At 48.6% G+C, this 144179-nt stretch overlaps 1 protein-coding gene and 1 long non-coding RNA gene across 2 annotated transcripts; one reads left to right on the plus strand and one right to left on the minus strand.

Moving 5' to 3' along the window:
* Positions 1 to 29299: 29299 nt before the first annotated feature.
* LOC144163993 (neprilysin-2-like) lies at positions 29300 to 40214 on the minus strand. The gene is made up of 2 exons (XM_077694622.1): positions 39955 to 40214; positions 29300 to 30021 (listed from the first exon to the last, which is right to left on the minus strand). The coding sequence occupies exons 1-2, from the start codon at positions 40176 to 40178 to the stop codon at positions 29784 to 29786; spliced, it is 462 nt and encodes a 153-aa protein (XP_077550748.1). The 5' UTR covers positions 40179 to 40214; the 3' UTR covers positions 29300 to 29783.
* Positions 40215 to 64086: 23872 nt separating this feature from the next.
* Positions 64087 to 77580, plus strand: LOC144163992 (uncharacterized). Its single transcript, XR_013320984.1, has 3 exons — positions 64087 to 64379; positions 67238 to 67311; positions 77285 to 77580. It is a non-coding gene; the product is annotated as an uncharacterized LOC144163992 (long non-coding RNA).
* The last annotated feature ends 66599 nt before the right edge of the window (positions 77581 to 144179 follow it).

The raw sequence follows: 144179 nt of genomic DNA on the forward strand, positions 1-144179 counted from the left end.
GACGCATATGCATTTCCCAACCGCGTAAAGACACGGCGACTTCGAAAACTCTAAATAAAGTTATCTACGTTATCCCAACAGGCTGCGCAAATACCAACCGAGGAAGACAAGCTATCCCACAGGCCCGGATGCTAGGTGTTCGGGGTTATGGGTGAGCACGTCCGCACAACCTAGCTTTGAATTCAGCAGATATTAATACAATAGAAGCTTTCTGGTGTCAACTATATTCTTCTTAAAGTGTTCGGTTGGCTTCGGGTTTACTCCCAATAACAGTTTGGTCCCTGCACTGCCTAAAACTAGTCTAACTAATTTTGGAACAAATATTGCGATATTACCCTTTTCCACCAATAAGTAGTTCAGCAATACAACGCGTTAAAAATATGTCATGGTCGAGCGAAAAAAAATAAGAACATTATATTATCCTATCCCAAAATTGTCGGCTATGACATAATCATGTCATGAGGAGGGATATAGAGAAAATGTCTGTTTGCACCAAAGCACCATGACTATTTGCAGCAGGTTTTGTACAGAGCCAGTACAGAGCCGAGACATGGTAGTTGAAATACTTTTTACTTTGTTACCTATTATTCTTGTTGTTTTAACCGTGGTGGTGGAGCTTGTTGGCAATAGATTTTTAAAACCCCCTGTCTGATATTTTCATGTAAAAATTGCTCCTTAAAACCTAATGCTTGTTGTTTGTAGGGTGCAAATGAAGAACTATTAGCATTTTTGTATTTTTAAATTTTTTGTTGAATATTCGTCGGTGTAAACGGTGCTGTCGGAAGCTTTCTCCAGAAAAAGTAGCTGTGTACCGCAAGTACATTTGGTGGAACTAATAGACCTTAGGCAAGCTCACTAGCCTGATTAGCAATTTGTCGTAACCACCCAGCGTATCTTGTCCATAAGTGTCCGTAGGTTGTGTTTTGTCCTTACGCCTAAATGCAGAGATACAGTTTTTCCTAATATCATTGCTTCGTGCTTCACTTCAGTGACAAATATTCAAGTGCATCAAACGTTCCCCAACTTTTTCATTCTGGAACGCGACCTTCACTCTGCCTCAAGCAAGGGTGTTTTGAAGTATCGTGGCCTGTTAAAGATACCACTCACCATTGAGATATTTTCGGTATCCCTGTGTAAAACACAAGACATGCACAACATGTCGCAATGCCAGCTTCCAATCTTAAACAACAGCGCAAAAGACAAGGACTAGGAAAGAAGCACAGACAAGCGCTGACAAACAACTGAGCGTAATTTATTGCGGCTCGCTTATAAATACGCTTGTCACACATAAAAATACACAAAAAACAGAAGATTTACACAACCATGATAAAACATAATCACGTCCTGTCATATCTACAACCACACGTTTACCCATTAAGGTAATTTATCTCTTTTTGTGTTAAAGCCACCGACGGCTTGCTGACGCATTTTTCTTTCTTCACCGCAATCTCGAACGCTTCGTGTATCTCCCTCGTGTCTGTATCACTGTATCGCTCCAAAATGGCGCAGTCATCCAGAAAGAGCACACAGCCGCATGATGTGCAATAAAGAGCGAGGTTGCTTCCCGTGCGTGTCTTCATCGAGTTGGCGTGTTCACGCAGCCGGTCATTCACGCATCTTTCAGTTTGCTCGATGTACGATCGACCGCAACGAAGGGGAATGTTGTAAACAACTTCTCTGGTGCCTCCGTGAAGCGTGTGGCATGATTCGTGGTGCACGTTCTTCGATCTTCATTATGTGAGTCAGCATTCACTTTGCCACACAAGTTACCCAACTTGTTTTTTGCTGAGAAGACCACATTCACGCCCGCCCGGTTTCCTACTTTCTTGAGCCGGTGCGATACGCCATGAATATACGGTATAACCGCGGCCTTCTTGACTAGCTCCGGCTCTTTCTGCCTACGAGTCCTTCGTCCAGTAAACTCGGCTAGGAGCCTTTCCGGTACCGCCGTGAGCATTGGTTCGGAAAACCTGCCGCCCCCAACCGCCTCACTTGGGTATAAAAACTTGTTGGAGCCTGGTGGGGGCACGAACGAATCAGGGCGCTTCTTAGTGCAGTCATGGCGATACCCCTCTTCACCAATTTCGAATGGGGCGACGAAAATGGGAGCAGACTTTTTTTGGAAACGCGGTTCGTACCTCCAGCACACGTGGTCTTTTGCGAACAGGAGAGAGAGAGAGAATAAACTTTATTTAATGAGAGGAGGTTTCCTCAGTTCAGGACCCCGTTGGAGCGCCCAGCCGCCTCAGCCCGGTGGATCAGCCGAAGCTGCTCTTCGAGGCTAGAGCTGGCCAGCACTTCCTCCCAATGCTCAATCGAGGAATTAGATATCGGGGGAAGTGAGGGGTTAAGCTGGCACTCCCACACCATGTGATACAAGGTGCAGGGCGCGTTGCAGAATTGGCACTGTGAGTGGTATATTGTTGGCCAGAATAAGTGGAGCTTGGTCGGGTGGGGGAACGTGTTGGTTTGGAGGAGACGCCAGAAGCGCTCCTCTGCCTTGCTGAGGGAGGGGTGGCCACCGGGTAGCATAAGCCTGGTGAGTCTGTAGAATTGGGTTACCTCCTGGTATGAAGTTACAGGGATCGCTGTCTCAAGCCAACTTTCTCGCGGCTCTCGGCTGGTCAGACCTCGAGCAGTATCATGAGCAAAGACATTACCGCAGAGGGGAGCGTGAGCTGGTGTCCAGACAATCGACACCCTTTTCTTCGGGGGGTTCAGGCCGAGGATCTTTATGGCGATGCACGAGATGCGGCCTTGGAGGTAGCTTTTACACGCTGACTGTGAATCTGTGATTATCACTTCCGCTGGGGTCTGCGTTATTGCCAGCGCAATAGCTACCTCTTCGGCCTGTAGCGTCGAGACTTCGTTGAGAGTGAGGCTCGTGGCGTGGCTATCTTTCTTCGTCACAGTCGCTACCATGGCTCCTCGTCTTGCATAATCTGCGGCGTTCGTATAATAAACCATATCGTTTGAGCCGTAGTTTTTCTCCAGGGCTCTAACTCGCGCCTCTCTCCGACCCTCGTGGAAGTGCGGGTGCATGCTTCTGGGCAGTGGGGCTACTCTGATGTTTCGGCGTAGTTCGCGAGGGATGTCTACTGTGGTTTCAAGAGGGCGATCGGGGATGTTTATGCCCAGTCTTAGCAGAAGGGTCCTGCCTGCATCCGTCCCTGCTAGCCGCTAACGCTGACTGCGCAGGTTGCCCTCAATCAGCTCGTCCACAGTGTTGTGCACCCCAAGCTTGAGGAGACGATCCGTGGAGGTGTAGGGGGGCAGACCCAGGGCTTGTTTATACGCCTTTCGCAAGAGCGTATCTAACTTGTTCTTCTCTGCCTTGTTTAGTAGTGCATAGGGCGTCACATAGCAGATTCGTGATACGACGAACGCCTGAACGAGGCGAAGCGTATCCGCCTCCTTCATGCCTCTTCCCTTGGTCGTGATCCGACGGAGCATGTGGGCAATCTGACAAGTCGTGTGTTCCAATTTCCTTATCATCGTGGTGTTTGCGCAATCTGCTTGGATTGCCATACCTAGAATCTTCACTTGCGGAGACGGGGTGATGGTAGCACCGTCCAGCGTTATCTCCATCGAAGGGACATCTGTTTGCCTACCGCCCTTTCTGCGCACTAGAAGCAGCTCAGATTTTTCTGGGGCGCACGAGAGTCCACAGTTCTTAGCATACTCATTCCAATTTCCTTATCATCGTGGTGTTTGCGCAATCTGCTTGGATTGCCATACCTAGAATCTTCACTTGCGGAGACGGGGTGATGGTAGCACCGTCCAGCGTGATCTCCATCGAAGGGACATCTGTTTGCCTACCGCCCTTTCTGCGCACTAGAAGCAGCTCAGATTTTTCTTGGGCGCACGAGAGTCCACAGTTCTTAGCATACTCATTCACGGTATCAGCCGCCATTTGGAGACCGTCCTGCATCTCCCCGACCGAGCCCATACCGGTCCACACCGTGATATCATCGGCGTAAAGATCGTGGTGTAAGCCCGGAATCGACGCCAGTTGTTTAGACAGGCCGATGAGGGCAATGTTGAATAGGAGGGGGACAGGACCGCTCCTTGTGGCGTGCGGCGCCCGCCGGTGCGAGTCGGTTGTGTCTGAATGTCTCCAATCTTGAGGGTAGCTTGGCGCCCGGAGAGAAAGTCTCTGACGTAGGTGTATGTGCGACTACCACACCCGAGCTCGTTCAGATCAGTGAGTATGGCTTCATGGCAGACGTTGCCAAGGGTTCCTTTTAAGTCTAGAGCCAGGATGGGCTTAGGTGTGTGGGTGTTGGCCCGTTCTATGATGTCCTACTTCTGTTGCAGCAACACATCTTGCGTCGACAGGTGCTGTCGGAACCCGTACATGGTCGGTGGGAACTGCTTTGTGTCTTCGAGGAAGTTCTGCAGGCGGTTGTGCACGACGTGTTCGAGCAGCTTCCCGATACACGCCGTGAGGGATATTGGCCGTAGGTTTTCGATGCCGAGATGTTTGTTTGGTTTAGGTATTAGGCGCACCTCAGCAGATTTCCATTCAAGTGGGATGGCTCCTCTCCCAGCACTGAGTGTAGTAGCATGTGAGGAATGCTATAGAGGGTTCGTCGAGGTTGGCCAATGCTTTGTTTGTGATTTGGTCCTGACCTGGCGCGGTATTTCGGCGGATCTTCTGAAGCACAGCTTTCACCTCAGCCGTGGTAATGGGTGCATCAAATGGCGGGTTTGGATCTCCCTTGTAGTCAGGGGCCGCATAAGGTGGGTGCATGGGCAGGTATTTCTGCTGCAGTTTTTTGAGCAGATCCTCTTGGGATCCCTCAAACGTGTCAATAATGGTGTTAATTTTCTTGCAGGCTGCGCTTTTGTAATTTGTCGGATCAATGAGGTATCTGAGCACTTTCCATGTTTTGGATGCGCTGAGGGTACCGCGGAGCCCGTCGCAGAGCTGCAGCCAGTTCTGACTGCATAGCTCCGCTGCTTATTTTGCGGCCTGCTCAGAGAGTTTGGCTGTTCTCTTCTTGAGTTTTCTGTTGTGGCGCTGACGCTTCCACCTCCTGATGAGGCTGCGGCGAGCCTCCCACAGGTGTGACAGCTTGGGATCGAGACTCTGATCCAAAAGCCTGAGGCGTCCTTCTCCAGGGAGTTCCTTCGTGAGGGTAAACACATCCAAGACCGAAGCAAATATCCCGTATATCCGCTTCACCCGTGCCGCCTGGTCGTCACCCTGTCTGTACACCACCAAAAAATCATCCACGAAGCGGAACACCTTCACGACGTCTGATTCCTTGAGGGCCTCATCCAGTCTTCGATCAAAGCGGGCCAACAAGAGGCTGTTGAGTGCGGGTGCCAGGCATAAACCGACGCACACCCCATCCTTCTGGATGGGGTGTGCATCGGATAGGTGTGCAGATGCGTCCTAGAGGGGGTTGTTGGCCTTACTCAGTCCTTGCAGGGAGGGTCTACTATACGCACCCGACAGGTGGTGGAGTCATTGAGGAGGGTGGACTTGAGACTACTGATGTCAGACAAGGAAGGAGGCTTTGCGGTGATGCCAGCTCAAGAGTATAAATGCAGAACCCGTGAAGCGACGGAAGAAAATTTCCGAAAGGAGGAGAGAAGGAAGCCAGAGAAGCTAAAAAAAGAAGGCAATCAACCTTGGTGAAATTTTGGGACTGGACAGCCTAACAAAGTCAGTCAAGTCGGCAAGTTGGCTCAGCTTGTGCGCATTGTTTTCGGCGAAGACCCACAGAGACGGGTGTCCTCTTCGGGTGATTGTTTCTGAAAAGCGGTCGTGGGAAAACGTAATGGGAAGGTACCTGCAAAAAGCCTTGTCCCTCATCCCAATTGTGGACCCCTTTCTTGTAAAAAGAGCGCCTGCGGTATCCGAATTTTTCGACCAGGAAAACCAGGAAGGTCTAAGCGCCTTCTCGGGGGACGTGAATGTTCTTTATTATTCGATGCCACAAACGCTGCTTCTCGATGCGGTCAAGGATGGAATTGACGAGGGTGGAGCCATTAGGTTCCAGAATTCTGTTGGCATCAGTGCGGATGACTTCGTCAGCATGTTGTCATTTAACCTGCAGTCTACAATAGTGAAGTTCGATAATGAAGTATTCATCCAGAAGGATGGGGTGTGCATCGGTTCATGCCTGGCACCCGCACTCAGCAACCTCTTGTTGGCCCGCTTTGATCGAAGTCTTGATGAGGCCCTCAAGGAATCAGACGTCGTGAAGGTGTTCCGCTTCGTGGATGATGTTTGGTGGTGTACAAACATGGTGACGACCAGGCGGCACAGGTGGAGCGGATATACGGGATATTTGCTTCGGTCTTGGATGTGTTTACCCTCACGAAGGAACTCCCTGAAGAAGGACGCCTGAGGTTTTTGGATCAGAGTCTCCTGTTCGCAAAAGACCACGTGTGCTGGAGGTACGAACCGCGTTCCCAAAAAAGTCTGCTCCCATTTTCGTCGCCGCATTCGAAATTGGTGAAGAGGGGTATCGCCATGACTGCACTAAGAAGCGCCCTGATTCGTTCGTGCCCCCACCAGGCTCCAACAAGTTTTTATACCCAAGTGAGGCGGTTGGGGGCGGCAGGTTTTCCGAACCAATGCATCACGACGGTAGCGGAAAGGCTCCTAGCCGAGTTTACTGGACGAAGGACTCGTTGGCAGAAAGAGCCGGAGCTAGTCAAGAAGGTCGCGGTTATACCGTATATTCATGGCGTATCGCATCGCCTCAAGAAAGTAGGAAACCGGGCGGGCGTGAATGTGGTCTTCTCAGCAAAAAACATGTTGGGTAACTTGTGTGGCAAAGTGAATGCTAAGTCACATAATGAAGATCGAAGAACGTGCACCACGAATCATGCCACACGCTTCACGGAGTGCACCAAAGAAGTTGTTTACAACATTCCCCTTCGTTGCGGTCGATCGTACATCGGGCAAACTGGAAGATGCGTGAATGACCGGCTGCGTGAACACGCCAACTCGATGAAGACACGCACGGGAAGCAACCTCGCTCTTCATTGCACATCATGCGGCTGTGTGCTCTTTCTGGATGACTGCGCCATTTTGAAGCTTGAAACCATTCGTGCCGGCATAGTCAGCAAACTTGATAACACCAAGCTGGACTTGGCGCTCGCATATGGACAGATTATAGGATTTAAAAGACCTTCGAACATCGTCTACATATATATAGTCAGAGATTGGTGGCGTAGTGCCTTCCCAAGTGAGTTCATTTTTACTATAAATGGTGTACAACTTAGAACTCCCCCTTGATGCACCCCGTTTTTCTGGACTTCAACCCGCGAAAATGCAGAGCCCACTCTCACATGGAAGGTTCTTTCTGACATATAGCTTGCAAGTGTATCAACATGTTGCCTGACAAACCAAAACACTTAAGGTCACAGTTGAAATTACGTAAATGGATCGATGAGATCGATGTTGAAAATGGCTCGTTGATCGAAGGCACATAGCTGACGACGGTCTGCTCCACGATATTTACACTTTATTACAATATTTACAAAGAAGTTACAACTGAAATCACAGATCGGAGCTAGAGACGAGCTCGGGACGAGCCCGCATCACGCGGGGCTCTCTCTTCCCTTCTACAACCAACACCTTAGTTTTATTAAAAAAAAAACACGCCTCCAAGGAAGGCGGTACCCAAGAAAGAGCGGAGGGCACATAATTAACAATTCTGGCCGTTTATAGGCCGCACAGCCGCCCACCGCGGAGCTCATAATTAGGCAACTGGCCCACCCCTTGTTCAAAACTTCTTTCCCGTTCCCACGCAAACTATAGACGTCAATTCACAAAAAATTCCCCCGCATTTCCCAGAGGGGGGGAATGTGAAAGTGCGAATGCACGGTTGTCGGCCCGCTTGCGGCGCTTGCGCTCGGCCCCCGCAGCCCACCGCCTCGCCGCCTTCTCTTCCATCTCTTCCATCGGGTTTGTAGTATCACGTGTACACCACGCAGTTATCAAGCCGCTATAACGCCGCTGAGTCGCCAACGCACGCCGCTGACGACGTAGTTTGAATGCGTTAAAGATATAAGGCGCGTCACTAACACTGATATCAGCGTCGCGTACGTGGCTTGGTCGGTAGAGCGTCGCGCTGCGGCCGCAAAGTCCTCGGATCGAAACCTGGCGCCGGATGCTGTTTCTTTTTTAAATATAGAGGAGCACTGCGGACGCCGCCGCCGCCGACGCCGCCGCCGCCGCCGCCGGCGGTGGATGGTTTGGGGTCGCTTATAATTCGCACTTAAAAGGATTCGCACCGGAAGTCGCGACGCTCAAAGCCAACAAACTACCCAAGTCTGACGCGTTGTTACACTGATTTAGGAGTAGCCTGACAGGGACCGAAAGCAATAAATCCCGAACCGTAGTTCCAATGCACAACTGTGTCGTGCTGGCGCAGTTTGTTTACGCGGATCACCGCCATGGCTTCATCCGCGCTTCCCAGCGGCCACCTGCAGAGGCTTCCGGTCATTTCCCAAATTCCCCATTTCAAAACAGACCGGCAGAGTGTCGTGATTTGTTTAAAGAAAGTGCCCGCCGCCACTTTGACATTTCGCGCCTTTGCGTCGAGGCTGCCCAACGATTTACAACCGGCCGCTTCCGGTCCGCTCCCGAACTTGACACCCGACGCTCCCGTTGCTAGCAATGCACCACATGGCCTCGCCCCTCTCCTGCTTCTGAGAGTTAGCGGCAAACGGTTCCTTTCCGCTGCCGACACGTTGAGCGGGGTCCGCGGCCCCCGACCACGAGAGAACAACAAAAAAAAAAACGGCACTCGAAAGGCTGCTCCAACCTCCGGCGCCCACAGTCAAAACAAACAAAGAAAAGGAAACCTCTCCGGCCAGTCATCGTAACCACTCGATGCAACCCCTCGATCTTAACAGTCACTAAGAATACCGTAGCGCCATGCAGTTTTGTAAGCCTTCTGAATGTCAAAAAATACCGTCGTACAATATTGTTTATGGATGAATGCATCTTTGATGCAAGATTCTAAGCCAACCAGCTGATCATTTGTAGATCGTCCCGCCCTGAAGCCTGCCTGGGAGCCCTCGGAAGGACTGTTGTACTCTAAAACGTACACGAGCCTCCTGTTAATCTTCTCGGGGAGCTTGTACAAACAGATTGTCAGGGCGATGAGACCATAACTTCCTGAAAAAAAACGGGTCCTTCCCCTCTTTAAGAAAAGCCACTGCAATCGGTTCTCTGCAATACTTATGTAGTTGCCCCGAAAGCCATATTTTATTGTATAGGTGTAGCAGTTTTTTCTGAATGCCGGTGTGGAAGTGCTGTATCATACTGTATGCACTGTTGTCTGCGTCTGGAGCTGAAGGCTTACATGTCCTCAGAGCAGCCCTCAGCTCATAAAGTGTAAACTCTGAGTTGTGAGACGTAACTGACCTGTTGATACCACGCAGCGGCTTCTTTTCGGTAGATATTTTGTTGCATGAAAGTTTTCGTGGAATGTGCAGAGCTGGACACGCGTTGAAAGTGTTGTGCAAGCCTGGTCTTCATGTGTATGCTCTGCTGTGCAAAGAAGGGGTAGGGTTGTGCTTTAAATTTTCGTTTTCATGTCCGTGTATGAATTAATAGATGTTAGGAAAGAGCGCCAACAAGCTCGTTTCGCCTCACGGCGCACACGCTTACCAAGTGCTTTCGCCCTTTTAAGCGATACAAGGTTACTGGACGCGGGGTATCGACGAAGGATACCCTACGCCTTGTTCTGGGCCCCTCGTTGCCGCCTAAATTGCTTATTCACCTTGGGCCTCCTTGGGTCGCACAGGGCACCGAAGCCTGGGGAATAAACTTTTCGGCGGCGGCGAGGATTGGGTAGCTTCTGCAACGTGTAGGTGTGCCATGGATGTGTGGTGTAGTTTGGATGCTTCTGTAAATATACTCCAGTTTGCTCTTGCTTCATTGTAACTGTTGTGGGAAGGTTAACTGTCCCCGCCTTTAACTATGTATGTAAGTGTGTTTGGGAAGTGGTCACTACCATCTGGGGTAGTGCGAACATCCCACTCAAGAGAAGGAAAGAGTACTGCAGAGCTAATAGCCAAGTCGAGGCGTGAAAAAGTTTGTCCTATATTAGGCCAGAATTATGGCGACGCATTCAATTTCATTCGCGGCTACCATGGGAGACCAGGGAGACGTAGGAAAGACCGGGTACACGGAGTAAGAATATATTGGAGGGAAAACCACCAATGCGACGGGCGTCATCATGCGACCAGATTATGCCACATTGATAACTAAGGCGAACTACGAAATTTCGAACCTGCGGCGGCGAAGTAGGGTGCCATGGTTCATACACGTCTGTACGGCAGCGCTGGCATCGAAGCACCCTACGGCGAGGAATATGACAGCTGCACGTTATTAAATGTCCTGAAAGCAATATAGCTGTTTGTAGCGTTTACGGCAAGGCGTGATTCGCTATGCGCTCGAGCCACGGGGCGGCCTCTGTAGCACCTACCGTGGTCCCGCGTAATTCGCGCCACCAGCGCCAAATCCTCCCATATGACACGTGGCGTCTGAAAAGTGTTGCATTTTTCTTGGGCGCACGAGAGTCCACAGTTCTTAGCATACTCATTCACGGTATCAGCCGCCATTTGGAGACCGTCCTGCATCTCCCCGACCGAGCCCATACCGGTCCACACCGTGATATCATCGGCGTAAAGATCGTGGTGTAAGCCCGGAATCGACGCCAGTTGTTTAGACAGGCCGATGAGGGCAATGTTGAATAGGAGGGGGACAGGACCGCTCCTTGTGGCGTGCGGCGCCCGCCGGTGCGAGTCGGTTGTGTCTGAATGTCTCCAATCTTGAGGGTAGCTTGGCGCCCGGAGAGAAAGTCTCTGACGTAGGTGTATGTGCGACTACCACACCCGAGCTCGTTCAGATCAGTGAGTATGGCTTCATGGCAGACGTTGCCAAGGGTTCCTTTTAAGTCTAGAGCCAGGATGGGCTTAGGTGTGTGGGTGTTGGCCCGTTCTATGATGTCCTACTTCTGTTGCAGCAACACATCTTGCGTCGACAGGTGCTGTCGGAACCCGTACATGGTCGGTGGGAACTGCTTTGTGTCTTCGAGGAAGTTCTGCAGGCGGTTGTGCACGACGTGTTCGAGCAGCTTCCCGATACACGCCGTGAGGGATATTGGCCGTAGGTTTTCGATGCCGAGATGTTTGTTTGGTTTAGGTATTAGGCGCACCTCAGCAGATTTCCATTCAAGTGGGATGGCTCCTCTCCCAGCACTGAGTGTAGTAGCATGTGAGGAATGCTATAGAGGGTTCGTCGAGGTTGGCCAATGCTTTGTTTGTGATTTGGTCCTGACCTGGCGCGGTATTTCGGCGGATCTTCTGAAGCACAGCTTTCACCTCAGCCGTGGTAATGGGTGCATCAAATGGCGGGTTTGGATCTCCCTTGTAGTCAGGGGCCGCATAAGGTGGGTGCATGGGCAGGTATTTCTGCTGCAGTTTTTTGAGCAGATCCTCTTGGGATCCCTCAAACGTGTCAATAATGGTGTTAATTTTCTTGCAGGCTGCGCTTTTGTAATTTGTCGGATCAATGAGGTATCTGAGCACTTTCCATGTTTTGGATGCGCTGAGGGTACCGCGGAGCCCGTCGCAGAGCTGCAGCCAGTTCTGACTGCATAGCTCCGCTGCTTATTTTGCGGCCTGCTCAGAGAGTTTGGCTGTTCTCTTCTTGAGTTTTCTGTTGTGGCGCTGACGCTTCCACCTCCTGATGAGGCTGCGGCGAGCCTCCCACAGGTGTGACAGCTTGGGATCGAGACTCTGATCCAAAAGCCTGAGGCGTCCTTCTCCAGGGAGTTCCTTCGTGAGGGTAAACACATCCAAGACCGAAGCAAATATCCCGTATATCCGCTTCACCCGTGCCGCCTGGTCGTCACCCTGTCTGTACACCACCAAAAAATCATCCACGAAGCGGAACACCTTCACGACGTCTGATTCCTTGAGGGCCTCATCCAGTCTTCGATCAAAGCGGGCCAACAAGAGGCTGTTGAGTGCGGGTGCCAGGCATAAACCGACGCACACCCCATCCTTCTGGATGGGGTGTGCATCGGATAGGTGTGCAGATGCGTCCTAGAGGGGGTTGTTGGCCTTACTCAGTCCTTGCAGGGAGGGTCTACTATACGCACCCGACAGGTGGTGGAGTCATTGAGGAGGGTGGACTTGAGACTACTGATGTCAGACAAGGAAGGAGGCTTTGCGGTGATGCCAGCTCAAGAGTATAAATGCAGAACCCGTGAAGCGACGGAAGAAAATTTCCGAAAGGAGGAGAGAAGGAAGCCAGAGAAGCTAAAAAAAGAAGGCAATCAACCTTGGTGAAATTTTGGGACTGGACAGCCTAACAAAGTCAGTCAAGTCGGCAAGTTGGCTCAGCTTGTGCGCATTGTTTTCGGCGAAGACCCACAGAGACGGGTGTCCTCTTCGGGTGATTGTTTCTGAAAAGCGGTCGTGGGAAAACGTAATGGGAAGGTACCTGCAAAAAGCCTTGTCCCTCATCCCAATTGTGGACCCCTTTCTTGTAAAAAGAGCGCCTGCGGTATCCGAATTTTTCGACCAGGAAAACCAGGAAGGTCTAAGCGCCTTCTCGGGGGACGTGAATGTTCTTTATTATTCGATGCCACAAACGCTGCTTCTCGATGCGGTCAAGGATGGAATTGACGAGGGTGGAGCCATTAGGTTCCAGAATTCTGTTGGCATCAGTGCGGATGACTTCGTCAGCATGTTGTCATTTAACCTGCAGTCTACAATAGTGAAGTTCGATAATGAAGTATTCATCCAGAAGGATGGGGTGTGCATCGGTTCATGCCTGGCACCCGCACTCAGCAACCTCTTGTTGGCCCGCTTTGATCGAAGTCTTGATGAGGCCCTCAAGGAATCAGACGTCGTGAAGGTGTTCCGCTTCGTGGATGATGTTTGGTGGTGTACAAACATGGTGACGACCAGGCGGCACAGGTGGAGCGGATATACGGGATATTTGCTTCGGTCTTGGATGTGTTTACCCTCACGAAGGAACTCCCTGAAGAAGGACGCCTGAGGTTTTTGGATCAGAGTCTCCTGTTCGCAAAAGACCACGTGTGCTGGAGGTACGAACCGCGTTCCCAAAAAAGTCTGCTCCCATTTTCGTCGCCGCATTCGAAATTGGTGAAGAGGGGTATCGCCATGACTGCACTAAGAAGCGCCCTGATTCGTTCGTGCCCCCACCAGGCTCCAACAAGTTTTTATACCCAAGTGAGGCGGTTGGGGGCGGCAGGTTTTCCGAACCAATGCATCACGACGGTAGCGGAAAGGCTCCTAGCCGAGTTTACTGGACGAAGGACTCGTTGGCAGAAAGAGCCGGAGCTAGTCAAGAAGGTCGCGGTTATACCGTATATTCATGGCGTATCGCATCGCCTCAAGAAAGTAGGAAACCGGGCGGGCGTGAATGTGGTCTTCTCAGCAAAAAACATGTTGGGTAACTTGTGTGGCAAAGTGAATGCTAAGTCACATAATGAAGATCGAAGAACGTGCACCACGAATCATGCCACACGCTTCACGGAGTGCACCAAAGAAGTTGTTTACAACATTCCCCTTCGTTGCGGTCGATCGTACATCGGGCAAACTGGAAGATGCGTGAATGACCGGCTGCGTGAACACGCCAACTCGATGAAGACACGCACGGGAAGCAACCTCGCTCTTCATTGCACATCATGCGGCTGTGTGCTCTTTCTGGATGACTGCGCCATTTTGAAGCTTGAAACCATTCGTGCCGGCATAGTCAGCAAACTTGATAACACCAAGCTGGACTTGGCGCTCGCATATGGACAGATTATAGGATTTAAAAGACCTTCGAACATCGTCTACATATATATAGTCAGAGATTGGTGGCGTAGTGCCTTCCCAAGTGAGTTCATTTTTACTATAAATGGTGTACAACTTAGAACTCCCCCTTGATGCACCCCGTTTTTCTGGACTTCAACCCGCGAAAATGCAGAGCCCACTCTCACATGGAAGGTTCTTTCTGACATATAGCTTGCAAGTGTATCAACATGTTGCCTGACAAACCAAAACACTTAAGGTCACAGTTGAAATTACGTAAATGGATCGATGAGATCGATGTTGAAAATGGCTCGTTGATCGAAGGCACATAGCTGACGACGGTCTGCTCCACGATATTTACACTTTATTACAATATTTACAAAGAAGTTACAACTGAAATCACAGATCGGAGCTAGAGACGAGCTCGGGACGAGCCCGCATCACGCGGGGCTCTCTCTTCCCTTCTACAACCAACACCTTAGTTTTATTAAAAAAAAAACACGCCTCCAAGGAAGGCGGTACCCAAGAAAGAGCGGAGGGCACATAATTAACAATTCTGGCCGTTTATAGGCCGCACAGCCGCCCACCGCGGAGCTCATAATTAGGCAACTGGCCCACCCCTTGTTCAAAACTTCTTTCCCGTTCCCACGCAAACTATAGACGTCAATTCACAAAAAATTCCCCCGCATTTCCCAGAGGGGGGGAATGTGAAAGTGCGAATGCACGGTTGTCGGCCCGCTTGCGGCGCTTGCGCTCGGCCCCCGCAGCCCACCGCCTCGCCGCCTTCTCTTCCATCTCTTCCATCGGGTTTGTAGTATCACGTGTACACCACGCAGTTATCAAGCCGCTATAACGCCGCTGAGTCGCCAACGCACGCCGCTGACGACGTAGTTTGAATGCGTTAAAGATATAAGGCGCGTCACTAACACTGATATCAGCGTCGCGTACGTGGCTTGGTCGGTAGAGCGTCGCGCTGCGGCCGCAAAGTCCTCGGATCGAAACCTGGCGCCGGATGCTGTTTCTTTTTTAAATATAGAGGAGCACTGCGGACGCCGCCGCCGCCGACGCCGCCGCCGCCGCCGCCGGCGGTGGATGGTTTGGGGTCGCTTATAATTCGCACTTAAAAGGATTCGCACCGGAAGTCGCGACGCTCAAAGCCAACAAACTACCCAAGTCTGACGCGTTGTTACACTGATTTAGGAGTAGCCTGACAGGGACCGAAAGCAATAAATCCCGAACCGTAGTTCCAATGCACAACTGTGTCGTGCTGGCGCAGTTTGTTTACGCGGATCACCGCCATGGCTTCATCCGCGCTTCCCAGCGGCCACCTGCAGAGGCTTCCGGTCATTTCCCAAATTCCCCATTTCAAAACAGACCGGCAGAGTGTCGTGATTTGTTTAAAGAAAGTGCCCGCCGCCACTTTGACATTTCGCGCCTTTGCGTCGAGGCTGCCCAACGATTTACAACCGGCCGCTTCCGGTCCGCTCCCGAACTTGACACCCGACGCTCCCGTTGCTAGCAATGCACCACATGGCCTCGCCCCTCTCCTGCTTCTGAGAGTTAGCGGCAAACGGTTCCTTTCCGCTGCCGACACGTTGAGCGGGGTCCGCGGCCCCCGACCACGAGAGAACAACAAAAAAAAAAACGGCACTCGAAAGGCTGCTCCAACCTCCGGCGCCCACAGTCAAAACAAACAAAGAAAAGGAAACCTCTCCGGCCAGTCATCGTAACCACTCGATGCAACCCCTCGATCTTAACAGTCACTAAGAATACCGTAGCGCCATGCAGTTTTGTAAGCCTTCTGAATGTCAAAAAATACCGTCGTACAATATTGTTTATGGATGAATGCATCTTTGATGCAAGATTCTAAGCCAACCAGCTGATCATTTGTAGATCGTCCCGCCCTGAAGCCTGCCTGGGAGCCCTCGGAAGGACTGTTGTACTCTAAAACGTACACGAGCCTCCTGTTAATCTTCTCGGGGAGCTTGTACAAACAGATTGTCAGGGCGATGAGACCATAACTTCCTGAAAAAAAACGGGTCCTTCCCCTCTTTAAGAAAAGCCACTGCAATCGGTTCTCTGCAATACTTATGTAGTTGCCCCGAAAGCCATATTTTATTGTATAGGTGTAGCAGTTTTTTCTGAATGCCGGTGTGGAAGTGCTGTATCATACTGTATGCACTGTTGTCTGCGTCTGGAGCTGAAGGCTTACATGTCCTCAGAGCAGCCCTCAGCTCATAAAGTGTAAACTCTGAGTTGTGAGACGTAACTGACCTGTTGATACCACGCAGCGGCTTCTTTTCGGTAGATATTTTGTTGCATGAAAGTTTTCGTGGAATGTGCAGAGCTGGACACGCGTTGAAAGTGTTGTGCAAGCCTGGTCTTCATGTGTATGCTCTGCTGTGCAAAGAAGGGGTAGGGTTGTGCTTTAAATTTTCGTTTTCATGTCCGTGTATGAATTAATAGATGTTAGGAAAGAGCGCCAACAAGCTCGTTTCGCCTCACGGCGCACACGCTTACCAAGTGCTTTCGCCCTTTTAAGCGATACAAGGTTACTGGACGCGGGGTATCGACGAAGGATACCCTACGCCTTGTTCTGGGCCCCTCGTTGCCGCCTAAATTGCTTATTCACCTTGGGCCTCCTTGGGTCGCACAGGGCACCGAAGCCTGGGGAATAAACTTTTCGGCGGCGGCGAGGATTGGGTAGCTTCTGCAACGTGTAGGTGTGCCATGGATGTGTGGTGTAGTTTGGATGCTTCTGTAAATATACTCCAGTTTGCTCTTGCTTCATTGTAACTGTTGTGGGAAGGTTAACTGTCCCCGCCTTTAACTATGTATGTAAGTGTGTTTGGGAAGTGGTCACTACCATCTGGGGTAGTGCGAACATCCCACTCAAGAGAAGGAAAGAGTACTGCAGAGCTAATAGCCAAGTCGAGGCGTGAAAAAGTTTGTCCTATATTAGGCCAGAATTATGGCGACGCATTCAATTTCATTCGCGGCTACCATGGGAGACCAGGGAGACGTAGGAAAGACCGGGTACACGGAGTAAGAATATATTGGAGGGAAAACCACCAATGCGACGGGCGTCATCATGCGACCAGATTATGCCACATTGATAACTAAGGCGAACTACGAAATTTCGAACCTGCGGCGGCGAAGTAGGGTGCCATGGTTCATACACGTCTGTACGGCAGCGCTGGCATCGAAGCACCCTACGGCGAGGAATATGACAGCTGCACGTTATTAAATGTCCTGAAAGCAATATAGCTGTTTGTAGCGTTTACGGCAAGGCGTGATTCGCTATGCGCTCGAGCCACGGGGCGGCCTCTGTAGCACCTACCGTGGTCCCGCGTAATTCGCGCCACCAGCGCCAAATCCTCCCATATGACACGTGGCGTCTGAAAAGTGTTGCATTAATCGTTATTGCAACTTGTGGAGAGGTGAGAAAAGAGCTTGTTGACGTCGAGGGCACTGCTGACGTCATTTTTCCGTGGCAGCCGGGCGGGCAGCCGCAACCGACGCTCGCCCAACTTTCGCGCCTGCCGCCGGTCGCTGCCTCATGGGCCACTCGGGAATGCACTAGGCGCGAAAGCTGGGTGAGGGGCGGCCGATCCCTCGGAATAGCCGCGGCCCGTCGTTTGGTATTTGTATGCACTAACGTGTTTAATATTTGAACGAAGATAACATGCAGGTAATAGTGTGTTTTCTGGTGTCGAATTGTTGTCTTTCTCGCAGTGATAACTGTAGCGTTACAAAAACATTATTGTTGATTTTCTTTTATTAGAAATTCATGCAAGGACATTTTTTATTCGAAGGCAGGAAAACGCATGTACTACACTCGTATATTTATATACATTTTATGTACAAACTATTGCACTTTAAGCAAAAATATGACATCTGCAAATTTAGGCATACATCATTGCACAATAGGAAAAACCCGGTACATACGCATTTAGGTACACAATAATTTATTACGAAAGAACTTCGGAAGTTCTTGTCCTTGCACAGATTTTTTCTCCCTCACACCTCGGCGGGAGAAGAGAACTTGACAGTTCTGCTCAATGTATACTTATTTCTTGGGCGCCCCTGGAGACAGTAATGTTCCTTAGACGTTCAAAAAGAAAAGTGTTCCTGTATTGTAAGTCGCATCTACCGAGCTTCCAGATATCGGCTAGGTGCTCACAAACTACCCTCTCTAGCTCGTGTCTGGACAGCGCTTAGTTCTTATCTCATCCTGTCCGATACGGCACAATGGTTCGAACTTTAAAACAATGTAACCGCAAACCAACTCACGATATGATGCCAATGCGCGAGCGCGGCAGTAATGATGATTATCATGTTTGGGGTTTCATGGAGCATGACCGACTATGGGCGAAGAGCGCCAAGAAAAAGTTGTTTTATAAAGACAAAGTGATAGTACGTGTAAAACATTTACTCAAAATATACGTGAAATGACATAAAAGTCAATGAAGATGACCGGTGCAAAGGGCCAGGGTTTCAACATGCATGGTAAGTAATGAGGTGTAAATACTTGACACCGCTAAGGAACCTAAAAGTACGCTTGTGGGTTATTGTAAGGTCGTCCCCTAAAAATCACGATGGGTGTAGTGGAATGTGTCGTCTGCAAAGTTGTGCATAGTGTTTGTGTCGTGTTGTTTCTAGAGCCTTGTATTGTATCAGTATATGGTTTACGGATAGGTCCTCTCCACACCCGCTGCACATGGGTCTTGGAGATACAATGAGCAGGTGCGTGTTTGTTGCATGGGTGTGGCCTATCAGTAGCCCAGCCAAGGCGACTGCCGTGTGTCTGTTGTGTGAGCCAGTTGTGTATCATCCGAAGTGTGGCTTTATTACTTGTAGTTTGTTGTCTGTTTGTTCACTCTACTCTGCCTGCGATTTGTTACTTAGGTGCTCCCGAATTTGTGGCTGAACGTTACTGTGTGGTAGTGTTGTTATGTCTACTGCGTTCCTGAGTGCGGTGGCAGCGGCCGTCTCATGAGTAACCTTATTGCCAGTGACCCCAGCGTGGCCTGGAACCGAGCACAAGACCAGAAAGAGTTTTCGGGCATATATTGACATCATAGTGTTGAGGACCATATTAACAATTCTGTGCTTGCACGGCTTGTGTGATTCCAATGCACGGACAACGCTTAAGGAAGCCGTATATGTGATGGACTTTGGAATTTTGTGTTCAAGAATGTGTTGTGCAATGAGTAAGATGTTAAATACTTCAGCTGAATAAATTGTGGTACATGTGCAAAGTTTGGCCCATGTGCAGCGCAGGACACCATGGTTGCAATTTTTGATGCGTGACCATAAAACTCTGCAAATTGATACGTATACTGCAGGGACAAGAAGTGCTGCAAAATAGCAGTTTGTGGTACCATGGTTTTCTCAATTTTCATGAAAGACAATTGACAAGATACAGGTTGAAGCTGCCTAGGTTGTAAAACATCAGTAAAAGAATATGTATAAAGGTCTATATAGGAGATGTTGAAACCCCAAGCTTCCTGTCTCACCCTAAGTGAGAACGGCAAAGAAACGAACGGGTGATTTACAAACAGTGGTGATGTGGATGAATCTATAAAAACCGGTTAAAAAAGATGGTTATTCAGCGATAAAGTTTTATGTACGTTCGTTGCTCCTCAATTACACTCAACATGCAAAGTTCGGACAGGGCTAGTGCGGAATGCACCCGACACAAGGCGAAACCCCAAGTGCAGCACTGAGTCGAGCATTACTATGCTGTTTTTGTCACCGACCCTTACACCACACTGCCATAGTCCAAATGAGACCCAACCCAAGCAGTATGCAGGCGTAGCAGGAGTTCTTTGTCGGCACCATACGATTGCTGTGACAGGAATCTAAGGATATTCATTGGTTTGGGATATTTATGCTTCTATTGCTTGATTCGAGTAATGAATGTCAATGTGACACCTAAAAACTTATGCTTCTTGTTGACAGGAAGTGATGCGCCATTAAGGGTAATGTGTGGGTCCGGATACACCCCACGCTTCCTGGAGTACACAACGCAAAAGCTTTTTGCAGGATTCAGTTTAATACCATTCTTGTCCGAACATGCGGCAAGTTTCTTGGCCCAAATCTGGACTTGACGTTCGCAGATTGACATGTTACATGATTTAAAAGATATCTGCACGTTGTCTGCGTACATGAAATAAGAACTTGTAGGTGGCAATGCCTTCCCAAGCGAGTTCCTCTTGACTATGAAGACAGTGTAGCTCAACACTCCATCATTAGGGACGCCGTATTCTTGCACGTGAACCATTGAGAGTGCACTACCGACACTACCGACTGCACACGGAAACAGTTTTCTTGTATAGTGAGCAGGGATGTTCACCTCCGTAGAGTCCGACGTGGTAGGGAACTTTTGGTACTGTAAATGTTAGGACAATGGTTGTAGACACATTTCCCAGTCGTCGGCCAGACTAGACTTCAAATAGATCTTGGTCAAAGTTTTTCAGATTTTCTGCTTTGGCGAGTCATGTGGCGACTGCGCAAATGACACCTTTAACTTCGTCGTCGGGAGCCAGCCTATGATGTTGCCGACATGTATTTGGGTCAGTCGGCAGAGGGCTTTAGCTTTTTCTTGAAACGGGGTGCTAATAGTGGCTGTATTTCGCGCTGTGTTTATGTAGAGGCGTAGCTTAGCATCCTGCCACGTGGAGTTGGTGGATTGGAGTAGGGTAATGTAAAGCATGGATGAAGGGATTTCACGTAGCTTTAGTCCATCTTGCGGCCGAAGCACGAGTCTGTAGTCATCTCTGGGCAGTGGGCTGGGCCGCGGGAGAAGTTTTCGTAAGGCTTTCCTGGCCGTCAACTAGCGTTCTGTAGTGTGCCGGTTCACCCAACCAGCGCCTCTCTCTATACAGCCTTGGATAAATAAAGTTTTTACACCACCACCCCCACCACCACCATCCGGCCAGATCGAATCGCCCCTCTGCTTGCAGTCATCAAGTCGTCGGGATGCGTTCCCAAAGTTTCGGCAGCCGAACAGTCACGACTGGAACTACTTCGCCAGGTTCTTGTGAAAGGGTTGAGTCCTGGTCGTCGAAGGACATGGCCTCGGTGGTCACCAGTCCTAGGGTGCTATGTCAAGGGGAAACAAGGAAGCCTCGGAAAGGAAGAGCGGTCTTTGGCGAGACAAAAAAGATTTTATTTTATCCGCGCTTACCGAGCACTTTTGTGCACTTATCTGGACTTAGCGGCACATCCATCCTTATCATTTGGGCTGCCGCGCGAGGGTCAGTGCATGATCCAGCGTTCCCGATGGAGCTGCTCCTACAAGCAATAGCTGTATCTGTATACCTGTATACCACATACCTGGTTACCACATACCACATACCACATACCACATACCTGGATATCTGTATACCACAGATATCCCGCAGCAGAGCTCAAAGATATCACGGACAGCGCCCGATTCCCCGGAGCAGTTGGCCGCGATAAGCTCAACTTTAGTGCTGTGGCCTATGCAGATCATAAAAATTCTTAGTTTTTTTAGTTTTGCCGCCTCTTTTTATTTTTGTGCTGTATAGTGTTTTTCTTGTGCATATATATAATTACGTTGTTTTAGGTGCTTTCGGCTTGTTTGCTTCGGAAAAAAATGCTGACCAATCCATACTGTCAATGTGGTTGCAAAGCCAAGCTGTTAACGACACCCACAACCATTACCCTTGCGACGTCATTTGAATTCACACACGTGGCTCTATAAAGAGTGAAACCAAAGACAAGAAAAATTAACTTAATCACACCCTCTATTCGTTCAAGTAGATACTATTTGCTAAGGTGTAATCAATCATTGCATGATCCAGGAATGGTGGTTGGTTAAGTTGTACGGCTGAAGCACATCAGTGGAAACTTTTTTTATGAAATAAAAAAAGTTCAAACCCAGGGTTAGACGATCTCACTTCTCCTCCATCTCTGCCCCCGCCGAACGTGGGCAACTAGATGAGCGGGACAGCCGGAGGCGGAGAAGCCATTTTAGATGCGAAGCATGTCATGCTCGGGGCTGTGTCCCTCCTTCCCGCGTCGTTGTCCGCCGTCCGCTCCCCCAGTGCGCATGCCTGGCCAGGCACCGCTGATGATGATTGTGGCAGGATGCCCCTGGGGATTGGCCAACCAAAGAATCCATCACAAGATAGCTTCGCGTTCAACCAATGTCGTCATCTTCCCGTAAGAAAACCCCGAGTGCCACACCCCCACTGCGCATGCATGGCCAGGCACCGCTGATCATTATTGTGGCAGGGTGCCCCTAGGGATTGGCCAAGCAAACAATCCATCAAAATATAGCTTCGCGTTCAACAGCCGTCATCACCTTCGCCTAGGAGAACACTGAGTAGTATGCGAGGCATTCCTCCTCTCTTCTCCGGGATTTCACAACGAATTGCAACACCTGCGGCTCCGCACGCGATAATGCGAAGCAGCTTAGGGTTAGAGACGCGACGGTAGCCGCCTCGTACTCCGCGGGGGTCTGCACTGTAGCTCCGGGTATAAATGACGCGCGCGCGCATTCCGCTCCCCTCATTCCCCTCCTGCAGCGCCGCGATCGAACTGAAAACTAATGCGAACTTGAGTCCACCCCATGGATCCTTCGCATTCTACTCAAGGTTACCCTTCCGGAAGATGAATTTTCCTAATATCCCGTTTATTGGTGTGGTCTTGCTTCTATCAGCAGCAGCAGCAGCAGCAGCAGCAGCAGCAGCAGCAGCAGCAGCAGCAGCAGCAGCAGCAGCAGCAGCAGCAGCTTGTGAACGCCATTGCAGGACACAGGCCTCTCCAATAGGTATTCAATTATTCCGGACCTGTGCTAACTCCAACTAATGTATTCCCGCCAACTTCTTGATCCCATCTGCCCATATATCTTTGTACCTCCCCCTGCCACGCCTGCCTTTTTTAGAGATTAAGTCCTTAATGACCAACGGTTATATAGCCTTCGCATTACATGCGCTCCCCCACCCAATTCTTCTTGTTAATTTATATTAATATCTGTTTAACACTCGTTTGTTCCCTGACCCACTCGGCTGTCTTCTTGTCCCTTAACATACACCTATCTTTTTCTATTTCATTTCTCGCTGAGTCATCCTCACTTTCAGTTGAACCCTTTTAGTGAGCCTTAAAGTTTCTGCACCATCAGTCAGTACCGATAAGAGGCAGCTGTTACACACTTCCCTTTTTAAGGATAATGACATCCTGCCATTTATTATCTGCGAATGCCCGCCGAATGAACTCCACCCCATCGTTATCTTTCTTATTATATTTTTCTTATAGTTGGGATAGCGGGTCACTATTCGGCCTAAGTAATTACACTCGCTTACCACCTCCACTACCTACCACCTATCTTAAACCGCTGTGCTGTGCAATACTGAGACTATCGAGCATTACTTTAGTTGTCGGCATATTAATTTCCAGGCCCACGATTCTACTCCGATTCTCCAGTGAGGTAATCATGCCTTTCAATTTCGTCTCACCAGTTAATTAGCACGACGTCGTCATCAAATCTGAGGTGTCGGAGGTCTTCTCCATTTACCATTATGCACCCCTGCTCCCAACCCCTGTTTGGAATATCTTTTGTAAATATGCTGTGAATAACATTGGAGACATTGTGTCTCCTTTTCTGACGCCCTTTCTTGTAGGTATCTGCGGACTCATTGTAGATACCATCTAGTATTCTTACCTAATCGCGTCTAAACCCTGACTCCGCAATGCCTGCATGACTGCTGAAGTGTCGACCGAGCCAAATGCTTTGTCATAATCTTTGAAGGCTTTATATAGGGGTTGAATATAGTCCACACATTTCTCAAACACCTGATTTATCGTGTTAATATGTTCTACTGTTGACGAGCCTTCACTAAACCCTGCTAGTTAGTTTGGTTGACTGAAATCTAAGGTAGCAGAAATTCTGTTACCCATGACTTAGGAGATTCAGTGCTGTACGTGTTCCTCTAAAACCAAAACGAAAGCTCGTTACTTGTTCCTTCCCAATTTTGAAACGAGTTCCGGTTACAAGTTCCTTTATTTCGAAAGGCACGCTCTCCAGCTCCATTTCGAACATTGGAACGTGTCGTTACATTAACGTTAAATTTCCTTTTTAAAAATGATAAAACGGTGTCGAATAATCCTGAGGCGAAATAAACTGAAAAAATTAAAACTCACATAGAACTACGTATATTATACGAATAATACCACTGCCGGCAGCAGATTATCTGCAGATGAGAAGAATCCAAAGAAACGCTCCTTGACGAATTTTTTCAGGTAGCACCAGACAAACTCCAGACCTTTGTAACTGCGCCCCTGATATACAACGTTCATGTGAAAAAAAATGTCTGAATGACCTCAGCTAAACAAATCTAACTCACGGGGGGTCCTCATTCAAGCCTGTTCGGTGAACATACCGGACTCAAGCTTCCCTAAATCGACTTTCTAGCTTTCGCTCTGACTGTTCCAGAACACCAAAGACTTCGGTTTTAATACACAAAAACCAAGCCTCGAGTACATAGTAACTAACACACACAGGGGCCGCTTATTACCCAGGTAAACAAAACCGAAAGATTTGTAAACAAATAATCACGTGATGCACACTCTTACTTTCACTCTCCGGTATTCATCAAAGCACAAGTATAACACAGGTTGAAAGCGCCCGACTAAAGCAACTCTGAACGCTGGCTGTCGACCTTCGGGCGGTCTCATGTATTGTCCACACATCGCGCGACGAAATTAAGCCCAACAATGACGAAATTCCTGTCCTTTGTCGACATGACGCGTGCGATACAGAAGGACCTGGCCCACCCGTCAACCTATTCCCGCCTGATCAGCGATAGACCGAGCTGTGATGAACTGCGCGTGTACTCTGCACCTTCGAGCAGTACAACATCCAGAGACCCATAATTGGTGATCCTTCGAATGACCTGACAGGAAGCGCAACTTCCCCGACAACAACGCACCCGTGCCTCGGGCGCACTAATGCGGTAATTACCCCTGATACGATAGTTTCACAAAGGACTTGCGGCGCCGCTGGGACATAAAAAACTTTTCCCGGGCAGGGAACAATTCTAGCAGCCAGACGCGCATCCTGGCCTTCCGAGACAAACTATGAAAGGTGAAAAGCATTCTCGTGGTTGCGCTATCCACCCGTCGAACACCGTGTGAGCTCAACCGGCATGAAAGCAAGCACACGCGACGGCCCGCTGCTGGGTTACTTTCTGCCTTCGACCTTTGAGGAAGCATGTTCCGGTGGAGGGTTGGCACATTAGCCAGCTTATAGGAAGAGAAACACAGTAGCTACTTGCGGATTTTTGTACTCGAGCCTTGGCGTCAAAACAGCCAAATTCAAGCGGTGTAACGTTTGCGTAAGGAACGCCGTTCCTGCCGTTCCTTCAAAAACCTAGAGAGTTACCGTTACAGTTCCACCAACCCTTAATGAAACGGTGGCGTTCCTCTGTTCCTCCAGAAAGGAACTAGTTCCAGGAACGCCGTTCCGTACAACAATGCTTGTAGGCGACGGACAGTAAGCTGATGCGTTAATTTTTTTTCTTCCTTTAGGTTTCGTTTTTACCATTAGTTTTTCCTTTGATTCAGCCGTCGTTGTATTTTTACTCCTTTAATTTTGCCTTCCATTACTTTACCAACTCCTAGGGCATGCGCAAGCTGCGCACACGGCCCCTACAAGGGCCGTGGGCAGAGCGCACTGTGGCGCGAGAGGTCGCGTTACACTATCACGTCGCATTCAGTGAGGACGCAGGGCGTACAGTTGCAGATGTGCTCAGTGATGAGTGCGCCGTCTTTGTACGTTTCCTACGGCTGGTGCACTCTTTGTACCTTCCCTACACCAATCGATCAGACAACGGGCTCCCACTCCGTATCTCGATTCGTTCCAGGTTCTATTCCTGGCGGTGCCAGTCACATATTTTATTTGTCTGCAGGAGTTTTCTGTTGACACAAACGGTTGCGAAAGATCCCTTGGGAGGTAGAGGTAAAAAGGTTGGCTTTAAAAGCGCTCTTTCTTGTTTCTGCTTTTTGGGGGCTAATTAACCTAAAGGGTCTCGGAAACACCTCCGATGAAGACTTTCACCCTTTCCTTCGAGCCTGGAAGCACTGTAAAAGCTGTGGTTATCGCGAGGTGATAGCGGCAACAAGCGATTATTCGGGCTCAACAGACACGCTTTGTGGATGTTGCGTTGCCTATTCAGCTTAGTGGCACGCACCCGGGATGGCGCCCCAGAACCTATTTCTTGGCTAGGGGGGTACCCCAGGGTTCCATCCTCGGGCCCGTGCTTTTTAATTTGGCAATGACACGAATCGCTCGTCAGCTAAAGACCGATACCACATCACGTTTTGCAATCTACGCCGATGACCTCACGGTGTGGACTGAGGCAGCTGCTATCCGGACGTCGAAAGTATGATTGTTGAACTACAAGCAGCGGCTTCTAGTCTAGCCCCTTCACTTGGGTTAGAGTTGGCTCCTGATAAGACAGAGTTTCTACTCGTTCATGGGCTACATAACCCACCATCTCACTTCCATCATGTTATTTACTGGCCGGAACGCCAATCCAAACCAAGTGCGACCAGGTTCGCATCTTGGGAATCCCATTAAGCAGCCACAACAGTGCCAGACGTTGGATCACTCAACTTAGACGCAACTGGAAACCAATGCTGCATTTGATCTCAAGGATGTCTAATAAGTATGGTGGAGCTAGTCAGGCTGCTTGCCTCGCGCTCACTCGAGCAGTTGCCCTTGGTCGAATTCTGTACGGCGCCCCTGCATATGACCTCCGTCCAGCTCACATGAAGCAACTACAAATTCTTCATCGTGCGTCCCTGCGGACGATCACAGGCCTCCCACGGCACACAAGGATCTGCGCCTTAGAGAAAGCTGCTCCTCTGCCTCCCCTGCCAGAAATTCTTGAAGAGACCCGGAAACACCATCAACTCCGGCGCACGCTCACTATCCAGGGTGCTGCTATTACTGCATGGGACTCTCAAACGCACCCAATCGGACCCATGCCTTCTCCTCCCCCACCCCCTTGGGCTCGAAATACCGTGGTTTCTTCGCAACGGTCGGCTATCCCTCGAGCTAGCGCCGTTCTGCGTCTGCGCGCTCTCCGCCAATGCATGGCACAGAGGCTACCAAACGAGGTTGACATATTTACAGACGCCAGCCTACAAGACAACTCTATCGGTTTGGCTTGGCACTGCGAAGAACGCCCTGATCTTAGCGGCGCCACGACTATGGCTACCATCGCCCCGTCACCTCTCCAAGCCGAGCTCCATGGTCTCCTAGGAGCCCTGGATCACATGACCTACATGGCTCGTGTACCACCACCACCCAGGGTCCGCCTCCTCACTGATTCCTACGCCGCCATCAGAGAATTCAATAGGGCTTACTCTGATCACCCTACCGTTCATCACATCCAGGCCATGGTTAACCTACTGGCCCGAAACGGAACGCAAGTCCGCGTAGCCTGGATTCCGGGGCATGTGACCCAGGGGGTCGGCAATCACGCTGCTCATAATGCAGCGCGGGAGAGCCTTCAGCCTACACCTCCCTTGATTGCTCCCGATCTTGCACCTGATCCAGGTCTACATCCGCGCCCCCAACTGGATCATGCTAAATATTCTCGCCGAAAGCGGCTCGCTGAGAAGACTCCGCAGGGCTACCTGCATGGTGTCCCCACCCTACCCCGTTCCGCAGAAATCTTTGTTAATAAGACAATCGCTAATGCGGCCCTCACAACCTCCACACTGCGGAAATGGTTGCATTTGGACTCTTCAGCCTCCCCGTACTGTCCGCATTGCCAGCAGAATGTTTTTTCAGACCTCAAGCACCTCACCTGGCACTGTGCAGCTTTCGCATCTTCTCGTGATTCTTTGCTCAGAGCTCTGCCCCCCAACTCGTCCCCTGATGATCCCCCGTACGAAGACCCAAATTTTCTGCATGCTCTATGTGTGTTTTTCATTAAGAGTGGCCTGGCAAGGGTAGTGTGAGATGGGGTCTACAATCCCCCTCCCAAAGAAATCACACTCACCAACAAGTCATCTCTAACGATTGAGTGATCCCCTCCCCCTCCTCCCTTCTTCCCCTTCCCCAACTACGGCCATGTGGCCTCCCCCATCTTAATAAATGTCATTCATTCATTCATTCATTCATTCGTTGCGGTTTTCTTCAGTCATGGAATGCATTTATTCCTGCATCTGATTAGAAGCCGGGCAATAGTGCCGATATCGCTGTAATTACGTTATTCGAGAGCTCGAACAACGCCCAGACCAGTGAGGAAGCAAAACTGTTTGGGCGAGTTTCTACGTTATGCGATTGACGAAAACCAGTAATTTCGCCTAAGGTATTTTGTGACGTCCTATTCTAACTATGGGAACACATGCCATTTGCATTCCGAAGGCGTTTCAGATTTATACTGAAGTTGAAAAACGTTCTGCAGGGTTCTTTTAGGTTCTCAAAAGGTTTCTTCAGACGGTCTGCTGATCAGTTGAAACAACCAAAAACAAAGAATAGCACTAGTTTTCTTCATGGTTGCAAAAACTGGCGTAATAAAGGTGAATGAAGCATTTCAGCCCCGATTTTTTTTTATTTCAAGCACAACAGCATTTCCTCTATTCGCAAATTTTAGCGTCCCATAAGACCATGTCAAAATTACTCCTGGAAGTGAGAGGATTAACAGACTTAATAATGAGGCAGTTGTTAGGACATCTCGCAATCAAACACTTTATGTTGAGCAGAGATATCTCTTCTTCATAGTGTCGTAAACTGTATGACCACATGAACCCAAAAACAAAGAAAATTATCTTGGTAGTGCACGTATTTACAGATTGGCAAGCTTGGGAATAAAACTGAGACCCTTGTTTTTTTTTCTAACCTTAATGTCAGAATTTCGTCTTCACTTGTGGCTTGTTTGTAACGTGGAGCTCCAGTAAACTAAAACAACCGTGACATTCATCGGATTAGGCATTTTTGGACAACAATTCTCCAGAGCACTAGCACTTCTGGTTTCGTTCTCTAGGCGCTACAGGAAATTTCATGTGATGGCGTCAATTGAGAGCACTAGGGCAGAAATGGGTAAAAGTAAAATAAAGCACCACAAAATAGTTGCACATGAAAAAGAAACCGGGATAGGCTTTATTGCAAGCCACTTGGCGACATTTTTGTTTCCAACCATAAGCTCGAACACCTTTTCCGAATGGCTTTCTCCCGTCGACAAATGTAGAGATCCCCGTAAAGCGAAGTGGGAAGTGTGAGCAGTGTGTAACTTGTGCAGTGTGTGGATATTTTTCAGGCAACGCCGCATTATCCAGCTCTTCGAATTTCCAGGAGCACGCTTTGCCATGTACCGAGTGCTTTTATTTTCAACGGAAGTTTGAATTCTACAACATCCACGCACTCACGGCTATTGGACTGAAACAAGTTCTCGGCAATTGTATGAATTGCAGAGTGCGAAGCACAGATACCAAATGGTGGAAAACATTTCTTGTGATAAGTGTGTGGTTAAGAACATACAAAGAATTTTTAACGAAGGAAGGGATTTGGATAGATCTTGTGTGTACCAATTATACTCCTGGTTATTTGGTAAAACGCTAGAATATTCTGCCATATGACGAAGCTTACGGTGTTGTTTCTGTGGTGCTGGCCGTTTAAAACAACCATCGCGCTGTCGGCGTTTCAAAAATACCTAATGATTTTAACATGTTTCTGTGGCTACCACAACATATCAGAGAGGTCTATGAAAACAGCTGTCGCTACCGGGAGCTCGTCGCAGAAACTTCAGACGTAGAATTACCAAACAATCATATGAAAATGTATTTAAGCATCATCATATCCAATGAAAATTGTCCTTGAAGTTCGAGGAAGTCACGTCTTTTTTATCTCCCTCTGCAGCACGGAAATAGAGGGCGATTAATTTCGTGCGCATACGCTTCGTCCAAGGCCGAGAGAATCCTAACGCCCGGTACTAGAACTTGCAGACCCGCCCTGGCCGCATAGCCGAGCCGTGGGGACAGCTGAACGCTTTCGCGAAAGGGCGGAAGTTTTTCAGTGGTCCGTTAACGAGCAACGGAGCTGGAGAACGGATTCCGTGGTAGGTGCGCTGGCGCAGGTATTCCTCTTCGTACGCTTCGCATCGGTTCAGGGCAAACTGGTAAAAGAAGAGCTGGTCCGTCTTGAATTCTCCACCACGATTAAAGCGAATCCTGCGAGAAAAAGAGAAAGGAAAAACTGGACTAAGGGCATTATGAAGGTGCACTTACTTTCCCTATGTTCCTTACTTCGGCTTCGTTTTTTTTTTATTGTTACCCACCGCTTCCCATGTTTGAAATCTGTTCCGGTTGTAGTTTTTCTACCAGGCGCCTTGTCTACTTGAACAACACAGAAAAGGCCTCTCTGTCTGCTCTTATGTGGCTTGCATGGTAGTCGTCCGTCGTTTGGAACAGTACAACAGAAAGATGCAGCAAATGAGTCCTCGCCTGTGTTCGATTTACAGCGGTTGCGGATATGTTTACGCGCTTAGCCTACCGGCCACATCGGTGGAGATGATGTATTTTGGTTGTACACACCGTGCCGGCGGTCCAAAAGAAGGTGCTTCACCCAACACTCAAAGTTGGTGCGCAATGCGTGAGCAGACCCCGAGAACGCTGAACGTGGCTTGTACATCCAAAATGGCGAGCGGACTTGGTGGAGCGCAGGCATAATGTTCTTCGCGTCGGCTGATGGCGAAGCGGTTGCGATTGTTTGTCAAGATGGCACTAACCACATTGCGAAGCCGAAAAGCGCGGGTTGTGTTCCTGGTAGCGGCGGGTGCTGGCTTTTCTGATGGAGGCGAAAAGAAAAAAATGCTTGTGTGTTCGAAATTTCGACTCCAGTATGACCCGCCTCGTCGCCTGAGTACGTCGGCGCGTAATACCTTATAATCAATCAATCAGCGACCACGTTGCTCGTATGCCCGTGAAACGATCCGTTTGAACTCCTTCCCTATATTTAATGTGATTTCACGCTGTCGAAAGGAAAGCTTTGGTCTGGCCATACAGTGTCTTACTATAAACACTAGAAAGGAATTTGGCGCTAGCGTCTATACCACTGACATCAAGGCCGCCCGTGTCGTCTTGGCCCTCCATTATACCATGCGCTCGCATAGCTTCGATTGAAACATTTTATTGGCCATATAGTCGAGCACAGTGCCACAAAAACGCAAAGGATGGTGTGTTATTATATAGGTGGAAAATAAAACACACTGTTCTATACTTAAGGAAAAAGGATGCAGAGCGTATTTTTGCCGGAATGGTTGTGCCTACTATTCTGCAGACTAAGCTGCTAGTTAGCAACAATCTTAATATTTTGGGGTAACCTTATTACAGACTCTTATTTTATGAGGATTACTATTATATATATATGTTGCTTCAAGAGCTTGGAAATGTTTTGAGCCTGCCTGTGGAAGCTTCACCTTCGTGGCAAAGCGGTGCACCGACCACCAGGAAAACCTGTTTCTGAGCCAGTTGGTTCGTAATTGAAAAGTAAAAGGAAAACCTGACGTTAAACAATCGTGAACCAAGACAAGATAGGACTGATGCAGGCGCCCGTATCTGTTGCATCTGCTCTTCGTCCAAATACGTTTCTTTTTCTTCGCCAGCTACAACATTCGCGGCGGCTTATTACCCTCTCAGTCATACATTCATTCGACTATGGCCTGAACGACGTTAGGTGAGATAAAACGCTGCCTGCTCTTTCACCAAACACCCAGTTGCACGGCTCGCGCCTACAACACAACAGGCTACCTCGTGGACGTGTTAATGCATAGTAAAGAAAGCAAACCCAAGAACCACATAAGAATCCAACTGTCTTGACGAGCCTAAGCCAGAAGTGGGGGTCTTGCCATAACTCCCCCACGACGACATGGATTCCCATGGGCAGTTTCCTCTGAAGAACTTACTAGGAAACTCTATTTGTCTGGCAATTTTTAACAGCGGAGTTGTTGGAGGTCCAACGTTTCAGGTTCCGAGCCAGCGGTTCCTAGAATCACCGATTGTCACCCGTTTCCTTAAATTAGGGTACACTGTCAGAAGATATGGAGAGTCGACTTAAGAGAGCCAACAAACCCCACCGAATCCACAGGGCACAGGTGACAAAGGGGGTGGCCGTCTGATGTGCGGCTTTCGCCGACCAGAGCGGCAAGAATGAGCAAGAGCCTTGAACGGAAAACAGCACAAAGACTTATATTCAGACAGGCAAGTTACACACACAAGCACGAGGTAACGGATCGATAATGACAGACAACTTAGATGGAATTCAAATACAAGAAACAGTCCAAAATTAGACAAAAAGATACAACCAGGAGCGCTAACAAATGACTATTACGAATCGGAGCAGTTAACTAAATGAAAACGAACGGTTCGATGCTTATGAGAGACAGAGTCCCAGCATATTCACCGACCGGGCCGGACGATGCACCGCTGTCGGAGGCGATTCAGCTACCTGGGAAGCGTGGCTTCGCTGTAGGCCAGGCCGTCCGAGACGATCACGGTGATTCGAGGCCCGGGAGTACGTTGGAGTCCTCCAGGGCGCGGGTCGCCGATGGTGTGATGCACAAACTGACAGGTGCCGTTGTCACATCACGACTGCCAAACGTAGCTGGTTTGCTGAGGCGCGGCTTCTCTTTTTATAACCGTGCCGGCGCGGAGAGGGAGAGCACAACACACAACGCGCCCGCCGCCGTCAGTGAATAACATCCCTCTTTCCCCTTCCAGAATCATCGACGCTCTTTAGCACTGGCAAGGCCACGGGCACCTCCTAGAAAGTACTGGAAGCTTCGACGACACCGGAGTGGCGGAGGATTTATTTTTGTTGTTTTCTTGCCGGCGAGCCGGCGAATGATCGTGTTACCGCCTCTTCGTTCGCGAAAGTTCCAGCCTTGTCTCGGGGCGAATAGAACCGAACTAAATGAATCGGAGGACTGAAGAAGAGTTAGGCGCTGTACAATAAAATGAAAATTTTAAACGATACTTTTAGACGTCGTACACTCGAGTTTGTGACACCGATAGATGGAGCAGTGTTCTCTCAGGGTAGCGTTCCTGGAGTGGGGAGGGAGCTTTCCTCCGCTGATGTTTAGCGTCCGACTGCTTTGTGCGAACCGCAGAATGTGCGCGGCGACAGCTCTGCGGTTCGCCCGTCGCCGATTGAGCCGACAGAAGAGGAACACAGCTCCGCTGTTTCAGAAGATTTCACTCTGCTTGGAACTCCTCATTACAGATATGTGGGTTACATATTTGTTTGCGCCTGTATATAGTCGGGTACAAGTTAAGAACGGTAAAGAAGATGATGATGATTATGATTGCTATTGCTTAACAAAATGAACTGATATACCTGATTTATACTCTTGGTTTAATAGTAGCACTGCTTAGGGCAGGAACAAAAAACTTCATAGGCACAAAATACTTTTTTTCCTGTTACAGGTGGTAACTGTCCTAGGCAAAATTACCCTCTCTGCTTTTCGTCCACCAGTATTCTTATCTTCTTTTTGTCTCCTCGACAGCCTTGCAGTTAACTTCCTCATTGCTACTCTTAAATCCTTGGGCTTCTGGAAGCCGAATATTTCCCTCATGTAGATTTGAATGGATACTCTCGCATTCTAACACTATGTGCCGTATAGTCTGTTTCTTTTCCGCAGACCACGGATACCCCGTCATCACGATTACCCCAACTGAAGTTGCCGCTGTGCCTCATGACCGCAGCTGGATGTCACTCTGCGCGGCGGACGTAGTGCGTTACTGGGACGATTTTGAACGTGGCACGAGCTGTTTCCTTGATTTTTCGGACCTAATAGGCGTATAAACAACTGCAGCGACGACAAATAATTCACCACCGCCAATAACTGCCACTCCCCGATGTTTTGTCGGGTGTCCCCCTGGGTGCATATCTATCCACTCTCCTCTTCTGTATCTACATAAATGACCTTCCAAGTAACATAATAACAAAATTAAGGCTTTTTGCGCATGACTGCGTTGTTAATTCGGCCATCCACAGCCCGGAAGAGGCCGAAAACCTCCAGCAAGATCTTAATACCAATTCATCTTGGTGCGAATCCTCACTCATGCCTCTAAATCTATCTAAATGCAGGCTATTGTCATTCACAAGCCAAAAGTGCCTTTCTTCTTACCCTTACATAATTAGTTCTGTTCCTGTCGACGGGAACTCAACTTACAAATATCTCGGTGTTCACATGAACTCCTCCCTCTCCTGAACTAAACATGTGGAAACAATCTGCGCAGACGCCTCACCGCCTCTGGGCTACTTACGTAGGAACTTAAAATCGGCATCTCCGGATAGAAAAAAAACTAGCTTATCTTACATTCATCAGAACCAAACTTGAATACGTTTCTTCCATTTCGAACCCTCCACAAGCCAACCTTACAAACAAATTAGAAGCTGTCCAGAACTGAGCTGCCCGCTTCCATGTAATCAATATTCTAACAACACTAGCGTGAGTGCCCTTAAACACTTATCTCTCCCTTCGCTTGCTTCGCGTCGAACCATGTCCTGTCTTTGCTTACTCCATTGTTTCTTTATCACCCACGACTGATGCACCCTTTGCTAAAACCTCCACCAAGAACGGCATCCAGCCTAAACCACAGCCCCCCAATAGCGCGCTGGTCGCACTTCAGCTATGAATAACTCCTTTTTTCCACATTCTATCATACTTTGGAACACGTTGCCTAACGAAATTGCTGCCTGTTCAAACCGCTCAACCTTTCGCGAAAAACTAAATCACTACATACAGTAATTCCTTTCCCTATTTTATCGCACGCCAATCACCTCCACTCCGCCCTCCAAAATTATGTACTCCGTAAATTATCCTTCTGTTGCTCCATCTACTAAACGAATGCATATGTGTTTGTCCTGCTGCCCTAGCTCTTCTTTTATGGTATATGCTCGTCCTTGTGTATGCTTACTTTGTCTTTGAGCTCGCCTCTGTGTACCCTGTGCGCAGATTTATTTTTGTTTGTTTGTTTTCTTTTGAAAATTTGTTGCCATTTTTGCTGTTCCTTGCATGTTCACTATGTGCTTTATTCAAGCTGTTATTATTGCCCCCCCCCTTATGTAATGTTTTCGGGCTTTTAAGGTGACATTACATGAAATGAAATGAGAAAAGGCAGACAATATCACGCGTTAATACCAATCTCCTCTCAAAACGCGTTCGCCCAATGACATCTGGGTTATTCCCTTAGGCGAACTGATACCGTACATGAGCTACTGCCGTTCTTAAAGGAGCCATGAAGACAAAATACAAGTTTGTTTTATTTAAAAGATTTCGTGTTTTATAGCACCCCCACCGCTTGTCCGGATAGAAATGATGCTTTGTTTACTGAGAAAGTAATCAATTTAAGGTCTAATTTTGATTTTCTTGCTAAATGATGTGTTTCCGTGGTCGGCGATGATATCACAGGAACTGACCGCTGTGCAGCCGATTCTGAAGCCTTGTTTACCGGTAATGAACGTAGACGGCACCATCATACCGTTCAAAGCCATTTTCTACCTTGGGATTATTTTTGACCGTATATAAACCTGGTTTGTTTTTGTTCAGGGAGGAAATAATCGTGTCGTGAAACATAGTGCTCGCTCGACAAACATGGTCACGTAAGCCACCCTTCTTGCATCCATCGGCCAGTGTCGTCTGAGTCAATCCCAAAGCCCCGCAGTCCTGTGCAGCTAAACCAAGCATAGTGCGTGCAGTACCCACAGCAGTACGCATCAGTAATACAATGTTTACGTGTGGTTTCGTAACTTCCACTGTTTGGTCTACCATTCTTACTGATATAAAAAGAATGTGCGCTACATTTAAGCGCAAATAGCTCGTTCGGTAAGCTGATAAGCTCGGCCTAATTTGCGTTTGCTTTTGCCTGTCTCCGCCAATCGCAGAGCTGGCTGGTATGACATCACAGGTTATGTTGCGGGAAGTGAGCTAGTCGTTCGCAGGACCATTCCGTTTTCCTAATTATATCGGTTATTCGATAGAAGTTTACGTTAACAATGGTGTCATGTTGATGTTAACGAAGCCATCTTTTTAATGAACCAATCTTGTGTTTTGTCTTCACGGCTTCTTTAACTTGTTCCCGAGTATAATATCATAGATACCTAGCTATCTCAGGGAAGTGCAAGCCAAGTGACTGGTGTCGAAGGCGGTTGCAAACAGGGCCTCTCAAAACCTCAAATAACATCATAAATTTACCTCACCCCGCGCGACCTCTCTTTCCGCACGTGATGCAACGGGTTTGCCGGCTCAAGACGAAATATTGCCGGCGCCCATGAGCGAAATCAATTTGTGCTTTCTCGCCGCCCAAAAGAAGAAGTTAGAGGGGCCGGTTACAATTCCAGAGTGAGGCATTTTCCAGTACCCGAAATTTTTCATTTCTAAGAATGTGCTCAATTACCCAGGATTTTTCTCTGCCAACCTGGTGCTGCGGCCCAACATTAGGCGTATTCGAAACATGTACTGCGAAGCAGGAGTAGGTCAACCTCTGTAACACCTATGTAGAAACGGCGATAACATACAAGTCGAATGCCCAGTGGTTACGCATATTCAACAACCTACATTGTTGGACACGCACAAACCAAGGCCCCGCTGTAGCGTATCCGGACTTGCAGGAGGTTGTTAAATTTCAATATTAGTTAGCAATTCAGGAGCATGACAATGGTATTATTGTACTGCCAATTGTTATATGAAGTTTGTGGTTTTGTGGGGAGAATTGTTTTTTTAGGTCCCTTAAAGGGGCCCTGAAAGGCATTTTGAGCACACTAAATGAACTAGCGCAACCGTTAGATTGGGTCGTCAACGTCCTCTGTGCCAAGTATTACTCTTGTACGCGCAGCGGAAAGCTCACACTTTTGTTGCAAAGTTTGTCGTTTTTTTCTCACCCTTCCCTTCGTGTTTTTGGGCGCCGCCATCTTCACATGTCTACATCATCGATTCCCAGATGTTCGTCATGAGCTAGACATCCTGCTATTGGGCGGCTTTTTCACGCACTTCCGGCAAAGAGATGAGTCGTCTGCTCAGCGTCGGCTAGCCGGCTGATCTGCCAGCGGAGTGCTTGGGCATTTTACGACAAACGAAACAAGTGTAAAACAAACGCTTAACCGTTTGTATTGAATGCAACACGGCCATAACACGACATGGATATTCTGTTACCTGAGTACGTTCCATAAAGAAAGCGTTGAAGCCCCGTGGCACTTCTTTCGTGCAATCGCAGAGAACGCCCTGAGCCGAATGCCCGGGTTTGACGCATACATTTTATTCAACTTCAAACAATCCAGAGATGCGTTTCTAACGAACACAACGTCACAACATGCGTTGAAAGTCTTAACCACAATTGACAGAGGATGGGTTGCATCCTGCCCGTCGTAAATTCGGTACTCACCTCGCGTGCGGTTTGCGGGGACGAACAGCAAGTCACTTAACTCTGGCGCACAAGCCGATGGCTTTTAGCCACGCACACTGCACATACCCCATGCGAGGTTGAGTCGTACGTCGCACGAGAAAGATAATCCAGACCATAGGAAGCACTATCCACCCGCAGAAGCACAACGTCGCATTTCATCGCGAAACAAAGGCGCCCACAACACATACACCATCGCCTCCTGTAATGCCAAACGCATCTCGCACTTCCCAATGGGAGTGAGTGGTACGCCTGCAGTGCCCACATGTCGCGAAGTGGGGCCCCAAGCTGAACCGGGATCACGCAACCGTAACTGACTTCTGGAGCGGTTTGTGCCTTGTTGCCAAGGCAACCGATGTTTGAGATTGTCAAAGAAATGGCGCTCGCTCCAGCGCTAGAAAGCTCAGAGCCGCGACGGAGCATGTTTTGCCAACGTTGCCGCTCACCACCACGCGTCGCCCCAAGCTGAACTGGTCACATGATTGAAGCGTTTTGTGCACGGGTTCTGTATCGATTTAATATGACTTCTTCACATGCCACCAGCAGGAATTACCACCGCCGCAAAATAAGACCCGGCACCCGCGGGGCCACATCTGATACGGCGCTTTTTGGATAAACAGTGCGCGGTGCATCAAGGGAACGAGCGCACGACCCTCCCAGGCCTCTCAAGCTTGGACGTTCCTTGGTTTCCCTATAGGCGGCGTAAAAATCGACACCAACCTACAGCGGCAGTTTTCCTAATCAAGTCCACCAGACGGCGCAACCGAGAGGTTACTTTTGGTAGAGAATACAAAACATTCATTCCGTGACTCAGAGAGCCAACAAAGTTCGCTTACAATGCGTTGTTTAAAAAGATTATTAACAAGTTCCGCATCAAACTTCTGTTGAGCAAAATGTACGCAACTTTTTACTAACAGCCGACTGGTGCACCACCTCGCTTGTGAATTCGCAACCACAAAGCCAAGCTAAGCCAAGCTGGATTGCGGTTAACTTATTCTCTGTGGTCTTGTCAAATCTAGTTTTCTTGAGTATTTCTGCGCTGTGAATATGCAGTAAGTGTAATACGTGCCACCGGGAAGGCTCAGCGACCCGCGTGAGCCTGTTGGAGCCCGTGTTAGCGGGGCCGCTGTACCGCCGCATCGACTTGTTGTGATGGCGCATCTAGGCCTATAGCCAGGCTGCGACTCCTCTTGCTATTGGCATCACTCTTCGTTTTACGGACTCGCCTCGGTCCAGACCTCGCCAAACGTACGTGTTGCTCCTCACGACGGATGCGCCCGTCTGAGCGTGCTCGCCACTCCAAGTCTGTCTCGCGCGCTGTGCACGGAGTTGGTTCCCACCACCTCGCTGAAGCATCGCCCCAAGGTATGCCGCCACATGTGCGCACCCCTTCCTGGCCGCCCGACAGTCACGTTGTGCCTCTTGCTCGCTGGAGACATTGCGATCAATCCCGGCCCCAAGCGCACGTCGTCACGTCCTACTTGCAGCCGCTGCGAAAAGGTTGTGCATGACAACGTCGCCGCTCTCCAATGTGATGGATGCGGAAGGTGGGCACATCGCACGTGCGAACTGATGACGCTCGCTGTATACCGCCGCCTTTCATCGTCGACTGAGTGCTGGTTGTGTGCCCTTCGTTCGAAATCTTAGCGCAAGTGAACGAGTTGTTATGGCAAAAAATAAAAAAGTCACGAAAGCGACTGCCCCTGTAAACTTGCAGATGTCAATAAACGATTTGTTCTCACTTGCTGCTCACTGTGGTCTGTGCCAGTCGAGGCCATCTGGTCACCTGGCGAAACATCACTTCACTAGCGCGGAGCAAGTAAACACGCGGCCAGCCAGCAACCAGCAGGAGCAGCGAGCCGGCGGCTGCCGTGCGAGAGCAGCCATGTTATTAAGGAGCTCAAGCGGCCTGTGCAAAAAGCATCCGCCATGTTTACAAAGCCTTGTTTCAGCGGCACCAAGCGGGCTCCCACCGTAGTTCACGACGCCGCCGCTACGATTTTTCTGGCACTACAGGCAAAGCTAGACCTTTGCTTCTCTAAAATCCTCCCTGTTCTGTGACCCTCCTTGTGCGGCTGCGAGTTCGCCGCCGATAAAAAGTCATGTGCCGCCAGCAACGTACACCGCGAAACGGCAAGGCCAGGCCGCCGCATACATGCGGCCAGATTTTTCGTTCGCTTTTCTAGCCTTGAGCGGAGTGCATGATTCATGGTGTCAACAAAGCTTGTCCGTAGCAGACGACAATAGCGGAAGTACGTCACCTCTGCGGAGCGCAGCATCATGGGAGGCAAGGCTCGCGCGCCGTCAAGAGCGGAGAGTAAGTCGAAAGGAGGAGGAAACGCGGAGCGACGATAATGCGCGGTTTTTGATTTACGATTTCTCAGCTAATACTCATCGCTTTAACAAAATTCTTGCGGGAGGAGATTGCAAATACATTGCTTTATTTGGGCACATGTACATCCATGCATCGGCGGAAGGTATTTCAGGACCCCTTTAAAGGAACTTTTCGAGGGCTTTTCTCCTTTCACTGCAGTCATGAACCGCTGCGTCACATCTTGACCTAAAAGCGAGAACGTTTCTTTCATTGTTCTGATTGCCCGAAATTTCCTTCTCGACTATGTACTCCTAAGCGAGAAATGCTTTAAAAAAGCGAACGAGAACAAGAACTCAACTGCGAGCCAGAAAGGGTGGATGGCCACGTACCGCTGGCTGTTGTTCGCGGCGAGGCGTCGGAAGACGTGAAGCACGCCTCGGAGGGAGAGCAGGTCGAGCACGTCCTCCCGGGAGGCTGAGTCGCTGGACGGCCGCGCGCCGTGCAGAACTCTCCGAATGCAGTCGTGCAGCTCATCAAGGCGAAGCCGCCACGCCTTGTCGTGGTGCGAGGCGAGCTGGGAAAACAGCGCTGCTACTAGGCGAGCCAGGTCCATTCCCAACGTCGGTGTGTGGTGCACGAAGAAGGCGGCGCCGTCGAATCTGCACCAATGCCATTCTTACTTCAACTGACTTATTGCCAGAGACCAAAAGAAAATCATTTGTTGGTACGTGCATTACAAATCCCGACCAGTACAACTTCCTTGGGGACGTAAGGTCGGAAAGCAGGGGAGGTACTCGAGTTGTTAGCTTTGCTTACCCGCTTTTTGGAGTGGTTAAGAAGGCAAAATACGACCGTTCTCCCTTGAAACGAACTCGCCGTTGGTTGATCTGCCACCAAAACCGGAGGTCTACTACGGTTTGCAAAAAAAAAAAAATCATTTTTATAAATGCGCTTCCACTCGAAAATATACCAAAGATTGGTCACGTTTCACGACAGCTTAAAAATTATCTCCTGACAAACCCGCCTTGGCTTGATGTAAAATCACGGCCAAGCGGTTTTATCTGAAAAAAATAGCGACTAGCGTATTAAGGCAGAATAAAAACGGGAACCAAGAGTTAAGTGTTATCTCTGGCTTATTCCATGACGCGTCACAGAACCGCCACTTAGTACAAATGCAACCATACGTCGTCGTACTCGCTCGTGAGGACCACCCTTTGTTGTCATTTGTGCTCAAACTCACGAGTGAGTACGATGATGAGCGCGTACACAACCAGAATAAAAATGGCAGCATCTCCACTCCATGGATGATGTCTAGGGCGCGGAGTACGGGGACTCGAAATGACATTCACGTGCGCTCCCAGTGACATCCGATTTGCGCCCCGACCGTCATTCGATTTGAGCCGTGAGTTGCACCTTGATTATTCTCTAAATGAAACTGCAACTCACGACTCAAATCGAATTTCACTTGATATTCGCATGATGGTGGTGTGCCCACGGATGGACGCGGACGGATATTGGGAGGTCCTAATGACACAGCACCCTTACAGGCGAAGGAGTAAGCCGTTTGACTGTCGGGTACTAACCCACGGCAGTCGCACTATCGGTAAGACGAGTGACACTTACTCCGTCTGGTCTACCAGACACAGGCTCGAATCCTGTCGGCGCCTCTGTGATTTTTGTGCGGTTGTAAATGCTATGCGCACGTACGCGGACGGACATAGTGAGGCCCTAAGGTACTCTGCACCTAAAAACGTGAGTGTGATGACGAGTGAGTACAGACCTAAGTGCAGCATTTATGAGTACAGTACTCCTGAGTACACAGATTTCATGAGTAAAATGTTCATGATTGAGTACTCGTGAGGACACATTACTCATGAGTACATAGTCCTCATTCATATAGTACTCATGAGTACGTAGTGCTCATCAGTACAGTACTCATGAGTGCTGCATTTGCGAGTGCTTGCACTAGTGAGTATATACACTCTTGAGTGAGTGAGTGCAAACAAATTTTATTACGAACTCGTGTCCGGAAGGGCGTGTACGAGTCGCAAACATTTAGCGGTGCTGCTGTGCCACTGAACTCTCAAGGACGGTAAAATCGTACAAAAAAATACGCCTTTCTCCTTTCCCAGTGCCTGTTTGGTGCTGTTACCGTTTTTCGGCGGTCACGCGCTGAGTGGTCACGGTGAAAAGTTAAAAAGAGGGGGTTAACGGCCGTGCGAGCTACGCTGCTACAATTGCTTTTCTCCTACGGCACGTGTTGATTCCTGCCGCTATTTTTGTTTATGCAGCATGGGGACGCATGGTGGCTTCATTACGCTTGCTCCGTTCAAGTTGCTTTAGCGGAGAGGCGGTGGAGGCTGCTAACAATGCATGCACTACGCGTACTCAAGTCGCTCTTACTCGGTGTTTAGCTGTTTTCCTTGGCGAGCGTCGCGCTGTGTAGTCGTTCCGTGAATCGAACCGCTCATTTGAACAGTTGCAATTAATTGACGTGATTCGCGTCGTATAAAATGCATGGTTTGTGACACCCAAAATTGTGCGCACCATTCCTCTGTGCGCATTCAAGCGATAATTTTGCTGATGTGTGTTCGCCTATCTGGCTTTATTAGGCTTTCGCGTTGCGACATTTCGCTTTGGTTCGCTAGGACAATGGCCTCGTGCAGTCCCCTTCACAAGTGAACATATACATCTCCGTGCAGGCACAGCGGTGGAATTTTCCCTTGCAACGGAAATAAAAGATCCCAGTACACCTAAAGCCATTTCTGGGTTGTGAGTCGGACAACATAGTGCCAGCTGAATGCGTGCGACACCTTGCATCGCCACGCATTGTCGAAGAGCTCTGGCATCTTGCCGCTGGAAGAGCGTTTTCCCTTCGAATGGCTGTATCTGTCTCCTACACGCTGCGCCACTTCTCATTTATGCCACCGTGTAATGAGGAAGAAGACGACAACGGTGAATTTTTGAGGCTTTTCTTCCCCGACTTTCATTTGCTGTGTACTGGCAGGGCGACCATCCCTTGCAAGCAACTATGCCTACTTTAAGCTCGCACTGTGGAAGGCCTTGTGAAGGGGCCGTTTTTATGTGATGAACGCCAAAGCAAGACGCGGGGTTTTTCGCTAAAGCTCGAGTCTTGTAACGTCTTGTAAAATATGTGGCTTGTATATAAACGACGACGCCGCCCTATTTTATCAATCGCTGTCGCCTTCATCAGCGCTGCTCGAGATAAGAGCTGCATATTTCCACCGTGCACTCAACGCACCAACATGCCAACTACAGTGACGTCCGTGCAAGCTACCATGCCTGCGAAAAACCCTTCTGCGAACTTTGTTTTGGAGTACACAAAGCATGCCAGAGCAGTTGGACAGTGCTGTAACGGCTGCAGAGCACTGGCAGCAACTGGTACACGGCGGCCCTGGACTGCGAGCGATACCCGCTCCACGCCTTCCTCCTTCCTCCCCCTTCTCACATACTGCTGGGACTGGGCCACCTCAGCTCAGTCACCACTGTTGCGACGTTGCCCTGCTCAGCGCGCTATCGACGCTGCGCAGAGCAGAGCCACGAAGTTGTGAAGCCGACGGTGATTCAAAGCTGCATTTATATACAATATATACAAAGGTCCACTTCTGACTCTCCCGCTTACAGAAGAAGGTATTCATTATGCGTAGGTTATTCCGTTCTGCCAACTCAACTAGTAGGTCCCCCCTGCTATTTCTACAGCACAGACAATAGTTCTCAACTGCCTTGTCTCCAGCCTGATTCTTGCCTACTTTAGCATTGAAGTCCCCAATAACTACGGTATACTGTGCTTTTACTTCAGCCATTGCCGGTTCCACATCTTCATAGAAGCGTTCCACTGCTTGGTCGTCGTGGCTGGATGTGGGTGCGTAGCCCTGCACCACCTTGAGCTTGTACCTCTCATTGAGCCTAATTACAAGACCTGCGGCCCTTCGTAAATGCTATAGTATTCTTCTATGTTGCCAGCTATGCTTTTATTGACTAGAAATCCCACTCCCAGTTCTCTTCTGTCCTCTAGACCCCGGTTACATAAGACGTGTTCAATTTTCAGCACCGTAAAGGCTTCGCCTGCTCTCCTAACCTCGCTAAGCCCTATTACATCCCATTTAATGCCCTCTAATTCCTCGAACAACACCTCGAGACTTGCTTCGCTAGATAAGGTTCGCGAGTTAAAGTTGCCAGGTTCAGATTCCATTCAGAACGTTGGATTGGGAACAGGTGGGAGTAAGGGTTAATGGAGAATTCCTCAGCAACCTCAGATTCGCTGATGACGTTGCCTTGCTAAGTAACTCGGGGGACGAATTGCAAAGCATGCTTTCCGCATTGGACGAACAGAGTAGAACCGTGGGCCTTAAAATTAATATGCAGAGAACTAAAGTAATGATCAATAACATCGGGACAGCACAGCGGTTTGACATAGGTGGCGAGGCAGTGTAAGTGGTAAGCGAATATATCTACCTAGGCCAAGTTGTGCCCCAGATCCCAACCATGAGGCAGAGATAATTAGAAGGATCAGAATGGGGTGGGGCGCATATGGCAGGCATTCTCAGAAAATGAATAGTAGCCTACCATTGTCGCTGAAGAAGAAAGTGTATGACAGCTGCATCTTACCGGTACTCACCTACGGGGCAGAAACTTGGAGGCTCACTAAAAGGGTTCAACTTAAATTGAGAACGACTCAGCGGGCAATTGAGCGTAAAATGATAGGTGTAACATTAAGGGACAAGAAGAGAGCGGAATGGGTCAGGGAACAAACACGTGTTAAGGACATATTAGTAGAGATTAAGAAGAAGAAATGGACGCGGGCAGGGCATGTAATGCGAAGGCAAAATAACCGCTGGTCATTAAGGGAACAGAGTGGATCCGTAGAGAAGGCAAGCGTTGCAGGGGGCGGCAGGAAGTTAGATGGGCAGATGAGGTTAAGAAGTTTGCGGGGATAAATGGGTCACAGTTGTGCGGGGATAAATTGGTCACAGTTGGCACAGGACCAAGGTAATTAGAGAGTAATGGGAGAGGCCTTTGCCCTGCAGTGGGCGTAGATAGGCTGATGATGAAGATGATGATGATGATACAAAGGTAGCAAAGTGTTACATGGCTCGCACAAAGGCGATACCACTTCTCAACTCAGTGCATCCGATGCGATGCCTCAGTGCTTCTGACCAGTGCCACCCCGCCGCTGCATCCGGGCTGGTTTTATACCCCCGGGGTTCTGTTGCAGCCGCAAGCAGTTCGAATCACTCCAATCAGGAGTATTACATATCCAGGCGGGACTCGCTGACTTTCTGCCGCGGGAGGTGCGTCGCAGGCAGTATTCGGAAGAGCCGTCGCGAAGAAAAAAGGACAGCAGACTCGACGGCGCCGTGTTCTGGCAAGTTGCGGCTCGTCCTCCGCAGGCGCTTTGACCGAGGCGCGAATCGGGCCCTCCGTCGGCGCGTCGGAAAGTGCAGCGAGTTTGTGTCGGGCGCTCTGGCACAACAATGAGTGGTTAAAGTCAGAACCGTGTGGGTTTTGCCCGGGCTCCTAACGGAAATAAACATAACGACGGGTTGCGCCGCTGTCCTGTCCCGCTTTTGCAGCGGGATCTTCATCTGTGGCTTCTCACACGCTGAATGGCTTTCGTCTTTGTATTTTGCTCTTATTTTGGGTGCCGGCAGCGGTGGCGAGGGGAACGGTTTCGCAATGTTCCGAGCATGTGTAAGAGTGGTGGCGCGTCTTTTTGCAGCTGGTTTTAAACACGATAGCCTTTCTTCGGCTACTCAAGCACGCAAATGTTGGCCTGTCTGTCTTTCTCTGTCTGTCATAAAGATAATTTATTATTGCAACTCCTTATCAGGTCCCGCTGTGAACATGGGAACTACAAGGCTCGCGCCAATTAGCTTTATGTATACAATGTTCCCACTCTACAACTAGACAACTCTGATCCGTGATTCAGCCCCTCGGCGGAAAGTTGAGAGTTCTTTAACGAGAGCTTCATATCGGCAGAATATTCCCTAGCTACTAAATCTGGTACCATAGTCCATTTTTACGAGCGTTGTCCAGCAAAAATAAATATTTAGGGATATTCTAACACAAACGTAAATGCGACGGTATAATTCGCACTGTTACTTCAAAATAGTATCTACGTGGGTGTAACTTTTGCATCGCAAACAGATAACACGCGTTAAAACCAATATTTAAACCACAAACACAAAACATTGGCCCAGCTTGCACTAGTTATGCCAGGTTGGAGAAACTGCGTAGCTGGCGCCCCCTCTCCATTTGTCGGAGGCCCGGATGAAGCACCTCACATGGATTTTGGAACATACTGCAGAAAGTTCTCCATGACTGGCAGGCCCTCACTGTTTTGTCCTGAGCCTTTCACATCTCTCCAGCCTATGGAGCACTTTAGAACGCACGAGCACCCATTGAAACCGCCTTCACGAACACGGCACCTGCAGCGCGAATTTACTCGGCGTCTGTGCTCCCCACTTCAGGCGCGAACGCACGTGAACTGGCAACAGGTACAGCACGGGAGAGTGACGTCACGAACGCTGGAAAAAGTAGACCCGAAGGTTGATCTGTCCGATCTGGGGCGCTCCTCACGGGGCGAAAGCTGTAATGCGCGCATTATTTTTTCATATTTTTACTAGCTCCTAGCCGGGCGCAAGAAAACGCGCATGCCTAAATATTGCCAGACGCTCTTCACGAGTCGCACGATCACGTGCACCTTGTCAGGAGCGTTCCGTGGCGGGGGCTACAGAAGACTATCGCCTTTCGCGCAGATTTCGATGAGCGGATTCGCAGACAGTTTTCTGCCACAAAGGAGATGCACAGCGCACGAACCGCACCAGAGGTGACGAACGATATCCAACCCGCACCGGTGGAGCTGACCACGCCGAACGAAATGCACAGTGCACGGAACGTGACCAATCCAGCACCCACGGAGGAAAAGCTTTCGCGACAACGTCCGCTCCCGGTACTGCTGTCTGGACTTGGCCAGCGAATGTCATAACCACAGAAATCAACCATGCCGAAGGCAACAAAACACCCAGCGCAGGCGGTTCAGCCCTACCGGAACGTACGAGCTCTCCGGCACCCGCTGCTCCAACCCCAGTACAGCCAAAGAACGCGGCCAGCGCATGCGGCACGTCCGAGCAGGAACGCACAAGAACCCCGGCACCCGCTACTCCGACGGACATTCACCCTACAAATACCATTTCGTACGGGAGCACGCAACCGCGAGCAAACGGGCTCGGAACGAACGGAACGCTTTCGAGCCTGCTTGTACCGGAGAGATACCGACCTCGTCATTCTCGAAACAACGGGAAAAAGACGAGATCTTGAGCGACGACACGGACATGGCAAGAAGACAACAAATTAACCCGGTCCAGACGAATGCATCGAATGGCCTACCGATGAAGTCACGCTTACGACATATAGGAATGTGGGACCAAACGGACGAGACGAACTGGGCCCACTTATACACCCCAACGACTTCACTTCAGAGACAACCACGGCAAAGGGAGCCCGGGGCGCGATTTTGGCCGATCAGCCACGCCACCCTACAACACCGCCACGCTGCATTACTCTCAACGAAAAAACAAACGGCTGCCACACCATACGAAAGGCTCAGCTAAATCGAAGCAACGTCCTCAAGGCGCCGTACTATGCCATCCCTGCACACCGCAGCTCGCCACCGGGCAAAACGGTCACCTACGCAGGCTATGCTCCCACATGCACCAAGCACGAAACGAGCTACATCAACACAATCGCCAATACAAGCGACGTGAGTAACGCGACGCCGTAAACGCTGTCAAGTTCAGGTCTGACGAAGTGAATTCCAGCGTACGGAAAAAAGTCAAGCTGATTTGTAAGTCACCGAACCGTATCAAAGCGAACGCAGTGTTAATGAAGTTCCCAGTATCCGGAACAGAGCACCAAGCTACTGAATAAGCAGACAGTGATCAGGATGCGAACGGACTGAAATCTACATGGTCTCTTGATTGTGCCTGGGGGCAGGCTCAATTCGGATTCGGAGCACGATTTCGGAATATCAGCGCGCCGAAAAACGAAAACGGACTACAAAAGCTGGCTCACGAAGACACGTAGAAAACCCAAATTTACGGTCACGGCCGCGCCGAGAAGTCTCCAGCCCCGGAGAACCCGACGCGGCCCAGACTTCGTTTTTAAAGACAATAGACTTCCTTGCGCTCAATAAACCGAGAAATGTCGGTCTGTTTGTATGTCTGCTTCTCTGTCTGTGACTCGTTTCAGCCCCTCGGCCAAATTAAAATGGATAGTTCGCAATAGTCTTATATACTAACCGCCAAATGTAAACGTCTCTGCCTGGTTTATATGTTCATACTTGTTCACTTTGTTGAACAAGGACAATACATCACCCAAATATAAAACAGGAAATTAGTACACAAGGGATATTTACAGTGCTCCTTTATTTAAAAATTCATGGATGCTTGGTTTTTCCATAGCAAATGATATTCTACATCTATTGCGGAAAACCGCCGCCTGCGCCACTTCCTGGCGGCATACGAGAAATCACGCGGCAACGGCAACAAAATGTTCCACTAGCTAGGTTACACTGTCTGCTTGGAACGCACGTGGCGCACGGCAGCGCGGTTGTATAAACCTTGAAGTCGGCCGCCTCGATTCACGCGCGTCTCCGCCGTACTGCAGCGCTGGCATCGAGGAACCGGGCCTGTAGCAGTGGACCGCGGTAAATTCAAATCGCCTTGACAACACCTAGAGTGTGTTTACCTTGGGATGAGCGCGACGGAACAGGAACAGCATAATAAGTGAGCGGGAATGCAAAGGGGGGTATTTCCTGGGGAAATGTCTACAAAGACTATCGTCTTTTGATGACATTTGCAACGAAAGGAGCAGATACGTGGCCACTTTTGTATTCCTGAGAACCAGAGGATATGCCCGACGCACTGGTGTGCTTACGTTCCGTTTTGCTCTCTCACGTGTGCATGCCTTCGTGCAGTGAGTCGCCCTACGGCAGTACACCGCGTTAGACGTTTTCTTCCCGTGATCATCTGTGCTGATCTATATGTAACCGCAGATTTTCTACTCAATTAAACATTTCAAACTTTTTCTATTTAGTATTTTATTCGAGCCCCGACTTGGCCTATATCTAACACTACAGATAACTTAAGTACTTGTAAGTACAAATTGACTACTCATGAGTACAGACTGAGTTCGAGTACTCATGAGTACAGATTGAGCACTCATGAGGACTGATTAAGTACGATTACTAGTGAGTACAGATGAGTTTAGCACAAGTAAGTAGAGATGAGCACGAGTGCTCGTGAGTACAAATTCAGTATGAGTAGAAGTGAGTAGTGAGAAGAACTCAGTACTCGTGAGTACACATTGCGTACAAGCACTTGTGAGGAAAAATGAGTTTGAGTACAAGTGACTACGATTACAAATAAGTATGTTTTGAGTCAGAACGGGTGATTTTAAATTCGAATGCATTTCTTCGTCGAGCCATGTCAGGCGGCGTGCGGCGTCCACGCGCCCGCAGGTGTTATCTCTCCGCTCTCACCCCCTCTCCCATAGCAACAGCTGCGAGCGCGCGCGCTCCTCCTCTCTCCTAACAACTGGAGCAGGTGGTGCGGGCGGATCAGCGGCGAGTGAGTGGAGAGGAGGAGCGCGCTCGGTCGTGTGAGGGCACTCGCATTGCGGGAGCTCGCCGGAGCTCCCGCGTGGTGTTAAATAAATGGTTGCGCTACAAATCACCGTCTCCTCATTAATTAAAAATTCCGCGCACTCTCGCGCAAAAGAAATGCATTCGCATTTCCTCACGATTCCTTTCGGGGAGGTGGGGTGAATTTTTTAGAACCGACGAGCTTTTTGAATCTGCGTTTGAGTGAGTACAGCATAAATTAGAAAAATTGTGATTAAATTTGAGTGAGTTCTGTCTGTTATACCGACCTACGATTGCAATACAGCACTCACTCATTGCTGCTACACCGCTTACCTCCACTTTGTCGGCTCCACTGTAAACCTATCGACTTTAGACCTGATGCCCTCAACCCTCCCATATCAAGCCTTGTGCGATTTAATACGTCTACAGTCACTTGACCCTTCATCCGTCTTAGTATGTGGTGGAATTATTCTTAACTAATATTCGCGCTACACGCATTGTGTGCAGCACACAACCCGTCCTCACCACTTTCGCTGCAGACCCATCCCTTGTATAGCGTATTTAAAACGCTTTGCTTTTCAATGTCGCCCGAGCACCCGTTGTCTCGCTCGATCGGACCCCGTGACCACCAGTGTCTTATGCCCCAACACAGCGCTCTGGTTACGCCCAGCTACATTTTAGGCTTCTTTATCCAGAGACTCTACCACTCACGTATGTTCCCAGCCGTAATACATCCACTGGCAGGCAAGCGGTCACTGCTGTCTGGAACCGGTGTACTTGTTGATTCTGGACAAGCAAGTTTCTAAAGCTGCGTTTCCCCGAGGATAGATGGGCACGATATCCCGCGGTCTCGTAATTCTCTTGTTTACCAAGCCTTAATCTAACTTGCTACGTGACCGCCGCACTCCAAGGCTGCCAAAAATGCCAATGTCAAGGTAAGAAAAATCGTGCCCATTTTATATGGAGCTGTGTAACCGGTTGATAGACTTAGATGTCAAAGTGTGATGTTAAGTTTAACGTCGGTCTGTTCAATGTGTCTCACCGCCTCCCTCCTACAACGCAACAGCCTCTTGCAATAGGTGCCGGTGGGCGACGCTAGACCTCATGGGGGCCGTAACGTTATATGTTGAGGTCCAGCGTTACTTTGAGCTCATGATGACCGGTAGTGGCCGTTCAGAGACCTAGTTGGGAGTTTTAGTATGGCGTTTTTTGCCGTTGCTGACGCGCAATGTTAGATTTTTTGAGACACGCTAAGTTGACAGAGTTGTAGGCGCTTCAGGATAGCGTGTTGTTAATTTTGCGTAGCGAAAGAAGTGAAAGTATAAATTTGCTTGTGTGCCTCCCGCGTAGCTTCGGAGAGCATAAGGATTTACTTCGCTACTTCTTGTTGCTGGTTTGTTTTTTCTTTCAACCAAATGAATTATGCGGTTCCTTGTGGACTTCTAGCACAGCCAAGACTTTGTCAAGAAGCTGCTCTGCTGGAGCTCAACGCTCAGTACTACGCAAACAAACGTCACACGCCGCATATCCTGTAATTGGTAAGATAACACCAGCGCCAGGACACGAACGTGAACAGCCCACAGTACAGGCATAGACCAAAACACATCAGTAAGGCACGAAGTGGTGAACGCAGCAGTTGCCAGGCAAGCTAGTACGGGGCCCATACAGCGAAAAAGACGTCGCCACAGAAACGCACGCGTGCATTTCCTTTGGCTCCTGTGCGTTCCACAGCGCGTAACCCATAAACAAAGCGCCAGAAAAACGGTCTGCTGCGCCCCTCAGCAAGCGGCGCTGTAGTCAAATTTGAGCCAGGGCGCTCTACGCGGCACACCATGCCCTGTTGTTATTGATTGAACATCTTTGATTTCGCATCGCCCCACGCAAGAAGTGCTAACGTGCAACCCTAGTTGTCATTGTGCAGCTGAAGTAGTTCTTATCTGGAATGAACAACTTCAAAAGTAGTAGCTCTTCTTCAGGAAGTTTATTCACAGTGACATTCTTCCGAAATTTTAACACTGATATAAAAGCGCGATTTCAAATAGGGAAGTATACCAAACGAAATTACTGCAGAACTTCAAAGCTTGCCGCCAATGTTGAGCCCGGCTTTCAAATTACTTGCGCTTCTAACGCACTGCCGATTATTTCTTCCACTCTTGCCAGGTCCTGTCCTCCATTGTACGCGGCCTATTCCGGCCTATTACAGCCCGCAGGCGACTCCTGAAATGAAAATCAATGAGGCCAAAAAAACCCGTAACATGCACTCGTACCTTGCTTCGATGGCCGCTGGGGGGACAGCCACGTACCCTTCGTCCTTGTCCAGCCACGGTGTGTCCCTCAGCGCTGCGCCCTGTGCCCAACGTAACTTCAGCAGGATCTTTTCCCCAAACCAAACAGCGCTTTTAGGTGCCCATTACACAGCATATAGTGCATAGGCGTTACCCCATACGGACATGCGGAAGAAACCTTCGTCGGGCATCGAGGCTTCCTCCTGCCACTCCCATCGAAGATACCACGGCGCGTGATATTCTACAGCACCATATTTGGGGCTGAATGTTACTTGTAGCAAGCTAGAATCCTCCAAATTGCACTTCTCGGCTGTTTATTCGATGTCCTGCAGGTCACTTGCCCATTACACAGCATATAGTGCATAGGCGTTACCCCATACGGACATGCGGAAGAAACCTTCGTCGGGCATCGAGGCTTCCTCCTGCCACTCCCATCGAAGATACCACGGCGCGTGATATTCTACAGCACCATATTTGGGGCTGAATGTTACTTGTAGCAAGCTAGAATCCTCCAAACTGCACTTCTCGGCTGTTTATTCGATGTCCTGCAGGTCGCTCGTCCTGACCGCGGTGCTGCGCGGGCCACATATGCTAACGATGAACGTAACGATTCCGTAATGATCCCGGTTGGCTGTGCGCGGAAATTGAACGCGTCCGAAAGTAGAAGCAGAGCTGGGAAAAATCAAGCAGGTTCATAGACGCCAGTGTGTTGTGTCTGTTCTTGGTATCTGATTTGTAACGTCGCTTCTATAGCGCGAGTTGCTAGCCCTTGAAGCCATAAAAAAAGCGCCGATGAATAAACGGTACATAAAAGACACCAGATTGACCTTTAACTACTCTGTCCAAATATTCGTAATGAAACGCGGTTTTAACGCAGCGCATATAGCTGACGCAAGACTTACATGATGAGCAAATGCTTTCGAAATTTTAAGGCGGCATATAGAGTAAGCAATCCTTCCAACTACCTTGCCCTTTACCCTTTTATTTTCCCGCGTTTACCTCCAAAACATAGAAAGAAGAGAAACGGATGCTTGCATCACTCACGCCATGCCAGGTTTAAAATAAATATCAAATAAATAAAAAGGGCCCAAATTCCCTAACCACTTTTCTGAACCTCCGGATCCTATTGACTTTTTACGGTAATTTTAAGTGTGTCAGTAAAGGTAATCTGACCACTCATTGGAATGATTACCCGTCATCGCCGAGCTACGCAGTCTCACCAAAGTTCGAGAGATTCCAGAGGCCAGTTTTATTTTACAGGTAGTAAACCTTAGCCGTGAATCATGTCTTGGTGATTTATTCTTAGCCTCCTAGTTTCTCTTTGCATTGCTTTCGCTGAATGATCACTCATGTATATTACAATACATTGGTTCAAGAGCGCGTGCCTCATCATTCCCCTGACACAGAACTATTTTCCGTAACTGCAGGCTGATGAAAATGGTCTCCTATTAGTCATATTTTATCAAAGAAGACGAGCGATCACTAAAGGCGAGTACTGTTACCCCACTTTGTAAATTTACTCTGCGCACCACCTGAGCCCTCTCGATGGTACGATTATGATTTTTCTTCCGCCAATACGAGCAACATATCTAACGCTGAAGCTTATTCATTTTGCATTACTTGAGGAAAGCGGTTGAGGAGTAGACCGCGATGAGGAGTAGACGAAAGGAAAGAAATAACTTCCTGCATTTCAATGACACAACGGGGTGCTTCTTGATTTCGTTTCCTACAGCTGCACCGTTTCGTCCTTTTTTGTGAGATCTTAACGGTAATTTTTCTTGTGCCTACCTGCCAGAATGTCTCGAAACCTCGGTCTGCGAGTTTGAGCAGTGCGTTTCTCTGCAGCGCCCCCAGTAACGCCTTCCACGAAGCCAGTGGTGACTCCTCGGCGTCGATGAAGGCCAGCTCGGCGAACTGCATGCGCAGCCGAGCCTTGTGCAGCCAATCGGGCAGGAATGGCTGGCGTCGCAACATTCCCGTCGCTATGCGGAAACGGGAAGCCAGCTCGGGTGGAGCTCTCTTGTCCTTCGCCATCTGTGAGTTTCCGTATGATCGCTTTCAATTACAAAAAATGTACTTATATGAAGCGGCGAAAATATTTGTTCGTAGTCATCAGCAGCAGCATCCTATTTATGTCCACAGCACGACAAGGGCTTCTAGCATTGACTTCCTTCCGGTTCAGACCTGCGGTGCCACAGTGTGCTCATTCATTGCTTCGAATTTGCTTATTTCGTTCTTTAATCGAATGAAGACCCAGCCTTCTTCTAGAACCGTCTCTCGGGAGCACCTTTATTTGCGTGGTGTTCCATCGGTTGCCCTTTCCGATTGAGAAATGGCCAGCCGCAGTCCACTTTTTCTTGAGGTTACGTACGACATCTTCTACTCCAGTTTTTACCTGACCCAGGAAGCTTGTTTCATGTCACTTAGCAACACCTCATCATCCTTCCTTTCATTGCCGTTCAGTTAACCTAAGTTTGCTTTCCTGTTGTTTAGTAAGGCGCCAAGTCTCCGCACCATATTGCATCACTGGCAGAACGCATTGATGGAGGTAGCTTTCTTTTCAACATTTTGTGGGCTGCCGAGTGCGCCTGAACCATAAGCTGTTAGGCTATGGTGTCTATAAGTATGAAAAGTAGCTATGTAGCAGACGCCGTAGCCGCTGTCGGAGACTCGCCAAAACTAATTCGGACTCCTTGTGACTGATTGGAAAAACCCGACCTCTGTAGAACGCGCTAGAGCTGCAACTTGCCTGGTGGACTTCGTGAAGCATGAAAGTGTTCGCCAGAAGTTTCTAACGGTAATAGTCTTTTGTCAGCTACCTAAGTAAGCTTGGTTTAGCTGTCTGCCTGTGTGTCTCCCATAGATTCAACCACCTAGTCCCCCAAAAAACATTTGTAAGAATACTTAGACATGAACTAAATATACCAAGGACTGTTCGAGATTCCTAAATCTGCTGTCACTGCTCGTATACGTCCCGAGTATTGAGCGCAAAGAAAATATTTGGCTTCAGCCCCCACCGTGTAGCTGGTTGAACGACAAAGCTTTAAACGACACCCACAACACTTGCCCATGCGACGTCACTTGAATCCATACACGTGGCTCTACAAAGAGACTCTGGCAGCCGCTACCTGGGTTTCGTGGTAGCGGCGTCCTCGTAACCGAGTTAGCGAACGCAGCAGCGACGGGAAAAACAAAACGGAGAGGAGCGTCGCGCGAAGGGCGGCACGCACGGCTATGGCTTCCACCTGCACCCCTTTTGTATCATGCGTCGGCCCCCTTTCCAAACGCTGTTCCGTTCACCGCTAACCCAAACCGCATGAATGCCGTTAACATTAGACGGTTTGCACTTCACACGAGGGTTTCGAATGAGGGCAGGTGGTAGGCACCCCGCTGTGCTCGTTGGGGTCCTCTGTGTCTCTGTCTTGTCATGTTGCCGTAGCTTAGTCGGTAAGACGAAGGGCTGTAGCTCCGTTTCTCTATTCGGGTGCAGGTTCGATTCATTGTGCCGCCAATAATTTCTTTCATTTAGCCTTGCTTTTCTCCGGACGCGGACATGAAAATTTCTTTCACTGGTAAAGTGTACTGGTTCTGAGTAAAACTCGGGTATACACGCTTTACAGAGCGGTGGCCAGCATTTCTCGCCCTGATCTTCCACGGGGCCTGAGCGCATCGGCAAGCAACAGAAAGGCTTTTGCTGCCAAGTGTGCAATTATTTTCGAGAATCGCTGTACAGGGCAACTTATCAGACGACTATATATTGTGTGCCAACGTTCGCGAAAGGTAGCCCATAAAGCGGTGTTATGACTGACCTCCATCGCCTAAGCTCTTTCACGCGTTTTTAAGTGGTTTGGCGGTCTTGTTTCTACTTCTACTTATACAGCAACCCTTTGTACCAGGTGTCGGCTACCTGAGGCCCGCGGGAAATGTTTATGCGGCCCCCGGCATGCTGTCAAAACCCCCTCCTCTTGTCACATCCTATCTGGAGGCTGACATCGCAATTTTAACCACAAATGAGATTATTAACAGAACCCCATCAAACGGAATATTAACACAATTGTAAATAAGTTCGAAGCTGCAGCATCCGGCGCAAGGCAATCGCCGCTACGGTTTAGCTCTGGTTCCGCCATCGTGGATAATACGGCTCGCATGGCGACTCGTCCCACACATTGAGGTAGCGATTGTAGCTGGTACATGCGACTGCGACGCAAGTTTTCTCGCGTGGCTTAAACATTTTCCGATTGCGCGCTTCACTGCGCACCATGGAAGCTTACGGGGGATAAAAAAACCACCCAGTTTGGAAATCGAATCCCAAAAAACAGTCTAAGCCAAAATACGAGATCGAAATCGAAACCTACCCTATCCGAAAAGGCAGTGAATTTCAGCGCCATTTTTGTGCTGAAATCCGCTGAAAGCGATGGTTTGCGCTGCTGGCCCCGCTGAAAGCCGCTTGTGCTGCTTAGCAGCGTTTCAGCCACGCTGTCAAGCAGCGTCACGCGCGCCGGAGTGGCGTAAATGTGCTGAAATGTGCTGCAGGCAATCGAACCTCACTTGTGAACAGCGCTTTCATGCTGCAATTGACGTGTCGCTGGCGGGCGGTACGCTGGACCCAAGCGGTGCTGCCACTGCAGTTTGCGCGCGCGTGCTGTGCGGTGAAGCAAAGAAAAGCTTTGCGTGCAGAGGAGGAGGAAAAAACTTTATTTATGCGAGACATGTCTGGGCACCCGCCTGGTGGGGGGTTTCCTCTAGGCCGGGATACCTTGGCCTAGCTGCACTAAGTTTGGAAAAATGCGTTATTACAAAATCAAGGCGCCTAACTGACCAACATTTTCAACTTTGCCCTTTTTGCTGTCGCAGAAACAGCAACCGCTTACCATATTAGCGCGTGCGTAGGTACGTGATTACGATCGAGACAGTGGGGTTTGAGGCACTTCGTACGCACTTCGTACCCCTATCCATATATTTGGTATTGCTAGAACTAAAATTATTTGCTGCAATCAAATGAGAGCGCGTCCGCCGCCATACAACGCGCGATGATCAATAAGCAATACACGGGCACTGTTTAACCACGGTTAAGCAAACCGCGGTTATACAAAGCCACAGTTTGCTACGTTACACGACAGACGAAACTGCGGTTACCCCGCTAACCATGGTTAGCGCAAACTGAGCTTGTCCACCTCAGTTCGGTCGCGCTAACCGCAGTTTCCGCAGCCGCAGTGTTCAAAATCGCACAAGTCAGTTCGGACGTGGCGGCACGCATCAGCGGAGGCGAAAAAAAAAAATCACCTGGCGTTCGGAGCCTAGGAGGCGAAGGAACTCAAATAACCGGCGTCCCAAAGCTGCCCCCAAGAGGTGCTTGCGTTCTTTGCGTCGCTCTCGCAATCAGCGCGACTGCCCGTCAGCAGCGGCTCGTTTCGCGATCCATCATTCACCCGATCAACTACGACAAAAGCCGTGCTAAATTTGTAAATTCCGCGCGTCGTCCGCCAAAACAATGGATAAAGCAGGCAATCGTAAAGCGTTTTCAGCACTCGGAAACGGTCGGCGCGCACGTCTGCCGTGCCTGCAAATACGCCGGCACGACCAACGTTGGCCCGACTGCCTGCACGGCACTGCAAGCGGTTCGAACCGGCCCAGACGACGGCAGCAACAGCTGTTGCCGCTCTTTGATATCAATCTGATCGCGGAAAAAACTTCCACATGCGAGAAAGTGGATGTTAGTGTGGTGAAAAATTGTGCCATGGATTGTAATTCACAGTTGCAGAGATAGCGGCTATCAAATATCCGCAGCGATTCTAAGCCTAAGTTCCCAACACCGATCAGACGCGGGCAAACCAAGCCGGTAGCGAGCTGTTGGGGAGGCCCCTCTCCTCGCCGCGCGCGAGTGTGTTTGGGTCTGAAGCAACTGTCTTAACGATATTTCCTTTTGTCTACACTGCTTCTCTGTTGTTTTTCATCGTGAGATTAAAAGTTGGTCAATTTATTTTTGTTACGCTCACAACCAAGTGACCGCTGTCGACACTTGTAATTTCGCGTGCAACAGCCAAAACCGTTGTTTACGATAGCCGCGATTAAACGTAATTACTAGGAAGAGGGGAACCGGGCAAGCGTAGGCGAGCGACCAGATATTGCCACAATGAAAAGCGGACTTAAAAACTGAAGTCCGTAGCTGCGACGGCGAAACTTAAGGTGGGGGTAGCGGCACCCTGATGGACGAAATGACAGCTGCCACAATTCATTACTGGGCTGCGCAGTGAAGTGCCGAACGCGGCGGCCGCACAATTAATCGCCAAGCGCTTATCACGTTGCCTGGCTGCGCTAGGAAGCGGCATTTCCCCTCCTGTCTTGTTCGTGCTCCGTGTTTTAAACAAAGTTGTTGCATATCACAATCACTCACGCACAACAGCTTCAGCATTTACTCCATCATATCCACATCACACGAAGTCTGGTTGCCAGTCAAGCGCCTGTGGGAACTACTGGCCTGTGAGTGCACGGCGAACACGAGAAGTCAGAGAATAAAAATGGATCAGAATGATGAAAACTTACAATTTTCTTGCTTAACGGAATGTTCTGAAGGTTTGAACAAGAATTATTTCCTTGTTTGGAGAACCCACCTGCTGAATATATGTAACGACAAATGTAACAATGTCCTACATAGTTGAAAAGTTATGCAATGTGTACTGTAATACCATCACACAACATACAGATGAAGCCGCTGTACCATGTAGCACGCACCATGCAATGCGTACCGCAAGAAGTATATAGATATTGTAGAATACATGATGTCAAGAAGAAGAAAACGCAACATAGAGCACACCAAGCATACAGCAGATTTTTTGAACGATCGAAACAGCAGTCTGATTGATTTAGGCATGCAACAAGTGAGCCTTGAACATTTTACTTGCTATTAATACCTGCCTACTCCACGTGATTGATCATACTGGATTTATGATATCGTACAAACTTTCCGGGTAATGAACTTTATTATGGCATTCTTGAAATCTTCCATGTCAACACATTCAAGATTGTGCATGATAGAGTAAAAATGTGAAGCATTTCTTTTGTTTTTGGGACAAAACATTAAAGGTACCGGGCTACCATACGCTTTGCTCTTAACTGCAGTCTGCAACACAGGTATGTGGATGTAGTGCAGGCACTCCATTTGCTTCACAGAACTGGAAACATGCCTTGCAAACACCTGTCTGCTGCTTCTTCAAAGGTGGGGACAAGCTTTTTATGCATCTAGGTTGTGGACACCTGTAGCCCAGAAGTTACTAGAAAAGTTCTTAGATGTTAGAAGGAAGTTGTTACTACAGGAGACCAAGCCTTGACTGGCAACTTTTTCAAGATGCCATACAGTAAAAACTTATAACTTGTAGTCTTATTTCTTTTAAAAAATTCAAAACTTTCATTTTTAGCCTGCTTCTACTCATTCAATGTATTGAAAGGCTACATAATTTGAACTCAGTCATTCAGATGATTCATACTTTTCACTTGTCCACATTGGAAAATATCTGCTGCTTTCGCACCACCAGATAAAAATTTGGGTCCATTTATCATTACGAGAGTAGAAAAACTTAGTAATCAAAAAAGAAATGATTTGCGGATGGTAAACACACATTACAAATCAAGAAAATGCTTAGTTCTGATCAACTGTCTGAACCATAATTAGTATTCAGAGGAGACCGTATTCAGAGTTTGGCCATTTTTAAAACATTCATTTTTGACGTCACTTCATAGGTTGAAAATGACCAGTCATGTCATACCGGCACCTGCTTGCTGGTTTTGGATCAGCAGTAGTCAACCAATAAACTAGTAGTGGACTTTTCACCTCTGCTCTGTCTATTTTGTGTAGTTCAAGTGTAAAAGTGTTTAAAAATGTGATTCACATCCATGCCCAACCATAACGTGCATTGTCTCCTTGCCTGGAGTCGTATAAATCAGAACTTCTGGTCATTTAAACATACTCTCCAGGTCCCCTCAAGTTGTAAATAATGTGAGTAGACTGTACGTGTAAGGCAGAATCGACAAGTAGAGCATTTTTTTTTCCATGAGCAAAAGTTAAGGAAACTGAGCAGCTGCATTTGTTAGTTACCTTCAACAGTAGCCTCATCAGCTATTCGCAGCACGGGCTTGGTATTAAACTGCAATGTGCAAGTCCCCTACATCTTTTTTAATGTGGTTATAGGGTACGTCTTCTTTTGGGGTGTTGCTGTAATTGTCAGCTGACAGCTGCAAGCGGATTGCTTGTAAATAGCTACATGTGTGCGTGTGTTCCCCTGAATTTCTTCCAGTCGCATCTCTAGGATGTATCTTCTGTGTACTTCTGTGTACATCATCATCCATTAGTGTTACTGTGCTTAATGCACTCTGCATGCAACTATTGCTTGGAAATTTCTGAGTTTTAGACATCTTTTCGTTTTTTATAGCATCCCCGATAAACCACACCGGTGCTCACCTGGACGCACTGGTGCATCTTTTTATCCTCGACAAACCGCACCAATGTGCACCATCTGTCCACTATAAACCGGGGTACATCGCTGTGGGGCACTTTTTGGTTGTCCTGTCGCGCACCGAGAGAGGCGACGGAGTGCCAGGGTGCAATCCCAACAGGCATCGCAAACAACGTTGGCAAAGTGGCCTCGTCCACCGTCTGCTGCACTGACAGTGCATCAGCGCACTTGTGTGAAGGCGGAATCAGCTGTATATTGCTCACACGGATGAGTTGCTTATGAATTCATCAGACAATCATGCAATGTACTCAGTACGGGATGCTAATAACAGCCAGAGATTGCAAATGAGCACGCCAACATACTGTACCATGTAGGAACTTTTTTGTACTGCAAGGAAGGCTGCAGTAAAAGTAATTTTGCAGCTTTACATCTGTTTTGTTCGATTGAATTATCACGGACAGTAACTGTAGTGCCTTGACCATGAATGGCCCACATGCTTTGCCGTAGCGGAAGAGGGGAACGTGTAATAACTGGCACTCACGTTCTGGCTCGCAGAAAGAAGACGAGAAGCAGCTTGTAGGCTTGTTCAGTAGAAGAGTGGAATTACCTTGTTGCATATGAGTGAGGGATATAAGTTGTATGTATATATCATTGTTAGCTGTTGTCATCTGGCGTCATTTTACATTTTTTTACAAATGCTTTTATGAGTTGCTCTAACAACCCTACAGCTGGCGCTAGGGTAGAACCAGTCAGTTTGTTTTCGATCACTGCTCCGTGCCGGTGCACACCATCATGGGGTACTGTTCACCGCGCCGGTTCTAGGGGCAACCCCGGTGCATGTTTATCAAGGATGCTATTAGTCAACATTTGTGTTTTGAGTCCTCTACTTTCTCAGTCAGTTACCCCTCTCCTCACCTTACCACACTTGGAAGCACACCGGTACCCATGCTAGGGCATGACACATTACGCGTGCTGGCACTTGGACAATTTCGTCGACCATTCAGTGAACCGTTCTGAAACCTTAAACACACTCGGAGACATACACATATAGCCCTCGCGCGCCCCGACGAGGGCCTACGTCATCTTCAGGGTTACCGTTGCTCGGCACGGGCCCCTGCTTTTCGAGCACCCGTTGACCTGCTGGACGGCTCAAAGTTGTTCGTCTTGGTCGTGGCTCTTCGCAGCTGCCTGAAGCCGCGGCAGATCGTTCTTGATCTTGCTTCCTCTGGGTATGTGATGCAGTCACACAAGATGTGCCTGTGGTCTGCTGGCTCCCTCTGACAGACCTTGCACTGGTCGGTCAGGTATGCCTCGGGGTACATGCGATGCATCAGTCCTGGGCTCGGTAGCGATCTGGTCTGGAGCTGTCTCGGTAGTATCGCCTCCGCTCGACTGAGCCTTGGGTGTGGGGATGGAGAGTCCTGCGAGCCATGCGGTAGGCCTTCGTGATGTCATTGCAGTTCGTTATGTGGTCCTTGGCTTCGAACCACGTTGGACGGTCGGTCGCCGGGGCGCGGTTTGTTAGCACTCACACCGTTGCGTGTGCCATCTCCTTGTGCGTTGCAATTTGACACATTCGCCACGTGCGCCGGGAACCAATTTATCCGCACTTTTCTGTCTTGCAGTTTGGCCGCTTGCAATACGCGCTCGGCCTCCCTGCAGATTTGGCCTTTGGTGATGTTTCGCACTGCCCGTCTCCAGTCACTCAGCACCGTGTGGCAGTCTGTGTTGGTGATGGCCACCTCCCCACTTGTTCTGCTCCGGTGCTTATCACGCTCGTTGCCACCCTCAAAGCACCGGTTGACACCTCGATGACGACTGTCGCGAAGGCGTTCGTGTCGCAGCCATCTGTGGTAGGCTGCAATGTACGTGATGTGGCTGATGATGAAGGATTTTACGACCCTGATTAGGCTCTCCTCTTTCATGCCTGCCTTGGGGACGAGACTCGTTTGAGAAGTCGCATCGCGTTGGCCGCTTTTGCTGTGAGACGGGCAATGGTTACGCCGTTTCTTCCGTGCTTTTTTATGACCATGCCTAGGATCCTGATTTTGTTGACCTCTGGGATCCCGTTGCCGGATTTGGTCACGATTCAGATCTTTCATATTTGCATTGCCTGGCCTTGCCTCTGCTGTTGGCGGGTGGGAGTATTAGGAGCTCCGATTTGCTCGGCTAACATCTCAGTACCAGCTGGTGTTCTATCGCATCGACAACGGCTTGCAGCGCGCCCTGCGCAGTGTTCCCTGTGAAATATTTGACTGCATACCCCAGCATACGGTGGCATATCCAACAACGTATAATAAGAGGCTGGACGTAGACGTTTGGGTTCTGAGTATTCACACCGCCATTTCAAGATATGTTTTGGCTCATACCACAGCAAGCATGGTTGTTCATTGCTTCAGCCTTTAATGCTTTTCGTTGATGACAAACTGAATTGACGATACAGATGTCTTAGAGGACAAGCTTTAAGCAGACAGGACTTTTTTCAATGAGGCCATTTGTTTTTGCTTTTTTTTATATTGCAAGCATGCCTAGGTTTTTCGTACAGGGCTCTTGCTGTGATGGTGGTCAATATATTGGGGCTCTTCGATTTACCGTCTCGGACTCACCGCGGATAGCCCGCGGGTAGTCCGAGGATTCCCCGAAGCCATAGCGATACATGGGAAAATCGAATGCCAGACTGCTTCTCGGGGAGTCCGCGGTGAGTCCGAGACTGTAAATTGAAGAGCCCCATTGTTACAGGGAGCATATCATGGTCACATAGTCAATAATGTCACGGAGCATAGTGGTATTGCCCGCCACTATGCTCCGTGACAATATACTTGTCTATTTATTATTTTCCATGTGGTCAAATGGTTCCTGGTAACATCAGTAGATTACCTCGTGTATCTTCCATTTCAATTTCGTTATTATAACTAAGCAGTAATTGCTTCAGTCACGGCAGTAGAAGGCACTGCACGTTGTTTGGAACACACTTCTTCACATAGCTGCCAAATGCAACAACGGTATTGTTAAAAGTAGCTGCTTGTTTGGGGGCTGCGGCTAAGTAATTATTTGTTAGACGGCGTGTGAATCAAGTTCAGCAATTAAGACAAGTCCCACGGCAACAAATTGGCAGAAAACCAGAAACAAAAGCAAGAATTGCGGCACTTGCGGCTGCCCTTGTTGGAATTGAACCAACGAGAATTTCACCTCCGTAATCGCGGAGGGCGGCTTTGGTGGCCTTTGCAACATCCCCACACATCTCGCAGGATATCACAGGTCTGCACTGCTGTCAGCGGTCGTCTTGCACAACGAGTTTGCCGCGCTTGACGTGCCAGGAGTGACATCGCTTGTAATAATAATTAGCATGATGCAGCTTGTCTGTAAGATGGGTGCGCGACAAACAAGCGTTATCAAAGCCAGCGACGCATATTCCATTTAAAACGTGGCTTTCGTGGCTTGCAGAGAAGTAGTCGGAGATGATCTGCGAAAGCTTTTCTTGAGTACATGCGGTAGTTTTCGCGAAATCACTTGTAGCACAGTATATTTGGCCTCGGGTGCAAGATCGGTGCGTGACAAACAAGCGTGATAATTGCCATAATTTCTCAAATGCGGGCGAAACTAAACACAAGCGACAACAATCACTGACGACGAAAGTAACTGTATAAACTTCTCGCTTTAAATCGTGTTTTGCGCGGTAGCTCGGTGGTAAAACGCTCGACTATCCCTCGTATCGCCTGGAGCCTGAAGCGTCGGTGGTTCGAATCCTCGCAAAACAATTCTTTTTTTTTTTTTTTGCACTGAGTGTTTTATTATTTCTCCCCCCCCCCTTTTACAACAGCAAGCGCTTGCCACCCCCTACCTGATCCCAGAGTGGAAAAGTTCTCTCCCTCAAAAAACTACCATGAACTAATTAAACAAAGGAAGTCAACTTTTTTATTTCCATCAGCGCAAATTTCTCAGGGTAATTTCATGCGTATTTACTTTTGCATCTAAAAATCTCAAATGTGATGTTTAAACTTATTATATCTGTTAAAAACAGAACGGTTATTATCAATATTAGCGTACAAACATGACTTTCGTTAAAAAGAGAGCTGTTATTACTGCAGTCTGGCAACTACCTCTCACTTTGTCTATGTTTGTTTGTATGTATGTGAGCTGCCTGGTGCTGGGGCTCGTTTTGTTCAGTTTTATAGTTAGATTTCTCTCGTTTATGTTAAGTCATGTTTATAGAATTTTCACAACGTTATGTCTGCTCTTCCGACACACGCGCGTGTTGGACACGCGGGGCCGGGTAGAACGCAGGTGTTACGATCATCGCCGTCTGCTTCACGCGTCAGTGATGGATAACGTTGCATCCGAACCAAGTGTGCTGTTCGCAAGCTGAAGACTGCAGTAAAGAAGGATTTTGCGTTGGAAACGTCGTTTGTAGTACGGTAAGTACTACGCGTTTTTTGCAATGAGTACTTGTTTGGAAGTTATGTTTGTTATTTGTTAATCAGAGTTCACTAGACCCTGACCCGCCGCGGTGGCTCACTGGCTAAGGCGTTGCGCTGCTGAGCACGAGGTAGCGGGTTCGATTCTGGCCGCGGCAGCCGCTTTTCTGATGGAGGCGAAAAGCAAAAAACGCCCGTGTGTACGAGATTTCGGCGCACGTTAAAGATCCCTAGGTGGGCAAAATTAATCCGGAGCTCTCCACACGGCGCGCCTCATCGCCTGCGTTGCGTCGGCGCGTTAAACCCTACCATCACAGTTCATTTGCTCTGAAGGCTTAGGTGAGCCTGCTGGATTTACCGGTTCAGTTACCGCGACAGTCAGCATCAAATCATGGTGAAGCTGTTCCTTAACTACGATAATGGCGCTGTAGTAAGGTCTACTCTTTATTTGACATCACGCGATGCTTTTTAACACCGGGGCATGTGTGTGTAGCCTGTCTATCCAGGATTGACCGCGGCTGCGGATCGAAGTCTAAATTTAGCGTGGGCTGCGCAACGCCGTGGCCACTACACCCGGGTGGACAGCCACGTTAGATTAAAAAAGTAACTTGGACAGGAGGTGCCCCAGAAATATTTGCGTAAAAGCTACACTTGATTCCGTCGGAAGTAGCTTGCGGGGAGTGTGGGGTTTGTTTTTAGAGGCACCTGTATCGTTGTAAACTAGTGCAGAAAGTTAAGCGAGTTTGCAAGGTACCATTATCCGAAAACCGCGGGCCACACAGAAACTAACCAGGAATACTGTAGGCGCTCACTCAACTCAAGATTTATTGTTCATTATTAATCGAACTTAAGAAGACAAGGAATGCAATGGAGGAGCCTCTACCAGCACACCCTGGCCCCTAACGAAGGCTAGTGATACCGATGGATGGACTGCGTGTGTCAGGTGGGCTCGTGCACTATTGGGTGAATAAGGCCCACCTAGTCAAGGCTGTCAGCTATGAAGTGCTCAAATTTTGGCTGTGTAAAGAAAAAATAATACTATGCCCAAGCACTTCCTGCTGTGACACGCTGGCTTCACTCAACAGTGCACGAGTTCAGCGCAGCTGTTTCTCTCCAATTGCAGTGTGCTTCTTGGTGGGTCGTTCATAACGCGCTACCCAGCACGGATCCTTTAATGCGGCAGTGTGTGTAGCTGAAGCCAACGGTTTGACAGATATGTGAGCACGAAGGAACCGCTTATGTGTCAAGCAATCATCAAGTGCTGCATCGAAGTTGCTCACCACAGGATTTCGTGGAATGCAAAATTTTGTCAGCAGTTCCACATATTCGAAAAGACACTTAACCCTTTCACTGCCATGGTTTTCTTATACCTGGTCAATGATGAGAAATTTTACAGTAATGCAGTATGATTCTTTGCAAAACGTGAACAATTTATTCAAGGTTGCGCTCAACTAGTTACCGAATAATTACCTGTTAATTAGGATGTCAAAATATTTGGAAAACTTTTTAGTGTAATGTTTGAAATAATGCACCACACTAAGTGGCAGCTGACACACAGATAGCAAGGCTCCCTTTGGTGTTTTGGTCGTACCTGACTCGCCATGGCCAGTGCGGCCATGCCACTGAGATAAGACAAAGTAATATCCGTGCTACACGAGCGTTTCGAAGGCCTTTGAGTCGAATGTCATTTGACTCAAATGACACCTTTGAGCTGCTACACAACGTTTTTCAGTCATTTGGTTAAAATGGCATTTGAGTCAAAGGAGCACAACTACATTTGAGGGTCTCAAAGGCCTTTGAAACACGAACGGCCGTACCCTCGGGCTCAGTTTCTGCAAGCCATAATAACAAAACCAATTATTTACGAGTAAAACTTGGTGTTTGAAGTGCAAGATCTTCACAATTTTTCACTTGTTTTCGTTCATTGTCACTCGCTCTACGATTACGAGGTAACTTAGTACTCTCAATACCAGAAGTGCGAAAAAAGACAAAAACTGGCTGCATTGTGCATGCTTGCAGATTGCTATAAATTTAAATCACGAATAATTGCTTTTTTGCCCATTTTAACTCTAAAATTAAATTTTTGCCAACGAGACATGGCAACAGTGGCGACACCAAAACATGGCGGGCAAACGCGGAAACTTTGAACTGCCTTTGAGAATGGTCGTGTAGATCGACAGAACTCCTTCCAGTTCGAATGACATTTGAAATTTTGAAGGTCATTCGACTGAAATGTCTTTCAAAACGCTCGTGTAGTACAGGTATAACCCGGGTGAAGAAACATCCGATGCAGTTGTTGTCTGAACTTTACCTGACACGGTTTAAGCATTTCTGTGGCATATCAATGGATGGCAAGGCACACCCACAATATTTTTTAAACGAGTTGTCTAGAAGTGGCAGGGAGTTAGGTAAAGAGGCAATGCAGGTACACGGGTGTACGTGTGTGTTTGCCCTAATTATCTTGGGAGTGGCAGTGAAAGGGTTAGTAGGGTGTCCGTTGCTAGTTATTGCCAGCGTGTGAATAGAGTTTTTCTATTACTTACCACTTGTGCTAGCTCAATCATTAGTATACAAAACCGCATCTTTTAGCTCAAGTTAAAAACACCTCATGGTATCAATAAATCCATAGCACACTGCCGTACATCTTACTGCCCATGTTTATAGCTTCTGTGCACTAGCCCCAAATTTGACTTCAAAACCACAGCACTTTGACTTGACTGCAGAATATTACGTCACATGAATGCTGAGAAGACTGTCATGCTGCATCGTCGGAGATGGCGCATGCCTTTTGTAAAGCTTATGCAGTGCATATTTGCGTACTTTCACATCTCCATGCCTGTCTTTTTCCTCGGTTTCAGTGATCACCCTGCGAAATAACCTCGACTGCTGCAATGTGCCACATCAAAACACACCATGTTGGGCTTGTAACCAGGTGCGTACAATTGAGGACCGTTGAATGCGTGTTAAAATGCATCAAAACAGATAACTGGGTGTGTTGGTTTATATTCATGTTCACTGGCACAAAAAGACGGAGGTAAACACTAACAGGCCGCCACTCACGACTGGGATTTACTTTAAAAAGAACAAACATATGTACACATTCTCGGCGCATGTCAGGGGCGGATCCAGGGGACTTTGGGGGGGGGGGGGGGGTAGGCCCAACCAAATGCCGCGATTCGTTGTCACTTGCTCAGGAGGTGCTTGTTGATCAACATATTTCAGACAACCGTGTGACATGTTTAAAAAAGGTTCCCTCCTCGCTGCTGCACTCAACTATTTGAAGGGAAAAATTGTTTGTGGGGAGAAAGTGATTAGCATGGAGTGGTTGCATTAGTTGCAACAAATGAGGGGTGCTTTGCTCGCCGTGGATGGTAATGGTCCACACCGCGGCCTAAAAAATTACACGTGCCGAAAGATCACTTCCGAGGGGAGTGAAAGGTGGTGGGGTAGAGTAGCTAGTGGCTTTGGGGTGGGCGACTGCCCCTCCTCCCCGCCCTTGGATCTGCCACTGGCACATGTCACACATTGATGCTACGAATTGCACCACATATTCTTATCTAAATGCACTACTTCTTGTTGTGATAGTCTTACAGATGGCTGGATGATGCATTTGTCACCTCGTTTTCTGATTATGTGGCCTTCAAGTATTTCCTTGGCTCTTTGATCTCTATGTTTATGCAAGCAAGTGGTAGCGTCAAACTTTGCCGTGTATTTATAGTCATCACAATGGGCGGCCAGGTGTGAAAGGCTGTCTTTGTTATTGATGGCACGCTCGTGTTCCTTTTGTCTTACATTCACACATCTTCCCATTTGTCCTACATAGCTCACTCGACCAACAATACAATATCAAAAACCACCCTTGGCTGGGACTGATGGCGCGTTTGAGGGGTGATGGTTATCCAAAATGCGCACTCACACTAGCCTGCGAAAAAAATGGCCAGATAGGTGAAAGCAGGTGCATGAACATCCAGCTTGCATCAGGAAAAAGAAAAGAATTGGGAATACGTGTTGATTCCGAATGCACACAAGCTTTCACACGAGCTGAAGAATGTGGCGTCAAGATATGGGTAAGGGTGGTGTTTAAGGCACCAAAGAAGTTGAGAGGCATATTGCAGCCATCAAAAAGAAAGCTCAAACAATGGGCGCAACACGAAGCGAAGGCGGTGGCATAAAACCTCAGTCCCAGCATATTAGACAGGCCATGGGGTGGTTTATGATATTGGATTTTCGGTTCAGTGAGCTATCTAAAACAAATGGGAAGATGCATCAATGTAAGACCAAAGGAATACGAACAGACTGTAGTGGCGTGCACCTCATTTTCTAGCAGCGCTACTTTCATCATCTGCATCATCCCACGATCATCATCAGTGGCGCTTGCCCGGGCTGCGTAGGCAGTCCTACGCGCCACAGAACACATCGAACGTCGACTGAGCAGCTGGGCGGCCCCATGTGCTGGCCGGGCCTACGCGACCTAAATAAATGTGGGAAGCCGCATCCACTTCACGCCTGCTTCCTACAAGACAATCACAAACAAAGGCAACGTCTTACAGTTGGCAAACTATTTTGATGAGTGTAAATGCACCGCAAAGTTTGGCGCTACCACTTGCTTGCAAACATAAAGATCAAAGAACAGGGGAAATACTCGAAATGCACAATCAGAAAACAAGGCAACAAATGCGCCGTCCATAGCACTCTCACAGCAAGACTTAATGTATTTAGGTGAGGACATGTGATGCAATTCATAGTATCAATGTGTGACATGCACCAAGACTGTGTATATATGTTTCTTCTTTTCAAAATAAATTGTAGTTATGAGTGGCACCCTGTTTATGCTTACCTCCGTCTTTTTTTCTGTGTCTTTTTGTGCTTAGTGAACATGGTTGTTTAAAAGGAGGGCTGCATTTTGTGAGGTCACGAATGCAGATTGGACGAGACTTCTTTAAGGACTCGTGGTGTTCCAACATTGGAGTGCTAATGGGATGCTTACTTCAAAAATGTCACTGTAGGTGTTAATGTACCATATGCAGCTGTATGCCATGTGCTCGTGGTGAGAAACCAGCTTCCTCACTTACAATGACATGCACATTTAGTGAAAAATGTGAACAGACCTCTCACATAAATCGTTTTCTATGTATCTGTAGCCTCACTTGAATGAGAAGCCCTTTTCCAAATCACATACCTTCAGTGTGCTATACATCTCTCCACAAATATACAAGCTCTTGTTGCCTGCACTGCTGAACGGTGTATACACTGGGCTTTTACCATGAAATGGCACTACCTGCATGGCGGCTCCAACGCCATGAGTGCGGTTGCACTCTGCCGCGCGGGCAGCACATTGCACAATGCGAAACGTGGTTTCTGGCGGGGTGTTGCCAAGAACGTTCGTTCGTGTGGACGGTGTTTTCTGCATGATCCGTGGGTTCACGAATTCTTTGTCGTAAGGAGTAGCCAGCATTGTTTTCGCTTAGAAATTTCGGACTGCACTGTTCACGCCTCCTACAACTGCAGATGCTAAGCAGGCCGCACCACAAAAACAAGCGTGCCATTTTTTTTCTTCCTGTTTTCTACCTGAATGTTAGGGCGGTGGTTGAGAACTTTGCGCAGCGAATGCAACCGTCAAATGGTTGGACAGACACAGCGGCGCGGATAGCGCACCTGTTTCGTGCTATCTCGGTATCATTACCGTGTGCTGCTTTCCTTATTTCTTGCCTTGCTTCAAACCGTAGCTCGAGTAAGGAAAATTTCTCTGTCCATGGCTGCAACGATATTTTATGTGATGACGGCATGTAAGATGAGCCACCCAGGCATACTGCACGCATATTGAATAGGGAAGATGGTGAGGTGCTGTGGCGACAGTGCTCTGGTGCGTCACACGCATGAACGTCCTCTCCTGAGCTCCCAATAAAGCTGGGCATTTTCATGCACAGGGTCTGGGTGTGCACAATTGCGAGGTAACCACGTGATAAAATTAGTTGCAGCAGTGACGACAGGTTTGATGAATGAATTTTAAGTGTTTTCTTTTCGGTGTAGATGAAGCGGAAGTTATAAGCTGAACAAGATCATGGGACACGCTTTGACTTCAAAAACAGCACAGAGACAAGTAAAAAATAAAGAGCGCTCTAGTTTATCACTTCATAGATCTTCGTCTCTGCTCTGTTTTTGAAGTATTCAAGCTGTGCACCCAGCGTCAAGCTGTAGTGCGTTACCTCTAAACACCCTTGGTCATTAGAAAAGAGGCAAATGCGACGAAAGGGTTAGATTGCCCACAATTACCTGAGAAGCGGCATTGCACGCATGTAGGCGCGTTCACCTCAAAACACTTGAAGTAGCCTATTTTAAGGCTGCGTGCCCATTCGGGTTCGCCTCACCCATGAAGTACACCGGCTACCTTAATTTATAAATATTTTAGCACTATGTAATCAAACATGTGACGAGGCGTGAAAGCTTAGACGCCCATCATCCTGGGGATCAGTTGAAACGAAACGGGTGGAACAGATTTGGGGCTGAATAACTTCTTTGAGAATTTGTCAAATTAAATCAGACCATCTTCAAGCACCCCCCTAGCATTAACTTCAAAACAGAAAAAAAAGAGAAAAGAAACGGCTTGTTTGTTTTTGTTGTGCGGCCTGCTTAGAGTCTGCTGTTGTTGAAGGCGTGAACAGCGCAGGCCGGAATTTTTAAGTGTGAACAATGCTGGCTACACTTACGACAAGGCATTTGCAAGCCCACGGATTAGCTGAAAAAAACACTGTCCAGACGAATGTTATTGCCAACACCATGCTCCAAACCACGTTTCGTGTCTGGAAAAGCGCTGCCCATGCAGCAGAGTGCAACCGCATGGGCAGCGCTTTTCCCGACACGAAACGTGGTTTGGAGCATGGTGTTGGCAATAACGTTCGTGTGGACAGTGTTTTTTTCTGCTAATCCGTGGGCTTGCAAATGCCTTGTCGTAAGTGTAGCCAGCATTGTTCACACTTAAAAATTCCGGCCTGCGCTGTTCACGCCTTCAACAACAGCAGACTCTAAGCAGGCCGCACAACAAAAACAAACAAGCCGTTTCTTTTCTCTTTTTTTTTTCTGTTTTGAAGTTAATGCTAGGGGGGTGCTTGAAGATGGTCTGATTTAATTTGACAAATTCTCAAAGAAGTTATTCAGCCCCAAATCTGTTCCACCCGTTTCGTTTCAACTGATCCCCAGGATGATGGGCGTCTAAGCTTTCACGCCTCGTCACATGTTTGATTACATAGTGCTAAAATATTTATAAATTAAGGTAGCCGGTGTACTTCATGGGTGAGGCGAACCCGAATGGGCACGCAGCCTTAACATAGGCTACTTCAAGTGTTTTGAGGTGAACGCGCCTACATGCGTGCAATGCCGCTTCTCAGGTAATTGTGGGCAATCTAACCCTTTCGTCGCATTTGCCTCTTTTCTAATGACCAAGGGTGTTTAGAGGTAACGCACTACAGCTTGACGCTGGGTGCACAGCTTGAATACTTCAAAAACAGCGCAGAGACGAAAATCTATGAAGTGATAAACTAGAGCGCTCTTTATTTTTTACTTGTCTCTGTGCTGTTTTTGAAGTCAAAGCGTGTCCCATGATCTTGTTCAGCTTATAACTTCCGCTTCATCTACACCGAAAAGAAAACACTTAAAATTCATTCATCAAACCTGTCGTCACTGCTGCAACTAATTTTATCACGTGGTTACCTCGCAATTGTGCACACCCAGACCCTGTGCATGAAAATGCCCAGCTTTATTGGGAGCTTAGGAGAGGACGTGCATGCGTGTGACGCACCAGAGCACTGTCGCCACAGCACCTCACCATCTTCCCTATTCAATATGCGTGCAGTATGCCTGGGTGGCTCATCTTACATGCCGTCATCACATAAAATATCGTTGCAGCCATGGACAGAGAAATTTTCCTTACTCGAGCTACGGTTTGAAGCAAGGCAAGAAATAAGGAAAGCAGCACACGGTAATGATACCGAGATAGCACGAAACAGGTGCGCTATCCGCGCCGCTGTGTCTGTCCAACCATTTGACGGTTGCATTCGCTGCGCAAAGTTCTCAACCACCGCCCTAACATTCAGGTAGAAAACAGGAAGAAAAAAAATGGCACGCTTGTTTTTGTGGTGCGGCCTGCTTAGCATCTGCAGTTGTAGGAGGCGTGAACAGTGCAGTCCGAAATTTCTAAGCGAAAACAATGCTGGCTACTCCTTACGACAAAGAATTCGTGAACCCACGGATCATGCAGAAAACACCGTCCACACGAACGAACGTTCTTGGCAACACCCCGCCAGAAACCACGTTTCGCATTGTGCAATGTGCTGCCCGCGCGGCAGAGTGCAACCGCACTCATGGCGTTGGAGCCGCCATGCAGGTAGTGCCATTTCATGGTAAAAGCCCAGTGTATACACCGTTCAGCAGTGCAGGCAACAAGAGCTTGTATATTTGTGGAGAGATGTATAGCACACTGAAGGTATGTGATTTGGAAAAGGGCTTCTCATTCAAGTGAGGCTACAGATACATAGAAAACGATTTATGTGAGAGGTCTGTTCACATTTTTCACTAAATGTGCATGTCATTGTAAGTGAGGAAGCTGGTTTCTCACCACGAGCACATGGCATATAGCTGTATGTGGTACATTAACACTTGTTGTGAATTAAGCAGCTAATTAGCTCTCATTTAAGCATAGCATTCATTTATCTTTTAAACGAAGAATTATGCCTGTGATATGCTTCAAACTCTATGCAGCTGATGTGCTGCATTTTGCCTCTTCTGTGGCGTTGGAATCATGGACCGGCGGTCTTTTTTTTTCCACTTGCTGGTGCATCAGGAGTGCTTGTAAAAGTTTTTCTAGGTAAGTAAGCCTTCCCACTCAATCGGAATTTTGAAATAACTTTTTCGGTCAGATTGGAGAAAAAGCTAGATGGCGACGGTCTTTGGAATGTGTGCTGGGTCATGGCCAGAATCGCCACTCTGCCCATCAATGTGCTAAAGTGTTGTCAAAAGGGAAGACAGTTTCGCCATCGGGGATGAGCTCTCAGTCTTGCTGCGACACTTCTAAGAGTTTGTTGAACACGGCCCAGGTGTACTTTGTTGGCGATGCCCTAGTGCATGGTTTCCCAAAGTGGGTTCCGCGGAACATAGGGGTTCCGCAGGCCCCTCCTCAGGGTTCCGCGAGCCACTGATAAATTTTTCCTGGTTCCGCAGTCGCAAAGTCTAATATGGTGAACTTGAGGTGCGATCGATCTAAGGAACCTCCATTACTCACGCCCGAGTGTCAGTAAGCACATCTCGGCGCATAACAGAAACGCGCGAGCTGCGCAGTAAATCTCGCCAGCAGCTTGTAGCCAGCCAGACTCCGAAAACGGGCCACGTGGTTAAACTGTTGCACTTGAATCTCGGTCTTATATTACCCCCATGCGCATTTCTCCTGTTTGGAGATAAGTGCCGCTAGCGTACGCATTCGCGTAAAGTCGACGGGGGAAAAAATGATACCCTTGCTTGCTTTTGAATCTATTGCACGTTAATGTAGCATGAACGGAATGAAAAATGGCGGGAGGGGGGGGGGGGTTCCTTGGCACTTAACGGAACTTAGCAGGGTTCCCTGGGACCAACATGCTTGAGAACTGCAGCCCTAGTGGATAGGGTCATTGGCCAACATTGAGAGCAGGATGTTTTGTGTCCTCTTTGGTGGCCGTCAGAAGTTCTGCAGCTGGAGCACCCCTCTTTACTCTGGAAAAACAAATCTTCATGTGCACCACACATTAAAATTGGTCTTATCAATGTAGTTGCACTACATTGCCCTCATTCAACAGTGATTCTGCGTACTCATGGCACAACAATGCGGTCCTAGTTCGCTTGTTCCAAAGGGGCTGGGGAAAGTGCTCCAACTAGCTCATTATTCCGGTAGCAAGGATAATTTAAGCAGTTTGTCTCAACTCGTCTCGGCGTGGCCAACTTCAGCGAATAGCTGTGGCAGTCTAGCAAGTGCTCACTGCTAGAGGAACTAATTTCAAGGCATGGCATGGCTTTGCTGAGACCAGATTGAATCTGAGAAAGAGTGAAAGATGGGTGATTGTCAAAAGACAGTCTCGTGGAAAGTTTTTGCTTAACCACCACGCGTTTTGTCAGTTTTGCGGCCTGTTGCTGCAATAAATAGCCATTTTGACGTTAATGCTACGCACATCGCTGAGATGTTTTAAGTCGCCATCGCACCAATATACCTCAACGATTCGGGCTGGATCGACATTTGAAATGGAATTGTGCTTCTTCTCTTCACCAGGAGCTTTCTTGGTGTTCCATGAAAACGTGGCATTTTTTATCCATTCTGTGGAAAATATCTTATGTGTAGAGCTTAACAGACAGTCACTACCCGCGAAGACCAGGAGAGCGTCTGTCAGTGTCTCTCATCTAAATCGCCTGCTAACATAACAATACACAGGGAAGTTCGTTTGGTAAAACACAATTCTTAAATGCTTTTGATATTGAATTTTGAATCAATGTTTTTTCACAGTGTTGGTCAAGAAAAACTGTCGGAACGTCAAGGCAAAGCTCCTTGAGTAGGAAGAATCGCTGCACAATAAGAGCACGATGGTGTCTGCAGCGATTCTTCCTACTCAAGGTGCTTTGCCTTGAAGTTCAGGCTTTTTTCTCACCCACTATTACAAAACAACAGCTAACACTGGGAAAAAATATTGATTCAGAACTCAATAACTAAGGCATTTAAGAATTGTGTTTTACCAAAGGAAATTCTCTGTGTAATGTTACGCGAGCAGATTATTTAGATGGCAGGCACTGACTGAAAGCTCTTCTGGTTGTCGCATGTTAGTGAATGTCTGTAATCTCTACGCATAAGATATTTTATGGAGAATGGATTAAAAAAATGTTTTCGTGGGACACTGAAAAAGCTCCTGGTGGAGAGAAGTACAACTCTGTTTCAAATTTCGACCCAGCCCGAATCCTTCACGTGCATTGGCGCGGTGGCGGCTTGAAGCTTCTCCCCGAGATGCTTGGCATAAATGTCAACACGGCTACATTTCTTGCAGCAACGAACCGCAGCACCGCCAAAAAGCATTGTTGTTGAACAGATTTTTGATGAGGCTGTCACGCAAGTGCTGACTGAAATTGTTGACAACCACCCATATTTCATGCTTTCTCGGATGCAGTCTGCTCTCAACAAAGCCATGCCAGGCCTTGAGATTAGTTCCTCCTGCATTCACCACTGGTTTGACAGCCATGGCAGTTCGCTGAAGTTTGTCACAGTGAAGCGCCGCGAGTATGCAGAATCGTTGCTGAAGGTGGGCATGATGGTTTAATGCGACTACAGTAATGAGACCAATAGTAATGTGTGGTGCATATTAAGTTTTGTTTTGCCCGAGCAAAGAGGGGTGCTCCAGCTGTAAAACTTGTGACGGACACCGAAGAGGAAACGAACATCCTGCTCTTAATATTGGCCAGCAGCGTCATTCACTGGAGTATCGCCAACAAGGCACACTGGGCCATCTTTGATCAATTTCTTGAAGAATCATTGCAGCGAGCCCGAGAACATGACCCCAATGGCCAAGCCGTCTTCACCTTTGACAATGCTCCAGCTTATTGACGGGCTGAAGTGGCGACTTTCGCCATGACCCAAGACAGAATTCAAAGACTGCCGCTGTATAGCCTTTTCTTCCATCCGACCGAAGTTTTTTCAAAATTAAAATTGAATGTGAAGGCTTACCTAGATGAACCTTGACAAGCCCTCGTAAATGGTTCAGCAGGTGGGAGAAAATGCTGGTCCATGCTTTTGAATGCCACGGAAGGGGCAAAATGCAGCATATCAGCCACATTGAGTGTGCTGCGTATGGGAGGCATGATTTTTCGGTTGCTTGCACTGCATTGAACATGTAGAATATGCAAGCACCTTCACTGTGTCACTTAAAATGACACTGGTTGCAGTCATGAAATGGCACAGGACTGTTTGCTTATTCCTTGTTTGCCTAAATTAGGCTTGTTCAACGCAACATTTAAAAATCCTGCTGTAATTTTGAACTCCCAGTTAGTGAGAAATTTCACCTAAGCAAGTCACAGTCATAAACACGTGATTCTACAAGACAATTATCAGTTGGTAAACTAAACTTTTTAATGTCGTTTTTGGAATGCTACCTGTGCTGTAGCAGGTGCTTTCTTTAGTAATATAAATGTTACATTGTACGTAACAGCTATTGGGTGTCATTCAAAGAGCTAAATATAATGGCAATATGTGAGTGTGGTGATGCGTCTATCTCGTAGCTGCAGTGAAACTCTTTATACTTGGGTACAAGCTAAGAACAACGATAGCTCATGTGATGTATCACTCTGCCGAAGTGACAGATCCAGATGTCAACCTGCGCTCTTGAAAGGCAATTGGCTCATGCACGGCATCGTCTGCTTTGGCTGGGTGAGCTCCTGCGGCCAATTTTATGGCGATGAGCTCGTGCTAGCACAGTTTCGAGTTGGGTGAGAGCTTGCTAATACAGAATGTTGGCTGATGGGCATCACAGGATTGTTGGTCAAGCGACATCATTGGCCAACAAACATGTTGGCAAACAAACAATGGACACATTGGCCAAAGGACATCATTGGAAATCATTGGCCAATCAGTGGACATCAGGGTTAATGGGCCTTGCAATTTTTTTAGGTCTTCAGCTGCATGCAATGCTGAACAAATACCCTTGCAACATTCCATGTTAACAGTGAACCAGGGCACACAGCTTTCCATAATTGCATGCTTTGCACACCAGTTTCAGACATTGCGCCATTTTTCTAAAACATTTTTTGTGGTGCTACCTACAGGCATAAATAGCAAGTAACCACTTGAATTTTTTTACCTGCAGTATTTCTGGAAAGCTATTTTTGCCTTGTTTTGTTTTTCTTTTTAGGTGCCAATGGGAACTTGAGGACAAAGGAAGACAAGGGACGTGCCTGGAGCAAGGTACATCGCAAACCGCAACAGCTCTACGCGGTTTATGGGCTCCTGTTTTGGGATCTTGCATAGTCGTGAAGACAGCCTTCAAGCAAGGGATCTTCGAATACGTCTGCTGCGTTGCATATAATAAAAATGAAGCCTGTGTGTATGGATAATACAGTTCCATGTCAACGCGCGAGAGTTGGCAACATAGAGATGTCCCCTGTAAAGAAATGAAGAGGCAATAAAAGGGAATGTAAATTTCTGAAATATCCTGGTGTAGCTAATCCAGCGCCAGCGCGCTGGAATTTCAGCGCCAGCGCGCTCGATTTTCGGCGCCAGCGCGCGCGATTTTCGGCGCCAGCGCGCGCGATTTTCAGCGCCAGCGCGCGCGATTTTCAGCGCCAGCACGCGCGATTTTCAGCGCCAGCACGCGCGATTTTCAGCGCCAGCACAAGCGTTTTCGAGCGGGCAGCGCACGCGCTTTCGAGCGGCCAGCGCCGCTGGAAAACGCGCGCGCTGGTCCGGAAATCAGGCGCGCGCTGAACGCTGCCCGCCAGCGCGCTGGCTTTTCGGATAGGGTAGTCATGACGAGTGCGGTGCCAGCGTAAACCGTTGAATGTTAGCCCAACAGCTCACTATAAACAGTGTGTATTTGAAGCAGAAGATATGTACCTAACCTAGAGTAATAGCCCTTTTTCAACGAAGAGTACACGTTGAATATATTTTACGGATAGCAAATAGAAGAAAAAACAACGCGCCAAAGATCGTGACTAAGCGCACAATGAAAGCAAACACAAAAACAAAGTATGTGGGCTTGAGCTGCAAGTTCTTTCGTGGTTCTTGGTGCAAACACAATAAGAACAAATGGTTCCAAGAGATGACGCACAAGCAGTGTTAAAGCGGGAAGTTTAGATTAAACTGAGGAGATTTCAATTCAATTCGTAATGAGCGAAGTGGGAGAGAAGGATATCAACAGAAATTAGTGTGCGCTGCGTACTAGTGACGAAGACAGGGGATCATGATTACCATACTGATCGTTTTCACAGAGGCGTGCTATGTACGGGGGCGGAGAACAATCTTAGTGAATGAGAATAAACCAAATATTATGTTTCTCATGCGCTCATGAAGGATCAGATTTCTTCGTAACTTTGTTATTTTCCTATGGGTGAGTGATATTGTACGCATGGTGACGGAAGCCCCGTGTGCCTTGGAAGGCATGTTTAAAGATTGAAGCACTTTCCACTCCGCCTTCTTCTTGTAGCGTGGCTACAGAACTGCATGCTCCAACCATGGTGCTGGGGCCCGCTAGATGGCCCGGCGATTGCACTTGTTTGACGCCATTGTTATAGTCAAGAGGTCCATCGTTCAAGCACTGGCAGGTCTGTGCCATGTAAGATGCACCACAGGGAAAAAAAAAGAATTTTCCGAACAACGCCAACTGTGTATTCCACGTTTTGTTGACGTCCTTTACGACGCAAGACCGTTTCCTGTTTCGGGCAGTTTGCTTCGGTGCAGTTACTTTTTTGCACACTGCCTTAAAGGAGCCATGAAGAGAAAACACAAGTTTGGTTCATTCGAAAGATTGCCTCGTTAGAACCATAACGACACCACTTATAACGCAGACTTCGCTCAAATAGGCTACATAATTAGGAAAAAAGGAAATGACCATGCGACCCACCAGCTCATTTTCCGCAACAGAACCTGTGATGTCACTTGGGAATGCCCTGCGATTGGCGGAGGCCGGCAAAAGCAAACGCATGTTAGGCAGGGCTTACAGTTTGCATAGCGAGCTAAATGCCCCTGAAACATACTGCACATTCTTTTTATGACAAAGAACAGTGGAGTAAACGGTTGAAGGTCCGAACGAACACGCAAGCGTGTGCGCCAATGCGTACGAAACTAGGCGCCGGCCAAGCTCGACATCTCGCCGTCGCGCAGACGAATTTTCGGGTTCGAGGCTCTTCGGGGCCAACGAACCGTTCCAGCACGCACAGCCGCGACCTTGGTTCGTATCGTAATCCCTTCACAGGAGGTTGGCCGTCATATCGCCAACCAGCAAAGGTAAAAATAGAAACGAGGGGAGTAAGGAACAGCAAGAAGCGACGAGATAGTGCCAGTCGTCGCGTAAGTTTCGAATGGTATTGGCTTGCTGCTGTCGTTACGAGCTCGTTTCCAGTTTACAACCACTGAAAACTTCAGTTTGTTCGAGTACTTTACAATGAAATTTCCTTGCTGCGTTTTGAAATGCCCATGTAGTACGGGCAAATCGTCGAGGGAGTGCGACATCCCCGCCGGTGAGGAGATCTCCTTTCATGTGCTGCCCAACGACGAACCAACGACGAACGACGAAGCAAGTGGTTACGTTTTGTGAACTTTGCAAACGGAGGAGAAAGAGAGCTAAAGGAAGTACGAGTGTGCTCGCTTCATTTCCGAGGAAGTGATTACGGCAGGGACCCTTACGTTAGCTCACTCCTGGGACATGCTGGCGCTCGTCGCCGACTTCGTCAAATCGCTCTGACCTTGGGGAAAAAATGCCGTAAACACCGTGCATTGACGCTCGTATCTTTCTGGTCGAAGCAGAGAGCTCGCGCGAACGGCTTTCCATACAGGACACCGGCCAACTGGCATAAGTGATACTGCTACTGAAATTGAACTATTAATAACCGTAATCAAAATACGGCACATACGTACCAGTCTATATTCGTCCGTCGCGACGGGGCTGACGAGGCAGCGGTGCCGACGGCTGGGCGTTCGTCTGTTGTTGCTATCGCGGAATGGTCGCTTTCCCGTCCATCGCGTATCCCACAACTCTTGCCGCTCGTGCACTTAGAAGCATTGAGCGTTTTTGTGGTGTGAGGTTATTAATGCAAGATCGAGCTCCTCGGCGAGAGTTTTGTTCTCCGGATCAGGCGATTCCATGACTAGGGCTGCGGGTGCACTAGGTTTTACTAGTATTTTTAAAATGACCGCCGTCTCGATCGACTCCCGCGTGTGGGTGCTATATGGAGTCGACATACTAAGTATCTGTTTCATGGACCGGCTCTATGACGCAATTGTACACGTCACGGAATGTTCAATTTTAGCGGGAGATTTAAAATTTTGGCTTAAATTGCCTTATTTCTCAGTGAATAAAGCATCATTTGCTTCCGGGAAAGCGCTTGGGGTACTATGAAACACCTAATCTTTCGAATAAAACAAACTTTTGTTTTCTCTTCATGGCTCCTTTAAGTATTGAAGGAGCTGAACATCCTATGTCGATATTGTGCGAGCCTGCTCCTTTTTTAATCTGTGCCAAAGGGGGTCGCCGTGAGCGGTTTTCGTCTAGTTTTGCTGTTCTGAATGAGCGCGAGTGGTGGGAGGCGGTGCCTTGTGTTCGGCAATCTAGACATGGGCATGGGGAATGCGTAATAAACTTCGATTTAGAAAGGTGTGTTTGAGACACCTAGTGACACCTATAGGAGTAACTTGAGTTTCTTCAATATAGTAGGCGCGTTTCGCGCTTACTCTACTAACCAGTATGTAGCGATTAGAAGGGCGGGGAAAAAGAAATCAAAAGTGAAGAACACAATCTCCCTTAGTGGTTACCCTCCAGTGCGTTGAAGAAGAGAGAAGAAGACGACAAAAGAAAAATTAAAGCCGTGCCACTCAACGTAAAACTTGACGAAAGCGCAGAGAATGTGATGCGCCAATAATGGGCTGCAGCCCCGTCATCTGCTCACTGCTCAAAGCAATTCAAATTTCCCGCTTCCGTTGTGCTCTCGTGCGCCCTGCCGGAAACAGCGCCAGCGGGAGTTCTGTACTTTTTGAGCTTGCTTTACGTCCCGCACGTGCCGGCGTTGCACCGCCACTTTTTCTCGCTTACTATCGCAAACAAACAAAAAAAAAACCAACGAGCTTTCCGAACTAAATGAACGCGTGTGCTCCCGGTTAATTACATGTATTTTGCATCAAATGCACCTGCAGTTTTTTTGGCGCTAAACAAGAAGAAGTTGTATGACAAGAGCGAGCGTTTCACGAGTTTTGAACGGTTATGACTATTTAAACCGCGTGGTTTTTGAAGCCTCTGCGTGACCCCTACGACGGAACGCCGAGCTCTACTTGGGTCCGTTATCTCGTGGCACTGCCTGATTCCGGCAGTCGTGTGACATCGACCGTTACAGCCAGCTAGGACGACAGGGAGCGCCCCTAAAGTGGCGGCACTTAAAAGCAAGCAGAAATGGTAAGCGACTCAAACGGAAAGCAAAGTAACCTTGATGATGGTAGTGAGAGTAGGCTACCGCACCACTGCTTGCCTACATGGATATTGCGAGGCAGTTAAAAAGAACATAAAATATTTAAATGCCTCAGCCTGTGCCACTAGGTATAACAGGCTTAACCCAATATTAATATAAAAGAATTGGCCGAAAGGCAAAAGATGTTTTTGACCACCGAAGTGGAAAGAAATAAAAAGGGAAAAGCTACCAAGCGACACCACAGCCAGGAGAGCGGGCCCGGGGAAACTCCCCTGATCTCCCCTGGGAAGGTAGCGGAAGGGGTTGGGATGAAGGAAAAGGGAAGTTGTAATATAGGAATGGGTTATGGGAGGTTGGGTGGGAATGGGGACAGCGAGATTTTAGATCTGATCATTCGAGGTCTGACTCCTATAAAAGGCCTGATTGCTCAGGATGGGCATCAGACTGCCAATTGGAATATGGCGGACCCCACAATAGGTTCCGTACTAGCTGGGCTCCGATCAGCGAAGCAGCAGGGAGAACCCTCGCAGGAGTGGCGACCCTATCCTCCAGCCCGTTTCGGTACTAAGCCGCTCGACGAACGCCCACTAGATCCCCCGAGTACTAAAGAAGACGTTCGTCAGACCTCGGGTACTAGTCCTCGCCTGTTCTCGGTTTCGGGAACCGGTAGTCTTGTCCGAAAGAATGGTATGAGCAACATTTTACATTGTCGATTACTATGTACACCTGGATACTATACTAGAGGAAGAACCTTCGGTATTTTACGAGGTATCTCAGGTTTTGACGAACGTCTTATGTTTTCTCGGTGCCAACTGGTACCCACCAGGTAAGACCTCCAGAACCCCGTACGGGCAGCAGTTATCAGGCGAACCCGAGTAGAAAGGAACCGGCGCCCTACTTCCAATACTAAGGGCAAGAATTTTCGCCAAGGAGAGCGTACTAATCCCCTCTTTCGTCGGTTCCAGCTAGTGCGCGCCTACTAGACCGTTCGTTACTAAAGGCCAGAGAAATTGGCCACCATAAGCACCTACTAAAGACCCTGGATCCTGTTGTCCAGGAACCTTCGTGTCGGCAGCGAGCAGTCGTGCCCGCGTGGGGTGACTGCGGCGTTCCCGTAATATAGGAACTTTTTAACCGCTTTTAAGCCAAGTTCCCAGAGCCAACCTCGGTAGCCACCCAGGCTGTCCGGGCCTGCCTCCGCGTCCAGCATCGGCTCTGGGGCAAGGAATTGGCCCATACAGTTCCAGGGAGTCTCTGCCACCCCCTTGTGGTTTTGCATCCCCGGGTGGGACCTGGCACCTACCCTCCGCTGCCGTTGGCAACTGACCAAAGCTAGGCAGCCGAAACCGCCTTTGCCCAGCCAGCTGGCAGGGGGAACCACGAGCAGGTGGCAGTCGGATTTGCTCCCCCACTGCTCATTCCGAGCATGCTAATTAGAAAAGTAGCAAACCGGGTGGTATTTCTTTGTGCTATTTCTCTTCTTCTCTGTGCGGTTGGCCGATGCTTTCATTCATAATAGCACAGAGAACAAGAGAAAAGGCGCATAGAGAAAAGGACCATAAAGATGATATTAGGAGGGCCTTCGGAGGATTGGATGAGTAATTTGAGCGCATAGATCTGCAAAACTGGATGCCACTCACTCACACTCACTCAAAAAAGTATACTTATCCTACCGCACTCACAAGCAATCACGGTGGTCACTCCGCCTCAGCACTCGCACTCACTCGTACTCACGCTCGCCACTACACCCTCACTATTCACGCTCACTCTCGCTCACGCTCGCCACTCGTCCCCACCACTCACACTCACTCGTGTTCACGCTCAGCACTCCGCTCTCACCACTCGCACTCACGCTCGCCACTCGGTCCTAACCACCACCCGAACTCACTCGCGCTCACGCTCACGACTTGTCGTCACCACTCGCACTCACTCTGGCTCACGCTAAGCACTCGCATTCGCCGCTTACACTCCCTCACGCTCGCACTCACCACTTAAAATGGCCACCTATACTGACTCGCAATAACCCCTCGCTTCCTGAACTCACCCGCACTCGCCAATCCCACCCCCCCTCACACTCACTCACAACCACTACTAATTCACAATCCAAATCACTTTGATTCTTTACAGCATGGGAGCATTAACTTCGCTTTGTTTCTGCACCACTTGAATCGTTCCATTTTGTAGAGGCATTCAATGCGGCCCTATTGACACTGACACCACAGCGATACCGTTACCTGAAGAGAGAAAAAAATTGGGTGTTTTAAGAGATAAGCTTCACATTGGCTACGAGGCATGCCCCAAAACATCAATACTCCAAGCAATTTTATCCAACTGATCAAAATCTCTATTCAAGAATTAAAACGCGAAGCTTTCTCCCCTGCGACCTGAGTCAAAGTCACAGTTTAAAATCCCACCTGATTCAACAGTGCTGGAATGGCGAAATCAGATAGACGTCGGCTTCGTATCGCGGAAAACCCAGGTTTAATTACGACCACTGGAAAGGTTTTTCCTTATGGCGCTTGATGTGCCTTCCCTTGTTATGATCATCGTTTTGGGGAAACCCTTTGTTGGCTTTCCTGCAGTGCTTTCCACACAGACGCCAGCGCCATCAGTGAGGAATAGAAAGCTTCACATAAAAAATGGCGAAGCTTGCACTAACCGGCGCGAGGCTTCAACCACAACAAACGTTTTGATTGATTGATTGATTGATTGATTGATTGATTGATTGATTGATTGATTGATTGATTGATTGATTGATTGATTGATTGATTGATTGATTGATTGTAGGGTTTAACGTGCCGACGCAACGCAGGCGATGAGGCGTCCGTATTCAAGGGCTCCGGATTAATTTTGGCCACCTGGGGATCTTTAACGTGCGCCGAAATCTCGTACACACGGACGTTTTTGCTTTTCGCCTCCATCAGAAAAGCGGCCGCCGCCGTCGGGAATCGAACCCTCGTCCTGGTTCCCAGCAGACCAGGCCTTAGTCACTGAGCCACAGCGGCGGGTCACAACAAGGCTGGGCAATTTTTTTCTGTGTAAGCACTTTCCTTCTATTTAAGCACCACCACGCATTGCATTAGGTTTGAAATTGTTCACTTACACGTTACGTCTTCGCTTTTCACTGCGTTAGTAGTAGTCGTTGTCATATACATCTATTTCGTTGTCATCTTCATGCATGACTGGCGGGCCGGGTCGTTTTGTTCACAGGTGGCAACGCACTGCGCGAACTCGGAGTCTATAGTGCGAGTTGCCTAGTGCTACCCCTTGAGGCGTTGGCGCACGTGAACTGTTTTGTGTTATTTTTTTAAGTGCAATGCACTTCTTAAGCGACCCTGAACCTGCGTCCACCGGCGATGTCCGCGCACGTGGAGATGGGCGCGCGCAGCCTGGCCGCTGACATGGCACATACCCACGTGGGGGATTGGCCAAGAATCGGGCGTGAGAAGGGCTAATGCACCTGCTTAAAGGAGTACTGACACGAAATTTCAAAGCTGAGATCTGCTCTAGCAATCAAGTACAACGACAACACAAATAGGTGTCTGTGAATAAATGCATCTTTCTTTCTTTGTAGTTGTATGTGTGTGTGTGTGATCTCTCTTTCGCGAACATTACCGAACCGCGCAAATTCAACTCGTGCATTCGCACTTTCACATTCTGCCCCTCGGGGAAATGCGGGGAATTTTTTTCCGAGCACCCCGCGCAAGCCTGGACAACGCTGAGCGCTCGTCGTAAAATGCGTGCTCACGTACGCGGTAAACGGCAAGAGTAACTATCACAGTTTTTTGATGACGCCTCACACCGCACACATTACGGCCAGCAATAACAGCTTCACTGTAAAAAGCACGAACTACCAAAGCGGCAAAGCGGCTGCTAAGTGCAACCACTCAAAAAATATTGCTCTGTGGCGACAGCCTTTAAGCCCTAACGGTAGACTCCAGGCAGTGGCGTCTGCTGCTTTTCGAGCCGATTATTGCGCCCGCTAAACGTAGTAATGAATTTAACCTCCGTTTTGTAGAGTGCGCTGTAGGTTACATGGTACAAAAAATTAGGCCACACGCAGTGGACAGTGCGAGTGCAACTATAAATTGACTTATTACTAGTACAATATTTCCTTGGAGACCAAATACGTCGCAAGTGTTACAAGACACAAATAGAGACGGGGGAAGGGGGGGGGGGGCCAGAACGGCAAAGTGTGGAAAACCTCTAACTATAACTCACAGGTGATAGGCGGCAATGCCTCGGAAGGTGGTAAACGGCACTTTTCCTTTGTTTACTTTATGAATAGAAGAGTATTCTCTGCATGACGCTTTTAATTTATTATGTGCTTTAACAGGCCGCAACTACGCGGGTTACGATGCAAGCCATCGTGGAGGGCGCCGGACTAATTTTGATCCCCTGGGGATCTTAAACATGCGCTCAAATATCGAAAAAAAAAACTAGCGTTTTTGCTTTTCGCCTCCACCAGAAAAGCGGCCGTCGCGGCAGGGAATCAGACCCACGTACTTGGCGCTTTTTCTTTCCTCTTGTTGACTCTCTCTAAGCGGTTTTATTAAGTTTTATAAGTCTCGCTTGATGTCTGAAAGACTTCCCAAATTTCACGTGTGGCTGATCAGTTTTTTTGCCAGAACTGAAGTATTTTCAAACACTGGGCGGCACTTTAAATAATGCAGTGCAGCGACAGATTTCCTGAGGGGGCTGTTTGCTGGCATGTGTAGCGGTGTTCTTCAACCTTCTTATTTAGACATCTTGCTGTCCCTCAAGATGCGCATGCAAATACTGTACTTGTAATAAATAAGCTGATAGGTGCGTTTGTGCCGTCCCCTCGGTTCATGAGTACTCTCTAATTTTGTGTACCTTGTAACTTAAAACGCAGCCTACAATAACGTGAAACCAACTATACTTTCCTCGCCACTGCAGACACCGCTTTCACAACTGTTATTCCCCTCGCCACCACCGATTCCTCTTTCCCAAGCTGCGTAATCGGCTGATAACGGTGGTAGCGCCCTTACCAGCGTTACCAGAGCAGCTTGCTGGCTTTAAACGCCGACGTGAGCCGATAATTTTTCAGCATGAAATGCACGGAGTGTCCAAGGACCCGATTTTCTAAAAAGACGGGCCATCTCTTCAAAAAGACGGCCCGTCGTTCTAGAAAATCGGGCCCCAGCAAAACACCGCCACGAAAGGACAGAAAACGGCACGCAAGGTTAAGGAACGCTCCAAGGCCTCGAGCGCTTGGCAGAGACAAGGCGATGGAGAGAGGCGGGACGGTACGGTCGCGCCAGTCGGCGCTGCCTGACTTTAGCGCCGGCGTCCTCATCGAGACGAGATGGCTGGCACCCGCCTCCCTCCACCTTTTACCCCCGTCCCCCTCCGTAAGCGGCGCCAACCTGCCGCAGAGCAAAGCCGCAGCTTGATCCTAAACTGCACCGTCATGCGGCCGCACGGGGAACCGAGACGCGTTCTCGTCGAAAGTTGACACGAAATAACCTGGAGAATGGTAGTAATCGGACACACACACACACGCACACGCACGATCACACACGCACGCACACAAACACACACGCACACACAAGCAGAAGCACGCACGCACACAAGCACGAACACGCACGCAGCGCACATGATCTCACACCGCACGCACGCCCAGACACACATGCACGACACACACGAACGCACACGAACACGCTCGCACATGCACACATAACAAGTCCACGAAACGCGCACGCGGACGCGCACACGTGAACACGCATGCACGTACTGTACTCGTTCACTCGCTCACCCACTGACGCACAAATTACGCTACCTGATAGCGAGAAAACGTACTATTCGCCACACCACACAGTGGTCAGAATACCTCTCCGCTAGTCTGTACGCCATCGGCGTGCGCACGACGACCTACACAAGGGGCCAAAATATGAGAAACGCTAGACTACGAAGACCTTTTCAGCGAATTAGCGCAGCAAGCATGACGAGGACTACAGTGTTCGGGTTAACAACAACGCAAAATACGAAAATAAAGCAGCTGAAGCAATTTCGCCTTTTCATAACTAGTTTGTTAACGACCGGGAACAGACAGAATGAAACAAGCAAACTGTGGGCGCCCTGGTCCCAATTTCAAGTTGGGTGGGCGAGTTCACAACCGTAATGGTAAATGATCGTCGATAAGAACATATCAGCACGAACAGCATGTATTTTACCTTCACGATATAAAGGTACGAAATATCCTATATTTCACAAACTGCACGCAACCGTAACGATTACAACTCTACGATTCGGTAAGGTGAATGGGGAGTTAGACTTAACGTACAATACTTGCGAATCTGCATCAACGGATGCGCAAACATTATAATGTGGGGTAAGCGTGGTTTCATTCATTAATTCAAACTTCAGCGGAGGCAGGGAACTAAATGAAGGGGTGCAATCAGCGAATCATAAGGCAAATACTATATCAGGTCTTTGTGAAGGCGAGCTACTTTGTTTACTGCACGTTGTTAAAGTAGGCACATCGGTGCATATGCAATCAATGTAACATTCACGCAACCTTACGAAACATAAAAAGTTTGGTGAATTTCGCAATAAAATAGCAGCGGTGCAGTTTCCCGATGTGTCAAACCGGGACAGGAGCGATTCGCATGCCTGAAGGCAAGCACCGTAGCTGCCGCAGATGGATGTCTGATGCCAGGTCAGCGGGAAAGCGAAGTATCATAATATTCATAACAGTACGTTTAGTACGCCAACGCCACGAAAATGGGCTGCTTCTTTGACAACACGCATCCCGCCCATCCCAACCGCTTCACCATCCTGATCCAAGAATCCGTGAAAATGTGCGACACCTTTTCAAACGAGTCCGGGCACTCACAATCTGCCGTTCAGAACAGTCTATAGTGACAGCTGACAGCTGTAGCAAGCCGGACAATTATTTACACCAAGTACTGCGGCACTATACCACGGTACTTCCTAATAAATTCATCGTAGCGCTCAGTGGTAGTAAAGTGTTGCCACGCTTTATTTGCGACTTTGCGACTTACGTTGCGACTTTGTTGTGACGACGTTACCGACACCAATTACGATACAAAACGCTGCTAGCCAGAAACATGATTTGGACAGAGTTAGCGTAACAGCCCCCCAATGAGTCATGACAGTGAAGAGTATCAGTGCATTATGGCGTCAGAAGGCCATCCAAATAATGAACTGTCTTACAAAACTAGAAAAGAAGAGAAATGGAATGTTCCAAAATCTCGCACAAACTATGGAATGCAAAAGCTTGCAAATAACCTGCCACGTTTGCTGAATCAGTTTGATAGCCAGGGAATAGAGCTGACATTGCTAAGCACAGTTTATTTAACTGATTTATGTACTGCCTAACACGAAGGTGCTTTTATTACTTTCTGTCATTGCATTTCCATAAAACTGTCTTGTCTTTTATTATTTTTGCGGAACTCCCATTAGTTTTTGCATCGTTTCCTTAATGCTTGCATTTCTTTCTCTATTCCACCCTTCTATAACCTGAACAGGATGCGCCTGTATTTTTTGCAAACTCCTGGAAAGTATTTTATGATTTGTTTGATTTATGTCAAGCTTTGAGAAAAAGCATGTAAACTTGTTTAGGGCTTGTATTTGTAAACTTTTTTCCGTATTTATTGTACTTGCAGTTGGAGTTGTAGCTGTGTAAGTGTTGTTTTGATAATTGTTCTCGCGTAATCTTGAATATTTCGTGAAATTGTTCATGCCGGCTGTGTGTGTTTGCTTGTGATCGGCGCCAGTCGTTGCCGCGGGTGGCCAAGGAACCCTCAAGCCGTCGCAGAACGGCTTTTACCCTGGTCACCTTCCACTTTTGTGAAGATCAATTAATAAAGCAAGAAAGAAGAAAAGAAAGAAGGAAAGAAAGGAAGAAAGAAAGAAAGAAATCGTATTCTTAAATCAACACGTCACCGGAGAGGAGATTCCACGGTGCACAATAGCGAGGGGAGTAGCGGCATATTCCCGAAGCTAAAGGCATTCGCTCCATTAACCATTGGCTATGCGTACGAGTGGATATCGCCAGGAGCAATTACCACATCAAGCGGTACCTGCGACGAATGCCAGCAGCGAGAGATACCTGGTGATGCTCGCCGCGGTAACCCCCGCATATCGGGCAAGAGGCACGAGTGCACTCACCACTCATGAGTGCTCAGCGTGGCTAGCCGCGAGTGGACCTCGCACTCGCGAGTGCTGAGTGATGCTCACAGCGAGTGGGACTCGCACTCGCGAGTGGTGAGTGGGGCTCATCGCGAGTGGCGCTCGCACTCACTCGCACTCGCACTCACCAGGCGATGGTGAGGTTCACTCACCACTCACTCGTGAGTGGTGAGTCGGGTGTGTGTGAGTACACTCATGAATAAGCCTGCCGACTTATGCTTGAGGGTTTTACTTACAAAAGCAACAAAGCACGTGTACCCTAACAGCGTTGTGGTTTTACTAAAAAGGCCGATTTGCAATGCCTCTCAGTCGAAGTCACAAAACAAATCGGTGGAATTGGGACAGCACAATGACGACCACATTGTTTAACGCACGCCTGCATGTCTACGCTGTCTCGGCCGCGGTAAACTCTGGAGCGCTTATCGCAGCGTCAGCTATCAAATGTAATCGAGAACGGAAGTACGCCTCCTAATAAGATCCATGGAACTCAAATGTGTCGCATGGCGAGACCGAGCACCTGCTCGCTCCTGCTCAACCCACCACGAACGCAAAACCAAAGCTGTTACCACGTGCATATTACATGCTAGATGTATTCCCCTACTCTGACGAAGGCATTGTAGGAGAAGATGATGACTTCATTACGACAACTACCCTTTACACAGCGAGGATCGCATAGCTTGAAACGAAATTGAGGACTTTTGCAGCCTCACACACGAGCAGTCTAAAGTAAGTTTCTTTAAACGCCGATGCTTTAAAGGGACAGACAACCCATTTTTGTTGCGTATATGTTCTCTAGCTCATATGAAAGTCAGCGTTTTATATAGCCCGGTAACCACAAGCAATTTCTAAACAAATCGGGAGAAATAATTTTAATTTGGCAGCAAACTTCCTGAAATCGGAAGGGTGGCGGTTCGTAGTGTCGAAACTTGACACTACAATATGTGTCCCTGTCACGTGATCTGCAAACCTAGCAGCTACTGTAACTGCTGAAACGTTTATTTAAGTATTGAAAACCTTTTAATACAAGTATTTGTACAAGGTTAAATTGTAGATGCATTTCTAAACATTATTTTGAAAATTTTAAAAACACGCCGCCCACCGTCGCTGGGGTGCTCTCAGTGTGGGTAACTGAGCCTCCATCCAGAATCAACGGCATCATACAGGAAACAGACCCAGTGAATGAGCTTTGACGATTCTGCCTGAGTCAGGGGGGTTTTTTCTGCCAAAATATTTAATTTCAGTTTCCAAATACGCCAACGGTAGCTTAAAAAAATGTCGCGCCAGGGGAGAATCGAACGTCCCACCTCCACAACGTGAAGCCAGATTCTACCTATCGTCTATCCCAACAGATGGCGCATTCGTGCACAATAGACCGTTGCATTAAAAAACACATAATGGAACAGAAAAGCCCGCGATTTAAACCTTTTTGGCTGGGAACAGGTTTTTAAATATTGTTTTTCATTTCGCATACAAACAGAAGTATGCTGCCGAGCTACTCTATGTCATGGTTGCCAGCATCATTTTTGGGAGGGACACATACGGCTTCGATTTAAAAAGTTCTAGGGCGTTATCAGCAAAACCGTTTCTCGTCAAGGTACTTTAAGGGATGCCGTTTCATTTGGGATAGAGAATATATTCTCGACAAAAATCGGTTGTCTGTCCCTTTAACAGAACAGCAAAACAATAATGTCTGAGATCGGCTGATACACTTGGTAGTGCCTTTAAGTTCACAATGAAGCTGATGCATGCCGTTAGTTCGTTGTAGGGTGTTATATTTATACCCATTACCTGTGGCGCAGTGATGCAGCTATAAAAATTCGACATAAAAAGTAATTGTTTCTATTCATCGTCGCTAGTTGGCTGCAGTAATTGCGAGTTCATTAATTGCAAAGATAAGCAGCGCTTGCTGTCCATTAACGTTCAAACTATCAACCATAAATAATATATTCTCAAAATAGATCACAATTTTCTTTGGTGATGGCCCTGACCTGGTTCTCCAACGCGCCCATAATAGAGTTGACGAGATGACGTGTCATCCGCCGGATGTGACGTCTATGCCAGGCGGCCTGATTTTTCCGAGTCGGGTTCCTGGGCCTCGCCCCGTTCCAGTAGATAAAGGCCATGAGTTCTGGAACGGCGTGTGCGAGAAGCCTCAGGCAGCGCAGGTCCATGATGTTATCAGCTGTGTCACCGTCCTGCCATCCAGGCTGCCTAGCCCCCGAAAGCTGAGATAACTCGTCGAACTGGTTGCTCCGCTCCAAGAAGGGCGCATAGCGGACGTACAACCGGAAGGCGAGGTAGTTACGGAGCTGAACGGGGCCGAACTGAGAAATGAGTGATGCCAGTTTCCGCTCGAAGGAACCGCCCTTTACAAGGACGGGTGTCACCAATCCAACAGTAGATACGCCTGCAAAAAAATGCAGCCTGTGTAAACGCCACACTCCAGTGAATGATGGAAAGTGGACAAAGATCCTTCTACAGCATTGCCCATTTCTGCGGGCAGATAATTCACGTTATGGAAAGGGCCGTACCAAAACGAAGCCATCCACATCCACAACGATATCACCGCGACAATGAAGACTAGCTGAATTGGAGCATGAAAATCGAACATATCTGATGTTAGCATGAGATTGTTGATGAACAGGAAAAAAGTGCACAAAATGGTTCAGCTACGCTAAAATGTGGTGCCTCCACGCAGGGCTCCTTACGCACTCTTGGTTATCTTGAGCACGAACGCCGACGCGACTAGATGTGACGACCTGGCTTCACGGCGAAAACTCATCAGTGCTTGAGAGGACAAAATTCCCGGTGAAAACGAATTTACACATTCGTTTAGGGTTCAAATATATTGTACCGTGGCGGCAGATGACACGAACCATATGGTAATGAAGAGACATATATACAGGAAACGATGAGCTACTTTCATGCTGCCATAACAGCCCGGGCTGGCTGCGCCCCGCGCCGAGCTTCTTCCTTGTCATTTTGGGGTGGGCCTTGGCGGTGCGGGGATTGTCGCGTTGGTAAGTTTCAGCGGACCCTGCGGCACGCTTTGAGCATTGCAAGTACGGCTGCGTGACGTTCATATTACACTTCCAGGAATACCTGAGCCATATATTACACGTGCTCCCGTGAAGTGGGAAGCTCGCAAATCTCTTTGAATGATGCGGGAAGACAAACCGCGTTCTCCTCTATTTCCCTTCTTCTACGCTACTTTAGTTACGTCATTGCAGTGATGAATGTCCTATTGGCAGCTGCTGGACAATCTCACGGTTTGTTGCTACGATTTGCTGTGACGATCCGGATTTGTCGGCGCTGTGCCGAAGCTTCTATGCTGAACCTGTACAAATGTTTTCTTTTTTCTTTTTATTCGTGGTTTCATTGCGTCTGCAGATGGAGCGACGAACTTAATACTTCGCTTTAAACCAGACAACTCGGAAACACGTGTTTATTGCTTTAAAAACGTACCAGCAGCGTGAGCGCGCGTTGGGAACTGGCACAAATGTCTGCATTATCCTGCGACACGTGGTAAATAGACTACTACACATTGCAGAGACAAAAAGGTAGCACCCCGGCCTGTGATATAACGAAGGCCGCCGAAGAGAACTTCACGAGCTGCTCCCTTCTCCGGGGGAGAGCGTGCAGCCGCCGTCGCGTAGACTGAAGCCGCTAAGCTCCGGTGAATGTTAACGGATTTTTATATTTCGTGCAGGAGGACATTCCTGAGACAATACACTTTACCCCAAAATTCATCCCGACTACTCGGTGGCAAGTGCTGCAGGATTCCTTTAGGCTTATCATGTATGGAGAGACGGACTGATAGCTCCACTTTGAAACGGCGCTTGCAGGATGTTGAAGCAATAGCGCTACGTTTCGTATCGTTTTCCTGAACGAACTATTGCTTTAGTTTCGGAAAATTAGAGGAAAGCCCCTATGCATGGTCTACTTTGTTAAGAGAAACAAAATTGAGGGCAATTACGGGTTTAGTTAAAAGCCCGTTACACCTCAATGGGACCACACATCACCCTTCATGTTATAGCGCATGCTAAATAGGAACCGGTAGCCGAACGTGTATTCTATTGTGGTTACTATCGTTTCTTTCTGCGTCCTTTACATTTATCGGTTTGCCAAGAAAAGCCGTTCTCTGTGACCCTGCCATCCAGGGTTTAGCCTATGTATAGTGTTTAGTATGGTGGGGCTCATTTATTTACTGATTCTTTCCTGCGGTGTCGCTGGGCTGTCGTGGGCGTGCTATGTCGGCAGTTGTGCTTTTTTGTGTCGGTGGTCGTCGCTATTTTTACTTGTTTGGCACGATAAGTACAATACCCAGATCTTTGGAGCACTTTTTAGCTTGCAAATGTATTTTGTTTCGTAAACAGGGACTTCGCGGCCCGATCTGCTTGAAAACTGTTTCACATGTGCGCTCAGGAGTATAATGGGGGCATCGCAGGTGTTTCTCTGGTGTTTCTTTGGGTGCACTCTCGTGGAGGTCTGAGGTTTTTACAATGCGTTAAGGGTTTGTTCGGTTTCTTCGCACATTCAGTTACGTCTGTTTTACTACAATCGTCACCGAATGTTTCCGTGCGGCCGTCGAGGCGTTCTTTGAAAGTTGTGGAAGTCACGTGCGGTTTAATGTGCACGGCTTTTTCTGGTTGATTTTGTGACCTGGAGCTGCCCAAATGTGGCATCATAATTTGCCTCCTCGCACTCGTGTTCAGACACGTGTGGAGGCTTAGCGTACTTTTCTACCCATATAATTGCTATGTCTCTAATCTGTCCCAATATTATCATTAGCCAATTTTACGCGTACTGAAGGATGGATGGCTCTCACTAGACACACAACGTCTCCACCCATCGCAGCATTATTCCGTTCATTGCGAAAATGTTTTGTTGTCATATTCACCGCCCAGTTATGGTTTTCCCTAAACACTAGCAGCGTCGTTCTGGAGCCCTTCTGTTACACTCGTAATTATAATTTCATGTGCCATTTGCTATTGCATTCGTAATTGTAATGGTCATGTCACACCTGTAGGCCTAATTACAGGCCTCTGTGCCTGCTGCGTGGTATGTGAACGGGATGGCATATCGATAGAAGCGGTGAGTTTCAGCAATCTGCGCTGCTGTGGCTTCCCTTGAATATAGAATTTTTCTGTTTCTAGTGTTTAAATTCAGCAACTGAGCACTGTTTGGCTGACATTTTCCCACCCTTGCTTGGTCCCAGTAATGGAAGGCAGTATCACCTAAGATAAAATTAAATTGAAAATTAGCCACAGGGAAGAAACGTAAACTTCCAGTTGCAGTAAAGGAGCCTTTTGAAGCCAGTCACTCCAAAGAAGAAGAAACGATTGCGAAGAAAGAGACAGATATACATTGAACGGTTTAGAAGTCATTAGTAAACACCCCCGTATTTCCTTCATCTTCGATGCACGTAATTCTTCGTACCTAAGGTTCAGCGAGGAATTTTATCATCTTGCCAGTCTCGCCACAGGCATCTTTGGTGTCACAAAAAAACCACAGATAAGTTTAAAACTGTAAAACTTTTCGGGCAATAAACAAAAAACAAACGTTGTAGAATTTACTCCGAGGGATAGCCAGGGGATGCGAAGACCCCTCCGTCTAACGACGACGATGGTTGAACTGGAAGCTTTTTTCAGAGGGATTCTTTGGTTGTGTTCGGCGTTCGGACTGTGAATCACCGCTGTTTCGACTTTGACTCTTTGAGCTTTGAATTGCACTCGCACGCAGTTAATACTTATGATCGCAGTGCCTTTGAATTGGACCCTTCGCAATTTGATTACCCCACGAGAAAGCTCCGAGCTCAACTATTGTCTTTGTTACACGCAGGGGTGCATAATTTTTCTGTTTGTGTCTGTACGTCGGCGCACCCCTCTTCAGATCCAATGTGGTTCGATCGTGTCGGATGGGTGCAATCGAATAGACGTCGGCTTTATAACGCCAGAAACCCGGGTTCGGTGCGACCACGGGGTGTGTTTGTTTTTTTCACATTATCCACGATAACCATCATCGCTAGAGAAAGTTGGTTTTCCTGAAGTGCATTTTCGACGCGAAATACGCCATCTTTGTTTTAGACTACAATCGCGTAAAGTCATCTGTCTCAGAGAATTGCTAGATTTTGTTCATAAAGGAAGTCCATACAGTGAGTCTGCTGTGTTTATTCCATAACTATCAACTTACGAGGAGGCTAACATGTTGCTGTCGAATTGTATATCTAGGAATGTGTGAGCACCTGTTTCCTCCAAACTGCCAACACTGGGATTGGCCCGAAGGGAACGCTTTTGTGCGGCTTGTAAAGCCCGCGGCACTGCATTTCTTTCGTGACCTTCGCGCAAGGATCAAATTTTGCATTGCCTTCAAACGCCTCCGATACCTTGTTTGCTTGCTTACAGAGAGAGGGCATTTCATTTATTTTCATTTATTGAAGCCTTAAGGGCCCGGAGGCATTACCCAAGGCGGGGGCAAACAATATGTGAGGGACTCTTTATCACACAAATGGCCGAAAAAAGTAAGAAAGGACGAACAAAGGGAACAAAAAACATCGCTCAGAAAGAAAACAAGCAACAAGCTTATGTGGCGGTTGCTGTTTTGTTGTCCATCAGTATTGTCACCTCGTCGGCGTTATTCCAAGTGCATCTTGTGTGACCAGGCCCTGCACTCTCTTCAATCTAGATTTCGCAGCGCCTACAAGCGGTTTTATTATGCGTCGAGAAGGTGAACTATGGGCGCCTAGGGAGAGGCAGTGTGCGAACCTAGCCTCACCGCAGCCTAAACTGCCACCGTTTTGGAACTCGCCTCGGCATCCCCGTCTCCAAAGCCTTTACACTTGGTCGGTCTGAAATTTCAGTCGTTGCATATCCAGGAACCTATGGCACACATGTTGACGAGTTTTCCCATCCACTGCACACGCAACCACAGAGTCAGGAGGCGAGGACGATGAATACCAGGACTACCGAAGGGTGAAATGTAGCCACCAACACCGCGGACGTTGGCCAAATGATACGGACAACGGCAGAATCGAGGCTGAAGAGGGCAGAAGCAGCAGTGCTTTTTTGTCAGTTAAACATCGACCAAGTTGAGTTTACAGGATGCTTGCCGTTTAAAAGCTGGCGTAGGGTCGGCGAGCCTGCTCAAGAAAATCTCGCTCATTATGTCATCGCACGCGACGGCCCTGCAGGACCTTCGGTAACACTCTGGCCAGCAATCGTAGCATAACCTCTCGCGCTCCCTTCAGGTGAGTCTGCGCCAGAAGTGGGAGGCAACTAAATGATCGCGCTACAGGCGCCCAGTTCACGAATCCAGTTGCCGCAGGTTTTAGTGATCTCTACCGCGGTCCACTTTGGGAGAGATGTGAAAACCGGCGGACGAAACGATCCTTGCCTGCAAGTAAGGGAGAACTTTGAGCGGCAAGTTCGAAAATCGACGCCAGGTGCAACAGCCGGGTCTCCGAAGAAGCGAGATACGGGGCGACAGCACAAGAGCGTCACTCCAGAATAACAGAAATGGCGGCGCAAAAGCCGCGGCGCCGCTACTCGAGAACGAAGGCGACGACTTAGGTCCAATTCCGAAACGTCAGAAAGTTGGGGAAGATACGGAGTTACGATTTTGCGGACATTACTTTAATGACCGAGTGTTCGTTGCTCTTTGGGGGCTAGCACAAAGAAAACTTGGCCGAGTCTCTAAGCGTAACCCCGCATAAACTTAGCACAACCAAGGATAAGCTTGGTTAGGCCGTCAGCTTGACTGTTTTTCCAGTCTTCGGCCAATATACAATCTAAATGTTTTCACGCTTAGCAAGCGTGAGTCTGGGCGATTTTTTCACGATTGCGGCAAGCGTGATCTGCTTTCGCGCTGAAAAATCACGCTTTCTAAGCATGACTCGCGGAATCCGTAACGCGTGCGAATCGTGAGTACAACATATATTTTTTGCAAGATTATTTTAGGCGTGGTGAATTATCACGCTAAGCACTCACACTTGCCATCCGTGACTGGCGACCTTCTTAGAGCTTAGTGAATGGGAAAAAGGGGTTTTGTCCTTAGCTTATTTGAAGTTCTCCAGCTGCGCATACAGACGCCTCTCTGACAGCAAGAAATCGATTAGAAAGAAAGCTAAAAGAAGACAATAGTTGCTGTGCCGTAATTACGGTCTGGGTAGCTTGGAGCACCCACGAGCGCATAAATACGCTGAAACATACATTATCTTATTTAAGCTTTATTTTTAAATCATTTCTAGCGGTAACAGAGGAGTCTGTATACACAGCTGGAGAACTTCAAATAAGCTAAGGACAAATTCTCTTTTTCACCTTCACTAAGCGCTAAGGAGGGTTGCAGTCACGGATCGACAAGCGTCACGTTGCGATTACCTCGTTAATGTTTCGTTGTACACGGCCGAAAACTGAGTACTGTTAGCGGAATAACGGGTTTAAGGACTGCTGCTAAATTTCAGTTCTGATAAACGCAAGCGCCGTTGAAGGCAGTGCCAAACAAACGTTCATAAAGCATCTTGAAAAAGTGCACCCAGCGAATCCCATACAATTAAGCCTGTGATGTGCATTCTTTCTGCACGTAGACACATACGTTTGTGAAGAAAATTATTGGGGAAGTCTGGTGCGGATTGCTGCGAAGGTTAATATTTGGAATAAACGTTGAGTAAGACAGAACAAGAAATCTAAACAAATTTCAAATTATAAACTTCATATTCACAATAACTTACAAGAATGCTTTCAAGCGGGGAAATCCGCGAATAAAACAGGCTCCAGAAGAACTCTTGACGCTGCTTTAAAGCAGCACGTGAACATTACAATTAAGTTAAGTCAGAAGAAGTGTAGTTTCATCAACACATCGCGTAGCATTTTTAGCGGCCGTGGAATTTTGTATATGCCATCACGTGTAACTACCATCCGAACGAATCTTAGAAACTGCCTCAACGCTCTGGGATACGTAACGTCCTCTATGTAGTACACACACACAAACACAGCATTAAGGCTTTTTCCCAGTGATGTGTCCAGTTGCAGCTTCACAAATTCACTGGTTTCCGCCACATAACTGCTGCATCACGCCGCATTCTACAGTGCCCCGGCAAACGACGTTTACGGGTGAAACCTGGCTAAGATAAAAACCGGCTTCAATGTAATACAGACTGATGCGTTCGCACTCTCATAGAACACTAAACTTCTGCCGCGATGTGCAGCACAAACACGAGTGGGGCGCGATTTCCAGCCCTTCGTAATGTGCGCGTCGACTGTGCTAATTAGGGGTATACAATTATTTTCGCGCGTTTTCGAGGTGTTCTGTGGAGGGCGGAGAGGGCAGGCGTCTCGTTCACCGACGGTGGCCCTCGTCCGAATAGCACGGGAGGCCGCTTACTCTCATAGGGTCCGGCAAGCACTTGAAAGAAAATAAAATCACCTTCTTCTGGGTAAGTAGTGTCATGTATTTTACACCCGCGCGGTAAAGCCGACGTTCAATTTTTTTTTTTCAGATTTTCCTGCGTGAACCTACCCGCGCGGGACAATCGGTGGCGCGTTATAATCGCGCAAATACGGTATTCAGCTCCCTACTGCCCGCCGACTGGGCCCGCCGACTGAGCCCGACGAGCGCGTCAACCCAACCCCTGCCAGCGAGCCGAACGGACTCGCCCCGACGGCTTTTCAACTCACCGCGTCCGTCCAAAAGATGGCGCCACCAGTCCATGGCGCGCGCGCCGCTCGTGGGACCTTGTTCTCGGCGGTTGTACTCGATCTTTGCAAGAGGTAGCGTCAACATCCCCCTCGCGAGGGACACGATCAAATGCAGAGCATTTCCGGGGGCGCACGACGTTAAGTAGTTTGCGTTACGTTAATGTTGTTGCACTTGTGGCAACTGCTGACGAGAGAGCGCTCGTCAGCAGTAATTTGAATGAGTCAAGGATATAAGGCGTGTCCGTAGCTTTCCATTCTGTGTCGGCTTTGTGGGGCAGTGGGTAGAGCGTTGCGTACATTGCGTCCCGCCCGCAGGGTCGAGGGATCGAAACCTGGCGACGGATTGTAATTTTTTTTTTATATAGTAGGCACAACGACGGTGCGGACTACGGACGCAACGCGGGTGACATCGTGAGTTACTGAAATGCTCTGCATTTAAAAAGACAAAGAGAAATCTTCTGATTCGGGCCCAATTTAAGTCTTTTCTCTCAGTCTCTCTCTTCTCGCCCAAGAACGGCCACCGACGCGAACCGCGAGTGCTGCCGCGAAGTTAAATGCCAACGAGCGAAAGATGCCTAGAGCGAGACGCCGAGACCGACGGAAACCGGAGGACAAACGAGAGCCACGACAGCCACTCACAGACGCCGTCAGGGGGCTGAACGGAGCAGGCAGTACTCACCATGGCTCCGTAGTTTTTTATGACCTAGTGGCCGTTTTATTTCCCAATGACACTTGTTCTCTACTCGTTCGTGCTGTGAACGTGTTCTGCACATCATGGGGCCAACCTGTGGACCTTGCGTCCATCGGACTTCGAGATATCGCCTTCTTCTAGTGACCACCGACGCTCAGCCGCTCACCGGCATGGAGAAGCAGCTGGGTGCTGGGGCTCCTGGTGCAGCTGGCGCCGCGGCTACCGTCGCCTCTTCCCCGGAGACCCACCGGGGCAGAGGCGAAACAATCACCGTGAAACCAATGTGAAACCACCTCTCCTCAGAACATGGCGACTCGACAGGATGGCTGCCCTACTGCTCTACTACTACCCTTAGGCCGCGCGCAGCAGAGCCAGCGTTCCACCCTCCCCGCTACCAGTGCACCACCCCAAGGTACGACATCCTTATCGCCTTCCACCGTGCCTCTCCTCTCCGCAACAAGTTCCGCGACTTCGCCACCTCAAAGAAGTGTGCCGAAGTATCGACCGTCCCTTCTTCCCAAGGACGACATAAAAATCATCATCGGCCCTCGAGATGGGCTCAACGTCGCCGGCGATACGGGGCATCAGCGCTACAAACAGGACGCCCGTGAGCAGCAGCGTCGAGCAGAGCACAACGACCAACATCGCATTCTGCGGCTGACCCTTCACGAGCCCTTCACTACCCTGTCCAATGCCCTACGCCAGGCTGCTGGTCTTCCTCTTCAGGAGACGCGGGGGGACCACCTCAGCGTGAAGACGGTGCAGAACCTACTCGTCTTGAGTTCTCCTGATCCTGACACAGCGGAAAAGTACGCTCGCATCTCCTCCATCCCTTTGAGAGGCGCAATGTTCTCCGCTCATGGATACATGGCTTGCCCAGTAAAAAACGGTCAAGGGAATTGTTCCCGGGATCCCGCCTGACCACTCCGCTGCAGACATTCACGATGCAGTGGTGCAGCCGTGCAACCCTGCCGCACTGCACGCTCGTCACATGGGCAGGACCAGAACCGTGCTCGTTTCTTTTTCGGGCAACCGGGTGCCTCACTACATCGATTACCAGGGCACCATCACTCGGTGCTACATCCAAAAGCGCAAGCACGAAGTTTGCTCCGCTTGTGGCAAGCTGGGCCATCGAGCCAATGTATTTCCGTACCCTGACTAAGCCTACTGCATCGCCTGCGGCCTGGTCAACCCCATGGACGAGCACGAGTGCATCAAGTGTGCACTCTGCGGCCTAGCTCATCCAACTGGAGATGCAGTCTGCCTGCAGAGGTACCGCACCACCTTCGTTTTCCGACAGCGAAAGCAACGGAGGGCCCGCAGCCGAAACCGCAAGCGCAAGGACGAAGACTCCCAGCGCAACCGTGATCGGACTGGCTCCTTCCCAAGGCTCCCAAGTGACTCCTCTGCGCCTGACAGCAAGCCGGCCACCCCATCGACTGTGCAGCGGCGTCGATCCCGGTCGAAGTCGAAGCGCCGTGGTTCCCAGCCACACCCTCCGGCTAAGAATGCACCCAGTGACCAGCGACCATCGTCTCAGGGGAGCTGGGCAGCAGTAGCCTCCCCTAACCATGATTAGCCTTCCCGTTCCCCTGCTTTGCCCGTCCGTGATACCTTGTCTAACCCACCCCCTAGCTCGGAACTTGCCTACCTTCACACCTTGCTTGAGTGTGTGGTCGCCACTCAGCGTCAGCTTCAGGCCAATGTAAAACAACTGCAACAGGCCATCCGTACTCCTCCCCCCTCCCTATGCTCCTCTCAACTCACTCCTCCCGGTGTAATGAGCGCATCTCAGCCCACCCTCCCGCCTCCCACTAAACGTCGATCTGGTGACACCACCACTGAAACATACTCACCGGGCCTATCTTCGGGCTCTTGAGGGAAAATTTGTTGCTGCCAACACTGCCCGTTTTAAGGAGCTTACTGCGCTCGCCAGTCAATTCGCGGACAATAAAGCCTCCGTTGCCACCACCCAAAATATGATTGCCACCCTGAACACGCAGTTAGCAAATGTCCACCACAAAGACGCACCTGCCCGCGCCAAAACTGCAGCCCCAGGACCTACGCGTCACACTCCGAACACCCGCATTCCAGTCACCTTAGCCTCCATTAATAATGGCGGCTCTACTAAAGTCTCATCCTCCCCGGCTACCACCCGCCCTCCAAGCCCATTTAGGGTCTGGCAGTGGAATTGTCGCGGTTTTCGGTCGAAGCGCGGCAATCTCCAACAGCATCTTAATCACCTACGCCATCGATCCCTCCCAACCCCAGATGTGATTGCCCTGCAAGAGACAGAGGTCCCTGCAAAGTTACCCGACTATCGAGCTTTTCACTGCCAAGTCACAGAAACAGATGCCCCAGCATGGAGATGTGTGACTACCCTCGTGCGACGTAACAACCGGGCGTGCCAAGAAGACCTCATCGCTTTGGGCCCAAAACATGTTCTTGTGAAAATCTTACCTGCCCCCAAGAAGAAAAAAAACATTGCCTCCACATACTGAACATTTATAGTGCCGTCCAGCAGTCGCAGAATCTCACGTTACTTCTGCAAAAGGCAGGGTCCTACGCCCAGGGCCAGCCGCTGCTTATTGTCGGCGATTACAATGCCCTGCACCCTGAATGGGGGTACCCGCATGTGTCACGCAAAGGCCGTGGAGTGCTTTCCACGATCCTCTAGCATCACATGCGCCTCCTCACGGACGCGGCACACCCCACTCGACAAGGTAACAGCTCGACAAGGTAACACCACTCCTGATCTGACCACCACACATTATATCGCCTACTCAGCCTGGCGCAAAACTGGTCATGATTTGGGAAGTGATCACTGTGTTGTTCAAACCCTCGTTCAAGACGGACCACCACTGTCGAGCACCCGTTTCCACAAGCTGGTTGACTGGGACGTCTTCCGATCCCTGTGTGATGCCAACTTACCTGACACTTTGATGATTTGGATGACTGGACTGCCAAACTGCTCGAGCAACGTGATGGTGCAACCAAAACTGTCCCTGAACCTTGATGTGGTTGATTTTCGTCTTCTACACTTATGGGAAGCCAAGGAAGGGCTTGCGCGCCGACTCCAGAGGCAGAAGCACAACCGCCCTCTCCGTCGCCGCCTGGCTAAGCTCAACGAGGACATTGGTAGGCATGCAACAGACCTGACCAACCAGCATTGGTATGCCCTTCGTTACCGCATGGAGGGCAACATGAATGTTCCGCAGACCTGGAGTATTCTCCGGGGTCTGCTAAATCCGCAGAAGAAAAGAGAGCACACCAAGCATGAGATGGTCACCCTCCTCCACAAGTTGTCGGGTTCTGAGCAGGACCTTCTTCGACAGCTTCAAGAGCTCTATATTCCGTCCGCTGCCTCAGTTCCTCCCCCGGGTTACACCGGTGGCCTCAACGAGACATTAGATCGCCCCAACACGGTTGCCGAAATAAGGGCTGCCCTTACTCGTGTCAACGTTCGATGAGCCCCGGGTCCTTACTGCATCACCAACAAGCTTCTTCGGAACCTCACTAGAGCCGCAGAACGGGCGCTCACCGACTACATGAACACAGTGTGGACGTCGAGCCTTCTTCCAGCTTCCTCGAAAACCAGAAAGATCTCGGTTATACCCAAACCAGGCAAGGAATTGGCTATAACCAATCTCAGGCCCATTTCCCTAACATCCTGTCTGGGCAAGTTACTTGAACATGTCATCCTGGCCCGTCTGCAACCCTATATTGATGATCAGGGTCTGTTCCCTAACACCATGCTGGGCTTTCGTCCTAAGCTGTCTGGCCAGGACGTTATGCTGCAGCTTCAGCATCAAAATTTAGATAACCGCGTTATCTACCGGCAAGACACTAAAGCCATATTGGGCATCGATTTGACTAAGGCTTTTGATAATCTCGCTCATCAAAGTATACTGACCGGGCTTAACAGACTTCACGTAGGACCCCGCACCTGCCAGTACATCGCCAACTTTCTCACTGGTCGCACAGCATACCTCTCGGTCCAAGGCCTTGAAACAGACCCCATGCCCTTGGGCAGTAAAGGCACACCTGAAGGGTCAGTCATTTCCCCATTTCTATTCAATGTGGCTATGCTCCAGCTCCCTGCCCTCTTGGAATGCATCCCGGGCCTGCACCAAAGCATCTACGCGGATGACATCACCGTCTGGACAGCTGGGGGTAGCGATGGTGACATTCAGGAACGCCTTCAGCAAGCTGCTGACATCATCACCACTTACGCCCATGAACGGGGGCTCAGCTGCTCACCGCAGAAGTCTGAGCTCTTCTTCTACCACTCAAGCAAGCGTCGCCATCGTGGTTCCTGTGTCCCTGATATTCAGGTCATGCTACAAGGCAACCTAATTCTGCACGTGCCCTCTATTCGCCTTCTCGGACTTCGAATTCAAGATAATGGGGCTAACACCGAAATTATCCGCACCCGCGAAAACACCGCCTACTAGATTGGTATAATTATCAGCCAACCGCAACCATGGCCTCAAAGAAGCTACCCTCCTTCGCTTGGTGCAAGCATTCATTACCAGTCACATCACATATGCCACGCCCTTTCTGAAGTTTACCCAGACCGAAATTGGACGTCTCCAATGCGTCATCCGCAAGGCGGTCAAGCTCCCCCGTCACACCTCTACTGAAACGTTTCTCAACACCGGGACATACAACACTTTCGAAGATCTAGTTGAAGCTTAGCGTGTCAGCCAACTCCACCGTCTGGCCTCTACTCCGACGGGTCGGTCCATCCTAACGAAACTAGGCATCTCGCTTGCTACGCAGAGCGGGGATAACGTCAGCTTGAGTGACCCTCTTCGATCCCTCTACAGTGTGGCCCCCATCCCACGGAACAATGAACCTTGCCTTCCACCAAGAACGCTGCCTCGCCCGCGCCAAGGCCTTACAGAAGGCCCAAGCTTCGCACCCCACTACTCTGTACGTCGACGCTGCGGAATATCCCGACCGTGCAGCCTGCGTCGCCGTAGTCGTCAACTCCCGAGGAGACTCTGTTGCTTCCTGCTCGGTCTCCACGCCTCACCCTGAAGTTGGCGAAGAAGTTACCATTGCCCTGGCTCTCAGAGCTGCCCCGGCCACCGCAATAATCTCTGACTCGCAAACTGCTCTTCGGAACTTTGCGACGGGTCGTGTATGCCCCATCACCGCACGCATCCTGCAGACAGCACCGACGCCGTCTGCACATTGTCCACGCCTGATATGGACACCGGCCCATTCGTCCCTTCCGGGTAACGAGCTGGCTAACGCGGTAACCCGAGATTTCTGCTGCCGGGATGCCTCGGATGCTGCCTCTCTACCACGGGCGGGAGGGAGGGATCGTCTGGTTAGGTATCGGGATATAACACAGCACTACCGCCTTAGTCGGATGCACTTCCCCGGCCCCGCTCCCACCTTAAAGCGCCGGCAGTCGGTTCAGGGGCGCCGACTGCAGACTAGCGCCTTCCCGCATCCCGCATTGTGCCACCTCCACTTCCCCATGCGATACTGCCACACGTGCACATGGTGCGGCGCGCCTTTCGCTTCCCTCTAAACACCCCCTCCATGCTACTCTGTCCTTGCCCCTTACCACTCTAGAGCAATGGGAGGCTACGCTGCTCAGCTCCGACCCACAAGTGCATGAGTGTGTAATCCAACTGGCCGAATTCGCCGCTAGGGCCCACGGGTTCCTGGCCTTGACTAGGGGACTGTAGAGGGCCGGTGCTCACAGCCGGTGCCTCTTTCTTAACAGCTTTGGATAAATAAAGTCATTACCACCACCACCACCACCACCACCACAGCCACTAACAGCCACGACAACAAGAAACGCACTGTTTCGTTCTTTCTACTCATTTTTCCCGGTCGACCGCATGATCCGCGCCCGAACAGAAGGGACACAGAGAACTAGGCCTGACGCTAACTAATGCGAAGTTGCCAGGTCAGAAGGAAGATTTAAACAATGCACTAAGAACGCGTCACTCGAAAAGACGTTCTGCAATATACAATGAGCAAAGACACCCGGAAATATTTTGCTTGCCTGGATATTCGAAGCGATCGTGCATGACAGCTGACTACCACTGAAAAAACGCCGTCCGGACGGAGTTCGTAGGAACGGCGTATTGTCCCGCGAGAATTCCCCGCACTCGACACTCAGTTTTCTCGCACCTACCGGCGCGGCACACCACGTCACCCAGTCAATGTCAAATTACTCATCAGGTTCTTCCTTTTTCGCCACTATTTACAACAACAACGCGAGCACTCCCGACGGAACACAAAGCTCTTCCCTCAGTCGAGGCCTCCAACGGCTGCAACTGCAATTTCCTGCCCAATCGCTGAAGCGAGCGCCTCCAATACGCATTAAAAATAAAGAAAATAATCGTAAGTCGCAGCAACCTGCAGCAGGGCCACCACGGCTCTGTTGTGGATATGTATCAGGATGCGTATATGCTTGATTAGGAAAGGCGCGATCGCTGGCGCGAGATTTTTCTTAGCGTGATTTTGAAGGTTTACACTATGAAATCTTGCATCACGCGTAAAAAAAAAGCGAATGCGGGTTTTCCCAAGCCGCTTCACGCTTGTATCGAAGAAAACCACGTGTACTTAAAAGTCACGTGGGGCTTGAAACGAAGTTTACCGAGCCAAGCAGCGAGTTTCACGCTTACTATTTGCGTAAAATTTTACATTGTAATGCGAAGCTGGCCAAATTTTTTCTCTTTGATTTTGTCGGTCTTCGTTTAACACAGTTTCATCAAGAGTGTTTATTTTGTTTCATACAAACACAAAAAAACCCGTTTTCAATAACAGATTGCGAGAATTAGTAGTAGCTATAATCTTTTGCTTTGCACTAATTTTTTTCTCTGTCGCTGTGTATCAGCCCCTGAGACACCGACAGCGCTCCGCCACTGACCGGCGCGAAGCCACGCACCTCGAAAGACAATTCGCAGAAATCGCGTCCAATTCCAGTGGGCAGCTGCAGCCAGATTCGAGACGGTGGTGGCCACGTAGTCGTCAATGCCTCGTCGCTCACCGGCCAGTTCTACGAGCGCCTGCTCAATGCGGAACAAGCCCGGCAGTTCACGGTGGCCTGCAATCTTCTGCACAGCCCTGAGGAACCACTCGTCATTCGTGTCGGTCATGCGCACAAAATCTCGAAATAAAGGGTCGGGGGGTCCTAGGCGCACCAGCCAAGGCTTCCTCCTCCCGGCGGACGAGTTGACACCGGTAGTCGGCTGCACAAAGTAGGGGGGGCATTAGAGGACCAGCTGCGGGAAAATCCCGAAGATGTCGTAAGTTTCGGCTTAACGTAGATTTACATATACCTGAATAGTAGGACAACGACTGCACAGGAAGCTGCAAACCTTCCTTAGAAACTTGGCAGTTCAAGAAAGAAGTCCTGGCCTGACATTGGAACAATACAAATGCTTTTCTTTTTCAGGTAATTGTTCCAAACAAGCTTTATTTATTTTCTCTATAGCTGGACCGCGGAATTTAAGCTGGGTGTGAAACTTTCTCTCCACAGAGTAGAGAGAGAATGGGCTCTATCGACTAAAGCTTTGCAAATAGCCAGTGCAAACCACCATTGCACGTATCATTCAAGAAATAACACATGCTCTTGATGTGTTGGATGAGATGCGTGAATGGGTAAGCTGGGGAAAAAAGAAAAGACAAAAGAAAAATAAATAGTTTAGAGCGTCATTCAGTGAACTAGTAATCTACTTTGGGACAAGCACATATGACACTTTAAGCGCCGCAGCACAGCACTAAAACCGGAAGAAGCATGGACAGTACGAACGGTTGTACCTGATTAGTTGAGGCTGATTCTATTCACGATATCATTGTTGATCCCGTGCCCTGCGCTCTTCTGACCAAGATCCAAGAAACGTGGTGGTGCGTGCATTGCGTGAAACAAATGGCTCTTAAATTGTTCTTAAAAAGTACACTGAACTTGAGAGACACTGCCTTGAACATATGTCTGGCAAGCGATGCTTTACACTGTGAGGAAAGTTCGCATGTATCGCCGATTACAGAGCCATGAGTGCAACCAGCCCCCGCCCTCAGCAGTAATTTAAGAACAGGAAAAAATGTGCAAAGCACGAAAGGGGTTTCCGTCGAGCAGACACGGTTATGTCGCTTAATCTGGTGCGTTGCAGGTTAGAAAGAGTGAAAGGGGATTGGTGGAGCTCCCATGTTGAGGGAAAGTAAAATAACGTGAATGTAAAAATCTTCGAAAGAAGTCTGCCGGTTTGGTTAAACCTGAGGAAGAAGCAAATACACCAACCAGGGGCGTTTATTGAAAGCGGTCCCAAAGTTCCGGAGTCTGCTGGACCCATTCATCAGAGGCCGTGGGTGTAGATGGTTGGAAGGGCTCCTATGGCTCCTTTCAGGCATTCCAGTTTTCCTTGTATGTACCAGAAGTCGAGGGGTATTCTTTCTGTGTAATTGGTTTCGGTGCCAATCACCTGCGCGCCGTCCAAGTCAATCTTGCCATCAGCTTTTTCACACTGTTCGGCCAATGCACTGGGCTAATTGTCTGACTTGTGAACCTGGTTTTTGTGTTGTAGGCGTTCTTGGAAGTTCCTGGTCTCGCCAACATCCCCAGCTAGGCATTGTGCGCAAGCAGTTTTGAGACGACCCCTTGGGCTTTTTATTTTGGAGGACGCTCTTTCTGTCGGGGTATAAGCGGTCCAAGCGTTGCCACTGGATTGTGGGAGAGACAATGCGTTTTATCCGAAGAATGTGGAAGAATTATTCGCCGTTCTTTTAACATAGGGGAAGAAAATACGGGTGAGTCGTCGGGAGCGCTTTCAATAAATGCCTTGGTTGGTGTATTTGCCTCGTCCTCAAGTAAAATAACTGCATTCAGTACAAACTACCATTGCGCTTAGTTATCAACAAGGATATTTCAGGTCGTAAACATTTCCCAATAGGCCACCACGCTGCCATACCCGGTAAGAAGTAGTTAAGTGGTAATTCCGCTGAAATGTTTTGCCTTTCTTCGTTACTGGTGAAAACACCTGCAGACGTACGAGTCTCGCGGTAGTGCGGTATATGCAATCTACCAGGTGACTAAGCTAGCAGTTTACTATGTGCCTGGGAGTAAAGGCGGGTTCTGTATGTTTTTTTTTTAAGGTAGTTGCAGCAATTAGACCGCTCGGCATGACTGGCGCAGCCAGGAAGCTCGCTGTCAGTCCTTATTGACAGCTCAGTACTCCTTCAACTGAAGCGAAATAACACGACGCAGTAACCTCCAATCCCGGTTTCACTAAGAGAGGAAAATGGCCAGGTTTCTAGTGTTTGCTCAATTGCTCAATTAGCTGCCACACTAGGCAAGAAGGGTATCAGGAATGTTGTCTTTGAGACAAAACAAAACATTAAATAGCCCTCCCAGTCACAGAAGTCTGTCGCTCCTCTTTCTGCGTTTCCTAAGCAACCTCGCCATGCAGTCTCAAGTGCCTCGCTTATTTCAGAATAGAGGCTCATCACCAGCGTTGCGGAAGTAGAAAGCTCGAACCACTTATAATTGATTGCCGCTGAGTCATTAAAAGTACTTCACTGTTTGAAGTAGTTCCTATCATACGCGTGACACTTTCGATCTACGAATTTGAATATAGTGTCGTTTCGTTCACTTTAATTTGCTGTGCTGTACTCCAGCCGTACCATGAGAAGAGTTCCACATATCTAAGGAATTACTGCTTCTAGACAGGAGCCGGTATTTTTTGCTAATATGATTGTGTTAGTGGTCTGCAGCGGTGGTAACAATGGTTGGTAGGTTATGCTTCGTGGGGTCAGATCCTTTCCCAGATCCTGATTCCGTGTGGCGGATCAGGCCGTGGAACATGGTATAAACACTGCTTTGTTTTGTGTGCCTTAATTTTTCAGCCTTATCTTACATAGCACGTTTTTCTGCAGACAGCTATGCCTTCATGTGGCCGACAGCGCACCTTGACAACCTGTACTCCGACAATGGCCGGGATTCCTGAAAGCAATAAGACCTTGGCTGCCGCTGAGGTAAGATCTTTCCCGTCGTCAGTGGTTGACGCCAAAATGGTCCCCATTCCGAATGGAAATCCGAGTAAGCCATGCTCTTCAAGTATCCTCTGGAACACCTGTAACGTCAAGACACATTTTCGCGTGCTTGGTTATCATTATGTGATTACAAGTCAAGTTTTTTTTTGCTTGGTGCGTGGCTACCTGTCCTTCAGGAAGCCTCGGATACGAACAAGCCCAACCTCACGATATCAAATTACACAATTAAAAACGGTAGCTGATCTCAATTTTATACAGCGGGCATAAAGTAGACGGCAGAAGCGTTTTGCAGGTAAGCACAAAATTGGTAAACCTTACACACCTTCTCAGGGCAATAACATCGACAAACTCTGGCATTGGTGATCGGTCCCAGGTTTAGACCTCAGCATACCGCAGCGAGCTAAACACGTAGAGGGCATTTCGACTCATACCTACGATGAAATTTGCCACAGTTCATAAGGTACATTTACGGTGGCTCATGATGTGGTTCTACTGCCAATAAAAGCATATTAGCGGCTGTTCCATAAAGGCTTATAAAAGCCCCACAATACGCATGATCTATAACCGCTATGTTCCTACCGATGCTTAGTTCTTGGACTCTAAACAGAGCAGTGCTAGTAATGGCATGAAAATGCAGTTATCTCGAAATAGGGCGACCGTACACGGTACTGGCACGGGGGAGCTGCCATCCACTCATGCTCCGCTAACGACCGTAAAATGCACCCGGAAATGGGGGAGATGCCATAGCCAGGGATAATTTTGTGAGGTGTACGGCCGACGGCCGCAGCTGCTTCACTTAGTCCCTCCAACACAACTTGAATGCAAGAGCCTGAGTTGATTCGGTAGGTCTTGCTCACTGACGGCTTACTGGGCAAATAAGGGCAATAACCATGAGTCATTCGACTCTGTGAATACGGCGGTGACCAGCGAAGTTCTAATAGCGCGACAGACATATGACAAAATTTTAGTGAAAGGTATGGGCAAATGTTTCCCTTGAATGTTCACGGGAGCCATTCCTTTTAGTGGACCCAGACAGTTTCAGCCATTTTTTTCCGAACATCCGTGATAAATGTTGGATTTGCCGCAAGGCTATTTTTCACGAAAAGAACAGAAATATAAAGAACCATACCCTGTGTCCGTCCTGCACTCGGACCACTCATGCTGAAGTAGCATGAATTTAAAAAGATGCTTCTTTTGAGCTTCAAGGGCGTGTGCCGCGCTTGGGATACAATCTCTTGCTCCCTTCATACGGAAGACCAACACCCTCGTGCTTTCTATGCTGCGCGGTCCCCATCTAATCACTGCCTCTTGACGGGCATGTGCTCAGTAGATGACCTATGGTGTTTTTTCAAGAACCTTGTCTTCAAGTGTATGAAAGACTATGTACCAACGCGGCTTAAGGTAACAAAAGCTGAAAACGCGTGGACAACACGGGAAGTAGTCCGCCTCAGACGCAAGGCGAAAAAGATAAGGAAGCGGTACACGCAATGCCCTTCCGCGGAAAATATGAGTAGACTTGCTGATCTGCGCGCGCAGCTTAGCGACAGTATCCAAAGGGCCAAAGAGCATTACTATGGTGTGTCAATGAAAAATTTTTTGTTATCTTCTCCTGCGAAATTCTGGCGTCATTTCTCTAAAAGAAAAAGCACCTTGTTCAGTGTTGATATTAACAATGAAACAATTACAGACAAGACAACCATTGCCGAGTCTTTCAATACTTTCTTTACTTCCGTTTTTACAAGAGATGACGGCAAGAAACCTCGTTTTGATGTTTTGGACAGCATACCTCCCATTGGCGGAATCGAAATATCTGAGCAAGGCATATTGGCACTATTATTGAAAATTGACGTTAAGAAAACTCCTGGAATAGATGGCATACCTAATACATTTCTTGTGAGGTATGCGGAATGGTGTTCCAAATACCTCTGCATTATATTTAATAAATCCCTTACTGTATCCGAACTTCCAATAGATTGGAAATTTTCAAAAATAGTCCCCATACCTAAAACTAATAACACATCCTCAATTCCTTGCTACAGGCCTATTTCCTTATTGTGCACTTGCGCAAAAATTTTTGAGCACATCATTTTCAAACACATTTCGCTTTTCTTGGAAAACCATAAGGTAATTAGCGCATGTCAGCATGGTTTCCGGAAAGGCCTGTCAACAACCACGCAACTACTGGAAACTGTTCACGACTTCGCTGCAGTATTAGATAAACAGGGGCAAACTGACATTATATTCCTGGATTTCGAGAAAGCGTTTGATCGCGTATCTCACCAAAAGCTACTCCTGAAACTTCAGTCTATTCTAAAAAACGATTTATTGCTGTCTTGGGTAGAGGCTTATCTTTCACACCGGTGCCAAAGTGTAGATATTGAAGGTGTCCGCTCAAGTCCCCAACCAGTACAGTCCGGTATTCCGCAAGGGTCCGTCCTAGGGCCATTATTTTTCCTAATCTTTATCAATGATATAGTAGATGCCCTGCCCGTAAAGATACGTCTATTCGCAGACGACTGCGTTCTGTATCAAGAAGTTCACAGCATTGCTGACCAGGCCCTTTTAAACGCATCACTCGAAAGTATATTTCAGTGGTGTGAAACATGGCAAATGAAAATTAACATCCGAAAAACTGTAGCAATGACCATTACGCGAAAGCGGGAGCCTTTAAAATTTACCTACTGCATCAAAGATCATGTGCTCACAAGTGTGGATCAATTCAAGTATTTAGGCGTTATTATTTCTTCCGATTTGAAGTGGAACCAACATATTGCTTACATTCAAAAGAAAGCCATGCGCAGCCTTGGGTACCTGAGGAGAACTTTACGAAAATCTACGCAGGAAATAAAATTGTTAGCCTATAAAACTTACGTTAGGCCCATACTTGAGTACGCGTCCACAGTTTGGGACCCTTATACTAAGTTGAACATTACTAAATTAGAAAACATTCAGAGGAAAGCTATTCGCTTCGTGTATGCTAGCTACAGTTGGCGTATTTCACCTAGTGGACTTTTGGAAAAAGCACAGTTAACCAATTTAGAGCAAAGAAGATACTATGAAAGACAGAAATACATGTACCTGCTGTACCATGACAAACTAGGGATTAGTAGGGATGGTTATATTGAACCCGTGATTAGGCGTTCCACTCGTTCACTGCACTCAAAGAAATTGAAGGAATTTTCATGCAAAACCGACAACTTTAAAAATTCGTTCTTCCCTCGTAGTGTACGCGAGTGGAATCGGCTTAAAGCTGACGTTGTAGAATGTAGGACGGTCGAATCATTCATGAATGCTTTGAAAAAATAACATCATGTGTACTCCACCCCTCTCCATCCAGATATACAACGGACGTTGTATATCTTGTATTCTTTGCCTCCAGTTGTAACTTGATAACCAATGTGCGCAGTTGTGCTTTGTGGCCCCCTTGTATGTTTTCCTGGTTTCCCCCCACAGACAGTTTTTTGCTCACTTTGTCGCGTTCTGTTGGGATGAAATTGCTACTGAAAAGATGCCTCGTATCTTAGCGATACTAATAGGTTGTTACATCAGTGCAAATCTTTTTGCGCATGCGTGCATCAGGTTGTATTAACGCTTTTCTTTTTTTGGGTGCCTTCTTTTTGTCTTTTATATTGTGCCTACAATAATGCCACTACACATAAACCTTTCCCAGGCATATTGCCACATTCTTGCTCCCTTTACTTCTTCATGTCGCGTCTTTTTCCGTCTTTTTTTTCTTACCGCCCCCTCCTGCCAAGGGCCTTGTACCAGAGGTCGGCAGTACCATGTAAATAAATAAATAAATAAATAAATAAATAAATAAATATAAGACACACACCCTGAGTTGGTTTTTCACGCCTCGCACTCCATATACACCGTAGCCTCGCGAGTTTTGTGCCAGCAAACGCAAAATATACGCGAAATCTAAGCCACATTATCTTCGCCTACAATAGCCGGCGCTTGAAAGAGCACATTCAAACCCCAAAAAAAGCCCGAGTCGGAAGTAAATTCCTGAGAAAACGTTGCGTAGACAAGTGTGAGAAGAAGTAAAAAGGACATGGGGTAAACGTATATATATTTTGCAGTCGAACCCAGGACCCGTGAAATGCTAGACAAGCCCGATCACTTATGCCATGCCGATTCAAGGGATCCAGCTTACTGAGTGTGGAACCGATGTGCTGCAAACAAAGTAAAGTGAAAAAATAACATCTGGATAGGGCTCCAACCAGGGGTTCTTGGCGCGCAAGAGCAGCACGCATCCGCTGCACCACCACGGCATGTTTCCCTTTATTACGCAGCGCCGCGACGGATGTATGGCTGCAGCTGTCTAAAGGTGGACTTCATGAATACGCTGGGGCCCTGGACTGAGCGTATAGGACATGACTGCGGGTTACAGGCATTGTTTTTTCAGAAGTAACACTTAAGGTAGCAGCGAATTCGGCTTCCCTAAAAGTCCAATTTGCGGCTGCTGACAACGCGGGTATGTTTCGCAGTAGGTTAGGCCTAACGTTCCCAGCGTCCGCAGGTGGTGGAGGTTCCTTGAGTCATGGCAAGAGCCAGCGGAATAGGTTCGTAGCGTTAGGCCTCTACACAGGCCTAAGAAGGGGGATTAGCCAACGGTCTCAGTCATAGTCACGAACAGAAAAACTACACAAAGATGATGGAGATGGTGATAGTGATGACGATAATGATGAATTCTTTTATTAGCAAGAAGAGCACCAAAGATAAAAAGACGTGGATGATAATATCACACGTTGTCATGAGGGCAGATCAGGCCATTTCGCGTTCTCCGCACCGCGCACTAAGAGGTGCAGCTGTCAGCAGATATCCATGGCGTTATTTTTATCACGGAGGCGAAAAGCGAAAATGACCGTGTGTGCAAGATTTCGGCGCACGTAAAAGACCCCCAGCTGATCAAATTTATTCCGGATCCCTCCACTACGGCGCGCCTCATCGCCTGCCTTGCGTCGGCGCGTGAAACCCTACAATCAATCAATCAATCAATCAATCAATCAATCAATCAATCAATCAATCAATCAATCAATCAATCAATCAATCAATCAATCAATCAATCAATCAATCAATCAATCAATCAATCAATCAATCAATCAATCCAGCAATGAATCCATGGCGTTATGGCGGAATCCGCCAATTAATACACGGTATCTCTGTTTCATAATTGCACACAAAAAATGCTTTCGCATTGAGTACATGACAGAGTGTTTACGTTACCTCATAGTTTTGTTACACTAATGGACCCCGGCACTGAGGCTATCGCGCACGGCCGTTTAAGACGTTGGAGATTGGTTACAAAAGACTGCACTGAGTATTCATTTTGTTATTAGTCCGGGAGGTAAAAATTCTCTGAACATGCGCATGTTTTTAGGAATGAATCCTGCAATGTGACCTGCTCCTAAACAGCTGTTACATAAACAGCTTCTGACTGCTGGTTGTGTGCGTACTCATCAAAGGGAGAGTTGTGAAAAGAAACGTCTCAGAAAAAGGTTAATACTACGCTTCCTTAAAGAATAATGTACGTAGAGCCAGAATGTCTGAAGCACTCCGTCTCAATGGGACGTTGAACCCTGGTGTGCCACCAAATCATTTTTACCAGCGTTGCACATTATTGACTCGAAGAATAGGTAGATTTATTTGCACGGAATGGCATCTCAAACGTGTCTGCGAACATGCTTGGTTGGCTGAACACATTAATATTGTGAAGCCCATGGGATGGGGACGGGCAATCAAGTCCTGTTTGCGGATATTTGCATTTTGAGTGCCTGTTTGGGGTGCAGTTCCTGGTAAAAGCACTTCAGCTTATCTTAAATTGCAGTTTGGACTTTTTTAAAGAATACGGCGTCCTGGGTAAAATTGTGGCAACATCAGTTATGTGCTTTGCAATAAATGTTCTGCCGTGCCTCTTTCTAAAAACCGTATTTTATTCCTATCCGGGTGCAAGGTGGCATGCTTGTGTAAGAGTTCTGACCTGGGGAATGAGGCAAGCCTAAAACATACTTATATTTGGCGAGGCCCATCTCGTTTTGAATGCTGTCCCACTTTTACGCACAAAAATCTGAAGGCTAGCATTTTAAAGCCAACAAACGTTTTCATGCACGTATGCTACCATTTACAAGTGGGCTGTAATGTGAAAGTTTTCGAATTACGGGGAAAAGTACTGAACATGCCATAGACCTACCCCCACAACGCGGCAACTTTGAGCGTAGACTTACTGAACAAGCTTCACCACTGTTGATTATATATACCACTTGAAAGCAATTGTTACATTTTAATGGATAGAATGGACGAACCTGGTCAGACTTCGGCTCCGCTTCGGGTTTTCTGCAGGCCTCCCAAAGCCTTAACGGCCAGCGCAGTGATCCGTCGTCTGTTCCTCGCTTGAGTTGGGCGATGAGGCGGAGCTCGAGGAGTCGCTGTCGCTCCGTGCTCGGCGATACGAAAGCCTCACCCGCCGTGTTGGTGTGGTTGGCCAACCAGTGGCCACAGACGTGCGCGTAGAAGTCATTGCACGGGTCCACCTTTGCATCCAACCACGAGGCCAACTGCCCCTCCAAAATGTCGCAGCCCACGCTATCACAGGGCCTGGGGAAACACCGGCAGAGGGAATTATACGCCGTGTTGGTGTTGCTCTAATCAGTTTTGTTCGAAGTACCCTCTCGTAATCTTGATGTACTGTTTGTTACTCGCCCGTTGCTTTTTGTCTGACGTTTTCACTGGCAGAAATGAAGCGGTCGTAAGTGAATACAACGCATGAAGGGTCTTGGTGGACATTCGTCTATCTCGGGTTCTGTTAGCGACTGCCGTTCCCTCAAGGAGCCATACCACAACATAAAAACACCGTAGTGTTTTTATGAGTGTCCATAAGATTAGGCGCAAACAGCTGAAAATTGTGTGATCCTTCGCGTGAGGCCTTGGAGAAAGTGAGCGCCGTACAAGGCCGTTCGAAATAACATAGGGGTCAAGCCCTACAGAACCGAAAACGAAGGAATGTACGGAAGTAAAAGAATGTACATTAATGACCCGTGATGTCATCCCACACGCTATTGCAGCCGTGAGCGTGTCGTTTTGAACTTGCGCTTGGCGTAACTACCATTTTGTTATTCTTTTTTTAAAGACGATAGTCTTTCTTGCGCTACTTAAACCCACAAAATTCGGTCGGTCTGTATGTCTGCCTGTCCGTCTGTCTGTCCGTCCGGCTGTATGTGTGTGACTCGATTCAGCCACCCGGCTGAAGTAAACTAGATATTGCGCAATAGTCTTATATACTCACAGCCATACGTAAACGTCTAAGCCCTATTTATAAGTTCATACTTGTCAACTTTGTTTAACAAGAACAAGACATTACGCTAATATAAGACAGGAAATTAGTGCACAAGGGATATATATACAGTGTTCTTTAATCAAAAACAATTCATGGGTGCTTGGTTTTCGATAGCAATTGATATTCTACATCAACTGCAGAATACCGCCGCTTGCTGTTGCCCGTGCCACCTCCTGACGGCATATGAGGCATCACGCGGCAACAGCAACGAAAGGTTCGACTAGCTAGGTTCCACGTTCTGCTTGGATGCACGTGGAGCACGGCAACGCGCTTCTACAAACCTTGTAGTCGCCCGCCTCGATTCACGTGCGTCTCCACCGTACTGCAGCGCTGGCATCGAGGAACCCGGCCTGTAGCAGTGGAACGCGGTAAATTCAAATCGCCTTAAGCAAACCTTTAGGGTGTTCACCTTGGGATGAGCGCGACGGGGCGGAACAGCATGAGAGGTGATCGGGAAAGCAAAGGGGGGCATTTCCTTGGCAAGTGTCTACAAAGACTATCGTCTTTTGGCGAGATTTGCCACGAAAGGAGCAGATACGAATTTTTTTAACAGCAAACGTGTCTAGCCGTGCCTTTTCCGTCCGTTGCGCCAATGAAACCCCGAAGCCTCAAGAACTCGATGTTGTTACGGAGGTGTCGGGAATCAAAACCGGGTCGTCTACGCCATGAAATCGATACCCGAACCACTGGGACTCCCCAAAGATACGAAGGGTACGTTAACATGTGCAGCCAATGTGCAGCCAACATGTGCAGAACAATAACATGTGCAGCCAATTGAAAAGAAAACAAAAACGCTTCCCGTGGTGAGAATCGAACCTGGGTCCTTCGCGTTATGTCACTGGCGCCCGTCCTATCGCGATAGCCAACGTTCAGTGGTTGGTTAGTCGCTGGATTTTCCACCAGGACTTCTGCTGTTCAAATATTGCGTGAAAAAGTGTTCCTGATGATGTGCGGGACTGCGCCATGTTGCTGCACTGGTGACATGACGAAGATAGTTGGAGAGGGCTTTTAAAACTTTGTATTTCAGTGAAACACATATACAGAATATTTAGTCTCAAGAAGGAGTTAGCACAGCAAGAAATAATGTGACAATGTTAGACAGCTAAGACTTTGTCCCCGCGGCATTTCCTTCATAGACGGACCCTGGCTGAAGGCAACCCAGGTGTTGAGACTCGCCCTGCCGAACGTGCCTAGCTCGGCAATAAGACTACCATGCATAGCACTGGAGACTCTGAGGAACCGACCTCGAGACCCTGTGTCTCGGGGTTGAAAAAACGTCTTTTCAAAGGCTGTGACCTACCTAAATCAGTGAATTAGGCTCCGACCCTTCACGCACATGCCAATCAACAACTTAACCGACCTCAGTGGTTGCATTACCAAATTCATGCATAAAGCACGGCATACAACGCCCCCGGAGCCGCGAAACGCTGGTCACTCTTTCGAATTTCTAGTAAAAAGGAAAAGACCAAAAACAAATAACATAAGCAAAACACAACAACAAAAAACCACGCACAAACACTGGGGGAACTGGATGCGCCCGGCACACGCTTTCATGAACACGGCCCGTAACGGAAAAATTCACTTTTTTCCAAGCCCGCGCTACGCGCATAAGGTTTCGTCACAAGCCTGACGCCACTTCAAACCAGCCGTCACCCGTTATCGATCGTTTTAACGAGCGCGGACCACCACCAAGGCTCTTCGCCTTTCACAGGCTGTCTCGATAAATGAACACAACACGAAAACCAACCTGCAGGAAACAAACAGGATGTTGCGTAAGCCACCGGCGCCACATTCCCAGAATTCAGTCCGGTCCACCAAACAGCTTCGCACCCCCTTACTACGTGCGTTTACAGGCCGGCAAAAAGAGTACCACCAATACAAATCGGCCGCTGTCCAATAACAGTTGACAGCTGTAGGCTCCCCCCTTTCCGGTAGTGCTATGCTATGCTATGTGGTTTTAGGGGAGGGGGGTGGAGATATATGGGTGAAAGTGCCCGAAACTGTCTGGCGTGGGTTGCCGACACCTAATGAGGCCTGGGGTGGGTGGGGACGGGGCGACAGATGACTCTCCGTATGTTAGGTTCGCAAAGCGTCTTCAGCGCCATCACGCCTCACCACCGGCTCTCCTGATGAGTAAAAGAAAATAAAAGTAAAGGCGCAGAGGGCCCCAGAAGCAACTGCACCAAAGTTTTCTGAAAATTGCCCTGGCCACCGATCTTTAGGACCTTCACACACCCGGCTTCCGCCGCCGAAGTGCCGGCAAAGACTACAGCCGCGACCAGTGAGCCCGGGTCCAGAACCATTTGCCAAACGTGCACTGGCCTTCACCGTGGCAGCACGCCATTGTCCGGCTTTACGTTCCTGGAACTCCTGCCCTTCACGAGTCTAACACGTGAAGCGTCCCTGGGGCCTCGGAAACCTCACATAACTATCATCGCATTCCGGACGCACAACATTTCCTTTGGGTTTTGTAGTGCCGGCGTTGGCTTTGGACTTGACCGCAGGTTCTAGATCCGGTCTAACCCGTTCTAAATTCTGCACTTTGGGAGAAAGCCAGCAGACCAAACGGTCCCGGCCTGCCAGTCAAGGAGAACTTTCAGCCATCCAGTTCGAAAATGCATGTCAGGTGCAACAGGAAGGGTCACCAAACCAGCTCTGCTGTGTCTCCAGCCTTGCACCACTGGTGCAAGCTGCATCATTTTTTTCTTTGTGTGCATGCGCTTATTACCTCGCCCGTTCGCGTTCTTTCTTTTGTTCCGTCAAGTGAATACATTGCGCTTTGATTCTTTAAGGCCTAATCCCACGAGTCCTTTCTGGTTCTCTTCCGCGGGTAACACGTCCGCTTGAGTAAATCACTCGTCCTTACTGGGCCCCTATGTTGCGTGTTGTTTCGATGGTTCGCTGTTTTTTTCATGATTAGGGGCTCTATTTTAGCGCACAGTTTCGTCCCGGGCTGCTTTCTGACGGTACCTTCAAACCCATTTTCTCTAGTGTTACTCCTCCGATACGGAGCAAATTATAATAAATCTAACGGAAAACTAATTACAGTGAAATACACCTCACTCCCAATGGTATTTATATTGTCGGTTGTTTGTTTACAGAGCTCTCAAAGAGGAGCTGTTACCGTCCATATCGCAGTCTTCCACACAAGATGCTCAGAGTGCTATGGGAAAGAAGCCAACTGCGAACACTCCAATTGTTGCAGACCCTCGGGTAGTTTTCTTGAAAGAAATAGTTTAGCAGTTGAAATGTACTTTCAATACCAAAATGTAAAAGGCGTGATTTACATGGCTTTAGGAGAAGGCGTTGATTGTCGTCCGGAAGTGGGAGACGTCGCCGCTAGGACGCCGCCTTTGTTTCGCTTGCTCCGCGGTTCCGGCAAAGGGTCGCTGCTGCGTGCTTCACGATTCTCCGGGGGTCTACTGCTTTCAACAGCTCCAGGCGCTGCCGGCTCCACCGCCCGACGGGCCGAAAACGTGACCACGTATCCTGAAAAAAAAACTCCAAATTTAAAGTCTCGTGGATTAAATGTGCGGAAGTTAAAATTAATGGCAGAGAGGCAACCGCCTGGGAGTAATGGCGGGAACAATTAAACTTGAATTCGCAGAAAAATAACAAAAAAATAGGTTCACATTACCAAATATAAAAAGCAATAGTGGAAGGGCTTGGCAGAAAGTTAGAGGGGCCGGTGTGATCAAGAAGTGTGCGGAAATGAATTGGTGGAAGATGCACAGGACCGCGATAATTGGAGATCCACGTTAGGGGCCTTTTCTCTGCAGTGGGTGTAGACAGGTTGCTGATGATGATGACTAAATATACGATACTAGGTGACAGGAAAAAGGCAGTTGCATATTAACAACAAAGCTTTGGTAGAGAGTTAAGAATAGGAGAAATGCAATATCTTTTGCTATGCATTAACGACGAAAAACAAAAGCGAATTCCCTAACCCAAGAGCGCGAAGTGGGTAATGTGTTTGCAATAAGTCGAGCGTACGATTGGTAGTAACAATATATGACTAGAGACAAACCTAGTGGATTTTAGGGCAATAGGACTTGGCCCAAGAAAGCAATCAATGGTACCATGTTAAGTAGTTATCTAAACAACAGAATTACAAGGTAGTAGTGTCAGCTGCCGAAGCAGCGAAAAGACAAATAGGCGGCATGGGCTGAAAGTTACCGTCAGAACAGGCTGCTTTTGGATGTGTTGTAAGGGCGCCCAACAAAAGGGGAACCTGTTACCCACCTAGGGAAAGGGGGTAAATGCAAGATTGCGCATCCACAGATCGCACGTAGCTGCTGACTGGGGTGTCTTCTCTGTAAGGTGGTTCCACTATTCATCCTTCTCATGTGGTGAACTCGAGACACCACTGTTAAGCACCCATCATGGCGTTGCAAAAGTACTTAGAACTGTTTCACTGCGAAGGCAAGTTGACCTGTGCTTTTTCATACCGGAACCTTTGGACAAATTTAGCGGATGGGCGGCGACATCTTATAAAATTGTGGTCATTTTTACGAATTACAGAAAATGCAGCGGTATCTTTGCAAGCATTTATAGAATGATAGTGAGTGGAACATGACTGTGGAATGGCGTTTATGAATTCATAAAATTTTAGGGAAGACGCATGCAGAATATACCCTGGGCTTCTCCCCCGTCAGAAGAAAAACAACCGACAAGAAAGACAAGCGAGTAACAGTGAGCAGTAAAAAAACGGGGACTTGATCTGCTAGCAAGAAGTGAAGCCATGGGAAGTAAGTAATTTTGATGTCACAATAAAGAGCCCAATCACTAGCTTTGCTCTAATGTCAGAATAACGAGCGCAATCACTAGCTTTGCTCCAATGTTGCATCACGCCGGGTATTCTTGCTACAGTAATTTCGGGGGGAAGGGTAGCACACACGCTCTGGTATATACTGCCGCCATGATAACACGTTGATTACGTCAGTGATGTGTATATTTGTCATGAGTAACCCCCGAACGGGTATGTGCCGACATCCCCGAAGGTGTATGCGCCAAAACCTCCCAAGGAGTATGTGCCAGTCAGAAATTTAAGAATTGTGCCAACAGGGAATGAACATCGAGACCAGAAGAAGAAGAGGAACGAACAAAGCGTTTGAGAAGAAAGAAGGAAAGACCAGGTGACGGTCCTGGAACCGGCCCCAGCGTCAACGCGGCCTGAAGACGCCAAAGGCCTACAGACGGCAGCTCCAGGCTACGATCCTGGAAGAAGACCCCGCGGCAACGCACCGTCGGCAACTCAAGAACAGGAACCAGCTGGGCTACAGGCGGTGGCGGCTGGGCTCACTTCCTGCAAGCCTCTACGAGACGCGACGGTCGCCTTGATTTCTACGCCGAACAGGAAGACATCTGCTGCAACGTGAGACGACGCCATCCATCGCGACTTTTAGGCGAGCTCGAACCGATTGCACGCTTAGTTTACGTACTTGTCGTGTGTCGTGTTTAGGAGCTCCCAAAAAGACCTGCCAGTTGCCAAATTAGAAAAGGCACACATTCCGCTGTAAAAGCATGTCTCATTGTCCCTGCCATCAAAGGGTTCTGCAACAAGGTCTATCGCCCCGTCAAAGGTGGGAACAGCGCTGAAGCTTGGGGTTTTGGTACACACTAGGTCGGAACGCCAGAGCCCGGCAGCAGGTCGGGAGCGTCCTCACAATGCAACAGTTGGCGCACGAGCGCCTTGATGACGACGCCCAATCGTGCTCTGGGGGCTTGACGTACCGTAACGACAGCCTTGCCATTTGTTGTCCATGAATAAGGCGCACGACGTGGTAGTTTCCCCAGCACCGTTCCCTCCTGCTTAGTGTCACTTCTGCTCAGTCCTCTTTCCACCTTCCTCCATCGCTCTGCGTACTGCACCTCTGCCTTGTCGCTCTTTTTTCTTGGGGCCTTTCTCTCGTCGCCATTCATCACATCACCCCCACCCAAAGATACTTGTTAAGGGAACAAGCTTTTGATGACGCTGCAATTCTGAAGCGTAGTCGCTATATGTTCACCGCCCACGGAGGCAAAGAATGCAGTTGCTCAAATATAAATTCCGCTGAATGAGGTCTGCCGCCCTTACGCAGCAAAACATCACTCTTCCGACCACAGCACTCTGCTGCAAGCTTTTTCAATGGTCAAGACGCGGGACATAAGTTTCAACCGGCGTATGTTGCTCCCGGAATGCACGGCATAACAACTCGCTTCTTAGCGGCCAGGAAGGGGGGAGGCTAGTTGTCCCCGTCTCGACAGCTGATGTTCCGTCGCGCTGATAAAGTGCTTAGAGTATCCGCAGTGAGCGAGGTAGTCCACTAGTGTTGTCGCATCAACAGCCACATCCTGTGTCTTAGCGCACAGTCTCTTGGCACGCTGCATTTGAGTTCAAACAACAGCCATCATTTTGGGTGGCGGGGTGTACAGAGCGGAACGTCCGGCCCAGACAGAGGCCTGAATCGTACTGGACCTCCTTAACAAGACATACGTGCAGGATGTCGCGGTACCGTGCGAAAGCAGCGTCGATGCCTCGTAATACGCAAATGAAGAAAAGATCCGAAAAAAAGTGGCTCCACTCCGCACTGCGGAGGTGGTTGGAAAGCAAAGCTGCGAGTGACCCCCACAACAATTCCACATGTGACGTCTCTTGAATTCACACACGTGGCTCTAGACGGAGTGAAACCTTACATTCTGCCAGCCGTTACCCGGAATTTGCTGGGGCGCGGTCCCGAACGTGGCAGCGTCGGCCACGGCCGGGTTCGAGCGGCGGGCGCCGCAACTGTAGTCCGGCAGTGCGTCGGAACAAAGAAAACAGATGGGAGACTGTTTCGAAAGGTGAGACAGCGGAACCGAGCCATCCTGACGTCCTAGCTCGGGGTTACACCACCGCGCGAGACAAGCGCAGACACCGAAACAATCTAGATTGTGAGCTTAGTGATTCCCACTTATAGAGATTTAAAGAACCGAATCGGTATTCAGCAATTATGAAAACGCAGTCCCATTCGGGACAAGCGCCCGCAAAAGGTGGCGTTTCTCTAGCGTCCAGATGGTTGTGTAGTCTCTACATTTTGTTTTCCCGCCCTGCAAATTAATCCTTAACGTGTCTTGGCCGTGCGACCACTTAATTCTGTCGCGTACGGGTTACTCAGGATGTGCTGTCGAACAAGTTAATCAAGCCATGCGAAGTAAGCGCGCAATAGACGAGAAGCTGCGCTAACACAGGCCCAACACCACTGCTAAAGCTGACAACAAAGCCGATGGAAGGGTCCCGCCGACACGCCCGCCGAGGTGAGCACGGGGAACGCTGGGTAATAGCACCCAATCGCCGCGCCATCTACTCTGTGCTCCGTGAGCAAAAAAGCGCCTTCCGCCACCCCAGTTGCGTTGGGAGTTTCTTGTCCCGCACGCCTTGAAAGAACCGTTGGCTGGTAGAGGTAGAAAGCTTTGCTATAAAACAACAAGATCTGACATGTAAGGGCCAAGGCATAATAAGTTGCTTGTTCTAGCTTCAGGCGTTCGAGGCCTCGTGTATCCTAGCACAGGGCGGGTGGGATAGTTATGACATCGCATGACTGGCTGCATGCCCTTAATTCGGCATACTTATTTGGCTCAATCGGTTTTCCGCAATTGTTACTTTTTGAAAACTGTGCTCCCGCCTTGCGCACCATTCCTACCTTTTTTTTCCCTTTTTCGCACCGTGTATGTGGATGTTCGAATGGATGCACGCAGATTGCCTTTATATTTTCTTGTTTGATGTAGATCCTTTGAAGTTTCTTTTATATTTAGAAATATTGTATCAAGCTTTTTAATTAAGATTTTCTAATTTCCCTAACAACCTTGTCTGCATGAGTGAATGAATGTGCTTTATTGTGAGAGAGGCGTAAAGCTCTGTGAGTGATAGTAGGTTGGTAGGAACTGAAAAAAAGACATCCCTCTAAAGTTCCCCAGGGGGTTGTAGCGGCTACTTCATCATTGCCAACAAGCGCGTGCCATCATCACCAAGTGCGTGCCATCATCACCATGGGCCGGCAACATCGGCAGCAGCGCGTCGCTTGGGCACGCAGGACGAGCCACGCGACATAACAGAACACCAAGGCTTCTCTGCTGCTCCGCCGAATTCTATGGGCGCTCCAAGACTCACGGCCTCAAGCTGCCGCGGAAACTCGTATGCACATAAATGTAGGCCCTGCCGCAAGACTACATCGGCGCCTAGAATTATTGGTGGCCTGGACGCCGGCGGTATGGAGACCCACTTCTCTTGCCCTCTGCCGCCCTACCTGGCCTTCGAGCGACGCTGAGCCTGGTTCCTCAAAATGGAAGCGCACTTTTTCATACGCCGCATCGACTCGCAGACCCAGCGCTACCGCATTACCACCGCCCTGCTTCCCCCCGACCTACGCTGTGAGCTCGTAAAACACGGTGAGGGGTCTTACGACACCCTGGAAGCCTACGTGATGGCGCGCCTCAGCACGAGTCCTCCTCGCCGCATTGACAGTGCATCGCCCCCCTTCCACGGTTACCTCGCACGCCGTACCACACGATGGAATGGCAACCATGCTCCCTCACGCATCCCTCAGCCTTTCTCACGCCCTTATGACCACTCTCCATCCCAAGAGCGAAGGGACCTTCTACCACCACCCGACTTCGCGGCATTTCAATTCACTTTCGGCCACTCCAAGCTTGCTGCGCCCAGCCACTAGTCTCAAAGTGCTTCCGCTACGGTACTCGATACACGTCCTTCCCACCTCACCCACCGTTCTACATTAGGAACCCCGGGGTGTGGCTTATGCAGATGGAATGCTTTTTCGACCTGTACGACATCACATCCCAGAAGGACCGTTACTCGCTTATGTACGAGCTCCTACCATCAAGCTTCGCCTGCAACTTGTCGGAGCCTGAAGCCCAGCCCTACAGTGAGCTCAAGGCAGACCTCCTGAAGCGCTACGGTCGGTACCTCAAACCACCCACGCCAGCCGCCCGGCCTTGCACCACCCCTGTCGGGGACCATGTTCCTAGCACCAGCATGCTGGCGTCGGCGGTACCACCCCGTGACGACACTACTACTACGACCACGCTATGCCCAGCGGACGGCAGCTCAGCGGCAACGACGAACGTCTGGGCCTCACACCCCAGCAGTCTGTTGCCCACTGTATCTACGCTGCCTCCCTGCTTTACGCAAGCACCGGGCGGGCGCCTAAATACCTTGAGGGGTTAAGGCTTGGGCGAGTTGGTGCATGATTACAGAAGGGGAACAGCGCAAACTCAGACAAAACACAAGAAGAAGGAGGTGACAAACACGAGCGCTGACTTACAACTGAGGTTTATTCCTTGGCTGTTCACATATATATGCCAATAGTCAAAAGCACAAGAAAAAACCGAAAATTTCACGATAGAGGGAGATACGAAGCCGCTCGTCACGCTTCACCGACGCCATGTGCCACAAACGCTAGCTGTACTATTGAGGGACAGATAATTAATCTCTTTCTGCGAGAGGGACAAGGAAGGAACGCTAACACATTTATCTTTTCTGCGCAATATTTCTGCGGCTTCAATTATTTCTCTTGTTATTTTATCTTTGTATCGTGAAATGACCTGCGTTTTTTGAAATATTGGGGCGCAGTCGCGGCAATCCCGACAGTGGACACCTAAGTGGCCACTAATCGCCGTATGTACGTTATAGTTATGTTCTTTTAATCTTTCATTGAGGCAACGTCCAGTTTGGCCTACGTACGTTTTCTCACAAGACAGCGGAGCGGAATAGCCGACGCCTTTAACACATTCAACAAACCGGTTTTCGCGCTTTACGGAGCAAGACTGCACTGTTCTTTTGGTTTTGTTTACTCTCGATTACATGGAGGAAAGCTTGTTGGGAGCGGAAAACACAACATTTACGCTAGCTCTTTTTCCTATCTTTTTCAAATTCTGCGCTATCCGGTGTATGTAAGGAATAACAGTAAGTTTGTCACGTTTGTTAGTTTCTACATCTGCTTCACTGTCTCGTCCCTCTCTTTTTAACCTCTGCATTATTGATTCTGCTATCGAGGCCAACAGTTGCTGTGGGTACCCCGCTATCAGAAGCGGATCAACCTGCTTACGAAAGCTTTCTTGTATCGAGTGGAAACAGGACTTGTTAAGGGCATTTTTAAAACACATTGTTACGATAGACCTTTTCACGAGTTTAGAATGGGATGAGTCAAAAGGTAGAAGCGGTTTGCTGGCTCGTGGTTCGTACGCCCAGCAGATGTGATTGTGCGAAAAATGAAGCTTAAGACCTAAAAACCGGATAGTTCTGTCAACGGGAATTTCAAAAGTCAGAACCAGAGGTTTAAAACAATGACGGAAATGACCTAACACCTGGAATATTAACGATTCAAGACCTGCTTCGTCGGTGTTAAAAACTACTAAAAAGTCGTCGACGTAACGAAAAATTTTGCTTACTTGTAGAATCTTCAATTGGTCATGGAAATTGCGGTCGAGGTACGCTAAAAAGAGGTCAGTTAAAATTGGTGCGATGCGTACCTCTTTTTAGCGTACCTCGACCGCAATTTCCATGACCAATTGAAGATTCTACAAGTAAGCAAAATTTTTCGTTACGTCGACGACTTTTTAGTAGTTTTTAACACCGACGAAGCAGGTCTTGAATCGTTAATATTCCAGGTGTTAGGTCATTTCCGTCATTGTTTTAAACCTCTGGTTCTGACTTTTGAAATTCCCGTTGACAGAACTATCCGGTTTTTAGGTCTTAAGCTTCATTTTTCGCACAATCACATCTGCTGGGCGTACGAACCACGAGCCAGCAAACCGCTTCTACCTTTTGACTCATCCCATTCTAAACTCGTGAAAAGGTCTATCGTAACAATGTGTTTTAAAAATGCCCTTAACAAGTCCTGTTTCCACTCGATACAAGAAAGCTTTCGTAAGCAGGTTGATCCGCTTCTGATAGCGGGGTACCCACAGCAACTGTTGGCCTCGATAGCAGAATCAATAATGCAGAGGTTAAAAAGAGAGGGACGAGACAGTGAAGCAGATGCAGAAACTAACAAACGTGACAAACTTACTGTTATTCCTTACATACACCGGATAGCGCAGAATTTGAAAAAGATAGGAAAAAGAGCTAGCGTAAATGTTGTGTTTTCCGCTCCCAACAAGCTTTCCTCCATGTAATCGAGAGTAAACAAAACCAAAAGAACAGTGCAGTCTTGCTCCGTGAAGCGCGAAAACCGGTTTGTTGAATGTGTTAAAGGCGTCGGCTATTCCGCTCCGCTGTCTTGTGGGAAAACGTACGTAGGCCAAACTGGACGTTGCCTCAATGAAAGATTAAAAGAACATAACTATAACGTACATACGGCGATTAGTGGCCACTTAGGTGTCCACAGTCAGGATTGCCGCGACTGCGCCCCAATATTTCAAAAAACGAAGGTAATTTCACCGCACAAAGATAAAATAACAAGATAAATAATTGAAGCCGCAGAAATATTTGCAGAAAAGATAAATGTGTTAGCGTTCCTTCCTTGTCCCTCTCGCAGAAAGAGATTAATTATTTGTCCCTCAATAGTAGAGCAAGTGTGTGTGGCACATGGCGTCGGTGAAGCGTGACGAGCGGCTTCGTATCTCCCTCTATCGTGAAATTTTCGGTTTTTTCTTGTGCTTTTGACTATTGGCATATATATGTGAACAGCCAAGGAATAAACCTCAGTTGTAAGTCAGCGCTCGTGTTTGTCACCTCCTTCTTTTTGTGTTTTGTCTGAGTTTGCGCTGTTCCCCTTTTCTAAATATACCGCCGTTACCACCCGTGAAACAAGCTGCTTCTGTGGACGTAAGCGCAATTCATGCACCAAACACGCCGTGTTCGTCCTCACAACAGGCGATGTTCGTACAAGAGGCTTCTTCACGACGCATCTCGACCATCTTTGATAAGGCTTACGGGTCCAATACACCCCCACTGTAGTCGCCTTACACCCACGAGACGCACACTTTGTCACTCATTCCCAATCGGGACGTAAGCCTGTCCTCCGAAGAGCAGCCACCGTCCCATTCGACCTACCAGTACCAGGACTCCGACGGTAATCAGGGTGTCACAGAAAATCCTCTGGCCCACGCAACAAACCCCAGCCCAACTAATCCAAAGCGCAGCTTCGCCATGCCCATCATGGCTTCGTGGACGCTGCGTTTCCGGGCCGCAAGTCCCGCACGTCCAAAGGATCAGCCACGAGGTCCATCTGACGGAAACGCACACTCTCCGGTCTTGAAGTGGCCCCCACCAGCACTAATGTGCGCCGTCGTGCGTAAAAAAACCCGCCCGCATCTTCCCACGGGGGGAACTCGAGTAAAAGTGTCGCAGAGTGGTGGGGGTATCGAGTGAATGTTGCGTAATTCGGTATGGTTTGGGAATGCTTAATTGTTATTTCGTCTTTATTATTCTTATTTATTGAATGAAGGAGAAGCGAAGGCAAGAAGTGTAAAGTTATAGTCTGTCTTTATTGCTTGGTGCCGTCAAGCAAAGCGTCAAGTCAAGCGTCAAGTCAAGCGAAAGCCAAGCAAAGACGCCCTTGACTGAATTCCGAACGCGCGCTCCGCCGCTTATATACACACCGCCCGCGTTCGAGGGAGAGGAGTACGAAGGAGAGACGCGCCTGCGCACACTTCCGTACACAAGCGCGAGAACTTTCCACGCACCCACCACGCCGTTATCACGTGTACACGCCCTGCCGCCGTTACTGTTGAGCGCGACGCAGCGCACGGGTAGCTACGACGCATGCGCGCACAGACGCGCTCCCCCCGCACCGCCGCAGCTGTTCTTGAGAGCGACGGAGCGCACGGGGTACACGCGCTCCTCCCGCACCGCTGCACCTGTTGTTGAGAGCGAGGAGGGTACGAGGGAGAGACGCGCACCTGCGCCTCCACGCGACGCGCATGCGCAGTGAGCGTGTGGACGGCGCCGACAAAATCGACGAGTGACATCGCGAGCCTAAGAAATGCTCCGCATTTAAAATCGCCGCCGACGCCATAAGTGCCCACCCCGAAGGCGGTCTTCTGCGCTGGCAACACAGCAGGAATTTCACGTCGACGGCCTGCTCCGAGTCGGCCAACGCGGGAGGCGCGTGCGCTGCATCCGTCGTGGTGGTCCGACTCATCACAATCTGCTTTCGACTTCCGCACCACGCAACCGCCGCAGTCATCATCGGCGTCATCTCGCGGTTCCACGTCGAACATGGGTATCAATGCTTCGCCCGACCGTATCCTTTCCACCTGAACTGCACTGTCTCAAAATTGATGCAGTCACACCGGCACACTCACGGTGCGGAGCACTGCGCTTACAGCGCCCGCCCTTCCACAACCGTCTCATCTGCATCTGTGTGCGTACCTGCTGCAAGTGGAGATGGGACCGGCCGACATTTAATCAGCTCGACCGGTGCACCACACCCAGCCCAGGCCACCGGAAGCAACAATGTGCTCCCAAAGCTCCTAATATTACGACTTGGACTGTAGCCGGAAGACCTTACGAAAGTGACCACTTTAGTATCCAGACCCCTTTGGCGTGTACTGTTCAAAGACCTTGACCATGGACACACCGTGTACATGTAATTATGCAGCCTTCGTCGCGCACGTGCTAAGCGCTAGTTGCTCATGTTCGTTTTCCTTTTATCGCACTGCGTGCTAGGGGAGGGGAGCTCTGAAGCAGCCACATCATCATCGACAACAAGCGCCTGCCATCATCATCATGAGGCGGTACCATCGGCAGCAGCACGTGGCTTGGGCACGCAGGCTTAGCCACGCGACAGAAAATAACATGCAGTCTTCTGCGCTGCTCGGCCGCATTCTACAGGCACTCCCCAACTCGCGGGCCCGTGCTGCCACCGAAACTCGTATGCAAATAAACATAGGTCCTGCCACACGACCACTTCGCCGCCAACAGGGTCATACGTCTCTAGTAGGCATCTTCATTCTTTTGTTCCACCTGAAAGGCAGCCATGCCTGCGATTCGTTTTGCCCCGAGGTTGTAATGATTTTACTTTTCACCATTGTCTATTTTTCTTAGGTTCTAACGGTTGTAGATAATTTAGGCTATTTACGTAGGTCTCTTTTTATTCAGTTTTTAAATTTTCTTATCTGCCCTTTCTCTTTTCTTAACTACAACCCCTCCTTTTTATTTTGGCCCTTGGTTTCTTCATGTTTTTTTCCTTTTATTTTCTCATCCATCATCGTCTAAATCATAGCTGGGTTTAAATAAAACCCAGGGATGTTGTTCTTTCATTACTATTTTAGCCTAGTTTATCGATGTTCACCCGCATGCATCACATGCATGAACCCATCATTCTAGCACGTGCTTCGTATTTATGTTAGTTTTTTTTCTCCCTAACATAAAAGACATTTAACATCCTTCAATTGCTGTGTTCGCTTATGTGTTATTTTTACCATGGTCCCCACGGGATTAAACAGCATCGCATTCCAATATTGAGAAATTTGATTGATTGATTGTAGGGTTCAAGGCGCCGACGCAACGCAGGCGATGAGGCGCACCGTAGTGGAGTGCTCCGGGTTAATTTTGACCCCCTGGGTTATCTTTAACGTGCGCCGAAATCTCGTACACACGGGCGTTTTTGCCTTTCACCTCCATCAGAAAAGCGGCTGCCGCGGCCGGGAATCGAACCCGCGACCTCGTGCTCAGCAGCGCAACGCCTTAGCCACTGAGCCACCGCGGCGGGTATTATTGAGAAATTTCTTGAGGGCTGAGCTGTCGCCTTTGGGTAATGTTTCGTATTTTACGCTCGACTGGGCACCGGCTAAGTAGCGCGCAAGTTCCCCCATGGAGGGTGCCCGCAATTTCGAGCGTCTCTTTTTTTCCTCTACTTTACAGTGTGTTTTATGCTACCCACCTTTTTTGTGCGTTTTTCTATCTCGTGTTTAAATGATGTTTTCGAATTCGCCATCATCACCAGCCAATCTACACCCACCGCTGGGCAAATGCGTCTCCCATTAATCTCCAGTTACCCCGGTCATGCGCTAACTGTGACCGATTTATCCAAACAAACTTCTTGATCTCATCTTCCCACCTAACTTTCTGCCTCTGCCGCCCCCTGCCACTCTTGCCTCCTCTAGGGATTCACTCTGTTACCCTTAACGACCAACCGGTATCTTGTCTTAGCATTACATGCCCTGCCCTCGTTTTGGAATTCACGGCGCCTAAACGGCACGCAGGACTAAGGCTTGCCATTCTTCCTTGGACACCCGCCCACCTTCCCGTGACGGTACGGAGAGGTCTCCGAACCTTTCAATCCCCTGCGCGTAGCTAAGAAACAATTACGCGTGTAGCCAGCACCACCGATAGTCCAGTTTGATCGGTAATAATGAAGACTGGCTATCAATGGGTGTACCCTTTTGGTAACTCTGAAGCTCGGCCTCTGGATCCTTTCCTGAAGCGAGGACGTCCAGGAGCGAATGTTCGCCATCCTTGCCTGTTCTAATATGTACTGAATGGAATATTTCAGACTGTTCGGGTGGGCTAGGTACCTGCCCATCTCCTCTTTTGGAACGACGTAAAAGCAATAGTTTATATAGCACGGAGGAACACTTAAATTCGAGGTGCAAGAAGGCTGGCGCCCGTTCTTCGAGGTTCGCCTGCCGGGTGAAACAACGGCGCACGTGGGAGTCCCGTGCCTTTGCTTGGCGAAATGGCCAATAAAATCTCGGGCAATCTCCACTAACGTAAAACGTGGGGAGGGGCGAAGCAAGGCGTGTTTAAGGGTATTCACAAATTGTAAGTCTCTCTCTTGACACACGGCGTGCGCTGATCGGGCGCCGGAGAAGCGCTGGTGGGCGGGGCAATCGCGCGCTTGCTGAGGCGGTGGCGCTCTCTTTTGCATTAAACCGGATCTAAGCAATCTGCATGCCCCATGTGTCCCTGTATGGGGTAGTGGCAGCGGTCAACGGGAGCACAGTGCTATACCGGCGCGTCGCCCCGGGGCTCGGTTTCGGTGATCACTGAGGCCCCAGCACCGCGGAAGTATGCGTTTTCTTGCTTCGACCGACCACCCGACCCGATCAGGCCTAGCGTCGAGAGCCACTGGGTACTTGAGTGTAACAAAAATTACAACCTGTCTACAAACAGCTTCTGCTTGTGCTTACACATCGCTGCAGTGGAGACGGAGCGTTTCACAAATATTTAAATAATGCTAGCTTCTTTTGAGCCGGTTTTGTCCATAACAGGCTTTTCTTTTAGTACGCGTTACGTTCTAGCGGGAGGCGTTGAAAAACAAGTCTTCGGGTGTTTTGATTGATTGATTGTAGGGTTTAACGCGCCGACGCAACGCAGGCGATGAGGCGCGCCGTAGTGGAGGGCTCCGGATTAATTTTGACCACCTGGGGATCTTTAACGTGCGCCGAAATCTCGTACACACGGGCGTTTTTGCTTTTCGCCTCCATCAGAAAAGCGGCCGCCGCGGCCGGGAATCGAACCCGCGACCTCGTGCTCAGCAGCGCAACGCCTTAGCCACTGAGCCACCGCGCCGGGTTCTTCGGGTGTTTTAGTACCGTGACTATATGAAACGACGACGACAACAGGATAAGCCTGCTGCCCCAGCCTCTCAGGGGCTCCGCCCCTAAGCCGACGTACGTGCTGTTTGTGAATTAATCAAGGACACTGCGGAGCTTCGATACGTCTATCGAGGATCTCGGGGGGAACGTTTCGGTAGCCTCCAGAGCAGCGGTGCAGACGCTGACAGCCATGGTACGCCTCATTCCATGTGGAGCATGCCATGACAGCCACATGGTTTTGATGGATTCTATAATAGTTATGAGGTGGGCTTGTTGGGAATTCCAAATGGCCGATGGATATTTTAATTTTGGACGTATTAGTGTAGTAAAGGCAAGTTTGCAAATGGTTGGACGAGCCTGCCTAAAGTTACGCTTGAGAAAGCCCGACGACGGTTAGCAGATGCCAGAGGAAGTTTTATCCGGCACTGCGATGACGCATCAGGCTGTCAGTGAATTTCAAGATATTTCAATGTAGAGACAAGGTCGACCCTGGAACCCTTAGGAAGGTATAAGGAAAGAAGAAAAGAAGAAAGTAGGAATCGTCGCTTTTGGGAAAGAGTAAGTCGTTTGAGCGTCGCAAGCAAATTGTGTGTTTTAATTGTCAGAAGCCAGGACACGTATCCGCTGGGTGCTGGGTTCTGAGAAGTACCCGGTCCAGTTCGTTGGTGAGCATGACGAAGACCTCCTTAGCCCATACCTTCATTATGTGTAAATTAATGGAAAGAACCGGTGCGACGTATGACGTAGTGCAGACGTAGTGCATTCGTCCCTAGTTCCGGATACAGATTCGCACGAGATTTTGTGTGCCTACGGCGGGCTTTGGAGAAAGCAACGCTGAGCCTGCCAGTAGCAAAAGTAACCTTGACGGGTTCCTTTGGCGAAATCGAGGCCGAGGCAGCCGTCTCAGACAGCGTATTGCCCATGTGTCCGTATCTGTTATCGAACACAACATCAAAGCAGCTCTGAAGTCGGGAATTACACTCGACATGAATCCTGTAATGATTTTCACCAGGTTGATGGCGAAGGAAGCCTCTAACGCACGAGCCGGACACCCTTCCGCGCGTTATCACTCGCGACGCTGCGGAGAAACAGCGCCCAGTACTAGGTAACAGTGATAGCTTGAGTTCAGGCCTACAAGAATGCATCGGAAAAGAGGCCGAACTCGAAACAAGTTACATTCCCCCCACTGGCCGAGATTTTTAGGTTCTGTCTGTTGTAGATGGGGAATCGTTTATACAAGAACAGAAAAATTCGACAAACTGCCGTGAAAGCGTTGGCAAACAAGGAACAAGCAATGGTTTATTTTTTGAAAGAACTCGAATTTTGTACCTCACGTTCCATGGAAAGAAAGCAACAAACGTTGACCAAATCGCGGTACCCCAAAATTTTTGCGACAGCATTTTGGAGCTTTCACATATGGCAGGTTGGTAGGATAATCTCGGCATTAACAAGACAAAAGTGAGGCTGCTAAGCGAGTATTACTGGCCCGGCTGCTTTAAAGATGCTGAGCAATTTGCTCGTAGTTGTGACGTTTGTCAGCGTACAGGTCGACCGAACGAGAAACGAAAGGCACCCATGGCAACAATGCCTATTATTACTGAGCCGTTTCGCAAAGTCGACGTGTTTGGACCTTTACCCGTGACAGTCAGGGTATAAGTACCTTTTGACCATGGTCTGCCCCGCGACAAAGTTTCCAGAGGCAGTTCACTGATCGATCAAACGTCCTCAGAAATAGTTGATGCGCTACTATAAATTTTCGCCCGCATTTACGTTACGAGTGAGATCCGGTCAGATCTTGGTAGCGTCTTCACGAGCGAGCTGACTACTACGTTTCTGAAGAAGTGTGGTATACAAATACACCACAGCTCTGTCCACCATCCACAAAGTAACAGTGCAGAGAAGGTTCGTTCCGTAATGAAGCGCATATTACGGGCCTTGTGCTATGAACAAAAGAAAGAATGGAACACTCCATTGCCCGCCATACTGTTTGCTTTGCGTTCAGTGGCACATAAATCAACCGGTCTCAGCCCAGCAGAGGTCGTGTATGGGAGGGCATTGCGTTCTCCACTTAAGCGAATTCGTAAGAACTAGGAGGAGGAGGACAGTGATCCGACGGTAGTCGAGTACGTTTGTAACTTATTGCAGCCCTTGCACGACACGCAGCTTCTAGTGGAAGCTCACATGCTCGAGGCACAGGCGAAAGCGAAAAAGCGCTATTATAAGAATAGCAACCACCACCAGTTCCACGAAGGGCAGAAAGTGCTTTTGCTACGCACGTCGAAAGCGAACAAGTTGGAAGTGCAGCGTGAAGGCCCCGCGACTGTATAGTAAAAGCTCTGAGACACGGACTACGTTCTCAAAATGCCTGGTCGTAGGACGGCAGTCCGCATATACCATTGTAACAATGAAGTCGCATGTGGAGCGAGCGCATGTCGTAAGTCTAGTATTAAACCAACCAGAGGAAGTGGCAGCGAAACTTCCGCAAATTCCTCGTGACCTAACTGGCCTTTCGGTAGGCCAAATTCTGGATCTGACAGCGGAAAGAGCAGTTTTTAGCGAAAGCCAGATTACAGATCTCACATGTTTAATAACAAAACACTCACAGTTGTTCTCGAAGATGTCCGGTCACACCAGTTTTATGACGCATGATATAGAGTTAACATCTCACGGTATCACAAGATAAAGAGCGTACAGGTGTTCGCCAAGGCAAGAAAAACTAATGAATGATGCCGTCGACCAAATCTTGAAGCTGAAGATAGCCGAACCGGGTGAAGGGGATTTCGTGTCAGCAATGATAATTGTGGAAGCTAACAGTGAAGAACCGCGCTCTTACATCGATTACCGTAAGCTAAACGCAGTGACTGCGACAAAAGTGTACCCCATACCACACCTGGAGGACTGCCTTGAAAGAGTAAGCAAGGCAAGGCACATTTTAACGCTCGACTTAGTGCGTGGGTACTGCCAACTTACATTAGGTGAACGAGCCAGTAAATTACCTGCTTTTTAGACGCCTTTCGGCACCTTCCGCCCTCTGGTTCTGCCTTTCGGGCTGATAAATACACCATTTACTTTACATTTACAAAGCCTAACAGGGGCAGAACCATTCGCACTTCCTTATCTCGATGATATCGCAGTATTTTCTAACTCTTAGGCAGAGCACATCAATCACCTGCGCGAAGTGTTAGGGAGGCACCTGAAGGCTGGGATTGCATTGAAGGCTCAAAAATGGATGTTGGGTCGCTTACAAGTCGACTACCAGGGGCACAGAATAGGCCAAGGACAGCGAAGCACACGGGATGTAAAAATTCTACCGATACCTGAATTCCCCCGCCCAGAAACGAAAACAGAAATCCGCACGTTCTTAGGGATGGTGGGTTATTATCAACACTATGTCAAAGGTTTCTTGATGATTGCCAGCCCGCTCACAGACGCCTTAAAAAAAGTCGCGCCTAATCGTGTAAAATGGGACGCAGCGAAAGAGGCTGCTTTTGCTTGTCTCATTGCTGTGCTTATACGTCAGCCAGTCCCAGCCAGCCCAGACCACTCGAAGCCTTTTCTTGCGCAGTGTGACGCTAGCGAAAAGGGTAGTGTTTTCGCTGCCGTAGATAAGGGTAGTTTTAAGCCAGGAAGACGAACATGGACACAAACAACCAATTCTCTACGTCAGCCGAAAATTATCTGCTCCAGAGCAGGCCTAGAGTGCCATCGACAAAGAGTGCGCATGCCTGGTATCATAGAGTTTCTTACAGTATACACTAGAGAGGAATCTGGCGCTAGCGTCTACGCGGCTCACATCAAGGTCGTCTGTGTCGTCATGGACCGCCATTATACATCGCGCTCGCCTTAGTTTCATCATTGGCTTGGATTGAAATGTTTTAGTGACCGCAAATTTAAACAAAGTGCCACAAAAACGAGAAGAATAGTGTTCAATTATGTAAGTGCAAAATAAAAACAGGCTGTTTTAAAACTAAGATAAAAAGAAGTAAAGCGTATTTTTGCCGGAACAGTTGTGCCTGCTATTCCGCAGGTCAATTAGTTACGAACAATGTTATTATTTGGGGGGTAACTCATTAGATACTGTGATTTTATTAATTTTACCATTATTTCAAATAATAAGTTGTTTGAAGAGTTTCGAAAGTTTTTTGAGCGTGCCTATGAAAACGTTGCCTTCGTGGTCAACCGGTGCACCGCGACCGCCAGCTAGTTTAACAAGCAAAATGAAAACGTGGCGTTAAACAGTCGTGGACGATGACAAGATAGGACGCATACAAGCGCCCGTATCTGCCGTATCTTGTCTTCGTCGAAGTACGTTTTGTTTCTTCTTTTCGTCGGCTACAAATTTCGCGGCGGCATATTACCCGCTCAGTCATACGTCCTTCGACTGCGGCATGAGCAACGTCAGGTGCAATCACGCATTGCCTGCTGTTTCACTGAACACGGCTACCACAGAAACGCATCAGAAACGGGAGGATTTCTGCTTGCTTGTAGCTCGTAAACATGTGAATGCATAGTGAAGAAAGCAAATCCCAAAAACCGCTTAAGGATCCAGTTGTCATGCCAAGCCCAAGCCAAAAAGGATGTATTCCCATGAACCCCCATGACGACATGGCTTACGAGGCGCAGTTTCCTCTCTAGTATACTTACTAAGAAACTCTATGCCTGGTATGGCCTGTGGAAAAGCTTTCATGTTATTTCTCAGGTTCCGAATTTGCGTTTGTTACCGATCATCGCCCCCTCACGTGGCTTCAACCGATGTCAAACAATAACTGATGATTGTTGCGTTAAATCCTCAGCTTGCAGTCGTATGCATTTACAGTTAAACATAAGAAAGGATCCCTGCACGCAAATGCAGATGGTTTCATCAGGGATTTCTCTTCCTTGGCGTAAGACGGCAATGATGCAAGAGTACATTTATTCTCAATTTATTCCCCTGCCTTTGCCTGTGGCAGGTCCTTATTGGTCGCCAGTTCTGTTTCCTTTGGAAACAGAACTGGCACTATAAGGACCAACAAGGACTTCCTAGGACACTGCACATCATGGTCCGGCCTAGCCGCGCTCGGCGGTTGTTTGGGGCGCTTGCGGGGGCTTGGTTTCTTGCTTATGTCCAGTATCCTGGCCTTGAGGACATCTCCTTCAGAAATCCTACGCCGCCAGCAGTTCTCAGCCTCTGCCTACAACGGTTGACGCCTCATTAACTGAACAGTCGTCAGACGCCATGCGGTCGCCTGCCATTCCGAAGACAACCCCTTTCAAGCTTCGTGCTACAAGTTGTCAGCGGTGCTCCTATGGTGCCTCTTCCGAAGAACTTTCAAACGAAGTGGCGGAAGTCAAACGTGGCGCGTTGCTGCCTACTTTCGGGTAATCTGGCAAACTTTTGGAGGTGACCCCCGCTCCCCCCCACCAATGCATTCAATCTGGACCTTCAATCTGGCGAACCGTCTGCACAGGAACGCTCGTGTTCGAACCAGCCAAACCGGCCGATAGCTGTGGTGCTGGAGCGCAGGTGTGTTTGTGTGTGTGTGCCTTCAATCAGCGTCGAAGCAAGACCAGTCATTCCAAAGCCTCTGCAGTCGAGCGCGCGTGTAAGAAACGGGAGACGCCGGCATGAACTGATCGGCGTTCTCGCGTGCCGGAGCGCACGTGGAATAACTATGCTTGTGCTGTTTCTGACTCTCCCTCGAGACGGCGGGGCTTAAAAGCAAAGGCGAACTCCGCCGCTGGGTTTTTTAAAGACGATAGTCTTTCTTGGGCTACTTAAACCCAGAAATTTTGGTCTGTCTGTATGTCTGTCTGTCTGTCTATCTGCCCTTCTGTCTGTCTGTGACTCGATTCAGCCACCCGGCCAAAGTAAAGCAATGCCCGCGCAATAGTCTTATATAGTCACAGCTAAATGTGCCCGTCTAAGTCCGGTGTAATGTTCATACTTGTCAATATTGTTGAAGAACAACAAGACATTACGCATATATAAGAAAACAAATTAATACAGAAGTGATATTTGCAGCGTTCCTTTATAAAAAATCGTACATGTTTGATTTTGGCGAGATTAAATACTTCACTAACTGAAGAAAAAAACATCACTCCGCCGTCGCCTGAGGAACAACATGAGAGGTGAACAGGAAAGCGAAGGGAGGCATTTACTTGGCAAAAGTCGATAAAGACTATCGTCTTTTAACTACATTTGCCACGAAAGGAGCAGATACGCGGCCAATTTTTTCTCTCTCTGCTTACGGCAAGTCAGGCACAATAAACGTGGCGTCTTCGGTGTCCCACGTCGACATTCGTCGTCTGCCTGGAGCCCAGCTCGGCCAAAACGTAACAGTGTACTTTAACGCGCACTTTTCCTAGATGTTGGTTATCGAGTTATCATTGTTAAAACCACATGTTGAAAGACTTACCTACACAATTCTCCACGAAACGGATGGGGCAGATACGCCTGTTCTTCACCGCATTTCAGCCCGCTAACGTCTTCAGTCCACCAAGAGGGAACCAATTTGCGGTCGCCTCAAGGGTAAAGGTTGCGTTCAGTTGAAGCGGGGAGATTTGTGAGAGTACACATAAAGAACAGCACGGACTAGCACGTGCCCTAACATCGCTTTGGTCTGTTCTTGCTAGTGCAGGATTCAAGGTTTTATTCCCTTTGAGGCCGACTGACAGGGTGGAGAACATTGAGCTCCGCCCCCCGCTTAGAACAGCGCGGGGATACCCGGTCTGAACATGCCGACCCCCCTAACAGAAAGAGCTTGTCTGGATTGTGCCGGGACCAGCTGGGCTGCTACTGTTGTCATTGCAAGTAATGAAGCGTCTTTGCGCGGCGGGACTCGTAGCCGCCTCGCAGGGATTTTCCTGGTGTTGTCGGCCATTTCGAGAGTTTTAGACCCGCGCAGTGGTCTGATACCTGCTGCGTACGTGTGGATGCACCGCCCAGCTAGAAAACCTCGGGCGGTGTGAGGCACCACTTGTCCTTTAATATCCGTCGCCCTCCCAGTCCCTCGAGCGCATCTCTCTGCACAGGACTTGCAGACAACTCCGCACCACGCACTAACCGTCTTTTAGAACGATATGACAGCAGTACAACAACTCCAGGCACAATGCACAAAAGCTGCGCACACAGTCGGTGCACGGGTGATTTAGCTGCAGGACCAAAATGTTTGACCATATACAGGCATGTACTAGTTTCACGGTGAAATGCCTAATGCGTCGCACTCGGTTGCTCTGGAAACATTGATGTACACAACAGTAACCGCATTTCAAGCACATCAGATAAATGCGTGGCATGACTATCGAACTCTCTATTGTTAGGTCAGTTTCACTAGAAGGGGCTCGCTTAATTACACGTAGCTCATGTCGCTGCTGTAGGTTTTGCTTTCCACCGTACCTCCATTTCCTTTGAGTCGCTTGGTGGTGCCCCGGTTGGCGGAGGGCCGCACAAGGCGAGTGGCCGCAAAGTCGTAGTGGAAGAAGATCAGGTACACGGCGACCAGGGTAGCCAAGAATCCCAGTAGAATGAGGTAGTCATTGTCTTTGGCCCGGTATAGGTTGTGCGGACCGAGTGCCTGGCGTCGGTCGGCTAGCCGGCGCGCGATCTCGTCCTCACGGGACCAAGGGCTTAACATCGCAGAGGCTCTGGGCCGTATTTGACTTGTTGACTGGCCAACGAAGAAGCTGTTCGAATGGCCTAGATGGTGGAGGGGGTGGTGGCCCAAAAAATGGCGCATACGCACTTAGGGGGATTGGCCAAGAGTTATTTTTCCATTGTAATGCATCATACGATGAAATATAATAAAGAAGAAAAAAGAATGTAGCTTAAGTTCAAGGGAGAGAGGGAGAAAAATCAAGAAAATACAACAGAGGGAAGAGTACAAAAACTAGGAAAAAGTCAGCCTGATCAGAATATTTTAACAAGGCAGAGGAGCTGTTTCCGAAATGAAGGAGTGGATAGCGTTGCAAACGTCCCTGTGGCACCAACCCAGCCTAGTACCCCCCCAACGAGAAAAGCACTTCTACAGTCAATGGCAGTCCAATACCTCGTAGACGAGCCTCCAGCAGCCCTCTGCGATGGTGAGAAAATCGGCTGCACAAAAGGAAGAGAATGTTCTTCCGATTCAATTTATTGGCAAAATTGGCACAAGGGGAGGTTGTCAGATTTGCCTTATATATGTACCGATTAAGTGGAGGCACACCAAAGAGAAAAAAGTGAGCGATACTTCGCACGACCGAGTTGGGCAGAGACTTCTTTTTCAGCGGAAGCTAAGATGTTCACGTTCAGGAGGAGTGTACCGACGGTGATCAGAGGCATCTAGATTCAACAGGAATTGGCAATAGCATGCCAGCAACACGCATAAAAACTGGGGAAGAACCTCTACAATTGGTAAAGCCAAAGATCTTTTAGCTAACACTTCAGTGGTTTCATTGCGGGTTAAGCCACAGTAGCCGGGCAGCCATACGAGCCGAATCTCCCGCACGTGAATAGGGACGCAGGAATGAAAAGATTTAACAATAGGTTGTAAAGTTCCTGAGGAGAGAGCCATGTAGAGATGTTGCTGTGCATGTTCTTCAAGGAGAGGGGTTACCAAACATCTATGGTTGAAGAAAGGTACAAAAAATACAATGCCTAAGTAAGATGTCAATATAGAAAAAAAATGTAGTTGGGAATTATCCTGAAAGAACATTCGAGGTGTAAAAATGGACAAACTCAAGAGAAGTCCTTAATATTTGTTGTGATTTTGGTTGGTTGGTAGAGAAATTATGGGCGCATACCTAATCAGGGGGATTGACCCATGACCTCTTCTTTCCTTTTGGCGCACTTCATCGTGGTTCAATGGTGTGCGTGTATTGCAAAAAAAAAAGTTTCTCACATTGAACAGCTAAAACACTTTGTTATTTAGTTATTACCAATAGGAACCTATTTTAGTTTGTTTACACCGAAGGAAAAATATCGACAGCTATGAAATTGTGTCGGCATAAGAAAGAAAACAGACCAAAAACATTGACCTGATTCGCTTTGTGCCGCTGTGCGGCCAACGAATGTTTTAGGGGCGAAGCTCCTCTTGCTCGGGCCCTGTCCTGTCCTTTGTTGCGCCGTGTACATACCGCTGATGATGATTGTGGACAGGATGCCCCTAGGGATTGGCCAACCAAAGGCTGGACGAAGAGGTCAAAACGGTCAACGCGTTCGTTCCTACCCAACAAGGAGGAGAGGAAGAAGAAGACGTCGTTCGTCGTCTGCGAGCTCAAGACACGTATCGAGGGTACGCGACACAAAACGCTCTGCAGTAGGCGACGGCCAAGGAGGCTAAAATGTCACACACCGAATTTTCCAACTTACCCACGGAAATTCTCATCGTCCAAACCAAGCCCTGCATGATCACCACAAACATCGACGTTGTCGACGGGCTTGTCAACGGAGCGGTGGGAAGTCTCAAGCTTTGCGAGCGAGGAGTGATGGTCTTGCCGCGGCGGCGCCCGGTTTCGATCCCACCACTCTCTGGCCGCGACGGGAGGTACGTGGCGCTCTTCCCACTGCGCTACAAACCGACACGCGAGCACGGCTACGAACGCGCCTTATGTCCTTCACTCATTCAGATGGTGCGCGCCGTCAAGAAGACCTATAACAAGATGTCGAGTCGTTATATGATGTGTGGGCGAATATTTCATGGTTTTACCGATAAGCATTTTCATTTCATTTTTTTCATTTCATGTTTATTAGATAATTTTTTGCATTACAAATATGCAACAAGATGTTGGGCCAATAGCCGAAGCTAGTTGAGGCCCAGATAAAGATAGACAGCAGGGAAAACAAACTTAATTAACAATTCAGTGAAACAAGTGCAATACTTAGTGTACGCAGAGTGTGTAAATACAGGACGCAAAGGCACTTATAAGCCGCGAGAGAAGAAAATAAACACCAATATCAATCAATACAGTGAAAACAAAATATACACTTTTACACATTTGAATCTTACACTCGAGGTTGATTGTTTAAAAACAGTATCTTTACAGTACTCTTTTTTTTTCAAATAAATACATTCAGCGTCTATCTAGACACAGATACACAGCTACATGTACAGACCTAAGAGCCACAACTGAGTACACAGCAACAGAAACCTCGATGCATTTCGGCAGGAATAGCCGCTTAAGAGATCGGAACCATACAATTAAAAGTCAACATAAAAGTTATCCAGAAATATATTTTCATGCAC

This window comes from Haemaphysalis longicornis, unplaced genomic scaffold (assembly GCF_048455015.1).
Source record: "Haemaphysalis longicornis isolate Haplotype H1 unplaced genomic scaffold, Haemaphysalis longicornis Haplotype H1 scaffold_13, whole genome shotgun sequence".
NCBI classification, from domain to species: Eukaryota; Metazoa; Arthropoda; class Arachnida; order Ixodida; family Ixodidae; genus Haemaphysalis; species Haemaphysalis longicornis.

What these genes read in the sequence shown, in the direction of transcription:
- LOC144163993 (XM_077694622.1), bottom strand. Translation starts at nt 40,178, where the DNA reads ATGGACCTGGCTCGCCTAGTAGCAGCGCTGTTTTCCCAGCTCGCCTCG. An exon ending in GCCGCGAACAACAGCCAGCG is followed by an intron (nt 30,022 to 39,954) that starts GTACGTGGCCAT and finishes TTTTTCTCGCAG; the next exon opens with GATTCGCTTTAATCGTGGTG.